The sequence below is a fragment of the Rattus rattus genome, chromosome 11 (assembly GCF_011064425.1).
Source record: "Rattus rattus isolate New Zealand chromosome 11, Rrattus_CSIRO_v1, whole genome shotgun sequence".
In the NCBI taxonomy this organism is placed as follows: domain Eukaryota; kingdom Metazoa; phylum Chordata; class Mammalia; order Rodentia; family Muridae; genus Rattus; species Rattus rattus.
The window spans coordinates 74,887,257-75,023,974 of NC_046164.1; the positions used below are offsets into that span (position 1 = coordinate 74,887,257).

Consider the following 136,718-nt stretch of genomic DNA (forward strand, 5'->3'; position numbering starts at 1 on the left):
AGTGGGATGACCCCGGATGATTTTGAGGCAGATACCCTGACCTGTGCAACAGTGATGGCAGGATGGCAGCCAGGCTGTCCTTTGACCTCTAAATGTGTGTGGAGTTGAGAGGACCTAACTCACTCCGTTTTAGCAGGCAGCCATGTTAGGCCTTAAGCTTCAGTTTTCCAGGACAGCTTAGGCTTCTCAGGAAAAAAAAAAAAAAACCAAAACAACAAAAACAAAACAAAACTAAAAAACCCCAACAACAACAACAACGAATGCAGGAAAAGGGCAGCCAATCAGCAACTGTCCCAACGTCTGGCCAGGGGCTTACAACATATATGGGAAAAGTCCCTCTAAGGTAACCCTCTCTCCCTCGAGGTACGAACCAATCAGAAGTGCACAAATATCCTATAACATAAACTCAACTAATCCTGATGAAGGAGCCCCAACCACAACTAGAAAACTCCCAACTGGCTTTAAAGGGGTCTGCAAACTTCCCTCAGGGTCGCCATTCTGCTTGGATGGCTGCCCCCCCGCCCTGCATGCTGGCTGTTTCTGCAGAATAAATGCTCTCTCACACTGTCTGAGTCTGGGGTGTTCCTTCAGTAATTCTCAGACCTTACAGCGCCATGCATTCTCCTGTATTCTTTCTCCCTCTCCCTCTCTCTCTTCTTCTTTCCCTCTCCCTCTCCCTCTCTCTTTCAAATATAATCAAATGTAACAGAAAAGACATTAAGAAAGAACTTTAAGAATAAGAAAGGGATTTAGTTCTAGATGAAGGGAGCTTAGAAGGCGCAGGAGAATCACGTGTGACTTATACCAATGTATTTCAAAAATCAGAAGAAATGGAAAATTTTCAAATAATGTAATTTGTTTAAAAATTCACTGAGGAAGCCAAGCCAAGCCAATAGTTGAAACGTAGAGTGATGTGGAAATCTTCCTCTTTATACAAATGCCAAGCCCAGTTGCTAAAAAAAAAAAAACTATGCTTATGGGGCTAAGAGTATAACTCAGTGGCAGAGTGCTTGCCTAGCATACAAAAGTCTTCAAAACAACTAAAAAATACGCTTATGGAAGTCTTGCCGGTGACTTGGAACAAACGTGACTTATTGAATGAGCGATGTCATTCACTGTTGTCATGAGGTTCTGTCTGTTAGGGAACGCACGTGACGGTATGGAGGCGGGACACCACATGCCTTGGCGTGACAGCAGGGTGGGAGAGCAGTTGTGGCTCTAACTCTGCACTTATATCTCCAGAACCCAGAATCCAAGACCTGCCTGCCTGCAAGATCTGGAAGGAGGGGTGGTGCATGTATTTAGTTCAAGACCGACCCGGTCTACAGAGTGAGTGCCCGGACAGTCAGGGCTACACAGGGAAACCCTGTCTCAAAAGACCAAAAGAAACAGATCTAGAAGGAGGGACAAATGAACTGAAATACCACATAGCAGGAGTCAGGGTGATGGGGGAGCGATGCTGAGGGATGGGGTACCACATAGCAGGAGCCAGGGTGATGGGGGAGAGATACAGGGGGATGGGGTACCACATAGCAGGAGTCAGGGTGATGGGGGAGCGATGCTGAGGGATGGGGTACCACATAGCAGGAGCCAGGGTGATGGGGGAGAGATACAGGGGGATGGGGTACCACATAGCAGGAGTCAGGGTGATGGGGGAGGGATGCTGAGGGATGGGGTACCACATAGTAGGAGCCAGGGTGATGGGGAAGGGATGCTGAGGGATGGGGTACCACATAGCAGGAGGGGTGATGGGGGAGCATGCTGAGGGTTGGGGTACCACATAGCAGGAGCCAGGGTGATGGGGGAGGGATGCTGAGGGATGGGGTACCACAAAGCAGGAGTCAGGGTGATGGGGGAGGGATGCTGAGGAATGGGGTACCACATAGCAGGAGTCAGGGTCATGGGGGAGTGATGCTGAGGGTTGGGGTACCACATAGCAGGAGCCAGGGTCATGGGGGAGAGATACAGGGGGATGGGACATAGGGGGAGAGGGTGTGGGCACAGTTCATGGGAACAAATGTGGACTTGTGCTGTCAGGCTCCATGTAGAGTCACTCGCCTTGTCAAACACACACCTGGTAAAAGGACCCAGTCTAGGAGACACAAAGAACCTTGCCAACTTAGTAAGATGATAACACCCCTATCTTAAAAGAAAATGTCTCCAAAGAATGTCCAGTGTAGATACCAAAACACATATGCCATCATTAGTCAAAGATAAATGGAAATTAAGTCACACTGGCATGCCACTGCATGGTCCCAGGGTGGCTCCCATTTAAAACGCAGGCAGGAGCAGGACCTGGGGGGACATGCATCAACGGGGCCCCTGTCCCTGTGCTGGGAAAGGCAGAGGCGTCGTCCTCTCTGGAAAAGAGGTTGGGAGTTTCTTCTGAGGTTAAAAGTCTTACACAGGGTCCTTCCACACATCTCTCTCTCTCTCTGCTTGCCAAATGGTCACCCATGTACATGCAAAGACTTGTGCTAGGATGTTCACAGGGCTTCACACATGACAGCTGAGGCTGGGAACAACCCAGGTGCTGACACAGCTGAGCAGTGGGAAAGGGCAAAGGCCAGCTTGCTGCTGACGTAGCAAAGCTCCCTGCCAGGGAAAGAACCAGATACAGCAGACTGTTTTACTTATAGACGCTCTGGAAAGGCAATTCTAAAGAGGGGGAAGCAGAGATTTCCGAGAACTGGAGCAGGAGAGGTGACTGTCATTGTGGAGGCAGAACAGGGACCTCTTGGAGTGATGGAACAAGTCCTTTGTCGTTATCTTGATTTTTGAGATAAGGTTTCTCTTTGTAGCCCTGGCTGCTCTGGAACTCACTCTGTAGACTAGGCTGGCCTCAAACTCAATAAGACGCCTCTGCCTCTCGTGTGCTGGGATTAAAGGTTCGCACCACCACTGCCCAGCTCAGTGGCAGGAGTCTTGATGGTGATGGTGCTTACATTTGACCAAACTGCACCTAAAAAGATGGCTTTAGGTTCTGGGTTTGAGTTTTTGAGTTGCGGTCTCACTATGGAGCTGAGGCCGGCCTTGAACTCCTCAGCCCCCTGTCTCCCCTTCCCAAGTGTCAGGATTACCTGTGGCCATCACCACACCTGGCTCAAAAGTGGATTTCCTTTTAGTTATATTATACATTTGGAAGGAAGAGCTGATGATGCTAGAGACAGATAGGCAGTCTCCTGGGAAGCCTTTTGGGCATTTAGGACCATGGAAGCTGTCATCCCAGCTCTGATACTGGGATGGATGTCTTGGGATTGGTAAAGGACTCTTTCTAGCTTTCTTCCATGAGCAATCTGTACCTTCAAAACTGCCGCCAGTTGTCATTAGATAGGGATCTCATGACAGACCCTGGGACAGAACTGCACAGGGATTAGAAGACAAATCTTTCCATCCACACAAGATTTTCTGTTTTAATGGGACCAAGGTGATCTGACTGTGGCCTGAAAGGCCTCTGGACAAGAAAGCCAAGGCTTCCTGGACTCGGGCCGGCTCTACTGAGTAGAAGAGAACATTCCCTGAGAACAAAGTCCTGGCAGGAGCTCCTCTTCTCCTTCATCTTAGATCTTAGGGCAAACATCAGCTGGCGGCTGTCACTCTTGGAGCCCGCACATTGCTCTCTGTGTTTGGGGTCTTTGCGTTCTGTGAGACAGAGCCAGGGAGTGGGATGCTGTGTCTCTTGCAGGTCCAGATTGCCAGGCCTGGCCTCTTGTGAGTACCCAGTGCTCGGCGATGGCCCAGCCAGCCAGAGGCTGATGCAACCTGGAGATGTGCGGGCCACTGGTCTCTGGTCTAACTTGTCTGATATCCTGTGACTTAGAACTGCTGTGACCTTGGGCTCGCCTCTTGCTGTGGTGCTCTTAAGGGTGGAGCAGACCCTGTTTTTGTTCCTTAAAGAGCTAGTATCTCTTCCTGCCTGACCACAAGCCCTTCATTCTGATCAGGGTCAGGCAGGAATATGCCCAGCTTTGGGCCCAAACCTACGTGGCTGGTCCTTACTGTCCGCATCGGCTGGATTTGCTTTCTAGACCTTGAGATACGTGGTGACGGAAGCCTCTCCCTGAAGGGATGGAGTGAAGTCCTGGGTGGATGCACCACACTGTTGCTATGTCAGGGACCCTAGCGTCTCAGCCCTATTGGATCAGAAAAGTCTTCCCTGGGTAAGGCCCAGAGCAATGGCGGTCTTCCTCTGGTCCACATGTGGATACTAATAGTTTGTGCAGAAAATATCCTCAGTCCATTTTCCCCCAGATATTTTTTTTCTTTTTTCTTTTTTTTTTTCAGAGGTGGGGACCAAACCCAGGGCCTTGCGCTTGCAAGGCAAGCGCTTTACCACTGAACTAAATCCCCAACCCCTTCCCAGATATTTAGCATATGAAGACTGCTCCCCTCTTGAGACTGCTCCTACTCAGAGCAGCCGAACCTACCTTCTTGTTCATCTGTATGCAATGACTGACTCCACCTCTGTGCTTAACTGTGCACTGAGCTCCTGGGGTGCTGAGGGTTCTCCATCCAGGCACCCAGTACACCAGTGCACCCCATCCCAGCTTTTCTGAATGTCCGTGTGTTTGTCTTTTCTTCAGTTCCTCTCTAACCTAGCCAGGTCAATCTCTGTAGCCATAGAAGGGCGAGACACCATACACTTTTGCTTCTGGGTTGCTTGGACTGTTTGTGCCTGTGACACTTGTGGTCTATCCGGCAGCCATGAGGGGAAAGTCAAGAGAGTCAGGAAAGCTAACCTAAGTCTTTCTGAGACTGAAAAACACGGGCCTCTGGGCTGTTGGCCAGGTAACATGACAAACCTTCCGATGTGCTCAGTTTAATTGGGTATCTGGAGCAGCACAACATCCCTAATGGACAGAGCAGCAATAACAAGTCATCCCTAGGCTTCAGGGAGAGGGCGTCTAAGTGAATGGAAACAAGGTGAAGTGGGCATCAGAGGGGACCCTGGGTGGATCAGGAGGGAAGAGGCCGGGAGCTCTAGTGAGGCAGGGAAGGAGGGCCCCCTACAAGGAGATGGAACCCCAGTGTTATGCCAGAAGAGGGCAGGCAAGGAGCTCTCCAGGAAGAAGGCCTAAGGGGAGGTTTTTGCTGTGTTCTGTCTGCTTTGTAAACACTCCAACCAGACAGCACGTGAGGGAGCTCAGCAGAGAGCGCTAGCTTTGAGTTACTCTTCTGTTGTTGAGATAAATCAACCCTGACAAAAGCAGCTTAGTGGAAAAAGGGCTGATTGATCCTGACTTGAAGCCCAAGGGATACGGTCCTTCACGGTGGGAAGACAAGGCAGTAGGCTGGGATAGTGTGGAGACAGAAGCCGGGGCTGGCTAGTCACATTGTATCCACATTCAGGAATCTGAGGGTAAACAGAAAATAGGACAAAGCCCACTCCCAGTAACCAGCTTCCTTCATGGAAACTCCACCTCCTAAAGGCTTCACAACCTTCCCAAACAGTGCCACTAGCTAGGGACCAGGTGTTTAAACATATGAAGACATTTCACATCATACCACAACAAGGTCCTCCCTAAACCACCAAGATCTGCTCATAGAATTCTTTCTCTAGCCCAAGATTTGCTTTCTCTGCCAAGTTGCCCCCAAGCCCCTGGAGACATCCAATTCTCCAGATCCATGGAAGTCACTCTGCCCACTTCCAAGAGGTTAAAGTTCTCCCAGATGGCTTAATGGAATGGGCTGTACCACACCTAAATGTGTTGAAGAAGCTATCTGGTCTACCTGCTGACTTTCTCTAGATAATCTCAGCCAAGGTGGCCTCAGACTTCCTGGATGCTCACGACATGTGCAGCCATTTAAAAAATGTTGTGGAGTTGGGTGGTGGTGGTGGTGCTGCTGCTGGTGCTGGTGGTGCTGGTTGTGGTGGTGGTGGTGCACGCCTTTAACCCAGCACTCAGGAGACAGAGGTAGGTGGATCTCTGAGTTTGAGGCCAGTCTGGTCTACAGAGTGAGTTCCAGGACAGCCAATGCTACACAGGGAAACTCTGTCTCAGAAAAAGAAAAAAAGAATGTGTGTGTGTGTGTGTGTGTGTGTGTGTGTGTGTGCATCCACACGCATGCGTGCTCCATGCATGCCATGGTATGCCTGAAGCTGAGAACGACTTTCAGGAGTCAGTTCTCTCCTTCCATCATATTGACTCTGGGGATCAAACTCAGGCCATTAGACCTGTCAGCAAGTTTCTTTCTCTACTGAGCCATCTCACTGGCATTGCCACCATATTGTTAGAGACAAGGTTTCTCGCTGAATCTAGAACTTGCTGACTTGGCAAAAATAACTTGTCAGTAAGCCCCAGGTATCCAATCCTTCTGCCTCCAACTTCCCAGCTCTGGGATTTCAGGTGTATGGCACCAGACTCGGGCTTTTATTTGGGTGCCTGGGTTGCAGACTTGGGGTCCTTATGGTTTCTCAGCAAGGACTTTACTAACTGAGACATCTCTTCAGCCCCCGTTGCAGCCAGTTTGAAAATGTGTTCGGGAGCTAATTTACCGATGGCAGGATTACTCCAGTGTTAAAGTGAGAGAAAGTACGATGCCCACCCAGGAACTAACTATCACCAAACGCTCTCTAGGTAAAGCAGGTCACTAAATATTTACACACGACACAAAGCGTTTTAAAAGTCATTTTCCTCCTTACTTAACTCTTGTTAGTGTCTATAATGGGCATGCATTTGTGTATGAATAATCATCTCGGTCACTGAAAATATTTCCGTGGATACTGTGGTACCTGCTAGACAATGGCCCCTCCCTAAAGCTCTGAGACAGCCACTAACAGCTCACAAACATGGTGAGTCCTCCTGACACCTGCTCTACACATGGAATTGGCTCACCCAGGAAGACTTGAGGAGTTACTCTTTCCTTTTTTTTTTTTTTTTCCTTTTCTTTTTTCCGGAGCTGGGGACCGAACCCAGGGCCTTGCGCTTGCTAGGCAAGCGCTCTACCACTGAGCTAAATCCCCAACCCCAAGTTACTCTTTCCTTAAATGTGGCAAAGAAAATAGAGTGCCCATGGGGTGCTTATGTCTATCTGAAGTACAAACCTAACTGGGCATCCTAATTTGGGTACCCCCTTTTGCAGGGGCCCCAGTAACCAGTGGCTATAGGAGTGCAAAGGGCTGGGCCTGCCTCAGAGGGGCTCCTAAACCACAGACACCAGAGTGGTCCTGACAATCTGCCCAGGACAACATTTTTTTCCTTCAACATGAGGCTCCATCACTGGCAATAGAAGGAGCACTGAGAATCCTTGGCACACAGAAACGGTCCGATGCCAAGGTTGTTTATGAGAGCAGGCCAGGTGTATACACATACACACACACACACACATACACATACACATACACATACATATACACATACACCTACACATACACATACACATACTTATACACATACACCTACACATACACACCAAACACATATCCAAACACACACACCCATACACACACACACACACACACATACACATACACACACACACACACACACACACACACACACACACACACACACATACCATACACATACACACACACACACACACATGCATATACACATACACATAACCATACACATACATATACACATACACATACACATACACATACATATATACATACACACACACATACCCATACCAATACACACACACATACCCATACCCATACCCATACACATACCCATACACATACATATACATAAGTTGACTCCTGTCTCCATGGATTCTGCATCAGTAGGTCTTTCTTCTGTATTCAGGAGCTGGAAGACTCCATAAACCCTGAAGGTAATTCCTACTTCAGAGCCTTTGTAGGACAAACAACCAAGGGAAAACATTCCTTCCTGCTGAGCCTTCCCCATGCAAGCTTCTCAGAAGGGCAACATTGGACAGGAAGGCTGGGGATGTGCATCCCGTTTGCAGCGTACCAAAGACCGGCCTATGGCAGGAGCTCCTTCCTCTCACACACCCGGCCCCGTGCACACACAGTGGGCCATGCGGGAGACTTCTGTATGAAAAGCAAAGGCTGTGACCTAGGACGGGTCTGAGCACACCCCACCATGTTCCTTTGTCCCTAATTCTGTCCTCCATGTGCTTACTTTTCATTAAAACTCTGTGTGTAAAGTTAGCTTTCCTTATTCTTGTAAGGGATGCTTCCAAGACCCTCAGTGGACGTGAAGACCTGGGAGACAAAGGGTGCCATTTATATCATGTTCCTCCTAGGCACGCATGCTTGTCATGAGCTTTAGTTTAGAAATCTGGCATAGTAAGAGATTAACAGTGATAATTAATAATAAAACAGAACAATTATAGCAATACCCCATGCTAAGTGTTCTTTTAAAATATACTGCTCTGCCGTGTCTCGCTTTTCCCGTGAGGAGAGATGATGAGTGCCTGTGTCATGAGATGGGCCGAGGGGAGGACACTAGGCATCGTGGAGCAGTTAGGCTACGGCACAAACGTTACTTGAACGCCAGGTTGAGATATTTGCCAGTCAACCTGATAATGCAGATAGCTTCTAAATGGCTACTGGGCAGGAAGTAGACACACCATATACTATATATTAATGTACAGTAAATTGTGGGTACACTTGACAAGAGTAGGATTTACAAAAGAGGGATGTGAGGTGTTTCATCCTACAATAAAGCAACATACAGTTTTTTTTTTGGTTCTTTTTTTTTTTTTTTTTTTCCGGAGCTGGGGACCGAACCCAGGGCCTTGCGCTTCCTAGGCAAGCGCCCTACCCCTGAGCTAAATCCCCAACCCCATGCAACATACAGTTTTAAGCTTCTTTTAGGGGCTGGAGAGATGGCTTAGCACTTAACAGTACATATTGTTCTTGCAAAGGACCAGAGTTCTGTTCCCAGCACCGATGGGGGGGTGCTCACAACTCCAGGGGATCCGATGTCTTCTAGGCTCTGAGGGCACTAGGACGCATGTGTGCACATTCACAGACACAGCTATACGTAAGTAGATAATTAAAAGTAAAAAGTGAATCTTTGAACCTTGTTAGCTTGTTTATGGAGTTTTCTGCATATTATCTTTGGACTGCAGTTGGCCACAGGTAAAAGAGATCATAAACTGACACAGCCAGAGAGGGCGTGGCACAGACTTGAACATATCTGTTGCTGACAGGGGAATGTTCTTAGATGCAGGGAGCTAATAATGTATAAGGGCAACGGGACCAGAGGGCAAATTAGGGAAGAGGTTGTGACTGAGGGGGGATCTTAAGCTGGGAGACAGGACAATGTAAGAGGCAGGGTCATGACTTCCTATAGATGTCCCAACCCTTGGGACCTGCGATCTGTCACCTTATGTGGTAAGGAAGGCTTGGAAGATATGATCTAGTTAGTGACTTGAGATGTGGTGATCCCGCATTATCTGTTCGGGCCGGGGCAGAAGAGGACAGAGATTATATGATGGTCAAACACAGGTGAGAGAGATGCAGAGGCCATCATCGAATATGGAAGGAAGGATACAGGTGCCTAGGAATTAGACTGGCCTGTAGGACTTTGACAGGAAGGGAAATGACATTTTCTATGGCACCCAGAAGGGGCCGGTCCTGCCAACACCTTTATTTTAACTCTAGGAGATCCATTTTAGAGTCTAGAACTTTAGCATAGCAAAGTGCATTGTTTTAAGCTCTTGAGTTTGTGACAGTTTGTCCTGGTAGCAACGGGAGACTCCCATTACACGCAGTAGGACCTGTAGGTCTGGCGAGCTCAGTGCCTACATTTCTAGTCTCATCTATCCATCTCCCCAGAGAGGCTATCAGCCCAGCAGCTGACCATCCTGACAGGCAGTTCTTCCTCCTCACAGCAGCTGGCGGAGGCAAACATCACTGTTCTAATTAATTAGTGATTAGTCATGGGCCAAAGAGGCCAAGAGGCAGCCTCCAGACTCAGCCTGGCCTGTCTGCCAGCTGAGGTCCAGACATCACCTCCCCCCAAAGACAGACTCAAAGTGGGGAGGAAGAGAGAAGCGCAGATCTGGCCCGTGGCTGCAGAAGATTCCATTGGGCAGGAGCCAGGTGTGGAAAGTCAGTCTCGGAGGCTACAGGGAACTGTAGGTCTGGATACATTGCTTATGGAATTGAGGACAAGAGTTAAGAAGCTAATGGGTCTGGGGGGAGGAAATGAGGTAGCTTATTTAACCCTTCTGTCTCCAGTCCTCCCGGCAGCTTCCTGCTACATCAGCTACTTAGAGTCTACCTGTGCGTAGCTTGGTCAAGTTAGGGACCCCTATGTACACACTAGACATAGACAGACACGCCCATGTGTGTGTCCTTTACAGACTCTTTTAAGGAGCCCTGAGAAGCCAGGGCATAGAAAGTAAGGACAGTTGACCCTGCAGTTCTCTGAAGAGGAGAGGTAGAAACGAACTACAATGAAGTAAACACAGAAGGCGTGGAGTTATGTGTAAGAAAAAGCCCATCTCCCTTCTAGCAGGCAAGGCCCAGTCCTCAATGGGGGCCACGCCTTTCTTGGAGGGAGTAGTTGCCCACTCAGGGGAACACCTATGCAGAGACTCCAAAGTTCCTTTCCTGTTTGAACAAACCCCTCTTTTCTGTCTCCAGCTACCTTGTGCTAGACACCAGCTTCCTTCTCCCCAGATGGTAGGAAGTGGTCCTTGTTTGGCCTGTCTTAGCTAAACCGAAGTGACCGTAGCAGGCCCATGTGGGACTTGGATGGGTCCTGGCCTGTCTCTGCCTGCACCATGCGGGCCCTCTCACTCCGGCTGGCTCTGGCTGTTTTTCTCCTAACATCATTAGCTCTGCCAGAAGCAGGCTAGGGGGTGTTTACGCTGACCTTGCCTTTTCACACAAAGAGGAGACAAGCCAGGGGGAAAATGTGCCCAAAATGACTGAATCCTGCTCCCTCCACAATGGGAGAGATGAGGGTGCTTGCCCTTCATGTTTCACAGCACATGCTCAGTCCCCATCACTTTCTTTGCTCACAGGTCAGCCCAAGGCCAGCGCTGACATCTGGAACTCTCTGTGGTTGGGAAGGGGACTGCCCTATGCTTCTTATTAAGGAGCAAGGTCCCTGTGAAGTGCTTCCTGCTAGGGAGGAGGAGGAAGAGGGGAGGGGTGAGGGAGGGAGGGGAGGGACAGGAAGGGGATGGGATGGGGATGGGAAGAGGAGGGAAAGGGGAGGGGATGGGGAAGGGAAGGGGAGGAGGGATGGAGGAGGGGATGGGGAGGGAAGATGATGGAGAGGGGAAGGGATGGGTCTGGGGAAGGGGAGGAAAAGGGAATGGGTCTGGGGAAGGGGAGGGGAAGGGAATGGGGATGGGGATGGGCAAGGGGAGGGGAAGGGAATGGGGATGGGGAAGGGGAGGGGAAGGGAGGAGAGGATGGGAGAGGAGAAGAGCGGAGGGGAGGGGGAGGGGAGGGGAGAGGAGGAGAAGGAGGCTGCCTTTGGCTTGTGGTAGCCGTTGAATACATTCTCAAAATAAGGCAGTAGGTTTGACCCACTAATAGCTCAGACAACCCAAATACCTCAATAGGATTTCTGTCCCCCCCTCCTCCCTCGACCCCAGAGTCTCTCTGTAGATTGCTTCCCAGACCTCTGAACAGCTCCACTGCTGGGTTATAACACCTGTCCAGGAAGTAGACTTCTTTCTGTCCCACAAGTGCCCCAAGTCACAGCTTTCTTAAAGATAAAAGCAGATTCTAAGGTACAGACCCTTATAGGCGGCAGCCAAACCTGTGAGTGTCGGGGGGGGGGCATGTACACAGATGCTTCTAAAAGGCTTCGTGAGGTAAATACCTTTTCCTTCTTGGTGGCCTCCATCCTGGCTCTGTCATCCAGCATCTGCGCAGCCACCAGCCCAGGTGAACTGGGACCCCCTCAGTGTTCCGCACCAGATTTCCAAAGCAGAAATAGTCCAGGCTTCTCTCACGGAGTCACGGCCAGCACGGGACCTCAGAGAACGATGATGTCCGCCTCAGGCTGGTTGAAGCCACAGCTTCCTCTTTTTCATTGTTCACTTCTGGACCCTTCCCCGCCAAGGCCTCCTCAGGCCCAGCAGCCTCTAGGAGGGGCCGTGTGGTTCCAGGGAAATGTCCTCAGTGTTGACTGACTTTTCCTAGCTATGCTGAGCTGTGAGGAACTGGTGGCCTCTAGACAGACTCAGCAAAAAAAGGTCTTTCCCTCCGGTGGCGTGGGGATGGCTTTTGAGTAATGAGGCAACAGGTAACTCTGCCCCTCACGGTTCAGCTTTCTTCTCCGAGCTCAGTCACAGTCGATGTTTCTGTTCTAACCAGGTGTGGAGTAGATGCCTCCCGTCAGGGCCTCTGTGCTCCTGAGAGGGCCTGTGGTTTCTATGGTGACCATTCTATCATTAGAGCCACCATGCAGAAAACTGGGACTGATGGCCAAAGGCCTCTCTACTCCCGTCACCATGGTGACCACTCTGTCACCCTGTCACTGCAGTGACTGCCAGCCTGGTAGACATTACCACCTGCTCAGTTCCCAGGTCAGTGCCTTAGTGCCTGTTACACTTACTAAGGAGCAGAGCCCTCTACGCCTGAGAACCAAAAGAACGGGAAAATCGTCTTTGCCTTCCAGCCTGGCCTTTGCACTGGAGACGGCTAGGAAGCTTCTTGTGACAAAGAAGCTTTCCCTTTCTTTCTCTTTGTCCTGGTCTGAAACCAGAACTAATGGTGGACCTGAACCACGCTGGCTCCACACTGCACGGGACTGTGCGTGTCTCTATTGCTATCCCTGGAAGCCTCAGCCCAGGGCATCTGTTGCTGGAATTAATTATTTTTGTTTTGTTAAAGATTTATTTACTTATTTTATGTATGTGAGTACACTGTCACTCTCTTCAGACACACCAGAAGAGGGCATCCGATCCCATGACAGGTTGTGAGCCACCATGTGGTTGCTGGGACTTGAACTCAGGACCTCTGGAAGAGCAGTCAGTGCTCTTAACCACTGAGCCATCTCCCCCCAACCCCCGTGTCAGTGCTCTTAACCACTGAGCCATCTCCCCCCCCCGTGTTTCTTCTTTTAAAAGTACTTATTAGCATATGTAATCCGTGTACAAAAGAATGCGTTTTATAATGGCATGTTCATTTAAATATATCATCTATTTTGACTATGAAAACATACACACACACACACACACACACACACACACAAACACACACACACATTACCACAGTCTGTTTAGTCAGGTTAGTATTACTTTTCGAATATGATTTCAGGGCTGACCACTTGGTATTGGACAACCAATTAAGGGGCTCATAAAAGGGAGACGCAACGTCTCCTGCTCCCCAAACTCCTTAGCTGTCTGTAGTCCCTTGTTTATGTTCAAGGCCCTGAGGCTCCTCCTTCCATGTCTACTGGTGCTGTTCACACTCCGGTCTTGCCCAGGCAGCCATCTCGTTGCATTCTTGTGGTTGGATCTTGCCCGTCATTTCTGAGACTCGCAACCTCACAGCAGATCTCCCCTCAAACGTTCCAAAGCGCCTACTTCGCAAACGCCCCGGTCCTTCTGCGACTATGTCTGGAGCGTGTGGCATTCGGACGGCAACCAGCATGTCCTGGCTTGTCTTCTGATGCTTCTCACTCTCTCTCACAAATCCTAGGGCAGATTTCTGTGCAGCGTGAGGCGGGAGCCCTCTGGATGGCCAGTGTTGGTATGGCGAGGTCTGTTCTGGGTCAGCAGGCGAGGCTTTTTGACTAGTTCAGGGTTGAGCCAGCCGGGCCATGAGGACCACTGGCACCCAGAGCCCTGGGACAGTTTCCTTGTGAGGACTTCTGCTCTGTGACTGTTGCTGTGGCGCTGCCGAGCTTGGCTTGGTGTGCCCAGCTCTGAGGGCAAACCTCATTTTCTTGCCTCTCCTCTGTATGCTCCTGTTCTCAGGTGGGACCTTCACACACTGAGGCTGAGGGGAGTCCACACGGGCTGTGGAGCAGGAGGAACGCCTGCAGGCTCTCCTGCCTGCTTCTCTGTTTTCTCCGAAGCCTCCCTTCTGACCTTCCTGTGTAGCGCTGACCCGCAACCATCAAGTACCGTGGATGGGATAAGTGAACTGCCTAAGTGACCAGGTATTCCCATTTCAAGTGGCTGGCATCTGTCCAGTACAGCTCGTCCTCAGCCGGGAAAGGCTGACTCGACAATTGTAGCTTCGGGAAAACCCCATGCAGGGAAGGCAGTCTGAAAAATACCTGTTTCGCTAATTCCAAAAGCTCCTACATGTTCTGACGTAGCCAATGGCTGACATAAAATCAGTGGCAGACCAGGTCTATCTTTCCTGCTGCCATTTCGGGGGAAACTGGGACATCCCAGTGAAGGGGAGACTTGCTTAGTATGAACGAGCCCCTTTCTTTCTTTTTTTTTTTTTTTCTTTTTTTTTTTGAGCTGGGGACCGAACCCAGGGCCTTGCGCTTGCTAGGCAAGCACTCTACCACTGAGCCAAATCCCCAGCCCCGGGCCCTGCCCTGTAGCTGGGATAAACACCTCTCGTGAGGGGGCAAAGCTTCGGAGACAGGTAGGTGTTTGCCGAATCCATTGGGCAAATCCATAGGACCTGGGTCTTTGGTCATGGACACTCTTATTACAAATATGTTTTCGAAGAGGCTTTTTAAAAATTAGGATCTGGGGTTGGGGCTTTAGCTCAGTGGTAGAGCGCTTGCCTAGCAAGCACAAGGCCCTGGGTTCGGTCCCCAGCTCCAAAAAAAAAAGAAAAAAAAATTAGGATCTGGAGAGAGGTCTTGGCGGTTAAGAGCACTAGCTAGCTGTTCTCACAGAGATTCCAGGTTTGGATCCCAATACTTGCATGGCAGCTAATAACCATGTGTAACTCTAATTCCAGGAAGTCTAAGAATCTGACACCCTCTGCTAGCCTCCATGGGTACAGCGTAGAACAACACTCAAACACATTAAAAAAAAAAACCCTTAACACTTGTATTATAAATATATATTATCTATAATATTATTATTGTATGTTAGTGTGCATGCATGCACATGAATGAGTGTGCAGGGGGCTGGCATGGATGCTATTGTGTGCATGTGTGCATGGGGGGACTTGGTTCTCTCCTTCCACCACTGGGTCCTGAGGATCAAACTCAGGCTGTCAGGCTTGGCAGCAGACACCTTAACTCACTGAGCCGCCTCTCCTGCTCTGCAAAAGGACTTTCCTTTGATGTCTCAGGACTCAGGGGGACAGAACACAAGAGCGCCATCATCCCACACCAGTGATGCCATATTTTCCTTTCCTTGTAGGTTTTTCTCTCTCCACATTTTCAGGTTTCTTGAGCCACTACAAGGATAGAAATTTCTGGACACCCTTCATCTGCATCCCTTAAATCTTCTTTACTGTATTTGCTCTGCCTTTGGCCTTGTGAGGAATAGCCTTCGTTGTGAACCTGACCACACCTGGAATCAACTACAATGCTAGCTGCTGGGCAGTCCTGTGAGGGCTTTTCTTGAGCAGATTAAATGGAGCAGGAAGACCCATCTTAACTCTGGGCAGCACCTCCTGGTGGTCATCCACATAGAAGCATATGGAAGAAGGAAGCTTTACCTGTTGCTTGCTTGCTTTTGCTCTCCCTGGCTAGTTCTACCCGGTCACCATAGCATTCCTATGCCTAAACCAATATAGGGATTCAAATATAGGCTGAAGACCAATCTCTCCAAGAATCCTCAGACTTTCAGCACCAGATTAAGTTGGAGGAGACATCCAGTCTTGTGGTCTATGCTTCTCCAGTGTGAGACAGCCACTGTTGGACTACTTATACAGACAGCATCCTGAAGCCAAACTGGTAAACCCTCTCTTAATACATGTCCTATCAATCCCATTCCTTTAGAGAACCCTAATACAGGTTATAATACATATATAATATGGTCATATACGTACATGTATAGACACATGAATATATACAGCTCAGATATATATATATGTACATATACCTACATGTAGGTATATATGAATATGAACTCTTCAAGAGTAAGTTGTATACACAATGTTCATCTATTTCTACTCATAAAACCAGAGATTTTCTTGTAAGGCAGTGACTGAAAGCTGGAAATAAAAATACAGTGCTATTATCTAATCTATAGACCTTGCTCAGATCTTAGCCTCCGGTTAAAGCTCTGCTTCTAACAGTCTGGAGGGCACCTTCAATCTATCACGAGGTTTTTCTCTTCCTTCCTTCTTTCTTTCTTCCTTTCTTTCTTTCTTTCTTTCTTTCTTTCTTTCTCTCTTTGTCATTGAACACAATGATGCAAATAACCATCGTTGTCATTGTTAAACATCTGCAATGAGCAGGACTTGGGACGTGATACTTTATCTTTTTTTTTTTTTTTTTTGCAACATGTCTACGAAAAGGATATTTTTTTTTTTTTTTTTTTTTGAGCTGGGGACCGAACCCAGGGCCTTGCGCTTGCTAGGCAAGCGCTCTACCACTGAGCTAAATCCCCAACCCCTAAGGATATTTTTTCGAGTTTAACAGATATGGGGCGGGGGTCCTCACTTGTGGTGTGGAAGTACTGAGGCTGAATTCAAGCTGGACAACAGCTGGGGAAACGGAGGGGAAGACAGTGTCATTCGCAATAGATTAACAAGCTTGGCTTGGGGAGTTCGCATATCTCTAGATGAAGCTTTAAAGCCAAAGAAGAGCGGGAAGAAGTGCCAAGAATAGCTGTAAGGGAGTTGGATAAGCCCAAGGTCTGCCTCTTGCTTCCACTTTTCTTAATCCAATTCTTTTTCTGCAAGGTCACTGTCCTGGTCATTTTGTACAACTTTGGATAAAGAGACTTTCTTCAGAAACGGTTCTCATCTGCCGCCTGTGGAGCCACGGTGTCGGTGCAGGTGAATGGGGCTGGGTGACAGCCTCTGGCTACCTGGCTTGTCGAACAAGTGTGTCTATGTCAGGGGTTGCTGAACCTGGCCACAGCCAGTGACGTTTTTTATTTTTATTATTGCAACGGAAAGGATGGAGGACATTTCTTTTAGTCGTCTGTACTTGGGATACCCAGGGAAGAGGGTTGGTTAGCCTGGTGCTGTTACATACAGGGTGTAATAAAAGAAGTAGAGCGTAGGGACAGGTACGAGTTGCTATTCTAGCCGGATGGAGAAGGAAGAGTGAGGGTACGGCACGGCACTGCCCACCGCCAGTCAGGGTCCGCGCGACAGCCCGGAAGAGAGCGTGTGCCAAGGCACTGCCACGCAGGCGGAGACCGAGCCTTCTGGCGCCGACTCAGCCTGACGCGGGTGCGTCCCGCCGCTTAGATACACGCACGCGCACGCGCACGCGCGTACCCTGCCTTCCGTCCTCCAGTGCGCGTCTGAAGCACCCAGCGACTGGAACCGGAAGTGGGCCCTAAGCTAGGAGGAAGAAGCCGGCCCGGCCCCGTCAGCAGCCGGCCGCGGCTGTTCTGAGGAACTGCGGCCGCGCTCCCGTGAGCGGGTCTGGGGCCCGAAGGTGCGGCGCCATGAAGCTGTACAGCCTTAGTGTCTTTTACAAAGGCGAACCAAAAGCGGTGCTTCTCAAAGCCGCGTACGATGTGTCTTCCTTCAGTTTCTTCCAGAGGTCCAGGTAAAGTGGGCCGGGCCCTGGTGGCTAGACCTGGAGGCCTGGGAGTCGGGGTTGGGTCCAGAAGGGCGGGGATTCAAATCTCTCAAAGGGGAGCACGGCCTCGGCCTCGGGGTCTCGGGCTATGCCTGAGGAGTCATTAGCATCCCTGGTAAAGGGCTCTGCCAGCCACATTATTGCCCTGTTGTATAAAGATTAGAAGACCACTGAAAATCGTGCGGATTAGATGCACTACCAAATGTTCTGATCTAGGATATCCACAGTCAGAAATAAGTATTTTGACTACCACTTCGCACCCCGTGATTTAACCGGTGTTTGGTACCTCAACAGCCACCTTTATATTTCATCATTGCCAGTGGTTCTCACCTTCCTATGCTGAGACCCTTTAATACAGTTCCTCCTATCGAGGTGACCCCACCATAAAATTATTTTCGTGGCTGCTTCATAACTGTGACTTTACTACTGTTATAAATCGTATTGTAAATATTTTTGGAGGTTGAGGTTTGCCAAAGGGGTTGCAACTCACAGTTTGAGAGTCGCTGGTCAAAGCGCTTTCCAACACTTCTATATGAGGTGTATGGAGATATTTCCTTTCTGAGTAAAGTCACTGATTCTTCAAGGGTTGGGCGTGGGGTGCAGTTATAAGTTTTAGTGTTTGGGCCCTGGTGATCAGAAAGGGTCCACACTGGTAGTTTGGCAGGAACCACTCAACTTGTATTGCTTATAGGCATAAAGGATTCTGGGATGCTTTAATTGTAAGTTCCACAGATACCCAGTCTTGTGGGAGTGGGCAGAGTGACTCAGACACAAAAGGAGAAGGACCCAACAGGTGACCTGTGGTCATCTTGTCTCAAAGTCTGGGGGAAATCTGCTTGTTCAGGTTGTGTCTCAGATTTTGATAGTTCTAAAGGCTTGTAAAGACTTCATATAAGTGGAATCATACAGTAGTTGTCTTTGTGTCCCACTGATTTTACTAAGCAGAATGGCCCCCCAGGTTCATCTATGTTGCCACAAATACCAAGATTGTTTCCCTTTCAAAATGTACACAGTATTAAGTTTTATGCCAACACTGCCTTTGTTTACGCATGCATCCACCGACGGAGGTGAGTTGCTGAGGATTATAGTTTTGGAGTAATGTTTGCCTCGGGGTTGGAAGGTAACGAGCTAGAGAAATAGCTCATTCAGGGAACTGCTTGCTGCACAAGGGCCTGCGTTTGATCCCAAATATATTAAAGGAAAATAAAATCTGGGCGTCGGCACACATGCTTGTACTTCCAAAGCTAGGAAAAGAGATGATGAGGATCGGGGTATGACTGGCCCTGGCCAGGCCCACTCTGTGAGCTCCTAACCAACTTCATCCCAGAATCCAAGGTGGGTGGCTCCTGAGGAAAGACTCCATACGCACACGTGCAGCTGCAGGCAGACGGCACCCACATGGATGCTCAAATCCACAGTTTCCTGTGGCGTGTACTCCCTGAAGGTGGAATTGTTGTGTCATTGTTGGCTCCTTCTGTTCTTCCTGCTCCTCTCTGTACCCTGGCCTCTGTTCTACACTTGATGTTGTTTTTCTCAGATGGAACCTGTGGTGCCAACTTGGCTCTTTTCATATTTTCCTCTTTCTGTTTCTGTGGAGGGTTCTCAGAGCTTTCACGGTGCTGCTCTCTCTTTGATGTCCTTACGTTATCTAGTATCAGATAACTAGCAGTGAAGCAGAGAGACATATGTTCCAGTTGAGTGAGACCCCCCCCCTCGTTCTTAGCCTTCATGTCACCACGATTACTGAAGACTTTGAGTGGTCTCTCACAGTTAGTACACTACTAATAGCCCTGATTACATGACTATAATCTTGCTATAGATATCTTTTTTGTTTTATTGCAAAGGTTTTCTTGAGGAAAGGAAATTAAAGAATCGTGATTATTTTCAGTGTGTCATTCCCGCATGATAATAATAGTATATTAATATGCCAGGTGATGCTTTGTATATATTACCTCATTTTTTTTTTCTTTTTTCAGAGCTGGGGACCAAACCCAGGGCTTTGCGCTTGCTAAGCAAGCGCTCTACCACTGAGCTAAATCCCCAACCCCATATTACCTCATTTTTAACTATCCCACCAGTCTTGATTTTACTGTCAAGGTCAGCACAGTAATTTGGATGACACCTAGTAAGACGAAATCACAGAGTTAGGTCTTCAGATATCGCAGTTAAGAATACTATAATGCTGGATATAGTAGTATACACCTTTAGGGGGCAGAGGCAGGTGGATCTCTCGGCTTGGTCTAGGTAAGAGCTCCAGAACAGCCAGGGCTACATAGACCCTGTCTCAAACAATGGCCAGCCTCATACTGATGGCCCCGGCTGCCCTTTATCGTGCACCTCCAGCTGAAGGCGAGAACGCCTGTCCTCCGGCTGGAATCACAGCTCTCTTTTGGCCATGATAAACTGCATTGCAGCTCCATATGAGCTACTCCCCCTTCTGCCTTGACTAAGCTGTTTCTTTCCATTTCCTCCACAGCGTCTGGGGCCTCAGCAGACCTGAGATAGCTCTCACTGTGTGGGTCAGTGGCATTCCCAGCCATGGTCTGTTCTATGGCCGCAGTACTAACTGACCGTTTTTACCACTAGTGATTTTCTGGAGCAATGTATTTATTTATCCCGCTTCTTGGAAATTAGTATAGGAGGTCCTTTCTGCTTTGCCACGACACCCCAGGCGTGTTGTTAAGATTTCAATCACATCTTTATTTTCTCTCTGTGTGTGTGAGTGCATAACAGGATACTCATGGAGGTCAGAGAACAACCTGTAGGAGTCTTTTCTCTTCTTCCACCATGTGGGTCCCAGGGATCAAACTCAGGTTGCCCGGCTTGACAGTAGGTGCTTTTATCCAAAGAGCCATCTCACTGGACCCCAAATCATGTTCTGAGAGAAACGTTAAAATAACTGTAGCCTAAAGATTTCTCAGACGCCCGGAAGTGGATTGCTCTGACTGGTTTGTTGGTGTACAGGCATGACTTGAATGTGGTATATACATCCGTGTTCATTTACACTGGGTTTATTACTGTTTCTAAGGTTAGGAGGGAATGAATAAAACCAAGAGAAGCTCAGCGGTCACTTTCCACTGTGTTGGGGACAGTGTGACCGAAAGAAGGTTATAAATGTGTGTTATGTTTCCTAGTGTTCAGGAATTCATGACCTTTACAAGTCAACTGATTGTGGAACGATCGGCGAAAGGCAGCAGAGCTTCTGTCAAAGAACAAGGTAGGAGGACTCACGCCCTTCTGAGTGCTGGCCTGGCTGTCCCCCTCAGACAGTGCTCCCTGGGCCGTGTGATTGCTCCCAGGACTGTGCTCTTAAGCTACCACATGTCCTCTGCTTGCTTCTCCTGTTCATAAAGAGCGCTCCGCCGAGTGCTGAAGTCCACACTTACTGCACATGACTGTGCAACTGCGCTTACACAGCTCACACTCACTACACCTTAGACCCTGGCTCTCCACCTACCCCGGCCCGCAGGCCGAGCAGTCATAGGTGCTGATTCTCTCGGTCATCAGCACCTTCATAGTCTCTTTTCCTCCCAGAGCAGAGCCTTCAGAAAAGGGTTCCTAGCTGGCACTTGTGAGGCCATTACTGTAGCTAGCACTTGTGAGGCCATTACTGCGTTCCTTAAGATTTCTTTTTCTTTTTTCTTTTCTTAAAGCAGGATCTTTTCTTCATTTCATAATTCAGGTTTTAGTTATCAGTTTGGGGTTTTATTTCAGACTCATACATTTCACAGACAAATTTGAAGTTACATGAATTTCTTCAGGCATAACAATGATGACCTCTGGTAAGCAGTGGCCCAGGATAGAGTTCCTGAATTGATGATATATCACAGATCAGCGATACTGGCTGAATATTCTCCGTGAAGAGTTTCTGTCCTAGTACCACAGAAGGGAAAAGGACTTGTGACTATCAGTGTTCTCTCTCCTTCCTACTGTCTACCCTTCACAGTTCTATCCTTTAAGGACTATTCCTCACACTGGCAAGCTTCTCAGTTTCTATGGAAACTGACTCCATGTTTAGTTCTTTCTTATTTGGGAATGCATATAAAATAAAATGGTACTTCTCCCCCTCACCTCCTCTCTGTTCTTGTTGATCTTGCGCCTCTCGGATTCCAGGGGCTTATACTCTTCCTCTTCTGTTTTTCCCTCTGGTTAACATTGGAATCTTCTGGGCCAGATCCATAAACAGGGTTGTAAGATTATTTGTAAGATCTCACCCAAGGTTCTTTGGTTTGGGGGATGCAGTTAGCCATGTCATTTCTGAATCCTTTCAAGTGATGAAAATCAACCATCTTGTGGATATGATTGTTTTCAGAGGCTTTTCTGCAAACCAATCCCTTTAATCTTATGACAGCTTTAGTGCAGTAATGCTAGAGGCCTCATTGAGGACTCCTGGGCTTTTTCTAGACAATTCCTCCTAGCCACCCACCACAGGCTAGAGTAGGTCAAATCATGTAGTCTTATTACAGGAGATTGAAGCCCTAGGAGGTCATTTTCTGCTTCTCGGCCACCCTGTAGAGATTATTTTAAGAAAGAAGAAGCAGCTTGTCTTGTCTGGTATCCCCTCAATTTAGGAGCAGCCCAGAGCCGGGGAGAGCCATAAATTGCCAAGACTTAGCCAGTCCTGACCTGGGCTAATGGCAGTGATCTGGAGTTGCTCCTGGAGACGTTGTCTCTGCTGTGTTTTTTTTTATCCCTGGTACTCATTTTGATTTTCCTACACATATAGTATCAGGGAATCTAGGATATTAGTCAGAGCTCCTGGGCGTGGCCCATAGAATTGTGATAAAGAGCCTTCTAGTAGAGCTTGCTCAGAGCAGTTGAGTTTCAAAATAGGTTCAAAGTGGCTATGTTTGCACTAGAAAGCAGGAACCAATATTATGATGCATCGGCAGATTCAAAACAGTCTGAAGCCCTCATATTATGTGAGCTCTCTTGTCTCCATAGAGTACCTTTGCCATGTCTACGTCCGGAGTGACAGTCTGGCAGGTGTGGTCATTGCTGACAGCGAATACCCTTCCAGAGTGGCCTTTACCTTGCTGGAGAAGGTGAGTGTTGTTGGACTAGACTAGGAGGTCAAGTGTGAGACGTGCAGAACCTGAAGCACGAGGGGTGAATGCTCCAGAGACATTTTCACCATCCCTCTACCCAAGCCAGGAGACATTTGAAATCACTGCCTATATATATTTTCTCGTCGGTGCTGACGCTGGCTTTCAACTAACCTGTGATCCTGCCTTGATTACATTAGCTTCTCCTCTGAAATTAGGCCACTGCTGCCGGCTCTCCCTGTGCTTCTGCTGAAGGTTCCTCGTTCTCTTCCTGTTGTTCCTGCAGGCAGTCATTACAGCTTTCTCCCCTGGTGGAGGTCAATGGCTTCCTGGAGTTTGTTTGTTTTTGAGACAGGGTCTTACTGTGTATCTTTGTCTTGCCTGGAACTCGTAATGTAGACCAGGGTGGCTTCAAACTCAGAATTTCGCCTGACTTTGTCTCCTGAGTACTGAGATTAAAGGCATGTTGCAGCACGCTGATTCCTACCCATTCCATCGAGTTTAGTACCCAGTGACTTCTCATTGTAAACCAGAGACAGAGGTACTTCCTTGTCCTGTTCCTCGTAACATTGAAACAAGTCCAAAGACCCCACCCCCTTTTTTTTATGGTTTTTCAAGACAGGGTTTTCCTTTGTATCCCTGGCTGTCCTGGAACTTACTTTGTAGACCAGGCTGACCTCAAACTCAGCCTGCTTCTGCCTCCTGAGTTGCACCACCACTGCCCAGCAAGCTTACTTTCTTGAAGCTCACTTTCCATTACTTTGGAAAACTAGAGGGCTAGTATTGTTCCCCAGGGGAAGTTTACTGTACACTGGGCACACTTTACTTCTGCTTCTAGACTACTTAGGACTTGTTTTAATCATAAACATTTGAAAAGACGAACTTGAACCTAGACTGTTCCCTTGCCATTCCATGTCCTTGTACCCTGGAGAGCCCAGGAGCCTCATTTGGGCTGAGTGCTGTTGATGAAGGGGCCTCACCGAAGGTCCTGGAAAGCTGGTGGGAGATACGCTGAGTCTCTTTGTTTTGCAGGTACTAGATGAATTCTCCAAGCAGGTCGATAGAATAGACTGGCCAGTAGGATCCCCTGCTACAATCCATTACACAGCCCTAGATGGCCACCTTAGTAGATACCAGGTGAGTTTAAAAGAACGTCCTCTAGAGACTGGCCCAGAAGCTATGTGACCATCTGGAAAGGGTCAGTGACCAAGGCTGATGCACAGGCGAATCGTGTTTGAAAAACACAGAGACATTTTCAGACAGATAACCTAGGTTTTGAATTCTGTTCTTTGCCTTTTTATTGTGAGAATTATTGGTAGTTTCCTTAGTTTAGATTGTTTACAGGTAACTACTTCAGTCTCAACCCTGATTTTGTCCTGTCTCTTTCCTAGAACCCCCGGGAAGCTGATCCCATGAGTAAAGTGCAGGCCGAACTGGATGAGACCAAAATCATTCTGGTAAGCTGCAAAGTGGGAGAGCAAGCCTGAGCACCAAAGCGCAGAAGGAGGTGCCGCTGACCCAACACGGGCCATCCTATTTTAATGAGAGCAGTCACACATGCCTCAGGGACTTTCTCACTCTCCCTCGTATACCCCATCATAGTCACAGTGCCCTGGACTTGGAGGGGACCAGGTCGGGAATCCGTGTGGTCCTAGTAAGCATTCTGCCAGTGAGCTGCATCCTGGCCTTCAGCTGATGTTTCTGCTGTGTGAATTGCTCAGCCGTGTACAGGAGTGGAGGACGGCTTGGCTCAGTGGTTCCACTCCCACAGATGCACTGGCAGTGGCTATGTGAGAAGGGCAGCAAGGCCCTCAGAGGGCCCCCATCTCTGTGCTCCTATTCTGCAAGGCAGAGACTGTAGTGCTGACAGACTACAGCTTATCTCGGGATGCACTCCCTGTCAGTGAGCATGCAGTCTATTGTGCATATGATATGTGTGTGTAATTCTGAATTTTGAAGGAGCCACTGTTTAAATGACAAGAGGAAAGTAGTTGAGATTCGGTATTATTTATTTAATCCAGAATATCCAAATATCTTTCTACCATGTCTTTAGTATAAAAAAGTCATCAATACAGTATTGCCTTTTATAAATTTTTGTTTTATGTGTAAGGGTGATTTTTGCCTGCATGTTCTATCACCAATACAGTGCTCTTAGATGCCAGAAGGCATTGGATCCCCTGGAACTGGAGTTAGAGATGGTTGTGAACTGCTGTGTGGGTGCTGGAATTGAACCCAGGTTTTCTGGAAAAGCAGCCAGTATGATTAATCACTGAGCCATCTCTCCAGTCCTACTAATAAAGCTTTCTGCACACTGAGCGTGAGTCTGCAATGTGTTTATGTTTGCACTTGAAGCACATATTAGGGCTTGTCTCGTCTCAAGTGCTCGGTAGCTCTGTGGCTCCTGGGTCAGATGGCACAGCCTTCTCACTGTGTTAGTCTCCTGGGGGCTTGCTGTTGAAGTTTGGGCCAGGCTGGTTCCTTCTTGGGGCCACGTGAATAATGTGTGTTCCAGACCTTTTTCTGGTTTCTGGGGGTTGCTGGCAGTTCTCACTGTTTCTTAGTTTCTCCTGTGTCATCACATGGCCTTTTCTCTGTGTCTGCATGTCTGGTTTTATGAAGATGCTAGTTATGTAATTAGGACCACCCTACTCTAGCATCACTGCTTCTTAAACGGATGACACTTGGAAAGACCTTATTTCCGAGGATGTGAACTTTGGACACCATTGTCCATCCTAGTGCAGTCATAGAGCATAGAGATGTCTTTCTTTGCACACGTGTGCTTACAGTACACAAGTATAATGCAGACATGGTTTGTGTGAGCTTTCCTAGAGCGTGCTTCTCTCGGTCTGTGCTGGAGAAATATTGGGAAAGCCACCAGGTCCTGTGCTGTTGGCACGACTGGAACATATTCTGGAACTGGGTCTCCGTGCTTGTTGTGTCTGCTGCGTAGGGGCCCAGAGGAGGCACTTGTAGCCATTGAACTCCATAAGGACCTGTCAGCAGACATTCACTGCACAGAGCCAAGAGTTCTCCTGTCTCTTCTGCCTAGCACAACACCATGGAGTCTTTGTTAGAGCGAGGCGAGAAGCTTGATGACTTGGTATCCAAATCAGAAGTCCTGGGAACACAGTCGAAAGCCTTCTATAAAACTGTGAGTAGCCCTGCTGCCCTCCTGGCAGCCCCCCACAAAGCCGTTGCAGCTTGTCTCTCTGGCACTCCTGATTAGATCAGATTTGGGTACCATCCTGGGAGCCTAAAGCAAGTGCTTCAGCCTCAGTGATGAGCAGCGTACACCCAGGCACTCCGCTGCGTGACTGAGCTGGTTTCAGACCTACCACCCACTTCCCATATTGGTTCCAGCTTTGGTCACCAGGGTTTTCCTGATCCCTCTGCTGAGAGAACAGTTGGTCTTCAGGAAGAACCCAGCCGTTCACATCTCCGAGGTGGCTCTTGGTTCTCTGATACGTTTCCTTCCATCGGCAGGGTCCTCCTGCTGCCTGCCTGCCTCTCTCCAGGCATTCTTCAGTTTCCAGTTGTGAACATTTCTGTTGCTTTGTCTAATGTAGTTGGGTATTTAGCCTCGTGTATGTATGTGCACCACATTAATACCTACTGCCCACAGAGGCTAGAAAAGGACATAGAATCCCGGAAACCGGACTTGTAAGTGCTTGTGAGCTGCCACATGGGTGCTGGGTTTTGAACCCTGGTCCTCTGGAGGAACAGCTGGTGCTTTTAACTGCTGAGCCATCTCCTCAGCCCCAACATTGTGTTCTTGGCCCACTGTGGGACAGTAGTAGTGCTGTCTGCCTATGCGTATTCATGTTGAACTGCAGTATTGGAGGAAGATGACCAGGCGGGGTTAGAAGGGTGGCCTTTGACCACAAAGCAAGAATGGGCACAGTAGCAGCCCCTGCAAACATGAGCAGGAACCATGCAGCTTCTCTAGAAGACTGCCCGGCGGTCCGATAGCACTGCTGAAGTACTCAGCGAGTCCTGACTCCATATTGCTTCTTCCCCTTTTACATGGTCTGATTGTAGGAACTGTATTAATGTATTGAGAATATTAGTGGGGTGTGACAAAACCCTGAGGAGCCCGGCCTGGCAGATGAAGCTGTGTCAGGTCATGTGAGCAGCTCCCTTTGAAGCCCCAGGGCCTTCCCTTGGTTTGGTTTTGCTTTCTCTCTCTGATTGCTCCGTTACCCACCCTCCAGCTTCTCAGGGCTTTGGCCCTCCAGCCCTCCTCGGCATTCTTCAGCCTCTCCTTTTTTTTTCTTTCAAGGCCCGGAAACAAAACTCATGCTGTGCAATCATGTGACATAGCCCACAGAGGCAGGCGCTGGATCGTCACGTCACTTCAGCCCCTGGAGACAAGCAACATCCTAGAAGAGGATCTGGAGCCAGGCAGACTGTCTACTTTTATTTTGAAGTTCCCAAGAGGAATGGAGGAATGATTTAAGGGTGGGAACATTGACGTTCGTATGTGTGGTTGTGACTTTGGGAAAAAATTTGAGCTCAAAGATGTAATGTTGGGAAAATGAAACCATAAACTTTTAAGTGGCTCTTATAGGTGCTGAAGGGCTTATTCTCAGCTAACCCTGGAAGGCTCTATGGGAGGGAATCTTTTTCCTGATCCTTGGTATGACTTAGGATTTCATTTGTGCATTAACAATATTAACTGTCCGGTGAATGGGGTGGGGGGAGGGACCCGGGTGATAGGGCAGAGTTTGAACACTCCAACATTCTACTGCCTTGCACTGTGGGGGCTGGGAGAAGTCACCATGGCCGGTAACAGGCAGTGGTCACTAAACAGGCAGTGGTCACTGGGTCTTACATGTTTAGCTTGCCTGTCTGCTAGGACTGGCATTTGTCAGGAACAGGGCCCATCCTAAGTACCTTTATCCACTACTACAAAAATGACTTATATGAGGTACTTAGAAAGGGCCAAGCTGGGCAGGATGTGTAAGGACAGTTTTATCAGCTAGCAGACTGCGTGTGGGCTGGGGCTGTTCTGGCGTTGGCAGGGTCAGCTGGGAGTGTCCAACTTTGGGGAAGAAGCAGATGCAGGTGCCTTCAGTGTCCAGTGTGGAGGAACACTCACCTGGATTGCAGTTGGGCTTTGAACATCAAGATCAAAGTATCGGGTGCTGCCACCTCTCAAAGCTGGTTTGATTTGTCTCTGTGCCCACAAGATTGTTCTGGCAACTGCCTGGGGCTTGCGTGTCGGACAAGTCATTCTTGTGGGTACCAGGACAAGTGCCAGCAGCCTCCACATTTCCACTGCCCACCTCTGGTCTGTCCAGTTCTGTCTCACAAGCCCTTCCCAACCAGACAGCTGCAGGGTGGAGGATGCTGAGGGGTTGGTCTGAGCTGGTACCATTGCCAGCACAGCCTACAGGGTAAACCCAGAATGTGCCAGGTTCCACATCACCTCTTCATGTTCTGCTGTGCACAGGCTATATCGGAGAAACCCTGTCTCCCCAAAAGCCACTGCTGCGATGCTGGCCTCTGAGTTATGAGCCAGAGTTGTCTCACTCTGATGTCCCTACCCTGAGCCTGCTGAGCTGCCCTCAGAATGCCCAAATGGGGAGGGGGACATCTACTATGGCTTCCAAAAATCCCCACTAGTTGCTGTACCTATTTCTCTGGATACTGCTAGCCAAAGGGCTCAGGCTCCCCCTAGAGTGGCCTGCCCACGTAATTTTCCCACTGCCACAGACCTTTCCAACCCAGGGTCCCTGGACGGCACAGTGCTGCTGGCACTTGTGTAATAAGTGGCCTGGGTGCGCGTCTTTCTCTTGTTGCTCTGGGGGTCCTGGGGAGGAGTAGAGGTGGGCGGAGGTAGGAGTTTGTGGGGGAAAGGTAACCTTTGCCTACGTGTGGCCGTCCTCCAGGGTCTGCTCGCTTACCCTGCAGTGGATGAGTTGTCCTGTGTTTCCCATCCCCCCACCATATTCTAATGTTAAATCACTTGGCAAGAGTGTATTTTAATAATGCCTAATTCCTCTATGTTCTGTCTGAAGGTTTCTGTCCAAATAAAATTGTCTTTTGAAATTCAGTACTGTTTCGTGTTTACTTTTAGCTTCGGGGAGGCCTCTGTGCCCATATCAGCCAATGAGGGGTGGGAAGACACCAGGTATTTAGTTCCTGTGGATACTAGGATCCTGTCCTGGATAGGCCTCCAGACCTTTCGGGTAGGAATTTATTTCCTTTTTTGTTGTTAAGCAGGTGAGGGAGTGCTGGAGTGGCATTGCTGTCTCAGAACCCAGTTTTCTGCACCCCCAAAAAGCTTGCCTGGGTGAGCTGCCTCTTAGCGATAGAATCCTGGAGAGAGGCTTAGTTTTGCCCAAGTTTCCCATTCCGTGCAGGCTGGCTGCAAACTTCTACCAAGCTTGGGAAACCTCGAGGGTTCTGGGGAATTCCTTACTCCCGATGGGCACAGGTAACTTGTGAGGATCAGCATGGGATTATTCAAATCTGGAGTATGGTTTTGAGTTTGAAATGGCCTCAGTGGCTAGCAATTAGTAAGGCCTCTGTCACCTCTGCCTCAGCGGCTCAGCTAGGCCTTGTAGCTTGTCTTTGGTGTTCTTGTCATCGGAGACCCCTTCTGCCTGGCTGGAGCTAGAAGCCCTGGATCCAGTATGCTACCTTCTCCTGATCTGTGGACCTGGTAGTGTTCAGGGTAACCCGAGCCTTCTTAGAGTGACAGGTGTCTAAGGAGCTTTGAAATGTTCCTCAAGAGTCTGTCTCGCCTTCGTGCTCAGCCCTGTACCTGATCGTTGACCCTGGGTGCTGCCCCTGAAAACTGCTGCCTGCCTTGCTGTCCGACACCCACAGAAAGGCTTCATTCAGGAATAATGCATGGTGGAGGCTCAGGCTCTGTAGCATGCTGCCTTCCTGAGAGAGGCCTGGCCTGGAAACACTCCTCCGATTACAGCTGATAGGAAGCTGGAACCCTAGATAGAGAGCCCATTGCTGCTGTACCTGTGGGCACTGGCCTAGATTTTTTTGTATTAGCTCTCAAGACTTACCTACCTACCGCCTGTTTGCCTGCGTAATTGAGAGCACTTCTCTAGGTGTAGCCCACAGAGACCATTAGGTAGACAACAGTGGCCTTCCTTACAAAGCTTAGATGTTTAGAAATGTGCTTAAGACGGGAGAGGCAGCTGGGGTGGGGGGGTTGGCCAGTTCTTGTCTTCTTGGTCCTCCCTACTGATAGTGGCTAGGACTGCAGATATAGGGGCTCATCTTTGCAGACTTGAGCAAAGAAAGCACAGACCTAGCACAGATTACTGGGAAAGATTGGCCCTCTGCTTGGGCTGGAAGCGCAGGGGAAGCCTGGGAAGAGCCTCTCAGCAGCTGGGTCAAAGCTGGCCCACAGGCCCCAGCGCCTGGCTCTGGCCTTGCTGTCTTGGGTCCTGGCTCTTAGAGTCGCTCTGCTCTTGGTTAAGATCTCAGACTTGAGCTCCTGGTTGAGACTCTCTGCAAAGCCTCTTGATTCTCCCTAAGGTGACGACCTAAAGTAAACACTGTCCTGTACTGTATGCCTGCATAAGCCACGGGAACAGACTTGGCACAGGAAAAGTGCCAAGAAAAGTCAATATGCCAAAAGGAGGTCGAGAAAGGGGCTCAAGAGAATGCCTGGATTTTGGACCTGGGGCCCCTCCGGGTGCAGTGGCTGCCCTTTCCAAAGGCCACCCTTCTGGTTACTAGGATGATGGGCAAGGACAGGCCTTCGGGATGAAGAGAAAGCTATGCCCTACTGATCGCCCTGAAGCACCCTATGTCCTTCCACCCTCACCATCAGGGGAGGTTCCGAAGCCACCTCTGGGCTAGGGAACAGGTAGGTTTGTATTCTGTGGCCGGGAATTGGCAGGGTCCCAGCATAAAGCAGTCGGCTGTACTGGAAGCGATTCGTTCTTTTTTTTTTTTTTTTTTTTTTTTATTTGCAGTTTCCCGAGACAGAACAAAATAAGAATAAGTTTTGTACACCTACAAGGCTCGGAAAGAAAAGACAATGGAACTCAGCAAAAAGAGAAGAGAGGAGGGTCACCAGTACTGCAGGCAGTGACACGCTTCAGCACTGGCCGCGGTCGACGCCACCACCTGCGAACACCTAGCCAGTAGAGCAGGCGTGTCCTGCTCTTTAGAGGGTCATGCAAAAGAATTGTCCCCCAGAAAAAAAAATCCCCAAATTATCCCAGACAGGCAGCTTTGTGGAGATAACAAGGTGGGTGGGAGAGGAAAGGAGACCCCAGGATGTCAGGGTGGCAGGCCACAGGGCCTCACGCTGTCTGTGACAAGCCCTGCCTCTATTCCATGGCCTTGGGCCACTCACGTGGAGCCTGGCAGATGTTTACCCTGTGTCCATGGGTAGGGGGCAGCTGTCCTGGGCACAGTGTGGATCAAAGGTGGTATCCACTGAGTGTCTGTAGGTGGACAGTCCCCTTGGAGTTTAGGATCCTGTGTCCCGTTCCCCACTTCGTGCCCCTCCCTTGGCTTGATTTGTAGTAAAAGATAAAGAAAATCCTGGTTGAAAATGACGTGAATTTAAAGTGGGCAGCATTGGGGTGGAGGCCCACGGACCTCTGCAATCAAAGCCCCTGACCACCCCCACCCAACCCGGCTTCATACCTATCTCCCTAGCCTGACTTTGTAACATGTCCAGCCTTGAAGATTCCCTCTGTCACCAAGGGCCACCCACGAGTCCAGGCAGCCGGCACCTAGGAGCACCACTGGGCCCTGGAGGTGGCACACTGTCCTAATGGACCCTCCCTCCACCCACTGGTATCCAGGCCCCACACCCATATATCTCTGCCCCCAGCCTGCGTTCTCTCTACGCCGTATATCTGGCCTACCTGGAAGGGCCTCACACAATCCAGCCCTACCTAACCAATTTTGGCCTTCCATGTGCCTCTGAGGAGGCACATCCTCTGGCTTATTTCTTCTCTAGGCTCAGGTTAGGAAAGCACTCCTATTCCATCAAACCCTCACATGGACCTGCATTGCCCAGCAGTCTAAAACCCGACTTCTGGCCCCTCTTTATCACATTCTGCAACATTTAACCAAGTCTCGAGCACCCAGACTCCAAGCTCAGTGGACAAACCCCCTAGACGCAGCCTGGCCTGCTCCCAGCTCTGTCCAGTATCTCGGCATCTCCGTCTTCGTGAGGGTCTGTTGCCAACTTCAGAGAGGAACTGCCCGGGCCAGGGGTGGGCCACTCTCGCTCAGCTGCTGGTGGCAGGGAAGGGACAAGAACCCCGAACAGGAAGGAGACCATCCCTGTCCAGTCCTCTCTTCGTAGCTAGATGGGTGGGCGCTGCAGCCAGCGTGCCTTCCTAACCAACCCCTGCCAGGCGAGAGGCTTGGAGGCGAGATACATTACCTCCATACCTCACTCCCCAAAGAACCAGGTTATTTTCCGATGACCTTGAGGACGAGCTTCTCCTACACACTCCATGGGGCAAAGGTAGGTCCTTGGCTAGAGGAGCACCCTCCCAGCCCTTCTCGGGATGAGGGACGGGTAGGGGAAGCAGGAACAGCAGCAGCTTTCAGGCACAACTAGCAGGAAAGGAGGCAGCCCCCAGCCCTTCCCAAGACACCTGACGCCACAACAGCCAGGTTAGCACGTGGGGCCCATGCATGGGAGGAGGATGCAGACGCCCGAGGTGTGGGGTGAGTGCGGTACCTACAGACTAACACAGTCGGCATGGGCACATTCACGCCCTGAGGGTCCCCAAAGCCAGGAGCGCAACAGACACATGTGGAGCTTGGGTGGGGGGCGGCCCCACAAATGCCAGATTTTTACAGCTTTTTCCTTTCTTTAGGTTTGTTTGTTTGTTTTCCATTTCATCCGATGCCAATATTTTTTGTTTGTTTGTTTGCATGTGGTTGTCGTTGTCATCATCTTACTTTTTTTTTTTTTTAAAAAAAAACAAATCACATCTGGTCTTGTTTTTCTGCAGACACAGGCACCAGGGGAGGGGACGAGGCAGACACAAACATGCGACAGGCAGGCCGTGCGCCCGAGGGCGGCTGGGCTCCAAACACCAACTCTGTCCGGTGAAACCAGGCGCAGCTCTGAAACAGGGGCAGGTCATCTCCCTCAGCACAACCTACCAGCGTAACCACCCAAGCCTTTGCTATTTGAAAAGGTTCTGGCAGGAGCCTGCCGGGAAAGGCAGTTGCTACCCCTAGGCTGCCTTTGCCAGGGTTATAAGTGGAGTTCAGGACCCACCCACCCTGACCACTGACTCCACCCCCGACCCACCAAGCTCTGGCTTGCGCAGCCGCAGTCGGTCTGGCTTCACCTGCTCACCCAGCGGGCACCCCACACAGCACTGGGTCACACCCCAGGTACTCACCTCACTGCAGTGGGGCCACTGGAGCGCCCGAGCAGTGGAAATGGACATTCTGCCACTTGCCGTCGCGGCGGTGCCACACACGGGTCTCTTCGGACTGGCTGGTGCGGGGTCTGCCCTGGCCGTCGATGTACTGTGTGAGGCGGATGTAAGCGATGCATGCTGCATCCTCGCCGATGACGTGCACGTGCGGGTTCAGGATAGTGGTGTGGATCGGCTTGCTATTCTTGGCCAGCACTGAGGACAAGCATGTCTTCTGAACTGACAGCACCAGGTACAGACACCTCTCACCCCTCCCACCTTGAATCCCCCCCTCCCCATGCCCACCCCAGCTTATTCACTCACGGTTCTCGAAGTAGAATCTGTGGAAATCCATCCCTTCGACCAGGTTGCCCAGAGCTTCAGGCTCAAATGAGGTCAGGCCTGGGTCACAGATTTTCCTGGGGGGCAAACCCAAGTGAGGAGGGGCCCCATCCTCCATCCTCACCCTCCACAACCCCCCACCCCAACCCCCCGGGAGACTCACGCATAGGCCTCAAAGTCGCCGTTGTTGACGGCCTCGATGAGCTGCTCTGTGGTCTTGATGATTTCCTGCTTCCGGGCTGCGGGGAGAAAACAAGGATGACCACTAGGCACTAGCCTGTCACACCCTTGGACGCCCCCACTTCCAGCAGAGCCCAAGTAAGGGGCCTTGGAAGATCGGGAGCAGCAGACGGGCATCCACACAGCTGCTCCCACCCTGGCTTAGGTCTGTCCTCTCCAGAAAGGACTTTGAGGCTCTAGCCCCTGTACCCAAATTGTCTCCATCACACTGGTCCTGCCTGTGCCTCTAATGGCTTCCTGGTTTCCACATGCAATAGCTGTTTATCAGATAAAGTATTCACAAGAAGCAAATGCCCTATTCCGATTAGAAAATGTCTAAAACCTACAGACGGGGGGGGGGGCTGTCCCCCCCCTCACCCTCACCCTCACCCCGACCCCTGTAATCAACCCCATTGCTGGACTCCCAGTCAGCCTCTGCCCTGCCTTGTGCTTCAGTTTCTAATGATGTTGTTCACTTAATGGCCCTCCCTCCAACAGCTCTCAGGGGAGGGGAACCACCATCAGTGGGCGTGGTCAGAGGCTTCAGAGTTCCTTGGAGGAGGGGTGTGAGTCTGGGTAGCTTCTGAGCAAAGGACAAGATGGCCTGGGACTCTTCAGAAAGATCCAGGTGTCTGTCTGCTCTATGCGGTTTCCCAGCCTAGCCCTGGGCTACGTGCTGCTCACGCAAAACCCAGCCTGAGTGTCCCACACCCCTCCGGTTCATTGAGTCTTCTGAGCTCTAGCTCTTGGCTTCGAGATGAACTTTGTTTTAATCATAAGTTAAAACCTGAAGGCATAGAGACTAACTCTGTGGCAGGGCTTCTAGGATCAGTGGGTGTCTGGGTGCCCACCCCATCAGGTACTGAATCCACAACAAAGGTTGCCTGCTTCATGGTGGGGGGCCACACATGCCACGCATGGGCCCGCACAAGGGTATCGGCCTCTCCTGGTGAATATATGAACTGTGACTACTCTGGTGACGCTGACAGCAGATACTGCTGGGTGTCACCTGTGGGGACCCGGGTACAGTTATGTAAGAGCACGAGTATACGGAATCCACAGCACAAGGGGCTAGTGTGTGTGCAGTTCGTGAGTGTGAATATTTGTGCGCGTATGAGAAGGCACACACGAGGGTCAATGTGAGTATCATGGAGGCGTGTGCACGCATGCGTGCATGCACATTTGTGTGTGAGATGCATGTAAGTGTCCTTGTGTTGTGTATATGCATGCTGTGTGAGCATGTGTAAGGTATTTGTGTGTGTGCACCCTTGGAGTTCCCCCATCTTGGAAACCGCCGCCCCAACTCAGATCCCCTTCTGCTATCCTGTTTTGGTTCCTTCCCTATTCTTACGTCTAAATCGTGTCACCATTTGCACTCAGGGTAAGGTCATTGCCATTGCCCACCCTGGGATGCTAGCTCTGGTGGTGAGCTATGAGCTCCCGGAGGCCTGTGTTTCCTGTCCTAGCCACACAGCCATGTACCCTACTCTGCGAGAGTACCAAGGCTCTGTCCCAAACTCACAACAGCTCTTCCTAGCTTTACCTTTCGGATCCCAGGCAGCATCTGGCACTTCGGTCCCCAAAGCAGTGCCTCTCCCTGCTTCCCAGTGTCCATCACTTTTGTCACCATTCAACCCGTCACACTTGTTCTTTCTGGAGGTTTCTATATTTGCTAGCAGCTCCTTCCTCAGGTCCAAGAGACGTACCCTCTGCACTCCACCCTTCCTAAGTACCTCTGGGGCCCGTTAATCTCCTCTTAATAGACTCAGCGGCCCCATTCCTCCACAGGAGTCCCTCAGCAAAAGTGGTTGGAAGTAAGTTAACAGCACTGTTTGGATTCAAGCATGCTACGATTCCACCTTTCACTGTGGTGAGTAGACTAATTTTCTGCCTAAAGAAGTTAGGTTGTTTTCAAACAAAGCAGTAGCTTATCCATGACCACAGCACCGGTCAGAGGTGTGAACTGTGCTGGAGATTGGGAACAGTGTTCTGGCAAGAGCTACTGGCCCATTTAACAGCTAGGGACACTGAGGCTGCCTATGAATGGGAGCTGGATACCTCCTGACCTGCAGAATGGCTGCTGCTCATCAGACCCCAGTGGAAATCAAACGTGTAGGAGAGAGGCTAAGAATCCCTGACCTCGGGGATAGCTCTCATGGAGAAACCCGGGACCAAGGACAAGCTGTCCTCATACCCTGCAAGTCCAAGAAGCCGAAGAGATGGGGAGGGTTTTGAGTGGGTCTCCAAGTGGGAAAATTACTCGGACCACAGCTCTCCTGTAGGAAGCCATGCAGCCTAAAGAGGCTGAGAGTGTCTGGGTGGTACCAGAGGTTTCGTGTCCCTCCCACTGGTCCAAAGCCCCCAACCTTGCAGCTGTCAGGCAGGGCAGCTGACTAAGGATCAGCCCGGATCAGCCTGAATCCTGTGTAATCCCTGATCAGGATGTGAGGCCTGGCGCTCAGAGAGCATTGAGTGGGGAGGGGCTTGAGCCTAAAGAAACCTAGAACCTAGTTGGTGGGTTGAAACCTTCCCAAAAAGAGAGGACCCAATACCATCTGACATCACCCACATTTCTCTACTTCTTACTCAAAAGTCTTTTCTTTCCTTCAGCCAGGCCCCTCCTAGGATGGCAAGATGCATCCTAGTCCTTCTTGAAGCCCCCTCCTGCAGGACCCCTTTCCCTAGTCAAGCTCAGCATAGACCTTACAAGGGCAGATCAGTCTCATAGCCTCTAAAGTGATGTGGTCACTCGCTGTGGAACCGCAGACCCGTCTAGGACCCGGCCTAGGAGCAACCACCTGCTCATAGCACAGACCCCTAGGGCAGATCATGTTCCCCAACAAAAACAATGTGACCCTTGGGATCAGATGAGAGAGCACCCAGACAGGACAGATGCTGTCCAGGAGCTGTCTTGCACTCATCAGGGGTGAGTACCCACCCATGCTTTGTCAGTACCAGCTACTATATACCCCTGCCACTGTCCCCCTTACTCAGCACCAGAAATAACCTGACCCGCTCCTCACGCCTCAACTCTGATCCCCTCTGCCGACCATGGAATACTCTGGGGGGATTCATGACCTCCAGAGGCTGTCCCTTACACATCACAAATCTGTTATCCTCCCCCGATCCCCCACCAACCCACAAACTGTGGCCCTTGTGGGTCACTGCAACCTCTTCTCTGTTCCGGCTACCTGCATCACTCCCCCACCCCAGCCTAGTAGGCAGAAGTAATTGGGGTAGGCCACCCCAAGCCCACCTCTCACAGCTACTCACCCAGCCACTGCCCTGCCATGCCGAGGCCCTGGCCCAGCCTCTTCTCTGTAGGCATCTCAGCACCACCCCCAGCCCCGTGTCTCCCCAGAGGCGGGGGAAGTGGTGGCTGCAGCCCTGGATGTCATCCATCCCTGTAAGTGATACTGGCGACAGTCGGCACACAGGCTGAAGAGCCACCTGCTTGTGCTGCTCTCCCTAACTCATCCTTGGGGCTGCCCCGCCCCCAGAGTCCAGCCTAGCAGCCAGCATAGCAGGATTCCCAGAAGTTCCTTTTCCTGTCCTCTTGTACAGGAAGGTCTTCCTGCGCACTGGTGGGCACCTGCTCCCCACTCTCTCCTGTCAGAATGTGGTGGTGGCTGGCCGCGTAGTAGCAAGGGCCCCAGTGAAGTGTCTGGGAGCTTTGCCACATACTGACCTCACGCACAAGCACACCCTCCATGATCGTAAAGTGCATTTACTGAAGCCCACTGCTTTCTTCTCGTATTCTGACACGATTTCCCTGGCAGATGCCGTGACCCCCTATCTCTCCATAGGCTGGTTATTCCCAGAGTCAGGCTGACCAGACACCACGATGGGGGCTCTCGCCCCTCCATGGAGCTGTCAGGGCCACTTAAAATGCTACTTACATGGGGTGGGCAAGGGGCCAGGGAGAGTCGGAGATGGGCAGGGTGGGGGGCCCACTGGTGGGAGGCCCTCAGCTTCTGGGGTCCCTGAGCCCCGCCTCACTGAGTTGAGGATGTCAGAGATCCTGGGGGCTGGGGCAGAACAGACATACATGAATACAGGTGGGAAAGACATGCAGGGGAGAAACCATCAGACTGAGAGCCAAGCCGGACAGTAGGGGCGGCCAGAGGGAGTGTGAGAGCATCAGGAGACACAGGGACACAGGGGAGCGGGGAGGTCAGCGTAGGGTGTGGGGACATAGATGTTGGGGAAGGAGGCACGAGGAATGCAGATGCTTTTGTCTGTTCTAGTGTGCTGAGCTGGAAGCCACTGAAGGCACAGGACGCCCTCCAAGGAGAGGTAACCTGGCCCCAAAGAAGCCAGAGGCTAGGCTGCAAGTGACTGACCTTTGAGAGGTACGTGACAGGTAGGTGGAGGACGGGATGAGAGGGGGGAGGGATAGTCATATGGAAGTACTGTTTTGGCCCATGTGGGCAGCTTAGGCCAGTGGGGTTTCCTTCTTTGACCTCCCCTGCCTCGAATGGTGAGGTAAATGGTGTTCAGGGATAGGGTACATCAAGAGCCAAGGGCTGCTCTGGAGATAGGTTCTGGGGTAAGGTATGAGTGACTTAGTAAGGCTAGAAAATTCTTCTCGCAGATGGGCTAAGGGCTCCACCCTGTTACCGAGGGGTGGGCCCGGGATGAAGTGAGGGGAGCGGCGTGCAGGAAAGGGGTAGGGGGCCTGAGATGAGTCAGAGGCATTGAGCCCAAAAGGAGCAGTCAGGAAGCTGCCTCACTGTGTTAGCGCATATGACTTGAATAAGGCACCCTGGTCCCGGGTGGGGAGCTTGGCCGTGCATGGCGGGGGCAAGAAGCTGAGCCATTCTCGGTGAGCCCTCGGTAGCAGGGGCAGCAAGCCTGGGGGGGCTACTACTTACACGGGGTGGGCAGGGGGCCTAGGAGACCCGGAGACAAGCAGGGCGGGGGCCCCACTGATAGGGGTCCCTCGGCTTCTGGGGTTCCACAGCCCCTTCTCACTGAGTTCAGGATGTCAGAGATCCTGGGGGCTGGGGTGGAACAGACACACGTGAACACAAGGCAGACAAACATACGAGGAGACGACAGAACTGACAGGACGGGGGGAAGGAGGGTCCCTGCTCTTACCACAAGGGAACCTGGGACCCGGCTTCCTATTTGGTGCCAGGCTTAGCAGCGAGAGCTGCCAGGGACAGAGGGAGGTTTAAGTGGGCCCCAGAGGCCTAGAAGTCATAGCCAAATCCTTCAGGGACTGTGTAGTGACCATGAGCAGGAAAGTAGGTCAGGAGAGCATCCCCACAGATCAATAGAGGCCTCTGGTTGGACCAAGGCAACCATGGGGAGCCCCATTCTGGGGGCTGTGTGAGGACAGAGCTGGGGCCAACAGTCCAGGCCTGTCCAACCCTTGACTCTTGAATGGCCCCTCAGAGAACTGTCAGGCCCTTCAAAGTTATCCCCATAGCAGCAGGGCCCAGGCTACTTACACGGGGCTGGAAGGGGACTAATGGGAACTGGAGATGGACAGGACAGGGGGCCCTCGGCTTCTGGGGCTCCTGAGCCCCTCCTCACCAAGCTCAGGACATCAGGGACCCTGGGGGCTGAGGCAGAACAGAAGCAAGCAGTAGATGGGTAGACACTCAAGACAGAAGGTGGCAGAAAGAACCAAGAGGCACAGGGCAGAGGAAAAGGTTACAGGTGTAGAATCCCAGGCCACTGCTGGGGACCTAGGGGACAGAGGCGAGGCAGTCACTCTTGGGGGCACCTCAAGGTAGGTGTTAGAAGGTTCCCTTTGTGGGCCCGTGCCAGGCCCTGCAAACCTTCAGCTAGGATTTTAGAGTGCTTCTCACCAAACATGGTGGCTTGAGAGGTGCCCCGGCTCTGCCAGAGCTCTGGTACATGGCTGAGGTAAGAGTGCCCCTGTCCTTCATTTCTGAGGCTTTCTCTACCTTGGCTCCTGCCGCTACCTCCAGCCTCGTCTGCTGCTTCTGTCCCCTTGCAGGCCTGAGGCCCAGCCACCCTCCCTTACAGCTCAGTGTTCCACTGTCCAGCTCAAGGCCAGAATTTTGACAGAGAGGTATGGGGGAGTGTCCATGGTGCTGACTCGAGGGCCTGCTTCAGCTTGTAGGGGAGTGTACTCCCTTAAGTTCAAGGACCAATGTCCTATGCTGATTTCCACTTTGGAGTGTGGCGGAATCTTAGTCAGTATCGCAGCTGGGGTGGAGCAAATGGGTAAGCTCTGTTTGATTCTAGGGTCCGTCCTAAGGGCAGGTTATGGCTCCGTGGACAGCTTGAAGCTGTCGGACCTCATCCCAGAGAGGCAGAGAGAGTGGGAGAGGCTAGGAGACCCCACTCACTGCTAGCTACTGGTCATCTGTGAACACACATTATCACTGGCAGGCAGGGCTCAGGGTGCGGTACCGAAGTCCACCTTAGGAGGGAGCTCCTGAGCCACCAAAGGACACAACATGGGTCAGCCATCTGGCCACTCAGGCTGGACAGAACCAAAGCTTAGGAACTTTGAGAGAAGAACAACATCCCGATCTCATGTACTTCACACCCTGTGAGAACCCAGTTCCTGGATCCCGGAATGGAGATCGCACATGTGCGCTACCCCAGCCAGGATGGCCTGAGCATTCTCCAACTCACACCAGACAGGCCCTGGCATCAGGCTCCTGGAGCACAGCAGGACCAGAGATGCTGCAGAAGACCCGCCCACTACCAACAGGCCCGGGCCAGGCCTCTGTGATGGTACCTTTGGCATCTTCGTCCTCTATGGTTGTGTTGGTGCTGTCGGAAGATTCCTGGGGAGACAGAGGAGATGGGGGTCAAGATGAGCCAAGGGCAGGCGGGATACCTCCAACGGTGAAGCCAGCCTGAGTTCCAAAGCTACTCTTGAGGACGTTTAGGAGACATCCTTCCCACCCTAGCAGGAAATATCCTCAGGGGGCAGGGACTGGGGAGAAGGTTCTAGATGTGTGTGTCCTCGGGAGGTCTCATTCCTGCAGGCCACCACATCTCCAACAGCAAGGGCCTCAGCTTCACCTTCCCTCAGAGACTCGGAGATACTCGGCTGGCTATGAGAGAGCGGGCCTTTTGAAATCCCGAGATGGAAAAACACGGGACTTGACCGACTTTTAGTGACGGAAGGCCCTGAAACTCGGGAGCGGGCACACATCGTTAGCAGCTTTTAGGTGAGGGGTTCCTTCCCCTATAAGAGATGATACCCCAGATGCCACTGCCCCTCCTAGGCCTGGAACTTCAGTAAGGCCCAGCCTCTACCACCTTCAAGTGGCAGAGGAGCCCATGTCAACATATCCCCGGACCTCTAACAGGTCCTTGGCATGGACAGACTGAATTTGGCTCTGGGCCAACACTGAGGGCCTTCCAATGCAAAGTCAGGCCTTACTCTGGTCCAGAAGGTTAACTAGTAGTCCCTCAGAGGGGAGTATTACCTCAGCGGACACGAGGGACCAAAGGGTACCAGACACTGAGGTAGTAGGAAATCAGACATTTGGCACTTAGAACTGTGGGCATATATAGTTGCCCTCCGTCCCTGGCACGGAGCTGGGCCAGGTGCAGGTTCTAGCCAAAGGAAGTTGGGGTTACCCACCGCATCACCTTGTCAGATCATCATGGAGCTAGGCCTGGGAACAAGTCTGACCTGCCGGCCCAGCACAATCGCTGTATGGTAAGCGGTTCCAACGCTTGCCCCTCTCTCCTACCTCACAGCACGCCAGCCCCTCCCGGCCCCGGGTGATGATGCCAATGTGATGAGGGAGCAGATGGCAGAGCAGAGAGGAGCAAGAAGCACTGGGGCCACACCAGGGGGTGGAGGTGGAGAACAGCCTAGGAGCAGAGGCTCCTGGGAAGCAGGCCGGGCGGGCCCCAAGGGCTGCAGCAGGAGGCCAGCCACGTGGTGACTGTGAGCTCCCATCGAGGGGGCCGTTATGTCCTGCAGTGGCCTCGGGCAGGTAGGCTGTGGGCGCTGCCCTACATTTGGGGTCACCACACATCTGCTCTCTATCAAAGTCACAAGAGCTTGTCCCAGGTCACCGTCCACACCCTCCTCCTGGGCCCACACCTCCTGCCCAAGGAAAGGGTGAGGAGTAGGGCGTGGCAGTACCTTAATGCCGTCCACTGGGTTATGGATAACGGTGGTTTGAGGCTCCTATAGAGGGCGGCAGACAGAGGGAGGAAAGAGAGAGGGAGAGTGAGAAAGAAGGAAGCAGAGGATGGGGAGCCGGGGAGCCAGAGGAGTGGGCAGCCGCCAGGGTCTGCCCAGAGAGAGTGTAGAGCAGAGGGACAGGGATGAAGGCAGAGGCGGTCAGCAAGATGGCCGGTAAGAATGGAGGCAGCGGGTGGTCAGCGATGGCCCTGGGTGAGTGTAGAGAAGGCCCGACAGATGCAACGGGCAGGTCTGCCCAGGCCAGAGGCCAGGAGAGATGGAGCTCACAGGGCCTGAGAGAAACTGTAGGTGTGGGGGGGGGTTCTACTCTTGGGAGTTCTCCCCACCTCCTGCTCCAGCGTGGGAGTGGGCACAGGATTGGAGATGCTGTGGGGCTTGGGGTAGCTTATGGGATGGACTGGGTCAAGGTGGGGCTGGCTGTGAGGCCGGTGTGAGCCGCCCCCGGGGCACCAGGTGAGCTAAGCCTGGCCCCCTCCCGCAATAACCCTGCTGCTCTGAGCCAGCTCTCCGGCTCTGGCCAGGATGGCTTTCTTCGGTGCTCCCCAATTTGGCCAAGGTTTCCTATGGGGAGCACCTGTGTGGGGCCCGTGGGGATACCAGGTGTGCTACCAGCAAACTCCTAAGATCCATGGTTCAGAAGGCTGACGCCTGACACTACAACTCCACATCCCTGGGAAGACCAGCTGTGAGGACAAGCTGTGAGGTTCACCTAGACCAAGGTCACCCAGGGCAAGGAGGCTAGAAATGGCCCGATACCTTCTCAAGGAACAAGGGGGACTCTAGTAGGGGGTGTCTCGGGCACCCTTAACCCTCCTCAGCAGGGGTTCCCCAAGCTTTCCTCTCTGTAATCCACAGAACAGCATGGTATATGGCTCTGACAAAAACAGTCACAGGTGGGCAAGCCCACTGTTCCTTCAACCGCACACTTCCCCATTACATAACCATGGCCCCATTAAACTCAGGAGGCAGCACTCCAGGGTACAATATCTGAAGAGCCCAGCCTGGGCCCCTCTAAGCTGGGTTGACCTCTCTACAAGGTGGGGGTCCCTGGCCTCCCTCCGTGGCCTCCAGACCACTTCTCACTAGAGCTTCTTAGGGGGAGGTGGTCCAGAGGTCATCGAACTGGGAAGTCATACCTCTCTCCAGCATCTGGGCTCCTGGGGGCTCCCAGGGAAGGGCTCACCAAACAGTTTTACATCTGACTGATCTGGGGTACCCTGACAGTGACCTCTCCTCTTGGCATTCAAACCCCGCAATTCCATTGTTTCCACGTGGGACTGGTTTGGTCAGAGACAGGCAGAGTCTCACCAGACCCTGCCTCACAGGGCCTCTCTTGACAGTGACATGAGGCAGGGGCAGGGGTCAGTACCAGGGCGGCAGGAGGAAGGGATCCTTTGGGGCTGGTGATGGCCGAGCTGTTTTTGGTGCTGTTTGTCTGGGGCTGTGGAGAGAAGGATAATGAGTTGTTAGGGAAGAAAGGGTACCCTCCCTACTCAGGCCTCCGTTGGGTAAAGCCAGAACCTTGGGGTCAGCAGCAGAGCTCCAGGTTCTGCTTTCCTTCCCTGTACCCCACAGAGGGCTTGGCTGGGGTCTCACCTTGACTCCGTCTGCCTTCTTGTTGAGTAAACTCTTGGCTGCTGCATTGAGAAAGAAGGAAGGAAGGATCGTGAGTTCCTAGGGCCTAAGATCACTGTAGCTCCCACCCCTTCCCCCATCCCCTTCCCCCTCTTCAGGAGCAAAGCTCAGGTCCTGAGGCCAGAGGCAGCTGTGGCCTTGGCACCCGGCCTGGCCCTAGCAGCTGCAGAACCCCAGGGTTGCTGAGTCCAGCTGCCTGGGGTGGGGGGGCCTCATCCAGAACCACCCTGCCCCCAGCATCTTCAATGGTTCAGGAGCCTCCTTGTCCCGTGCCTATGACTCCTGAAGGGCAGACGGGATGATCTGCCCTGCCTCCCATTTCCCTGGACGGCGCCAGATCAGGACCGGAAGGCATGAGAATGCAAAATGAAAGGCATGCTCAACCTGGCCCTGCCCTCTGCACTCCTGTGATCTCACTAGGATGTCGAGCCAAAGATGGCTGTCATGCCAGAGGGCTTCACCCAGCCCCCACCCTCCGCCTTCGGAGGGCCAACAAACATCTGCCCCAGGGCTACACCGCTTGGCCTCCCTGTCCTCTCCTTGAATGGCCCAGCAGCCCTTGCCGTGGGACTACTTCTTGGTGGCCATGACGGAGGCCAACACCAACCACTTTGCCCATGAGCCCTGGCAGACACCTGGGCCCAGGAAATGGAACCCTTGGTTCCAACACTCCCCTTGGAGAGCAGGACGGTCCTGCCGCTGCCCCACCCTTTAGCCCCAGAACTTGCACCCGCTAGAGCAGAGCTTAGAGTTTTCATTACAGAATTAAAACAGTAAAAAAAATAGAGAGCGAGAGAGAAGGTCAGCTTACCTTACAGAAAAGGAAAGATGAGGAGAGGAGGGAGTGAGGAAGGAAGAGAGGAAGAGAGAGAAAACAAGATTTGTGTTGGTTCAGAAAGGCCCCACACAAGGCAGCAAAGCCAGCCTGTCCCCAAGAAGAGCCAAGTGGCCACTTGGCCAACACAGCAGGTTAAGGCAGTCACGGCTGGCATAGCATAGGGAGCATGGTACGCAGTTCCTTGTCTCCAAAGCCCTTACCCACAAATCCTGTACACTAGACACTGGCTGACCATACTTGACCTCAGCCTCTCCTGCCTACTAGCGGGGAGCCTACAGCAGGCATGGTGGGGACTTGGGGACAGCACATTTAGTCCTGGGGCTGTAACCTAGTCAAACATGGTCTTCACAGCACCACTGCTGTGATCAGAAACGCAAACTTGCAGGCCACAGAGTAAGAACTCTGAAGGGTTCTGCATGCCCACACCTCTGAGGGCAGTTCTTTTCAGAGCCCAGACTTGGGTCCTACTGCTGCCTCCTGACTACCTCCCTCCCTAGCCAGATGACGCACTTTGAGCCCCTTACCTCCACCAGGCTCTGTATGCTGGGACATGGGGACATGGCAACTGAAACCACATACCATCTTGGAACCTGAATGCTTTTGGAGTACCTCTGTGGCGGGCACTGGTTCCCGACAGCCATCCTCCATCATGGTTTTGGTGCTTGTCTCAAAAATTCTGTCACAAGCAGGTCTCTCTGAAGCGAAGCTGCCCTCCACATGTCATCTACAGACTTGGGGCTCCCTAGACCTTCAATCCCAGGGTAGCCCCAAGGGGTGTTCCTAGGGCTAAATGCTGACTTCCCATTTCCTTCTTTCTTTCTTTTTTCTTTCTTTCTTTCTTTCTTTCTTTTCTTTATTTATTTATTTATTTATTTTTTTTTTTTTTTTTTTTGGAGCTGGGGACCGAACCCAGGGCCTTGCGCTTGCTAGGCAAGCGCTCTAACACTGAGCCAAATCCCCAACCCCCCATTTCTTTATAGAGTGGACTTTGAAACATCTCTGGTGTGTGTCGAGACACTCCCTGGAGTTGCCCAGCATAGCCCTCCTCCTTGTCTATGGCTCACTTTCCTCCATCTTCCTACATCGTCATCCCTAGAGACCTGCAACTGCTCGCCCAGGCAGCACGGGCTTCTGTGGCACAGGAACTGCTAAGGGTGAATTGCTGCTCTCAACCGACACTTGAGACTGGCAAAGCTGGGAGATGGGACCCTCCCTGGAGCCCAAGGAAGTAGGACTGCCCTGCTTTGAGGGTACTTATTATGGCTTTCTGGGCAGTAGGGGAAGAGGGACATTTCTTTTTTTTTTTTTTTTGGTTCTTTTTTTCGGAGCTGGGGATCGAACCCAGGGCCTTGCGCTTCCTAGGCAAGCGCTCTACCACTGAGCTAAATCCCCAACCCCAAGAGGGACATTTCTAAGTGGTGGCAATTTCAACAGGTTCAACAGGCTGTCTGCAGAAGGTGGGCTTGATTTCCCCCCCACCCCCACCCCAGCAGGCCATACAGCCAACCCAGCATGTCCCCTGTTGGATTCTGTGTTAGAACCTAGGGAGAGCCATTATCGGTCTGAGATTCGGTCGTGGCGTTTCACTATCCCTCAGACATCCTTGGAGGGTTCTCACGGGGAAAGACACACTGGAAGGGTTGGGCCTGCTTCGAACCCAGGACTGTCTTTGATCTTAAAAGGGTTCCATTTGAGCCCTCAAGTCTATCAAAACCACAGTTCCGGGCTGTGTTATTGGGGATGGTATCTGTGGGAAGAGGATGTGGTTTATTGGGGGGTGAACACGTTATTACCAAGCCAGCCATAGCACACTTGGACCCAGATGAGCCATGCCTATAGCTCAGGCCTAGAAAACCCAGGCAGACATTAGCTTCACTTCAGCACTTCCTGTTCCTCTCACCGGTAGCCTACATAGCCTAGACACATGGGTGCATGGCCCAGCCTCCTTGGTTGCATGGGCTCTGGCCATCGCTTCCTGGAGACTGGCTTTCTCCAGCTCCCCTATCTGCCCTGGATTAACTATGGCTCCCTGCAGCCAGGAACCTGCGTACTCCACTCATACAGGAGAAGCCACTTCTGCGGTGTCTCGAGTCAAAAGGATTTAGAAGGTGCAGCCGGAGCCAAAGTAGACTAAACAAACATGGTGGGGGAGGGGGGGTTCCAGATACTTAGAGTTGGGGGCTCTTCAGATCTGTACTCCCAACTCAGGAGGAGGGCATTTTCCATTTCCAGGTCTCAGGCCAAGCCATTACCTCCAGCCCACAGCCAGCCAGCCTGACAGTCACAAGGCACCTTACTGCGCATGTCTGCTCCATGGGGGCGGGGTGGTGGGAGCCAAATGCAAAACGCTCTACAGCAAGGGTCTACAGCTGTCAAGGTGCTCGGACAGAATCACGGAGAAGGAAGACCCCCAACGTGTGCCCTTCGTGTGTGGTTGGGCTGGGCCGACCTAACGGAGTAGATGGGACCTTCAGCTCTGCCTTGCTCTCTCTAGTCACCGTGGACAGCCATGCCGAGCTTTGTTGACATGCACTGACCTCCCTCCAGGACAGAGGGACCCTCAGCTCCTGGGGCAGAACCACAACATGCAGGCAGCCTCATGCAAGGTTGCCCCGGCTCACTTGCAGGCAGGCGAGCATTGCAGCAGAAGTCCTGGGCGGAGCATGGCTCAGAGGTGACCTGTCTCACACCACTGTCCCCTGGCAATAGGGCCGCCCTGACAGCCGCTAGCTTTATATAGTATGGACTTGGGACCATCCACAACGGGCCCCCGTGGGCAGAACAGACAAGCCTAGGGTGACCTAAGCATCCCCCAGGAGGAGGATCCTCTAGTAGGCGATCATTGCTGTGGTCCTAGTGGTGCTGTGAGGTGGGTGTGGGCAGGCGTGTGGAAAGGGCTGGCCCTCATCTGGCTGGGAAACCCGTGCTCGATCCTCAGCTGACACTCAAGGCTTTAAGAGAAACTGAAGCTTGGCTTGGGTCTATGTGTTCAGTGGTGGCTCGAACCTTGTGCTGCTGGCTGGCATTCAGTTTGGGTGGTGGCTACGGAGCCTGTGGTGAGGGCTCTGGGTCACTGAGCCCTCAGAAGGTCTCACACCATCAAAGGGACAGATTGACGAAGGCTACCTCTTCCCCCCAGGGAGTTCGGGACCAAGTAAGAAGGGTCTTCAGAAAGAACCCTTCAGTTCCAGACACTGATAGCACCTCATTTTCACTCTGGGGAATTGTAGCACAGACCACCAGGCCCTTGGGCCCTACAGATCCTTGGGACGGGGTCTCTATCCCCAAGCCCTGATCCAAGGGCTCCCCTTCCAGGGCTGATACCCTCCAGCAGCAGGCTTAGTGGCTCCTGTGAGATCAGGGTCACTCTGAATTGGGTCTCCAGACATCTAGAGGCAGAACCAAGGGTCTCAGGCAAATGCATCTGGGATTTGATGTGACCTCTCTCTTACAGATGATGAGACAAGAGTGAGGGGCAGCCTTATTGCCCAGGGCGGGGCTTCAGCTGGGATGTGACAGGAGCAGAGCTCCCAGGGGACTGCCTGCCTCCAGGGAGGCTCTAGGGGTCTGGCCAGTGGCTGCGTGCAGCAGGGGGGCTGCATGCCAACAGGAGGGATGGGCAGGAGCGGGTGGACACTGGGCAAGACACATCTACCTTGTTCCACCAGCCCCATGGTGGTGCCGGAGGCCGCGGTGGACATTGTGGCCGGAGCGGTGGTCTGTCTGCCCACTGTTAGCACCGGGTTAGAGACGAGGTGGGGAAGGGGGCGGACACAGACGTGGGGAAGGGCGAGGTGAGGAAAGAGAAGAGACAAAGGAAGCAGAAGAAGATTAGAGTTAAAGTTTAGGTGGGGGGTGGCTCCAGAATCCCTTTCTCAGGATAGTGAAACAAGACTGGGCCGATAGACACTGGAAAGCATTTGCCTCCTTTCTCCTTAGAACACCCCAGTGGGGCTTCTTGTGCCCTGTGGGGCATGCGGGGCACACAGCAGACAGGACAGTCCCATTAGTGTTGGTGTGACTGTGTACCCATTCCCGGCAGTACAGCATCACAGCAAAGTAACAGGAGGCAGGGTACCAGAGGCAGACGCACAAGGAGAGACGACCATGAACGCTCGCACATAGTGTCAGACGACGAAGAAGCCACAGACATAGCTGTCCGGGCACTGGGGCCAACACTGTCCCCCCAGGCGGGCCCCATAGGTCTCTAACAGACCCTTGAGACTTCATTTTCCCATCACCCACCCAAACAACCAGGGTAGGCGGCCCACTTACAAGTCACCCCGTGCGCGGACCTCAATCTCATCCACCCCCACTTCGGCTGTCTCCCACACACAACACGATGCTCAGAGAACTGAGGACAAGGAGGCCACAGGGCTGCCCAACAGATGCTTGGACGGATACAGGTGGCAGGCCAGGTGTTGGCAGCACAGACACTGGGGTGTCAAGTAAGGGACACAGACCCAACGACACGGAGGAGGCAGGACTGGGGCATAGCAGACCTCAGTAGCTACCCAACGAGAAAAGCCAAAAGGCCTTCTGGGTAGAGGATCTTAGAGGTGAGGACAGAAACTGGGCCCCCGCCAGCCTGGAGGAAAGGGGCGGGGGGGCCGATGAAGAAGGAGGGGGCTTTCTGTAGAACGAGGGTGGCACTCAAACACCGTCTTCCCTGGAGAAGAATGTCTCACCTGAGAAATTCCGTGTGGCCAGCATAGTGGTGAGGATGGCTCCCTAAGGAGAAACAGAGACAGGGCCACCCTGTTAGTGTCTGCCTCTGCCACCCCCCCCCCCAGCTTACAAGCTCGGTCTCCCAGAGAAGTAAGAATTCCAGAGCCTGGCAGCTGCACTGAGGCAAGCCACACGCCCATAGCTAAGGCTCACGCTACCCATAAATCACAGCGTCAAGACTCCTGAGAAGTGAGCATGGCCAGGAAGGCCTGCCACCATGACAGCTAGCCCAGTGGTTCTCGAACTTCCTAAATGCTGTGACACCCCAAGGCAGTTCCTCGTGTCGGGGTGACCCTCCACCATAAAGTTATCTCGTTACTACTTCATAACTGTGATTCTGCTACTGTTACATTATGAAGGTTATGCAGGGCATCTCTACCCTTGAGTTGAGAACCACTCCTTTAACGGGCCCAGGGAAGTCAGGGCTGCCCTTGGGGCTTTGCGGAAGCTCAATTGAGCAATGGTTCCCAGGGCTAACGCTGTCCTTAGCTGGCCAGCAACTCTCAGGATCAGGCCTGTCCAACTGCCTCTCTAACCTGCTGGGCCCACCAGGCCCTTCTGCTGTGCCCTTTACTGAACCTGCTCTGGGCCAGCCCTCAGGATGCTCTGCACTCAGGGCCAAGCTCGCCCCTCTGAGCTGTCCCAGAATCTGGAATCCTCTGATCTGGACTCGTGAACAGGCATGGATTTGGGGGGTTTCTCCTGCTTCCTCTTTTGAAGGCCCCACTAACACCCCTACTTCCAGCATGGGGCCCCCCCAGGATGCAGGGATGGGGTCTGAGTCCTGCCTACCTTGAGCTTCCTCCTTGCGTTGAACTTCTTCAGACATTCCACAGTCTCCTGTCTGTGCATCATGGAGGCCACCGTGGATCGTTGCTGTTGGGAGAAGGGAAGTCGCAGGGCAGTGAGGATCTACAGAAGTATCAGCCTTGCCCCCCAGAGGGGGAACCAAGGAGGCTTAGGAGAGAGGTTCAGGGTGGTGGCACTCTAGGGCCAGCCACCACAACAGCGAGAGATCACTTGTTCCCACCTGCTGTCCCCAACCTGTTTCCAAGTTCAAGTCTTGTCCTTCACAGATCAGGGGAGTGGTCGGACACAAGGAACAGAAGCCCGGGGCCATCTTAGGGGCCCTGGATAGACCCACCAGGAACTGGCCCCTAGAGGTTGCCAAGGACGACTTACGCAGACCCATGGGTGCTTCAGGGCCTCGTGGGCCGTGATGCGCTTGGCGGGGTTGATGGTCAACATCTGGTTGATGAGGTTTTTGGCTTCAGGGGTAACGGTGTCCCACTCGGGGGATGGGAACTACAGAAGGAAGTGGGGCACAGGGCAAGGCTGAAGCCCCTCCCCCGGGGCAAACGCCCCTGAAGAGGAGGGAAGACCCAGGCCGTGGCGGTCCCCGCCCTCCACACCCGGCGCTCACTCACGTCATAGGCCCCAGCCTTGATCTGCTGGTACAGCTTGTGCTGGTCCTCATCCCAGAAAGGTGGGTATCCCACCAGCAGGATATACAGGATCACCCCTGTGGATGTGGAGGTGAGCAGCATAGCCCTGGGAGGCACCAGGGTCAGTCCTCAGTGTGCCTTTGCACCCCTCCGCCATGGGGAGGATGACACACACAGTATCTGCTCCCTGCTCTGTCTCCGCTTTACCAGGGAGCCTGGCCGACCTCCTCTGCTGTATCCCCGCCAGAAAGAGAAGAGCCCACCTAAGGAGCCACCTCGCCCTATGGTCTGACAGCCCCAGGTCCCTGTATCCTGGTGTCCACTTGCTCTGGGCACAGACCTATACTGAGCACAGGCAGGCAAACACAGTGGCCCGGAGCGCATGGGTAAATGTAATCACGGTGTGAGAGCCTTGCTGAGGCAGCCCAAAGGCAAGTAGGACACACGTACTTGGCTCAGGGCAGGAGAAGCCAGCCAGCCACCTGCACACTGCAGGGCAGAGGGAATGATCCCAGAGACACTACCACACGCTCACCATGCAACCCAGCCACCTCTCACACACAGGTCTTACCACATGCCCAGATGTCCACTGGTTTGCCATAGGCCTCCTTCCGAAGAACTTCGGGAGACAGGTAGCCTGGTGTTCCCGCAAATCCTATCGAAGGGGAAGGGACCATGAAGGGCCATGAGGAGCTGCCAGTACCCCCTGCCCGCCCCCTGACACTCACCAAACCATGCCTGCTGGTCTCCCTGAACCTCGATGGCCAGGCCGAAGTCTGCCAGTTTCACTGCGGCCCCTTTGCATTTGCTGGCCAGGAGCAGGTTTTCAGGCTATGGGGAGAGAGCCGTCAGGGCACAGCGTTCACACCACGAGCAGTTGCGAGGGGCCGGGGACAAGAGACGGCAGCAGTTTGCCAGACAGGGAGGATGCTGTGCCTCCCGACATGGGTGTTCTAGACCTAGAGCTCCATTCCTCTCTGGGGACTAGGACGGCAGCCCCAGTCACTGTAACGGGAGTTGGCTCTCAGTTTGAACTGGGAGACCCTGCTTCCTAAAATAGGAATGAAATCTCCAGTTCACCCTCACAGACAGCTGCAACGATTCCAGTACGGGGCTGCAGGGCTGCCCCACTGAGAGAGGCCAGTCTTGCCCCTCTCCTTTCTGACATGGTGGAGAGTCCAGGGGCTTGGGCAATGGTCTTCATAGAACATGGCACCCACAGAGGCATCTCACTCCTGAGATCAGACCCAAACTCTACTCAGCCCCAGTTAGTGCTACTACACGAGACAGAAAGGAGCCATGGGCGCTTGGATGTCTGCATCTGCAGGTGGGAAAAGCATCCTCCTGGAGAATCATTCTGACTTCATCTGGAGGGACATTTGTTTTGTCCTGAAGAAGTGGCCAGAGAGGCCGTTGTCTCTGGGTTGTTGAGGGCCACAAAGGCCTCTAAGATATTGCTTCCCCTGGCCTTTCTGTCTAACCTCTAACCACAGCAGCCTGTCCGGCAGCTCCCAAGGATCGGGTCTCTGGTCCAGCACTCAGCATTCAGCAGGAAGTTCCTGGCTTCTGACCACTCAGAGGTTCCTCAGCTCTCAGATCCCCTTGGTGAGTTCATAGGCGCCCTCATCACCCACAGAGGCACCTCACAACTGAGATCAGACCACAACCTGCCACACAGCCTGCTTTTGTCATCCACCTCAGAGACTTTACAAGGCTTAATGTGACTCCTGGGACCGAAGTTTGCCCAACCTACAGAGAAAGATGTAGACTTCCTGAGGTGGGTGCCCTGAGCCCATGGCAGACTGGAGCCTCACAAGAGCTCTTGCTGTGGGTGTGAGGTAAGCAAGCTTGAAGCTGCAGAGTTCCTAGGACTCTCTCCCCTCTGGTGATAGATAGGCAGGGGTCACACTCAGCCTGGCCTGGGGTCACACTCAGCCTGGCCCATTTTCATTTTGCCATTGTGAGCATGGCAGGGACCCTGAGCTCTCTGCTTCCACACTGAACACGTGTCAGTCACATGGGAACTCTAGAAAGTGCAAGGCAAGAACGTCTGGGGCCTGGAGGAGGCAGCAGTCAGGCCACAGAGGCTGAGCTGCACCCTGGCTTCTTCACAACCACCACCCGAGACACCAGCTACACACGCTCTCTCCTGCCTTGTCTTGACCATGTAGCTTCCACTTAGCATGGTGTCATCTGTGGTTCTGCCTCACCAAGATGTCCTCCAGGAAAGGAGAGACACTGTATTCTCTCAAAAGGAAGATCCTGCTTGCCCAGACCTGGAGACGTGAGGGAACACATACTTCCATGTTTTAGCCTCAGCGTTTACTCTCTGCGGGCGTAGTGCCTGCACCCCATGTAATCAGTGACGTATACCCCCGTGTCTCAGGGGCCTTGTACCCAGGTAAGGCAGAGCAGGATGCTTAAGGAAGCAAGGACACATGATGAGATGCAGGGGACATCCTGGGCCTACTCTGTGTGACACCTTCCCCAGAACAGCTGCAAAGACTGGTCCCTAACCTGTGGCCTAAGAAAGGAGTGGCCATCCCAGTTAGCACTGAGGTTGGCCTTAAAGACATTCAGGCTAGGATTGGCATCTACAGTGTCCCCAAACAGGTGGATTCAGCAAGAGGCTGAGCCAGGCCTTGGAAAGGGAGAGATTACAGGGGGGAAGGGGTTGGGGAAGGGGTCTTTAGACAGCTCAGAGTCAATTGTTTTCTTCTCATGAGGTGTGTGTGTAGGGGGCGGGGGGCTCATGTAGACTTGGCACCTTCAAACCTGCTATGTAGCCTAGGCTAGCCTTGAATTCCTGATCCTTTTACCCCAATCTCCTAGGCACCAGGATTAAAGGGATGAGCTGCACCAAGCTACAGGCTTTTGTTTGCACAGAGCCTAGAGCCCATAGTCAAGCAAAGGGCATCACAGAATCGGAAAGAGAGACCTGAGAGGAGTCGAGCAAGCCAGTCTACTCCTGCTCTCCTCACCCTGCCTCGAGTCACCCGTGTCCCCAGCCTTGAGAGCTCCATCTTGGTAGAAGACTAGAAAGTGAGAAACTGAGTGTGCATCTGTTAACCGGATAGTTCTAGAAGTGATCAAGGAGCTGGGCTGTAAGTGTGCAGTTACATTCCACATATGTGCACACGCACACACACACACAGCTATTTTATATACGCATGCACCCATGCCGCTACATGCACACATGTGCATGAGGGCCCTGCCCAGACACGGACACGCATGCACTCACACTCCTGCATGCAAGCATGTCATGTGCACACACGCCTGGCACACCCCACCTCCCTTGTACACCACACTTCCTGCTGCACAGTTTGTAGGTGTGGGTGACCACCTGTCGCAGAGCAGAGAGGAGACTCACCTTGAGGTCTCTGTGGACGACCCCCATTTGGTGACAGTGGAGAACGGCCTCCAGGATCTGCTGGATACAGTGACTGTGCAAACAGCAGGCAGGTTAGTTGAATGGTCCTGGGGTGGCCGGGGCGGCGGGGGCGGGGCAGCAACAGGAGACATGGGAAAGGCAGGGGTACTGGGGTTCAACCCCCAGCCTGGGGGAGCAAGGAGAATGAGGGGAATCATGGCGGAAGGAGAGGCTGGCCACAAGGGAGTCCTTCCTCAGCCCCAAGGTCAGCTCTTCTAGTCCTTGCTCTGCCTCCCATGCTGGACCCAGGTCTGCTTAGAAATCAGAACCAGATCCCCAGCAGCAACTCTGAAGGGAAACACTCTGGTTTCAGCTTAGCTCTCTTAAGGCTGAATTAGGCTAAACAGACCCTGCGCTGTGGGCAGAGATGTCAACTGTAAGTGGACCCTATGGGTGTGGCAGGTAGGAGCATGGGTGCCAGGCTACGTGGATGAACCTGCCCGCTGTGGAGATATTACATTACTGCATGCTTCTCCATCTCAATAGATACGGCGCCTGCATGTGTCATCAGCCCAGCCTTATCCACGTGAAGACAACTATTGGGCAGGCTGCCTCTCTAGCCAGGGGACAGCTTAAGCACACAAGTCCTCTCTGTTCCAGCTCTCTCCTAGTTAGTGACATCTATCGGTGGCAGTCTCAGACCCGTCCTGTCCTTCCACACATCAGGCTCAGGGCCACCAGCCCCATGGATGCAGAGGCCCTGTAGCCTGTGCTCAACTCCCCGCTGCCCCAGTAACCCCTGAAGCTAGGTACGAGTCTCATGGGATCTCACCCTACGGACAGCGGCGTGACCAAAGGTTGGCTTCTCTGGGGTATGGAAACCACCCTTCTCAAACAGCACCCCCACCCCCAAGTCTGGCCATACGTGGGCATGACCAGCAAGGCACTGTGAATTATATTCAAGTTTTCTCCCCACAAAGCTCACCCTTGACGTCTGATGGATGTGAACCCGAGGTGTGTGAGTTCAGAAAGAACCATTGTCCAACATGTGGGAGGTAACCTTCGAAGGTTACCACCTCTCGCCTGTAATGGGGGCCTTGAGACCCCTTCTTCCCGCCTTCTCCCAGGGTCCACCTTGGTCCCTGTCCTGTGTCTGCTGTCTTTGAAGGGGCCGTGTCACCATAAGGAACTGCTATTTCTCATGACATTCTATTTTGCCTGGCACCTTCCTTTCTTTCTGATCCCCAAGGAAGTCAAGCACTTGTCACTCAGGGTGATGACCAGTCCCATGCAGGTTAGGGGTCAACTGTGTTCATGACAAGGCCTGTAGGGCTGGGCACAGACTGTCTCACCCACGTGAGCAGAGCTTGGTCTTCCCATAGGCCAAACGCACAAACGCCAGACCCAACGGGGCCACAGCTGTAAGCGCCAATACTTCCCCCAGCCCTGCCAAGTGCAGAGGGCCTCTACTGAGTTGCCCAATGGCCAACGGGCCTCTCAGACTAAGTGAAACGGAGAGCTGAGTCCTGTGGCCCTATTTAGAGAAAATGAAAGCCACAGACCATAGGTCTCCAGCCATGTCTGTGGTCTGCACAGCCCTACTTGGCTGACCTCCCTTTCTGTCTGGGATGTTCTTTCAGAGGATTGATTTACATGTAACCACAGTCACTGGGAAGTGCCACCTGCCTACACCACCAGCATGGGCCCAGCCTGCTCCACACACTGCAGAGAATGCTGAGGGAAGGGTCGGCACCTTCCTCAGTGAGCTCCTCAAGCTCAGACTTCAGACAGACCATTTAAAATCCAGTTAAGGCTCTAGGCCAGGCCCTGAGGTCTTACCCTCGATGATAGCATCATCAGCATGGGTCCAGCAGCACACACTGTCCTATCCCCCCGTCTCCCAGTATTTCGGTAAATATTAAAACTATGGAACCTTTTATCCCACGCTAGCACTGGCACCATAGGGGCACACAAAACTAACAATAATTTATCTCAGCGGCTCCACGCTGCCCCCAAGTACTCTCAGACCCAGGTGGTCTGCGAGCCGTTCCAGCATGGCACCTTGCCACGTTGGTCCCTAGAGTTAGGTCTGGCGTCGGAGGGCCATATGGAATGAACCGTAATTTATCTCCGGTTAGTATCTCCCGGCTGTCTCTGCTGGCCGCAAACTCTGCCCACACTGCAACATGTCCGACAAATTCAAACCTCCGGAAACTTGTAATTTAACAATGGCTTTATCTCAGATTTACTTAGCAAATTTTACACCCCCACAGAACGTCCACACCATAAACTCAGAGCCAAATGGTAAAGATGTAAACCACCCACCTAGATAAGACAAACTGACCTATAGAAATCCATCCCTTAAGAAATATACTTAACTGCCTAGGCCATTTAAGACCACCTGGATCTGGGTCAGCTTCTCCTTCTCCATCTTGATTCTCCTTTTCCTTTCTCTCTCGCCTTACCAAAACTTTGTCCCCGCCTTACATTTTTTACTGTCCAATCACGGCCTTGACCTAACCTATGCCAGCCCTGACCTGCATATAGACATCAACCTACACCCAGGCATCCTTCCGGGTGGTGCTGGGCCCCAGAAAACCTCTTTTGGTGCCCAGAAGTCTAGCCCATGCTGCTGGGGTAGTGATCTTCCCTTTCCGACATAGGCCAGTTCTCACACAGGGGCAAGCCCCTCATATGGGTCACAGCCATCCCGAGAGGGTCACTAGTACTACAGAATAACCTAGTGGGTGAGCCATGGCTCTCCAGGAGACCATGGTGCCAAGGTGTAGGAGAGAAAGTGACATCAGGGACCCAAGGCGGGCTGGGGCACTCACCCAGTCAAGAGAATGGCAGGTCAGGGAGCCTTAGGGACTTTTCCTCATGCTGTTCTGGCCCAGGCTACCTCCATCACCAGGCACTCAATACTTTTCTTAGTGTCTTAGTTTGGAAGTCACTCTGTGGCCTGACTCACCGACAAGCAGCATGGCGGACACTGGCTAGGTTCTGGACGCTGTTCTCAGCTTGGGATCTAGTCAGCATCACAGTAGCTGGGATCACAGGCGCATGCTGCTGTGCCTGGCTTCTAGGACTTGCAAGAATAAGTCTCAGTGTTCCGGACTTTGTTAACTGTGCTTTGTAAAAGGACTTGGTCACCTCTAAGTTTCCCCCACAGTCTCCAAACTGAAAGCCCGTTGTCACTCCAAAGGAAACCTCCAGCTTTCTTGGCTAGAAATGGGTTCAGAAAAGCCCCTCTTGTCTGCCTTCCTGCTCTGGGCATGAGGAATCCCATAAAGAGGCCACACCCTACTTGTATGACAGCCCCAGTACCTTAGGCCCGTACTCTGCGACCCAGGCCTCTTTCTCAATGGGGTTGTTCCCCGCACTGAGGAGGGAGAACGCACAGCTGGGACTCAGACCCCTGCTGGCTGGACCTCTATGCTTCTGTCTTAGGCTTTGGTGCCTAACGAGGAGTCTGATTAGGTTGTCCCTGTGGGTTGTTACCCCACAGCCATTGATCCATGTGGATGACAGTAAAATTTGAGCTCAGGTTGAGAGAAAGCACCAGGGAGATGGACTGACACCATCTGGCCAGACAGTGGAAGCAGATTCCTCACAGGACGCAGGCTGCCCACCCTCCTCACAGTCTGACTACTGAGCACGCTCCTCCCTTAGATTCCTGAATACCAGAGAGACAAAGCCCATGCCTTCTTGGCCAGGGATAGGTCCGGGAAACCTTAAATACTTAAGGCACTCTCTACATAGTGTTTCCCTGGGAAGCAGCAGGCACTCCTGTCCTCTGAGAAGGCATGGTGGTTCCTGATAAGGGCACAGTGCACTCTCCTCTCTCAGTCTACAGGTTCCTATGTCCTGAACAGGCTAAGGACATGGGAATTCCCTGTCTTGTACCTTCCTGGACCCAGTGGGTCGTGGACAGGGTTGACTACTCTATTTCTCTGTCACCTGTAGCAAGAAGGCTGGGGGTCCAGAAATGAGGGCTGGAGAGTTTTGATACAGGCCAGGCACCTTAGAGCCACCAGAGGGCGCTGTGGACCTTTCAGAGATAGACTGAGGTTGGAGCCACTGTGTGGCCCTGAATGGATACCAGGCCGGTATACTTGAGGTGAGCTCTGACCGCAGTAATAGAAGCAGACCCCTGGGTTGGAGAATAAAGCTTACGGGGAACCCTACACACATGGGGTTATACGAATCGAAGAGGGTCAAGGGCTGGAAGACTTTGATAAGGAGGGAAGGAGCATCAGCCCCCCTCTCCCTTACAGGTTACCTGGAAGGGGCGTGGTTCCCCAGCTTAGTGACCCACCCATTTCCCACCTGTCATTTTAGGTCAGGGAAAGGGGTTCCCTTTCTCTTTCTGCTTCTCTTATAAGCAGAATATAAAGAAAGCATTTATTTTCCTCCAGTCCACAGGACAGGCCTTTTCTAAGATTTGGCAAAACACAATGTTTATCCTGGGGGAGCCTTTGAAAGGACTCTGTGCCGTTAGTCTTCTGAGACTGAATTGGGACAGAGTGGTTTGTCCCACCCTGTCCTTCTCTGTGGCTTGGCCTCTGCTGCCTAGCTCCATGGGGAAGGCCATGATGAACCAGGATGTTCATGGCTTCCCACAGGGCCTCAGGGCCTGCAGTGAAAAGCAAGACTCCCTGCTAGTGCAGAATCGAGTCACATAAAGCTCATGTAAATAATATGCATTTCTTTCCATTAGAGACATAATGTATGTTCATTAAAGATGAGCTTTAAAATAGACAAGATAGAAAATGTAAAACCACCCAGAACTTGCCTGCTCGGGAAAGACCCCTGCGTGCCCCTCCCCCCTGCCTGCATGCCCCGCTTCTGCACCCCCTGCCTTTAAATACACATCTATCTCTGTGGCCAAGCAATGGTGGACAGGACCCACAAGCATATCCACAACTATCCCTGAGATAAGACACAGTCAGGATAGCACCTGACATGGACCCCAGGAGCCTTTGAGAAACAGACCCATCCTTGCCCCAGACACCCTTCAGTCTGGTCCCCAGCAGCCATAAACAGGCCTCTCCAAGCCACTGTCCTTCATCGCCTCGGCCTGGTGAGGACTATCCAAGTATTCATGAAGAATCTAGGCCCAGACGGAATCCAAGTACTTCCACTCAGCCGCACACCTGAGACCCGTGGATCTAGGGTTCGGTCCTCTGATTGGCTGAGAGGACAAATGCCCCGTGAACTAAGGTTTTGTGTCTCCCTGGCTTCTTCCCAAGGCCCTGGAGTGAGGTGGGCATGTGCTCAGGAGCTTTTTGTGGAAAACCAGTGCTCGCTCTTCCAGCAGCAGTCAGTACAATGTTGTGTTCAGGCTGGGGGTGCTCAAGATGGCTCTGAGAGGACATTTCGATGGGGGTTGGCTCCTGGCCTGTCTTTCTTAGAACATCACACTGTGTGCTTATCTGTGGGAAGGTAATGGACGGTGGATGGGATGTCCCAGAAGAGAACCTCTCTGTGCAGGCTGGGCTGCTCCCCACTCGGCCCCACACCTCTGCGCTGACACTTTTACTCAGCTGACCTCTGAGGGACCATGGAAATGACAGTGATACACAGGACAAATGCAGGTTACAGAAGGGGCAGGCGTGGCACTGAATGAGGAAGGAGCCAGAGGTTAGGGAAGGGCAGCATGGCGGGAAGTTGTACCCACCTGGCGTCAGCCTCGCTGTAGTACTCTCTCGCCACAATGTCTTCAAAGAGCTCCCCACCAGTGACCCTACGAGGAAAGCACAGTCATGGTTCCTGGAGATCTCGGTCACCCTGATACCCCATCACTGTCACCACCATTACTTATCATCACCACCACCACTGTGATCACTGTCATGCCACCGCTGCCACCACAGTCAGCACTGTCACAATCACCATGACCACCACAGTCAGCACCATCGTCATCACCATGAACACTAGAGTTAGTGTCATCACTGTCACCATGACCACCATAGTCATCACCATCACCATCACCACCAGTCATCACCATCACAGTCACCATGACCACCACAGCACCATCACCGTCACCCTGACCACCACAGTTGCCATCATCATGACCACCACAGTCAGTGCCATCATTGTCACCATGACCACCACAGTCAGCACCATCACTGTCACCATGACCACCAGTCATCACTGTCACCATGACCACCAGTCATCACTGTCACCGTGACCACCAGTCATCACCATCACCATGACCACCACAGTCAGTGCCATCACTGTCACCATGACCATCACATCACCCTGATACCCCATCACTGTCATCACCATTACTTATCATCACCACCACCACTGTGACCACTGTCACACCACCACTGCCACCGCTGCCACCACAGTCAGCGCTGTCACAATCACCATGACCACCACAGCACCATCACTGTCACCATGACCACCACAGTCAGCACCATCACCCTCACAATGATCACCACAGTCAGCGACATTACCGTTACCATGACCACCACAGTCAGCACCATTGCCATCACCATGACCAGCACAGTCAGTGCCATCACTGTCACATGACCATCACAGTCAGCACCATCACCATCACCATGACTACCACAGTCAGCACCATCACTGTCACCATGACCACCAGTCATCGCCATCACCGTCATCACCTCCTCCATCACTCTTATGTCATCTTCATTACATCACCACGACCAACACCATGGCCATCACCGTCATCATCGCTAACACCCCATCATCACCATCAGTGATCACCATTGTCATCACTGTTACCATCTAACCACCATGACTACTATCACCATACCATCGTCACCGGCACCTCCATCCTCACACACACACCCAGAGCGACAACTTATCAAGGACATACTTGTTCATACCTGGTAGCATTTAAATGCTTTTTCCTTCACACATGTTCCCTGAGAAAACTGAGTTTCTTACACCCAAGTGGGCTCCCCAGAGCTGGCAGCACATGGGTTTGAGCCAGGGCTTCCCAGGGTTCCTCCTGGCTCTGTGACCCTTAATCCTAGGTCTGAGACTGTCTGGCTTCCCCTATTCAATGCCCTGCTGCTTGGGCCATATTTGAAGCATCAAACAAGGGATTTAGTTCCTGGATCTGGCCTCCAGGGTGGGCTGAGGTCTTGAAATACTTGAATCCCTGTCCCCAAGAGACCATAGACAACATTGGTAGTTTATCTGCCTACACGCTCTCCTGTTCTCTGTCTCTGTCTTCTTCCATCAAATGCCAATGGCAAAAGCGGAAATAGCAACACTGAATGTGTGGTTTGCACACATGGACCAGGAGAGTCAGATCCAGCAGGAGCCCAGGTAAGGGGCTGTCATCCCCAGTGCTGTGTGATTGATAGCTTGAGTCTCAGCACAAAAGAAAGTTCTCGACCCAGGCTTTGAGAACTCAAGTCTGGGCAGAGAAAACGGCATAAGGCAGTGCATCTTGGTACGGAGCTAGAGTTCAAAGGATGCCCTTGGGGGTGCCAGGGCCAGCTTCCCTGAGTAACTGCATGTGTCAGGTACTTGCATGTCGGTGTGCGGACACCAGGGTCATCTCTTGGTCCAGAGTCATGGGGCAGGGAGCTGGGCCTCTTCTCAGATGGCTGCTGTGGGAGATGTGGGGTCACTGTTGGGAGCCCTGCTCTGTAACTTGCATGCTTAGGCCTGGTGTGTACTGGTCATCTCCCAAATCCTGTCAGCTCCCAACTGACAAGGCCTTGAGGGCTGCTGGGGTGCTAATCACCTCAGAACCTGCAACCCTGGAGGCTCTGGAGGTATGGGAGGCCTTCTGTCCAGACCACCTCCTCAGTCTCTCCCTGCAGCTGTCTGCCTGGCATATGTTGGGAGGTCTGAGAGATAAATGTGTCATACCTACACATAAACACATCCAGCCCTGACCCCACCCACTCTCTTTCCTTCTCAGCCCTTAAAACAAGTACAGCCATCCGTTGGCCATCAGAGGCCCTGGGCATGACCACCCTCAGCCCACAGGCCTCTGTTTCTGGAGAAGAGAGGGTGGTGAAAGTGATTCTGAGGCACACATGGGGAAAGTGAGCCTGCCCTACCTCAGGTCATAGGACTGATGTCTAAGCAGTCATCACCTGTTCTGTAGCTGATGATTCTAGGCACGGTCTTGTGGGACACACAGAGGTAGCTGAGAAATAAACAAATTCCATGCAGGGGCAGCCTCTCTCAACACCCGAAGATACTACAAGGCGGAGAACGCTGAAGCCTGCAAGCCCAACAGCCTGGACATCTGTCATTTGCAGGAGGAAGAGCTGAGAGGTGGCCCTAGGAAGCTTCTTCCGGTTCCCATTCAGCCTGTTGCTCAAGGGTAGCCAGAGGGCATGAGGTAACCATAGTAACAGTACCAGAGCCAGGCTTCCCTGGATGTGCAGTCTGAAGGCCGCCTGGACAGGCCAAAGCCCCTGGGCCCCACCCAGCCCAGGGTCCTGAAGCAGCCCTGATTCACAGACAGCTAAATATAGTGCTTCTTAGCAGGAGCTGTCAAGAGTAAGGGAGATGAGATCATCGCTTCTAAATCCGGCAGGAAGTGAGAGGCGGAGTTGGCCCTGAACGCCTTCTCACTCAGCTACTGCACACACACTCATGCAAACACACTCACATATGCGTGCGGGCACACACACACACACACACACACACACACACACACACACACACATACACACACACACGGAGGCCTGAATCCCCAAAACACACCAGTCACACTTATAAGACAGACATGCCCGTTCACTCACGGACTTGACGCAGAGCATCTCTGCGCTTGCTCTAAGCCCAGGTGCTGTCACACACACGCGTGCACACTCATCCTTCCACCCATGCTCATCAACGTGCATGCTCATGCCAACGCAGCATGGCAGGCCTCAGGAGGGAGGGAGGTGAATGGACACTGGCTGCTCTCTGTGGTCTTCCCTCTACTGCCCCAGCCTACCAGCTTTCTGCATGGAGGACGTCCTCAGCATGTCAGATTCAGACTGTGGGTAAAAACCCGTGCATAGCCAAATCAGCGCCGGCTAGGCTGGATATGGCTGGGGATGAGGTAACCCCCTGCAGAAGTGCACTTAAGGAGAGTCCTGATGTGGGGACAGGCTTGCTCCTGAACCTGAGGAGGCTGCGGGCCCCATGCTGGGAGTGAAGGAAGGTGAGGGTCCCTGGATCTGGCACTTACAGGTCGAAGACCAGGTAGTGGAAGCCCTCTTCAGAGATGCTGTCATGGAGGCGTACTGCGGGGACAGAGAAGTCATGAGGAGCAGGAGGTAGCCCAGGATATTCCCTACTGCCCACCTCCACCCTGACGGGGCCCACACAGCACCAGTGCTGCAAGCTCTGTAGCCCACAGGGTCTCCCCCAAGATAAGGAGGCTGCCTCGGGCTGGGGGAAGATACGAGCTGGCTTGAAGTGCTGCATGCTGAGCCAGAGGGAGCACTGCTGAGTCAGAGGGAGCACCACAGAGTCCGGAGGGAGCACAACAGAGTCCAGAGGGAGCACCACAGAGTCCGGAGGGAGCACCATGGAGCTCTAGGCAGCACTTTGCCCCTCTGTTGGCCCCTTTCTGCTCTCCTATTTCCCCTCACAGGAGCTGTGTCGTCATGGGAGAGGTTTCTGCAGGAAACAGACCTATTTTCCACTCTGGACTATCCTCAGCAGGACAGAGCCCAGGTATGGTAGCTTTCAGAGGCTCAGACCTTGACTTCTGACTCCCTCTTGGCCAGTGGGATCTAACAGTCTTCCTCTCTCTGGCCTATTTCCACACCAGTTGCTGAACTTCTATCCAGTGCCTGCCTGGACTGGGCTGAGGCCGATGGGCTCTCAGGAATGAGGAACTCTGATGGCGATGGCATGGGGGAGCTGCCAGGTCTCGGCCTGGAGCTACACTCTGCACCAAGCAGGAAGGATTTTCTAGGAATGAGTCACTCTGGGCCCTGCTTTCCCGCATGCGGATCCTGCCCTTTGCTAGAACAGCATCCCCTGCATGCCGGGGCTGCTCCAAGTGCCTTGCATGTGTTGGCTCGATCAGCTCACTAACCAGGGGCTTCAGCAGAGAGGCCGATGAACCAGGCGAGGGCACAAGGCCCACAAGGGGTGCATGAGGCTATGGGAGCTGGGGTCTGGCTCCGGTGTGTGCCTGTGCTAGCCCTGGCCCTGTGCTCTTGGGATCTTAAGTTCCACCTTGCTGCCTTCCACCACCCAAGACTGGGCCACGAGGCTGGAGGGTGAAGAGCAGCCACCTTCTCCCTGGTCCCACAGGACTCCGGGACCTCAGGCAGAAACAACCCACACAACTCCTGCTCCTGGCACCCTCCCTCTGTCCTAGTTTCTAGCTGGCTGCCGGCACCCTTCCTCTTGGCACCGGTCTTCCCAGGCACCATCCTGATAGTATCCTTATGCCTAGGAACTCTGATCTGTCCCACGCCCCCACTTGGTTCCGGACACCTTAACCCCATGATGCCTTTCACCTTTAGCACACCAGGCCCCAGGCACCCGCTGTGGCCGCCAAAGTAGACGTGTGGATTGGGAGGGATCCCCCCCCACTTACCTGAGCCCAGTGTGCAGCTCTATAAAATGGAAGAATCCCCTGTTCTGTTCGTAGGGTGCTGTGAGCTGTGTTCCTATGTGAGGTAGTGAGTGCTCCCTGCTGAGCCACAGCCCTGTCTGTCACTGTTGTCACCGTAGTATAATAAACACCAGATGACTGAGGTTCAGAGTCTGAGGCCACTTAGGGACCTGGGGTGTTTTCTGAAGCCCATGACAGTGGCCTAGAGGTAGCCATTATGGAGGTAGGGTCTTACGTTTCTCCTCCATTTCCTGGTTCTAAGCTCAGTCGCATAGCTTCCCTCAGCTTACCCAACCCATCCTCTGGGACCCACATCTGGTTATTTCTCTGGGCTATCAGAGCCTCTGAGTGAGGACAAGTTTGTTCTACTTGGCCCCCTAGACGCTCTCTCGCTACCTGGGCCTCCACTCTGTCCATGAGTCTGTGTCTCCATACGTCAAGACGAGTCCCTGGTGCCTGCTGGCAGCCTCCTTCTAGGACCTTCCAACAAAACCCCTGAGGCTGGACCAGAGCACACTCTCCTTCCTAGTGGCGGGGCTATAGGGCGGCCTGTCTGAGACAGTCCAGCTGCCACCACACTGGGACATGTCATTCTGAGCAGAGAAGGCTCCCAGCAGTCCCAGGGGGACCTTCTTCCATCCATCCCTGAGGGCAATGCTCCAAGAAGGCCTAGCTGGTCCTTGGGGTTATCCCGTTGCCCCTCAGGGCCTCCAGGAACGACTGCTGGGGGCTGCCTGTCCTCAGCCACCTACCTAGAGACCAAAGAGACTTGGCTCATCTTGACCAAAGAGATGTGTCCCATCTTCTTTCTAAGACTCAGTTTCCTCCCACAGAAGGAACCATGGGGTTCTGCTTTACGTGGAATTAAGGTAGCGGGTATGTAGGCGCCATTTTTAACACAGGTGCTTATTCTAATGGCGTCAAAGTAACTTTAACCAGCACATTAGACTTGCGAATTCACGGAAAAGGCTAAGGAAAACATGACAGAAACGTGAAAGAATCTATTTAAGAACACAAAGTAAATGGCACTTTGTCACCACCTCTGTGGTGGTGGGTAGGTCCACCATAGCTTCTTGTCAGACCACCCAGGAGGGTCTGGGTCGGGTGGGCAGCAGCAAACCTCACCCAGAGTCAACCTACCCACCTGAGTCTCCCAGGGGAGAGGAACTCAGGACATGGCCGTGTCCCTCTTCCTGTTCTGCTCTGGGACTTCTCTGTTGGGGACCCTTTCCCTTCTGCTCAGCAGGGCTCAAGGGGTCAGACTCCCAAGTCAAGCTGGACTGACAGCTTCTGAGAGCAAAGAAGCTTGGAGCACCCAAACATGAGAAGACTTGGGGGGGTCCTGCTGCTGCAGGTCAAGCATGTGATGTCAACAGTGGGCCAGCTCTCAGAAGTCCTGGCTGGAGCTTGTGCAAGGGACCCAACCTGGACTGCCTCTCCTGGCACAAAAAAAGGGCAAGCATGTATAAGCATGTGCTGAATAGTGAATTCTGGCGCCTCCCTGGGGATGTTGCTGGGCTCAGGGACACATCCAGGTGAGGCCCACACACTGTTTGTGCTCAAGGATAAATATCACGCAGAAACTAACTTGACGGTTACAACCGAATCTGGAAGCCCCTTCACCTGGGGACCCTCTCTTGGGTGGCATAGGGTCCAAGATCACATAGGTTCTTCTGTTCAGTCACCTTCTTCCAGACAACCCAGAGGAACCCCTTCCCCACACCAGAATACCACCACTACCACCACCCCCACAACCCAAGCCCCTAGGACCTGTGAACATATTCCTGCCAGTTTTGCTTTGTGACTCTCTTCTACTTGGCCTGACACCAGAACACCTAGAGTCCAAAGACCGGGGTGACAGCCTGAGTGAGTTAGGCCTCTTCCCAAGAGGGGTATCCGGGCAAAGCTTCTTGTTTGCAAGAAGGTTAAACAGGGTTCGCAAGCAAATTGGGGCAAGAGCCCCAATCAGATCCCCCTCTCTCCCTCTCCCCAGCACCCAGGGGTGCTGCACTGGTCCAGCCCTCTCTTTCACTCTGAAGGAGACTGGTCCATCCTAGAGCAAACACCTGGCTAGGCCCTAGATGCTAGGGAGCCGGCATCTGGGAGTTGAGGGATTGGTTTTATTGCTGGTCCTGGGTAAAGTCATAAGCATCGTTCACAATGAAATAGCTCAGCAGGTCGGAACCAGGTTCCCAGCTTCAGATGCTCATCATGGTGGCTGCAAACGCATCCCAAACCCTATGGTGCATCTCCTCCATGGGAGCCGATTACCCTGGCTGTGGGCTTCTATACGTAGGACAGGTACCATGCAAACTGGATCATCAGAAGGCACATCGTTCCTCAGAGGGTTAAACAGGATTCGCAAAGCTGCCCCCAGGAGTATACTCAGAAGGCAGGGACTTAGCCTGTGTACCCCATCAGAGAAGCACCAGTCACAATGGCCTAGAGGTGGAAGCAGCCCCATGTGTCCATCAAGAGATGGATAGACAAGCAGAATATCATTCAGTCTTCAAAAGGAAGAAGTTCTAGCTGGGTGTGGTGATGCGTGTCTTTAATTCCAGCACTTGGGAGGCAGAGGCAGATCTCTGAGTTCAAGGCCAGCCTGGTCTACAGAGAGAGAGTTCTGTAGGATACAAAGGGAAACCCTGTCTCAAGAAGAAGAAAGAAGAAGAAAGGAGAAAGAAGGGAGAAGGTGATGGGGAAGGGGAAGAAGAGGAGGAGGAAGAGGAGGAAGAAGGAGAAGAGGAGGAGGAAGGGGAAAAGGAGGAGGAGGAAGAAGAGGAAGAGGAGGAGGAAGATGAAGAGGAAGAAAAAGAGGAGGAGGAAGAGAAGGAGGAAGAAAAAGAAGAGGAGGAAGATGAAGAGGACGAGGAGGAAGATGAAGAGGAGGAGGAGGAAGAGGAAGAGGAGGAGGAAGAAGATGAGGAGGAAGATGAAGAGGAAGAAAAAGAGGAGGAGGAAGAGAAGGAGGAAGAAAAAGAGGAGGAGGAAGATGAAGAGGATGAGGAGGAAATGAAGAGGAGGAGGAAGAGGAAGAGGAGGAGGAAGAAGATGAGGAGGAGGAGGGAGAAAGAGACCTCAACACTCAGGGAAATAAGCCAGTCATGGAAGGACAGACAGCCATGGAAGGACAGACAACGTATGGCTCAGCTCTGGTTCTATGAGGCTTTGAGATTGGTCAGTCACAGACACAGAGGCAAAATGTTGGGTCCAGGGATGGGGAGAGGAGAACAGGGAGATGTTTAGTGAGGGTAGGCTGATGGGAAAGAGCAAAAGGTCTTGGCTATAGGCAGTGGGCCCACTGCACTGTAGATGACGTCAATGCCATCAGACTGTGCATCTACCCAGGAACACTGTCGGACGTCAATGCCATCAGACTGTGCATCTACCCAGGAACACTGTCAGACATCAATGCCATCAGACTGTGCATCTACCCAGGAACACTGTCGGACATCAATGCCATCAGACTGTGCATCTACCCAGGAACACTGTTGGGTATTGCTTTGTCAGACTTCTGAAAGGCAACCTGGCCTTCATTTTTCTCTCTTTCTCTGCCTTTGTTGCTGTTCCTCATACTTGTCTCTATTTCTCTGTTTTGTCTCTGCATATTAGGTTTGGAAGTGTCTCCCAAAGGCCCACATGTCAAAGGCTCCATTCCAGCACATGGCATTACTGAGAGATGGATTACTTAAAGGGTGAGGCCTGGTAAGGAAGGTAGATAGGTGGGGACCCCCATCCTCTCTTCTTTTGCTCCCTGGCTGCCACATCTGAGGTGAACAGGTCCCCTCCAACATTTTCTCCTACCAAAGGCCCAAAGCAACCAGGACAAGAAATCATGGACTGTTGCTTATTTTGCATAGGTGTGCATGGGTATGGACTTTGACCATGTGTGGATGCATTTTCACACATGTGGGTGCACGTGTACGTGTGTGGGTGCATGTGGAGGTCAGAGGTTGACACCGGGTGTCTTCCTCAATTACTCTCGGCCTTATTCATGAGTTCACACTTGAACCCAGAATTCACTGCTTCAGCCAGCCAGCTTGCTCTGGACTGGGCTTGCAGGCAGGCACTATGCCTGCTTGGCATTTACATGGGTGCTGGGGATCTGAGCCTCAGGCTCTTGCGATAGAGAAGCACTTTATCCACTGAACCACTTCCCCAGTCCCTGGACTGACATCTCTGTAACAGTGAGCTAAAACACATTTCTCCTTATTCGTTGATTATCTCACGGCAATGGACACTAAAGTGTTCTCTCTCTCTCTCTCTCTTTCTCTTCTCTCATCACTGGCTTTGGAGGACCCTATTGTCATTCACAACAATGCTTACATGGCTCTGGGGCAGAACTTACGGAAGAGGAACTGAGATCGTAGAAGGAACCACCTTGGAAATTAATTCCAAGGCTCCAGTCAAGCCCTGGGTAGAAGACACAGACTGGCTGTATCCGCCATTGCCCTAGGCAAGGCCGGATGCTAGGCCTGCAGTTGGAGAGGAGCCTGCATAGTTCCAGCCCTGTTTCTGCTGCTGCTGCTGCTGCTGCTGCTGCTGCTGCTGCTGCTTTGTAACCCTTTTTTAAATTATTAATTTTTAAAATTAAATCCTTTAGAAAATGATTTCCAAGTGCTTTGCCTGCATGTATCTATGCCTGCCAAGTATTTACTTAGTGCTCACAGAGGCCAGGGAAGGGCACTGGATTCCCTGGAATTGGAGTTATTAGGTGGATGTGCACTGCTACGTGGGTGTTGGGGACCCAACTCGGGTCCCCTGCAGAGCAGCAAGCGTTCTTAAGTTCTGAGCCAGCCCTCCAGCCCTGGTGTGAAACTCCTAATAACTTTCAAACAGGGACACACACGGGCGCTTTGCAGAGGGTCCCACAAGCTTGTGAGGGCCCGCCAGCCAGCTGGGTTGCTCGAGAGAGCACAGACAGCCCCAGGCTGGTTGGTGAAGACTTTGAGGTTGTTTGCTCTGCAGCCCGGATGGATACCACACTTGTGAAAACACTATGAAAACGGGGATGTTTGTGTCCACTAGTAAAGTCGGCTCAGAGCGTCTGAGTGGGATGTGGTTCAGGCCTCTGAAAAGAAGAAATGTTGTAGTTGATGCTGCGTCCCCTAGGGGGAGTTTTTTATTTTGTGAGTCATCTCAACTCACCCTACCGGGTCCTGAGAGAAGGGCAGAAACATCTCCACAATCGGGGGTGGGGGCGTGGGGGGGTGTTGGTGTGTGTGTGTGTGTGTGTGTGTGTGTGTGTGTGTGTGTGTGTGTGTGTCCCCTCATCAGCCGGCCACAGGCTGCTTCTGGACTGAACTCCCACCCAGAGCTACTTCCCTACCTGTCCCCTGACTCACTGACAGTCCCAGGGTGACCTGTGGAGAGCTTTCTGTGTAGAAGTGGGGCTAAGGGGAGCGGAGTAAAGGCAGGCTAGGAGTAACTCTAATAGTCCCCCCTCCTCCTCAGAGGGCCCCTGGATCTTCAGAGAGGGTTCCATTGGAGCCTCATAGTCTCAGGTCTGCCTTCTGGAATGTTCTGGGTTTGGGCCTGACTGGGTTCTCTAACCTGACTGAAATGAGGACGTCTAGTGGTCCCCTTCCCCCAAGTCCACACAGGAAGCCAGAGCCAAGCCAGAACCCATCGGGAACCCCATCAGGCTCCTGGGAGACAGAGATCTTATTGAAGAACTAAATGAAATAACCCAACACACATCTGGGCATCCACTCGTCCAAATAAGGCAGTTCACGAAAACACAGGCAGAATGAGGTACAACTCATGTTGCTGCCCAGTCAGGAGTAGGTAAGCAAGGGCTTAGAGGTACTGGTGGGGTTGAGTCGGGGTGCCATCTCCCGTGATCTCCAAGAAGAGGTGCAGGGCTCAGTGTGAGGCATCAGGCTCTCCGTACTCAGTTGCAGGTACCAAGTAGCATGGCCTAGCAACCCTAAAGACACTGCTGGGATCCAGGTTCCTGGGCCGATCCAGACTTCCTAAGTCAGCTCTCCAGGGCAGGCCCAGGCACTGGCCTATCAAGAGGATAAGGCTCTATGCTGGGTGCAGTGGTGCACACTTTTAATCCCAGCACCTGAGAGACAGAGGCAGGTAGACCTCTCTGAGTTCAAGGACAGCGTGGCCTACCCAGCAAGTTCAGGGCCAGCCAAGACTACATAGCGAGATGTTGTCTTGAAAAACAAAAAACCGACTACCAACTGGTGGCTGAGATCCAGCCTCAGAAATGAAGGATATATTTTTCCCCATCCAGCTCTCAGTCTGGGCCGGTGGCCAGCCGAGGATCTCCAGCACTTGGGAGCCAGGTCCCCAGAGCAGATTAGCCTTCCCTCTCTACCTTAGCTCCTGCTCTGGAAAGGGATGTAGAAGCCAGGCTCCCAATCCGGCCATTCCATGCAGTCCCTGGGGACCCCTTTAAAACAGATTGCTGGACTGTGTCCTGGCAAGATTGAAACTTTGTAGGGAAGAGACCATGAACCCCCTGATAAATCCCGGCGCCTCTGAGGTCAGTCAGCCCTGAATCTGCAGCCACACCCAAGGTGTCTCCAGTTGCCCCCCAGCATGGGTAAGAGCTGAGTTTCCATACTCTCCCTCAGTTCTAGAGGGAGGAACAAGCACGTCTGTGGGTATGTGTATAGCAAGGGTCTTGTAATAGCTGTCATGGCTACCAGGGAAGGACTGAGTGACCAGGGACATCTGAGCCAACTTTCCAGGTCAGCACAACCTTGGTCCCTGCAGCTCCTGGAACATTTGTCTGGGCTTTCGGAAGGAGCCTGACTGGCAGAGCAGCTGTGCCTTCTGGGGACCAAGGCTTGGAAGGGAAGGCAGAATCCTGTGACTAGCCTGTCTTGGCTCCCATCTAGGCTGATGGGCAGATGGGGCTGACAGGCTCCTGTTAGAATCCCCGTTTCCTACTGGCAGGGTCAGCAGTCCTGACTCTGGACACCACAGCATGTGTGACGCTTGGACAGCTCACTGGTCCCGGTTCTAAGTTCTAAATTTCTCTGTAGGCATTCACCAAACCACCCACTCTACCGTCCTCTGGGTGCTCACCAATGTTGGAATGCTTCAGCAGGCGGCAGATCCGAGCCTCCCTCTCCAGCTTCTGGTGATCTGACAACAGAAAATGGCAAGGTATCATCTCGTGTCTGAGCACCGGGGACTCACGGCTGCCACATCGGGATAGGTCCCCGATGTGGGGCAGCCACCAAACAATTGGCTATCAGGAGCACGCACCTGGCGGAAGAGGAAGGCTGTGGGTACCTAGGGCTATAAACAACTGTGCCCGGGACAGAGACAAACAGGAGGCAGCGTCGAGAAGCGTAACTCTGGCCCGAGAGCCTCCAACAATGCAAAGAACGGGAAGTCTGTTAGTGGCCCACTGGCTGAATCACTGTTCTTTCTAATTCCACTTCTGGGCAGTAGTGGGGTCTACACACCGATGTGTTTGCCAGCTGGCAGCAGGCATGTGTCCTCAGAGGCCAAAGGTAGCTGCTCCAAGATATCCAGCCATGGCGCATCTGGACACTGAGTTCTCAAAGGCTGACTGGTAGGTCACTTGTTGAACACCCACCGTCTCCTGGCAGGGCCAGCAGTCCTGACTGTTCCTGCGGCAGACCTTTTCTAAGGCCCCCCCCCCCAAAGAAGGAGCAACTTACAAGGTAGAGTTTCTATATTCTAAAAAAAAGGTGCCAGGAAGCTTTCAAAAGCTGATAGACATAGCAGAAGAACCCCCCATCCCCCAAACCCCCCTGTGTAGAACACAGGGCTGCACTTGGCCACAGCCAGAGGGGAAATCAGGGCAGCTCTCACCCAGCTCTGCACTCTGTCTTCCCAACTAGTGCTGCTGATGTGCATGCGTGAGTGTGTGTGTGTGTGTGTGTGTGTGTGTGTGTGTGTGAGAGAGAGAGAGAGAGAGAGAGAGAGAGAGAGAGAGAGAGAGAGAGAGAGATTATATTTTGGGGAAAGCATGCTTTTCAGCACTAAGGACAGCAGCTGCCTCCCTGCCAAGACTGAGGGGGGCAGACCGGGGAGGGGGCGGAGGCGGCATTTAGAGCCCCTACCTCTTGCTGAGTGCTGAGCCCCTCCCAGAATGGCGAGCCCATAATGAATATGCCAATCCAAACCTCAGAGGGGTGCCTTCCTCACCAAGGGAAGTCCCTAGGACCAACAGAAAAGGAAGAATGCAGGCAGCCAGCCATTTAAAAAGGCAGTGTAGGGGTGTGAAAGCTAGTCTTTGGGTCCCTAGCCCCAGTGCTGGGGCACACTGTCCGCCTGCGGGAAGGCAGACCTGGTTGAGTCTTGTCTGCGGTCAGATGCCCGAGGCGGGCAGTGTGGTCTGGGATACAGCCTACTGTGGAAACACACTTGTACCTTTACGCCTACAACAGACATGTCCTTGGAACAAACCCAAAGAGGCTTTCCCACCTCCTCAGACTCAGGCCTCACCCACTGTGTCACCAGAAGCCCAGGCCTCCCTATTCCTACAAGATCATCACCCACCCCAGCAAGCACTGGGCTCCTCTTGGAAAAAATGCCCAAGCCCCGCTATGAGGTGCCTGATGAAGAAACAGGTGTGGCTGGGGGTGAAGTGTGTGTGTGTGTGTGTGTGTGTGTGTGTGTGTGTGTGTGTGTCTGTCTATTTGGAATCTCAGAGACAGCTCCCATGTTAGGAGCTCAAATGTGGTGAGAATTTGCACCCCAAACAAGAAAGGGGCACACAGGGGCTGTATATAAGCTGGCTTATTTACTTTGGCGGCGGCACACATGTGCGCACACACACACACACACACACACACACACACACACACACACACACACACACACACACCACACCACACCTGCTAACCCAGGGGGCTGGTTAAGGAAGCTCAGGCAAAAGACGTGCTATTTTTTCCTACTCGCAGAGGAACACCCCTCAGATAAGAGTACAGCATTCATCCACACTCCCATAAAAGTACTTATCAGAAAATAACAAAACAAAAAAATACCCAACACAATTTTACTCAAAATTTTTACTAAAGCGGAGCCTGCAATTATCCACCCGCCTGCCTGAATTCTAATGATAGTGCAGTGTCCCGAGATGCCGCCCCCGGGGATGCCGGGGCCTGGAAGCTTTCCTAGGTGATTCTGCCATGATCTCAGTGTGCAGGCCTGACTGGCTAGGTTGTCTACTCTGCCAGACACAAACCTCAGGTGTCCCCTGAGCTCAGTGTGGAGCCCAGCGCTGGGCACCCGCAAGGTCCAGGCCATCAAGGGACCGGAGAAGCAGCTCTGACAGAGCCCTCACCCCCATGCTGAGTGACTCAAGCAGGGTGAGGCAGCCCACTTCCCCCACACAGGATGCTCCCCGGCACCAGCAGAGCAGGTGACCCAGTTCAGCCTCAAAGCCAAGGCCCTTTCTCCAAGCTGTGACAAAGGCTTGGCCTGCATCCTCTGCAGCCTACGGCTTCCATGTTCTGAAGAATCTGTCTGCTTGCAAAGGCTGAGGCAGAGGTACAGGCAAAGCAGCAAGGGTCCAGAGGGACTCTTCCTTCCTCCCCCATGAAAACCCACCGTAAGACCCCAGACCGTCTGAATGACCGGCGTGCGGAAACTGGGCCAATGCAAACTGCTTGTGCTGTCCCTGGGTAGGAGAGTTTATGACTTGCAGGCCCAGGGACTATTTCTTCTACAGGTTTTGGGCACTCGCACGACGCTCTCAGGATTCAGGAAGCAGAATGGAAGTATTCTATACTATATATAGGTGACAGGGCTAGTGTCCGTCACCTTGCAGATGACCGGAGCAGGGCCTGCCCCAAGGTGCTGGCAGTTAGGCCACAGCATGTGACATGTCCTTCCGAAGCATCTGCCACACGACAGGCACCATCTGTGCGTGTTACAGGTGATAACCTGTTTAATTCCAAAAATGCCCAAGAGGCAGAGGTAGCAAGCTGGTGGCTGGGGACAGGAGGGATAGCCTACCTTTGATCCCAAGGACACTTAGGGTGTGGCTCTGGGGACTCAGCACCTGGAAGCCAGGGCAGTAAGGCCTCACAGGACAAGTTGGAGTGACATTTTGTAGTCAATCCCGGCAAGTGGCTATCATTTCCTGTCCCTTTTTCTAGAGATAAGAAGGCAGAGATTCTCTGCCCACTCCAATTACCTTCCCCTCCCCCGGTTTGCCACCCTCATGCCCCCCCACCTGCTCCCTGGCAGAGGTGACTCATAGCGGGGGGGGGTGGCAAGCAAGAGGAGCCAACAAGCAGGGGACAGGAGGGGCGTGGGTGGCACCCAGCCCTGCCAGCTGCAGGCTGTCATGGGAGGACACTGGGTGGGACAGAGGAGGGGCAAGAAGAGGAAGATGTGAGGCCCAATTACACAGGAGGGCTCCCTTCTCTCACTCCCTGTTTCTGTGGTCCTGAGCCTCTGCAATTCCAGGACCCAGAGCTGGAGTCCCACTGTGCAGTATGCTTGGGATAAGTGACACTCCTTTGTTGGCCCTCATTTGCATGATGGGAACAATGATGACGCCTGGTGCCAAAGGACTGTGCTTGACAGAACACTGAAGTGTGTAGAGAGCACACCCGTGCCTGATGCAGGCAGGTTCAGGGGGCTCTCCTCACTCGTCAGGGGGCCATTATCCCTTACCCCAGGGAGGTTGCCAGTGATAACTGAGAACCTCTCCATTCTGTAGGGACCCTCAGAGATATGCACTCCAAGCAGGAAGGGCCTAGGGACATGGATCCAGCCAGTGGGGACAGCAGTGGGTCCCAGCTCGAATCACCCTTGTCAGGAGACTGGGAAGGGCTGGCCATGGCTTCCTGGACTCTGCTTCCTCAGGCTAAATAAGCTTCCCGGCGCATGAGCCTAAAGCTGGCATCACTGACTGAGGCAGATGTCAGTCTGCCTGTGCTGCCTGGGGTGGCTGTAGGGATACTGGATGAGGGATCGCTGGAGGTTCCTGATGGCCAGGGCACGTCAGAGGTTTCTGTCCTTCCCCAGAGGGACACAGCCTTACCAATAAGGCTTCTGCTGGGTGTCCAGGGAACTGCAGCTCCATACAAGGTCCTCTGGGGGGGGGGGTGTCTCAGACTCTCCCCATGCAAAGGGATGCTACATCCACCATTGCTGGACCTATTCAAAAGCAACAAAGGCCACCACAGAGAAGGGCTCTCCATCCAGTCTGAATCTCACCCTAGTCACTTAGAGAGCTGGGCACAGCCTAGCTGGCGAGACCAACTGCAGTGGGATCAAGGCCCCGCTGCCTTGACCTCAGCATGTGGAAAGACCAGTCCCAAGGGAACTGTCTCAGCCCCAGGGTCCTGTTCTTTCTCATCTCTCTCAGCCACATGCATCCTGGACAGCCTGGGAGTCAGCCATCTTATGTCTCAGAGAGCTCAGAACAACCGCATCACAGAACACCCAGGGCTCCAGCCCAGCCCGGTAACCACACACTTCCGTCCCAGGTCCTCTCCACCTGGACGTTAAATATCAGGATTTCGCACTCCCAAGGGCCATGCATGCTAAGGAAGCCAATTGCCAAGTCTTTGTGGCGGCGAGCTGCCAGCCTGGAGATTGTGGGATACCCTGCTGGCTGTAGCTTCACCAGACCTGCAGACCTGGGTGGATACAGAAAAGCAGCAGAAGTGAGTTCAAATCTAAGGACTGGTACAAGCTAGCCCAGGGCCAGTAGGGAGGCCTCAAAGCTCCAAGCTTGGATTGGTTCAAAGACAAGGAGTCTTGAATTGGGTCGGGAGTGGTTTTTGAAGGAAGGATGTCACCCAGGTGAAATCCAGCCTGCGTAGAGTTTTGCCCACATTCCCCAGGCTAGTTCACATGGAGATGAACCAACCCCGGGCCCTCTCTGGTCAGTCCACTGCAGGCTTGCAGTGGGGCCTGCCTACCCACCCAATCTTGGGGGCACAGCTGATGAAGAGGCTGAAAGTGGATCGGGGCAGAGACTAACTATTCCTTACGAAAGACAAGTGGCTCTTGTGGGTGAGCAAAGACTCCTACACAGCCCCTCAGGGGAAAGGCTTCTGTCTGCTCGACTTGGGGTGACCCGGGAGAGCTCTCCCATTCTTTCCTGTAGGAGCTCTCCTAGGGTGCTCTCCAAGGGCATCATGGGAGTTAGCAGGCACCCGACAGTGGAAGTGACAATGAGATGGGTCTGGAGGAGGACATGGACTCCTGCTTATCCCCCAGGACCAGAGACGGCAGGGATTTTCAGTCAGGCCCACACTCGAAGCTTGAAGATGGCAGGCCAGAGAAGTGGAAAGAGGTGGCTCTCACTGTGGCTTTCTGTACATGTTTTGTTTTAAGAAAGCATCAAGGCAACCAGCAATTAACCTGACAGCATCAGCCAGCAGCCACCATGAGGAGAGGCATCTGTGAGCGTGTCCCACAGCTGCCTGCCACCCCACTGGCATCAAGAAGGGAAGCAGGGCTCCCAAGGGACCCTGGCCACCTGCGTGCAGCGTACAGTTGTCCCTCAGAATTGCCACCCACTCCGGGGTGGAGGGCCTGAGAACTATTTCCCAATTAGTCAGGGATGGCTGGCATTCTGAGGTCTGGGCATATGGGTTACAGTGTAGTCACCTTGGGGCTACATGGTAAGGGCACTATCTTCCCTCCACAGGGTCCCCTTGCCCTTCAGCTGATGTTCCACTCCCGGGGCCCTCTTCAGAAATGAGAACCGTCTGTCCACCCGTGGTTGCAGCTCTGCTTCGAAGCAGAGTTGTTGCTTGGTATCCCTGCTCTCCCTGCTAAGCTGGCAAAGTTGTAGGGTGAGGCCTAAAATTGGGGTCAGTGCCGTGTACAGCCATAACAGAGAAACTAGGGAAGTCCTCACATGCTCAACCATGTGCCCCCCTCCCCCGCTCCGTCTCTAGGGATAGGGCAGTGACGCTCTCCATCTCCGCCCCCCACCAGGAGAGGGCACAGCTCTTGTTCATTCTTGCAAACCACAGAATTATGCAAACATCCTCCCGCAGCACCTGGGTCACCTCTCCGGGCTATCACACACCCTGCCTTGCCCAAGCCTGCTGATTCACGGGGCTCAGAGAGCAGCCTGGGGCCCTGCACTCATGCTCTTCCATGGTCTCTGAGTATACGTGATTGCAGCTTGTATGCATCTCACCTGACCAGTGTCGGCCATTGTGCTGGTCATGCCCACTGCCCTGGGACAGAACTTCTACATCCCTGGCTGTGAACAGGAAGGGACCAAAGTGAGGAGCCTAGACTCTTGAGGTCTCGAAGCTTTGTCAGCTGTTGACCAATCACTGTCCTTACACAGGCCTTGGTCTGACCAGCTGTCCCCTCTCCCAGCTCTGGGGCCATCAGTCTAGACCTGGAGTGATGTCTCTCCCCACGCAGGTCCCAGAGCAGCCCACCTCTTCAGATACCATCAAAGAGTCCTCCAGTGACAGTGGGCAAGCTGGTGCTTTGTGCTGGAGACCAAGCCTCATGTCACATGGTCATGGGACAAGGAGCAAAAGCTCTTGGGGTCAGTGGCTTCTCGAAGACTCACTCACTGTGGCCCTACTCGTTACGTCACAGCAGCCTCAAGGCTTCGGGATACATTCCTGCCACAGATCCTGGCATGGTGGCCTCCCAACTGTACCTACCACATTCTTGCATTTTCCAGAGACTGCAACTATTGCCCAGATCTTCAAGCATCCCAGACTGGACACCTAGGACCCAATGTGGCCTGAGACCTGCTCTCATGAGACTAGGAAGCACTTCTAGCTGCTAAAGACATAAGTGGGGAGGGACCTAGCAAATGAGTTCATATAACTCCAGCCCACTTATGTAATGCACACTATTCATTGCCCTTCTGCACTCTACCCCGAGCCGGCCACATAAACCATGTGGAGAAGTCCTATCATGTCCTTGCAGCCAAAGAGGCCTGATATACAAGCATCTCCAGTCAGCTGAGGCCGGTTTCCAGCATCCCAACTCCCAAGGGAGCTCAAGGAGAGGAACTGGCCTCGAAAGAAATTTCATCTTCTTTGGTGTCTGTTTCCCACTCTGGGAAACATCCTCTCCTCATAAGAAGCCTGGGCCTGCCAGGTCTCCAGCCTCCCTCCGAGCTACAAATCAACTATTTCACATCAGACCTAGGGCCGCAGCTCGCCTTGGTGACACTAAGACACGGAAGCACCCTGTGGCCCAGAGCTCCTGGCCTCCGGGGACAGAGGCCCCTGCAGAGTGAAGGGATATCTTCTGGATTCTCCTCTCTGAAGCTGGCTCCCATGAGGATTCCAGTTCTTCAAAATGTCCACCTGGCCAGCATGACAGAGGTGTCTTAGGACCTGCTCTCTCATTTTTCCATATTCCACCACGAGCTAGGTACCCCCAGTTCAATCCGCACAATTCTCTCCTCAAAGCCCATTTCTTTTTAAAATTTAAATTTTTATTTTATTACGTGCATGAGTAGTTTTCCCAAATGATGTCTATGCACCTGTGTTCCCGGTGCCCAGAGAAGCCAGAGGAAGGTATCAGGTCCCCTGGAACTGGAATTACAGATGGAATTATGAGTCACCATGTAGTCGCTTAGAATCAAATCCAGGTCCTCTGGAAGAGCAGCCAGTGACAGTGATCTTAGCCACGTAGCCATCTCTCCAGGACAATCAATTCCTTAAGTGCCTACCACATAACCAGTGCAGCCATGGGACATCCCTTTCCCTACTGGGATGGGCCAGAGCCAAAGCAAGGAGAGATCAGCTCCTGAATTATGCTTAAAGCCAGGCCTCAAAAACAGGTCCACAGTGTGGGCCATGGACCCCTTCGACCCTGCGTACACCTTCTGTGGTGGTGGTAGGTGTTGGGCAGGATTCCTCCAGATTTGAGGGATGTTAGAGATAGAAAATCCAGGCTACCCTAAGACAATTTCACCCATTTTACAGAAGGCTGAGGCAGGAGGGCCCAGAACCCAGTTTCTAGTAACTCCCTTCCTACAGGCCGTCCTCAGAAACCTCTCATGATGCCAACCAGCTGATGAGGCTCAAACCCCAGCCTCAGCCCTGCAAGGTGGTGAGCACCCTGCATGGGAATCGAGCAACAAATGACCCTAGGAGAGACGGGCTCAAGGAGAGAGGGCTTCCCTGATGACTTGGGCCCTAGATGAAGACTATCATATCTCCCTCATCCACCTCAACCCAGGGGTGGGCACTGTGTATGCCATGGTCTAAGGGGCTCCAAAGCACAGCTCTTGGCAGCCACTTCCAACCACACTGATCCCAGTCTTTGGGATTGTTCCCACCAGCAGTCTGACCGATGTCTTTACAACCCTTCACACCAGCAGCCACACTCTACAACCAGTCAGCAGGAAGAGCCTCATCTGTCCCCGTTTCACAGGTGAGAGCACAAAGGGTCAGGGTTCCTCAGCCATGACCTGTCTGTCCACTTCAGGCTTTTCTGTGGGTCTGGATTTGTCAGAAGCTTGGACTAAACCAACCGAGTTTATGAACTGTCTTCCCCAGCCCTGTCCACACCACCAGATCAAACACAGGATGCCCAGGTAAGTTTAAGTTTCAGACAGACTTCAAAAGTAATTTTTTAAGTATAAGAATGTAATATGGAGCATGGTTATGTAATCTTTTATCTGTTTATAATAATATTACTAAACCTGTTTATCAGTTAAAAGATAAAAAAAAAAAAAAACACCCTATTTATCAAATGTGGAATCTGGCAACTCCGTCTGGATCCCTCGTTCAGGGTGGCTGACCCTGAGGATGAGGATTTTCTCTTCCAGGGCTCTTCACCTGTTCCCCCACACCCCATAAGCCCAAGTCTGGGAGACAGAACAAAACAGTGACAGGCAGACCCTGGCAGTAGGGAAGGAGTGCCCAAGGGAAGCCATTCCACACACCAAGTCCCTAGGGAACGCCCCTGGGTTCCAACCGAAGGAGGTGGAAGGGTTGTGGTTTTGGCCAGGGAGCTGGAAAGGAAGGAGGGGAGGGTCTCCAGGAGGAGAGGGCACTGCCTGAGGCACAGGCTCAGGCTGCTGTGCACTGCAGCGGCCCGACTCTATTAACCCAGTTCTGTAGGTTCTGCATGTGCATCCCTTGGGTAGGGGGTGTATGGGGTTGTGGGTAGTGAGGCCAAGAAAGGCACCCTGTCAGTCACAGCAGCCACCTCACATGTGGACCCTAGGCCCACACACATCGCAGGCAGGTTTCTGAGACGATGTAGACCTCCCTCCAGCTGCACCCCAGGACCCTGATACATCAGGACAGCTTCTTCCTCTTAGTATCAGGCAGGGTGCGTCTCCCAATGCAGAAGACACCATGTGAGCCTTTAGGAGGCCAGGTGCCAGGCATGCAGGGCAGGGCTAGCTGGGCACGGGCCTGAGGGCGCAAGGAATTTGCTGAGCTTGGATCCTCATCTGTGAGAGCCGCCCACATGTGATGGCAGGCCTATCAGTGACATGAGCCCCAACCTGGGACATCTGATCCCCACTGTGAGCCCACTGCCTGCCCCAGCTGGGTTCTTCTCCCTACCAGCTGTGGGTCTGAGATCTCTCGGCGTCTATAAGACTGTCGCCTCCTCTGTACCTGGTAAGTCCGAGTTGTCTTAAGGGTGAGTCAGCAGCAATGGGGACCATGATGAGGACACCCTCAACTTCCCACAGCAGACCTGAGGCACAGGCTTTCCCTCCGTTCACACCATCCTCCCGTGCACAGCCACTAACCAGGCTTGACCTTTGCGCAGGCTTCCGTAGCTGCGGCTTACCTCCGCACAGGGTGTCCACAGGGACAACAAAGCCACCCCCAAAGGAGCAGCTGTTTTGTGTGACTGGTGGTGGTGGTGGTGGGGAGTAACAGCAAACAATGTTTCTAAGACTCATGTGTGCAATGATCTCTCTACCTCACTCAATTGATTTTCCCTTAGCTGCTTTTGTTAAGAGTAGCTTAATAATCTCTAATTATTCACAGACTGAATGCCTCACAATTCTCTATTTAACTAAGTATTAAATTTGAAAGTCTGAGCGTTGAGGTGAGGCCTTTGGTACAGGGCGTGTGACTCGGAGCACTGTCATTTACTGGGAGGTCTCATCTCTTTCTGGATTCGGTACCAACTTCTTCCTCCTTGGCGCAGCGGTGACTGGCAGTGAGGAGGTGACACAGATTCTCCAGCTCTGAAGAAAGGTGCCCACTGAGCTGGCCCGTGAGGTCATACAGCCGAAGAGGTTTGCTAGCCCGGACGGGCTTGATCCTTACATCTATATTGCCTTGGGATGAGGCCAAGGTCAAGGTCAGCAGGGCTTCTGAGGGTCAGCGGTGGACAGAGAAGCAAAAGAATAAGCAAAGTATTCTGGATTCTGGTCACTTAGGTCAACACATCTGGATTGGGTTTTACACGGTTAAGTTGTTGGGGAAGGCAGCACGGTTTGCCGAACGTAACGTGTGCAGCTTTTACTGAGCAACTGGCTTGGCCAGGATTCCAGGGAGTCTGCTGGCACGGCCAGGACCTAGCACCAGAGCTAGAAGAAGAGCAGCCTTGGTTTGAAAGAACACTCCAACGGTGGGAAGCAACCTGTCTCCCAGATACCCCCGAGAACAGGGCAGCCCTCGTGGCAGCGAGAGACACAGGTGGGATAAAATACCAATGTGGCAAAAGCTGGAGATGTCTAGGGATGGTGACAACATAAGGAAGCGAGGCTGACACAGAAGGTGCTCAGGCACCTCCTGGGTACGTGAGGCCCGTGTGCCACCGCCTTATGATGCCAGGAATGTTTCACACCTGTGTGCATACCAACCAACACTGATGGCAGTGGGGGAGCACGAAGATGGGGAGTACGGAGCATCGGTGTACACAGTAAGCCGTCTGTGGGCGTTTCCTCCAACAGTATCACCAGCAGTGTGACACACGCAGACAAACACAGACTCGTGCGCACTCATACCGCACAGAGACAGAGACATACGTGTGCACACACACACCTAATGTGCTTTGAACCATGAACCTCATCTCCTTTGTGATCTCTCACAGGAGGGAGTGTGGAGGCCTCAGGGGTATTGCCTGGAGGCCCATAGGAACTGACCTCACACTGGGCCTGGGCTGGCTTCGAGCATGGAGAGCTCCACGCTAGTTCTGTGTCTGGTCAGAGAAGAACCGAGCTCCTAGCCCAGGTCCTGAATCATAGTTCAGGACAGCGCGAAGACCCATTGACAGTAGGTGGCCCACATCTAGCCCATGAAGACTTTCTCCCACCCAGTGCAGCTCCCTATCTAGGAACAGACGAGACCACGTCCTCCGTTCCTGCAAGGTTTCTGCATATCATTCCCCCTGACCGTTGGGGACAGAGGGCCAACATGGGAACTGACCGGGCCCAGTACTTCTCAGAGATGCGGATGAAGACAGGCTGGTACAGAAGCACCCTGGGCCTGGAGGATCACCGTCTTAGGTTCAGAGAACACTCCCAAGAAGAAACACATATGAGCGCCCCCGTGGTCTGGTAAACAGCAGGTGCTCAAACGTGCTCACACATATCCTGATAAGTTACAGGAGTGGGGTCAGCTATGTGACCTGTGAGTTGCCAGATTGTAAATTGTAGACCCTGCAGTCAGCAAAGCAGGTCACACCCTCAACGTGCCCACTGGATGAGACCCTGCCTCCATCGTAATTCAGCTTCAAAGCATCTACCAGTCAGGATGAGAGCGGTCAGGGCTCCTTGGCCCTCTGCTAGCTCGGATTTTAATCTGGAAGCTCACTCTGGCTGCACGGTCTGAGGATGGATGGGAGGGAGAGGAGGAGGAGGAAAGGGGGGAGGAGGAGGGGGAGGATGGGGAGGAGGAGGAAGAGGGGAAGGAGAGTGGTGCCATCTCACCTTGGCAGCCACCCACTCGCCACCCCCAAGGCCTCCACAGTACTTAGGGACTCTATCCAGATCCCTGTGCAGATCCATGAACCCCACTCACATCTAGACCCATCCCCAGAAAATCATCAGACAGTGGCTTCGGATAACCACCTTGCCTGAAATGATGTGCCCTACCCCCACGCAGGCCCTGCCTTTGTCTGTCTGGGTGGCCCGCCCAGCCAGCACCGCTATACCTGACAGCCTGCAGAGGCTTCCTTGGGGCAGGCAATGGTGTTCCCAGCTCAGAAGACTCAGTTAAGAAACCATCTGAGACACTCCGGGTGAGCCAGGGCAGGAACTCCACTAACGTGGACGCCAAGAGTAGCCTTGCCATTGGCCACCCACTGCTTTTCCTTGGCCATCATTTTTAGGGAAATATCACCTAGTCCCCCAGTGCCTCGCCAACGTGAGAACTTCTCTTCAGGTCTGGGACGGAGACCCTGCAGGCTTGGGAAGGAGGAGAGGCTACGAGGGAACCCCCAAATCAGAGATTGAAAGTTGTGAGGCATCTGAGGGTAAACTCCCCCGACGTCCACTCAGCCAGATCCATCTTGAAGGCACTGGCATTCCTGATCCCTCACCATCATCCCAAAAGGCTGAGACAGCGCCTCCACACACCCACACACAATCCCCCCCCATGTCCTACCTCTAGCCGACAGCTTCTTGGTGTTAATGATCTTAGCTGCATACTCATGGCCGGTGCAGAGCTTGACACAGCGTCGGACCACAGAGAAAGCCCCCCTGGAAAGGACGTGGGGCAGGAGACAGACACAGGGAGAGAAAGAGAGAACCAATTAATCTCCAAGGACACTTAGAACCTAGCCTCTGCCAGGCCTTAGGCACAAAGCCAGCGACCAAAGGAAGCCCGGGCCCCTCCCACACAGTTCCTGGCCACCCTACTTGGCACCTGCAGGACAGAGCCAGACAGATACTCTTGTGGGGACTCTGAAATAGGAGTATCAGCTTTGAGAGGGTCCCCACTCGATCCCTGTGTAACACACGTGTCCTGATCTATTGGTCGGCTGGAACAAGAGACATCTTCAAGTTCATAATCCCCGGGCATACTCCACTGAGGGGTGAGGCCAGGCTGGAGGGGACATATACTGGTAATTGGTGTAGCTGGCCGTTGGGACCCATGGAAGGTTTCACAGGGAGAAACATGACATAGCTTAACTGCAAAACCAGAGGCAAGGACCCCCCTGGGATACACAACCATCCTCGTATCACTGAAGAGGCCACAGAGGTCCAGGATGGGTCATAGTAAGAAAGGGCTGGAACTCAAGGGTGTGACTTAAAGTGACAGCAGTGTCAGGATTGGTTCTGAATGCTGCCCACAAGGCCAAGCCACAGAGACCTGGAGCTGAGGGGAGAGGAGGCCAAACCAGGCCAAACACTCCCTAGCCTAGCACCTTACATCTCTCTGCACCCCTCAGGTAGCTCAGATTACCACAGCTCGGACAGTGACTGCCACTGTTTCTTTTTGGAATGAACCTTTTTTTTTTTTTTAAATACTGTTTGCTTTCCGAGAAATAAAAGAACAAAAAGTAACTGCCCTCCATCTGAAGGCGTCTGAGTGGCTTATACCATCATGACCAACAGTTACCCTCCGAAACCACTGAGATCAGCGGCTCAACTCAGGGGCTGACACAAAGTCTCGCCCAGGCGGGCCACACAGCCTAGCTGCTGTGACCCTGTGGACAGGGTCAGGGCTGCTCAGGGGCGGGTGTGGCAACACAGCATATGTTTAATCTGCAGCTTCTTGTTCCATTTTCCCACTCTGTGCGGGTTACAGTCTCAAAATATCCCTTCGTAAGGAAAAGTTAAAGAAAGAGTTATTGGTGTTTTTTTTCTCCCCCTCCCAGTTTTCTTCTTTCTGATTTTAGCCACGTTAGACAGAACCCAGAGCCTTGTGCGCTGTAGGGAAATGTTCTATATCTGAACCATTCCTTTCCCTGGGTTATCGTCCTTTACAGCCACTGTGTGGACTGGCTTCCTCCTGCCTGTGGCTTCCTGGTTGCACATCTGTTTTCCCCATGGTGGATATAGCCGAGCAGCAGGGCCTCACAGGGTGGCCGTGTGGCTCTCTGCCCCAGCCAGCTTCGTCTACCGTGTAGACTCACTTTCCCTTTGCTCAGGGGCCCATGTTGTCATCTGTGTTTCTCAAGCCCAGAGAGCACAGTGAGTGTAGCCTCCTGAGGGGAGTCAAGAGTCTGGCCTTTCCTGTGCCATGGGCAAGACCTCACAGGAGGCCGAATTGTGCATCTCTGAGACATCAGACAGTGTCTCAGTTGGGGAGCCCATACACAAAGGAGGGTAGGGCTTCCCTCGCCCACACACATCTTATCAGCAGAGTAGGCTCCCAGCTGCTGACCAGACCCAGGGAAGGACATGAGTAAGTGTTGGTGCACCATAGCCTTCCCCCAGTGTGAGGGCGTCCATACACAAAACTACCAAGAGTCTGTGGCAGGCGGGCAGCCTACAGATTGCTTGGTAGCTCCCTCCCTGCTCCAGATTCTCTCCTTTCCTCTGCAGAAGGCTCCGTGCTGTCAGTTCAGGTTTGGCTAGGCACCCAGCAGCGATGGAAGGAGCCAAGCCTGGGCAGCTGCCAGAGGGAAGGAGAACCAGGGCTGAGGCCCTGAAGCAGGGAGGTGCAGGTATAGCCAGGCAGTCCGTAACTTCTCAGGAGGACCAGCCAAAAGTCCTACTGCTTGGCCCCTGCTTGGCCTCAACCTCAAGCAGGATCCCGATTCCAGCAACCCAGATACCCTACAGGGAGACGGTGGCTGTTATGCAATAAGGGTAGGAGGCTGACCCTGGATGCCTGCTGTGCCTGGGTCCGGTGCCTCAGGGCCATCTCTGCCACCCCTTTGAAGCCAGCCCTGAAAAGCCATCCCCCCGACCACTGCAGACCTGGACAAGCAGTCGTAGGACCACCCTCTCCTTCCCCAGCGACTCTGTCTCTTGCCAGGTGCTCCTGTCACAGGAACATCCCCCACCCCTGGCATATGGGCAGTGAGGATGGGGCTGGTATCTTGCACATCTTCGAGGGCAAGGAGGCCGATGTCATTGTCACCCCCTTGGGACTCACAGCACCTGCCACTCCAATTTGTAATGACTGAGAAACAATAAGGACCAAGATCGTTGGTGTGGACCGTGACCCTGTTCCTGCCTCAGGCTAACTCCTATGCTTTCCTTCAAGACCAGATTCAGACAGCTCAGTCTCCCGACTGTTGCCCACCCGTGTTTCATGATAATTCCTTCCGTTGGTTTCCAGCCCCCACCCCACCCCCATCCTCCCCACTCTCAGATTTAGGACTTCCTTCAGCCCAGGCAAGCACTCCACCATTTGCCCCCCTTCTTACTTTTTAAAGAGAGACTCATTGAGTTGCCGAGCAGGCCTCGGATATTTTTTTTTAATTAAGAAACTACCATATATATATATTTTTTAATTTTACATCTCAACTTTTAAAAATTGGGAAGGAAAATACGTACTTTAACATAGAATATTTTAATTTGTCTTCTGAGAACCTCATAGATTCATACAATGCATGTTGTTAATATCTACTCCCTCTCCCCTCTTCCAACTCCTCCTGGATTATCCCAACACCCATCCCTCCAAACTTAATTTTTTTTCCCAGAGTCCATTTAAGCCTTGAACTTTTGATCTTCCTTCTCACCATCTTGAATAGCTGCGATTCGTTTCTCTACTCTACTATGACTATATTTCTGCCCTTCCCCACTGCTCCTCTCTGCACGCAGGTCCGTGTCCTGCCTGCTCCGAATGCTGGTGCTAGGCCCAGCCCTTGGTCTGGTGTGGAAGTCAGAGCGGACTGCAAGTGTTGCAGATTGGCTGAGGGCGCTGCAGCTTCGGGCCTTGGTGCTGGTCCAGCCTAGCAAAACAGGAGATGCTGCAGGAGAATGGCAGCCAGGAAGAGGGGCAGGAGGAGGAGGGCCCTGAAATGGCTCATCAGAAGGGGTCCCCTCAGGCGGATATGGCCTAGGAAAATGTGCTGAGGCCTCATGGTCAGAATGAGCAGAGCCTGGGGAAATACCTGGGTAGGCTTAAAACCCCATCTTGAGGGGTTGGGGATTTAGCTCAGTGGTAGAGCGCTTGCCTAGCAAGCACAAGGCCCTGGGTTCGGTCCCCAGCTCCGAAAAAAAGAAAAGAAAAAAAAAAGTCATCTTGAAGATGTCCACGGTGTCGGGTGCTGCCCCCCCCCTTATATGATACATGCTAGACACGTGTGAGAGAGTGTGTGTGTCCACCTTCAGGGGGTGTTCCTGTGACAGGAGCACCTGGTGGGAGGCAGAGTCACTGGGGAAGGAGAGGGTGGTCCTATGGCTGCTTCTCCATGCCTGCAGTGGTCTGGGGGACGGCTCCTCAGGGCTGGCTTTAAAGGGATGGAAGAGATAGCCCTGAGGAACTGAGCCAGGCGCAGAAACACAGGAAGGCAGGATGGGCAGCAGCAGCACTCACCTTGGAAAACACTACTGGCTCCCAAACTGGGCCACCTACCCATGGCCACAGGGACAGAAGTGGAGCCACGGAAGAAAAAGGTCCGGGGTCCAGGCCGACACCTCTGCTAGACACTGGCGTGTACTTCATCTGAACACCAAGGTCACATGTGGGATGTCTGGTGCGGGCTGCCTACTTCAGAACGAAGTAGAAAGTGATTTGAATAACCTGTTCAGATCATGAGGCCCCAGGGCACTGAGTACGTTAGAGGGCTTTTAAAATCAAATAAAGCTAATTAAAACAAGGAAGTACTCTTTGAGCCCTGACTCGGTGGAGGCTCCAAACACTGCCTCGTTTACAACAGGATCAACAGTACCCAGAAACAGGTCCTGAGAGAAAAGGGGTGGGGATTAATTCCAAGCAGGATTGGAGCCTTCGAGCTGGGCAGCCCCAGGAGACTGCTTTCCACACCTGCTTATCACTGGAGTGAGGTCTCCCTTGCAAGCCCAGGAGAAAAGCAATCTGGTCAGATGACCACTGACATCAGAGGAGTGACAGAAGGTTCTCAGTCTTCAGGAAACCCATTCCTGGCCTATGATAGACAGTCTGGCCATCTACTAGCCCCAGCCTTGCTGCCCTCCGTAGACCCTGGCTCTGAGATGCTGCCAAACCAGCCAACACCAGGAGTCTGTTGCCCATTGCTAATCGTCTGTGGCTCCCATGGACTATGTCAGAACCCCCTTCCCATTCCACTCTGTGGTCCTCTCTGTCCTATACTAGGTCTTGCTAGCAGCACCCTAGACCTCTCCTGCTGTCTAGGCTGCCCCCTGCTGCCTTGTCATGGTATGGCAACTGTAGTACAGAAGCTGACACGCACAGAGGAGATGGTAGACCAGTAGTCCCAAGTCAGAAGTTACTGATTCTCTGGCCAAGATTCCTGTTGGGGAGAATCTAGTCACTTATACTCTGGCAAAGACTGAGTTACCATGGTTCCCAGATCTGGGAGTATGGTTAAGACACTGCTAATGACATCCTCTGTCCTCACAGACTCTGCTCGGCTGTCCTCTGGGGACTTGAGATGACAAGGAGATAATGGCTGTTTATCTTCTTGTAGACCATGTCTGGGTGAAATGAGATTATCCGTACAGATGCTACATGCATCATTCAGTACACAGAGAACCACGTGATTCTGCTTCCAGGATGGTATAGATAGGAACCCCAGCCACCCCCACAACAGGCCACCGAGTCCAAGGGGTGTTCTTAGCCACTCCCTCGAGGTTCTAGCCCCTTAGTGGACCTTTCCACACTTCCATCTCTGAACCCCACCATGCCTTATGGCCTCTTCCTGCCACCTTAGGCTTTTCTGCCTCTGTCTCTGGCCTCTGCTGTGAGGGAAGCTAACTATTTGCATAAGTACACTTGCCACCAGGACTTTGGCCCTCTCCCACAAACGCCTTTGGTTGCTTGACAACGAAGTACAGTGTGCCTTTCACATGCTCTCAGAAGCCAGTTACAATGGCAGCTCAGGGCTGAGTCGGGGACTTTGTCATCCGCAGAGAGGCTACTGGCAGTTCCAGGGGCTCCTCTCTTTTAGGAAGAAAGATGACCAGTAGCTTTAAGTGAAGACCAAAGCTCCAACCCTACTGGCCCTGTTTATGAATGAATGTTTCCCATCAGGTTTATGAATGAATGTTTCCCATCAGGTTTCTTGTCTAAGGTCCCATGGGAGTCAGGAACAAGCACAGTGCTCCCAGACGACCCCAAGAACATCCTCCCAACAAGGCCACTCCATCAGATCCCTCAGGAGTCCCACTCAAGCAGATTTCCCACAGGGGATCCTCCTCAGAAGAGCCTCTCCACCACATCCACCCTAGCAGAACTCTTTGGAATAAACTGACCATGCAATGGTTTTATTTCCTACTGTAAATTACCAAGTGGCTGTCTTGAAACCAACCATTTGTCCAGTCTTCTGACACGGTCAGTTCTAAGTAGGCTCTACTGATTGGGTCAAAGTTAAAAACAGTAGGTGCAAGTCAGGGCCACACTGAGGGACTTCAAACTTTGTTTATTCTTAAATTGCCATTTAGGCACTAGCCTGAACAAAATCCCTTTCTCCCTCTGATTATAAAGAGCTCTTAAAAAATGAAGAGGAGGACCTTTCTATCATTTATCTACCTGTCTGTCTATTCATCCATGCATGAATCCATCTGTCTGTCCATCCATTCATCTATTTATCATAACCTAAGATGAGATTCTGGTGTTTTCCAGGCTGACTCTGAACCACTGGTCTCAAACCATCTTCCCAGCTCCTGAGTGGCTGGGACTATAGGTGCCCATCAACATACCTAGTCCTTGCTTATTTTAACACTGACCTAAGCAACTTCCTGGAAACACTAACCTCTGCATGAAACACAGTGTTGATGTTACAACAAGACTTTTCTTTTATGTGTTTTTCAACTTCTAAGCAACAACGCAAGGACAGAACTCATCTATCCACCCACCAACAGCAGGGGTTGCTTTTGTATCATTATGATTACAAGGTCTGCGACAGAATAGCCAAGGTCATTAAGAACACGCTGGAGTCACTGTGACCTCCTAGCCTGCACATTGCCTGTGCAGGTGTGGCTCTGCACCATGTGGAGGCTTCCTGTTACTCAAGAGTGGCTTGTCTACTCTTCTGCTTCCTGTCCCCATCAGGATTCCACATGCCTTGAACACATCTTCCACAGCATGGTCTGACCTGTGAGCATTGCTTTGCTGTGTGATACCCTGAGTGTGGTCTGCAGTAGTGAACTTCCATTCACTGCTCTGTGGCCCTGAAGCAGGTGAGGGGAGCATTTCAGTTATGACAGAAGCAAAGTCCTCACAGAGGAGTGCTTGCTATCCAGTACAATCTACAGATGGCTGGAGAGCAGGCTAAACTCCCAGGCTGTATGCCCAGCTCTGCCTAACATCCAGATGTCCTGATTCTGAGCATTGGGCTTGAGGTGGCGCCCTTCTGGGGACAAACATTTGGACAGCACTGACTTCTGTCTGCATACACACAAACTCTAAGTGGTCTCCAAGCACCAAACGTGGCTTCCTCAGCAAGTCCTTTCTTGGCTTTTGCCTTTTCCACTGAACATTACTTCATTCATCATGTTCACACTTGGACAAGAGCCCCTCCTCAGACTGTGGAGAGCTCCCCTCCTCTGAAAACTGAGCACTTCTCTTTTGGCAACGGAAGGGTTGCTTCCAGTTTTCTGTCTCTTGAATGACCTGCTGTGAGCAGTTCGGTTATTTCCACAGTGTCTATTTCCAAATGCAAATCATTGGGTTTTCTTACATTAATTTATAACCCTAGCAACAGCCAGCCAAGCTACAGCTGCCAGGTACTCTAGTTCTGGTATTTCTTGGGTCTCTGAACCTCTCCTTGGGTCTCTGTACTGAGGCATCTGTTTCTTGGCATGGAGATGGATCACTCTGTATGACTGAGTGGTCACATGCCTGGATAGCTGTGTGACCAATTCCCCCGTTCCCATGACAACACCAGTCATGTTTCTGGTATGACCCCATTCTAAACCTAAAGACATGTGCAAATACCCTATTTACTTTCAAGGTTTTTATTTAGTTACTTTTTTTTTTTTTTGAGGCAGGATTTCTCTGTGTATCCCTGGCTGCCCTAGAACTTGTTCTGTAGACCAGGCTGGACTTGAACTTAGGGCTATGCCTACCTCTGCCTCCCACTTGGCGGGATCGAAGGCGTGTGCGACTATGCCCAGTTCTATTTTGAATTTTTCATCTTACTTATTTTGTGTTTGTCTGTGTGTGCATGTGGGTATCTGGTGTGGGTGTGAAGTGGAGCGTTCTTTTTTTTTTTTTTCTTTTCTTTTTTTTGGAGCTGGGGACCAACCCAGGGGCCTTGCGCTTACTAGGCAAGCGGCTCTTCCACTGAGCCAAATTCCCAACCCGGAGCGTTCTTTTTATTTGGTGTAGGACTTTTCAGGATCTTCTGTTTAGCCATCATCCCTGTGAGTTCTCCTGCAAGGCAGCTTTCCCCTAACCTATTGGCTACAGAAATCTCCATTCAAAAAAAAAAGTCTCCAAGAGATCCAACACTGACTTCGGCTGGAACTCCATGCAACCCACAGACGCCTGTAACAGATGCTTCTGTCTGAAGGGTGAATGTGTCGTCCATCGGAATACACACAAATACACACCCAGATTCCTTGGCTTCACCCCAGGACCACAGCTGCCACTCTTGGAGGCTCTGTGAGCACATCTCAGATGGAGAAATCCCTAGCATGGTCCCCATCTTCTCTCTCAACTCTCAACTAGGTAGGGTTAGGCTAAGGGGACACATGTGGCTTCCCGTGATCAGATCAGCCCTGCGGCCTGGCAAAGCTCACAGATGTGCAAATGGGTGTACACAGGAGCCCTGTCACCGTCACCCCATGAGTTCAGGTGCCCCGGGTGCAAGGTGCAAGGTCTCCATGACCTGCTTTTCACGAACCTGTGTTAAGAGTTCAGTCTCACAGGCTGCCCCACGTCTCAGTCTGACCCCTCCCTGCCACAGCTGGACTGTCTAGCATCCTGGACTGTCTGGCTATCTTGAGGCAGCAAGAGCCATGTGCTGGGGTGGTACTCTGGGGCCAGGTGAGGTCTAAGAGGCTTTTGGGAGCTCCTCACCCTCCCAGGAGAGCTGTTCCAAGTTTTTCTTTTTTTGGCCCAGCGCCCCTATCTGAAGAATGTGACAGGAACTGGGGTTCCTACCTCTTTTCCTGGACCCTCCTCATTCCCACCAAAGCTGCTAGAGTCACAGGCCCACACAGGACGCTTCTGTCTACTTTGCACACAGAGAAGAGTCAGGAGGTGGGAACAAGGCCACAGGCATCCTGGGCTGCTGCCCGTGTGGTGGACAGCTGAGAGAGAGGGACATGCTTGGGCAGAAGCAGGGATATGAGATGGACCATCAGTCAGCAGGCACTGGCTGCTGACTCTCCTGTCCCAGCAACAAGCCAAGGATTGGCTGCAAAAGTGACAACTGTGGGGCAGGAATAGCAGCCTGGAACACAGCTGCCTGGATGCACGGTGGTTGACCAGCAATGTCTGCTGACCCTAGGAGGACACATGTGATCTCTGGTTTAGAAGGACCCACAGGTCAACAGGCTGGTCCTTCACTTTTCAATGTGAGTGAATCCTGTCTCCTGGCCCTCTGTTCCTCCTCCATTCAGGCACCAGGTGATCTGGAAATCTGTCCTTGACTTGGCAACTGGTGTTTCCACAGCAAAGGCCCTGGCAACAAGGGTAGGGTGGTCTCAGACAGCTCAGACCTGCCGGATATCCTTTTCTGCTGTAGGTTCTAGGATCTGTTCCCCAATCTTGGCCCATTCCCCATTTTCTCAATCCTCCCCCATAATGTACCAGGAAGCACATACCAGCTGAAAAGGTCACACAAGGCTGGCTTGCTCATCTCCCTGGCACCCTGGCCATGAATCATCTGAGACTCATAAGGCATATTAATAAATTCCTAAGGTAAGCCTATCAGGGACTGCCTTCCCTGGCTCCAGCACGGCCATCCTTGGATCCCTTGCCTCCTCAGCACGGAGGCAGCCAGGTGGCAGCAAGGTCGGATGCAGGTAGAGGAGAGAGGCTGCAGTCAGGGCTCAGCAGACAAGGATAACTTATTTATCCTAGTGGATATACTTGAAACAGGAGATGCCACGGGAAGAGGCTGAAGGCTCATCACTCCAAACTCGGAGATATCAAGGAAAACAATGAGAGAATGCGGCTTTGATTCAGACAGACCAGGGTGAAATAAGTTCTTGGTGTTTTGATTTGTTTAAAGAGCTAATGTGGAGGCTGCAGCATGCACGAAAGCTCGGGAGTGCTCCCTCCTCTTCCCACACACAGGCTGAGCATGTTAAATAAAGGTCATGAACTCTTCCCAGGTCCACCAGTTGGCACAGGCAAACTGCTGTTGAACTACGGCTTAGTAGACACAGGCTGTTTGGAGTCAGTGCTGAGGTAGGAGCCCACTCACCTAGCACTGGAAGCCCGATGTGGACGGGCCAGCCTTGACAGCATGCACTCACCCTTTTGTCAGTCTAACTTCCAAGAGCCCTAGCAGCTCCCACAGTGAAATCAGAGGACCATTCTCTGGGTATCAGGCAAAGGGAGGGGGAGAGGTAATAATTTTAGATACACTTGCGCATTCTTAACAAACCCTGCCACCCAGGATGCTGGCTAACTCAAGCCAAACCCAACCCTAAACCCTTCCAGCTCTCCTGTAACACATAACGGGGAAGAGAAGGAAGAAGAAGCAGGTGTGAAGGTCACAACTCAGATGCCACCTGAGTATGAGGTGACAGAGCTCTCTCCCCAACATGCAGTTCCCGAATCACTGAACACCTGTCTACCAGAGTTGTAGCCTCTATATTATGTCTGACTTTCAACCAAAGCCTACTAATCAAACAAAAGGACAAAAAGAAGCAGAGCAGGCAGGCTCCCATGTGGCAGGGAGACGCTGGAACTGGCAGATCGGGAGTTGGAAACAACTCCGATCAACATGTTAAAGGCGCTAATGGGGAGGCTGGGATACACACAGAAGCAGATGGTCAATGTGATCAGAGAAATGGAAATTCTGAGAGAGCCTGGGAAAGAAACAATGTAGCAAATCAGAGGCAAGGGCAGAAAGGGAGAATGCCTTGCAGGAGCTCAAAACCACTCTGGGTGGGGCTGAAGAAAGGACAAGGGATCTGGAGAGGCATCTACCGTAAACTGCAGAACTGAGATGTGCAGAGGGAAATGCCCAGGACCTGTGGTGCAGGGAAGGAGGGGGGGAAAAAACCGAGAAACACTGGAATGAGGACGAACAGAGCATGATCCAAACCCATGCATCTAAGGAGCAGAGCAAGGCTCTTAGCTATCACATTTGCTACTATTTTTCTCTTTTCCTTTTTCCTGCAGTCCGGTCTCTCTATCTCTGCCTGCTGCGGCCTAATGAACATTTATAAACTGATCCCATTTTGTCCTCCTCCTTCCTCTCTCTCTCCTCTTTGTCTTGCTCCTCTCCCAGTGTATCTATTTCTACATTACTTATAGTCACTATGTTGTAGCTGCTAATGTTTTAATAAACTACTACCCATTAGACCAAGTGATAGTGTTTTTATTTAGTTATAACATATTTATCATATTACTGTCACTTGTTCCTTCTCTTTCTTCCCCTAGATACGAGTTCTGATCTTTTTTTTTTTTTTTGAAAAATTTTAATATTACTTAATAGGCAGTTTACTGGTAAATGGCTCCCCCATGTCTGTTTGAGAACACTTTATTTCTCCTTAACAATAGCAGCAATAACGAATGTATTTGGTGATGATAGCTAATGGATAAATGAGAAAGCCCACAAGGTAATGTACTGCTTTGCCACCTGAGAAGCAGGGCAGTGTTAAGTGTAGACTTGGATCAACTGTAAATGCATACCGTAAACTCTAGGATGACTACAGAATCATGAAGTATTACTGATACTGATACACTGGACAGGAGAGGGCCGAGTATGAGAGAAAGAAGGGGGAGAGGGAAAAAATGGAATCAGTGTTTAAAATGTTCAGTTAGACCACAACAGACAAAAAGGAAACAGGAAACAGGAGAGAGAGAGAGAGAGAGAGAGAGAGAGAGAGAGAGAGAGAGAGAGAGAGAGAATATGAATAGTAGCTAATATGGTAGTTATTAACCTAAGGATATCAATTCAATTGAGTCTAAATACAGCAAGGTGGTGATGCACACCCTTAATCTCAGTACTTGGAAAGCAGAGATCAGCCTGATCTACAGTGTGAATTCCAGGACAGCCAAGGCTACACAGAGAAATCCTGTCTCAAAAAAACAAAAACAAAAACAACAAAAACAAACAACAAACAAAAGACAAACTAGACTGGAGTGTAAAACATGACCCAACTATATACTGTGTACAAGAAACCCACTTTCAAAGTAAAGACACAAACAGATTAGGAATAAAGACAGATATTATCCAAAACAATTACAGGCTCAGTACTATCCTATCAAACTTTCTCTAGCTCTGCTGCCCACAGAAATAGTAAAAATCTGCCCACCCATTCATATGTAATCCCAAGGGACACCAAATAGTCAAAACAATCTTTTGGGGGAAAGCTGAACGAAGTTAAAAGACTCACATTTCATGATTTCAGAACTCATTACAAAGCAAAGGTAATGAAAATAAATGTGGTTCTGGAGTAAGAACAGACACTGACCAGCGGGATGAAACACTGTCCAACAACTTGCAATAAGGATGCTAATAAGCCTTTCACTATAGAATGGAAAGTCTTGTCAACAAATTCTCCTGGGGAAGCTGAATGAATAGCCATGTGCAAAAGAAGGAAGTTGGGCCCTTGTTATCCGCCATAAATAAAAATTAGCTCAAAATGGACCAAAGCCTAACTTTAAGAGATCCAGTTATAAAACATGGGTGGAAATCTTCATAGCATTAGACTTGGCAATGATCTCTTAGATGTGACATCAAAGGGCAAGCAACAAGAATAATAAACTGAACTTCACAAAAGTATGAAATCACTGGGAACGAGATGTAGCTCAGTGCAGCCTAGGAAGCATGAGGCAGAGCTCAATTCCCAGATCACACAGCCAGAGACAAGGTCATGGAAACAGACAGAGACACAGTCACAGACACAGTCAGAGACACAGTCACAGACATGGTCACAGACTTGGTCACAGACACGGTCACAGACACGGTCACAAACACAGCCAGAGACATGGACACTACCAAGACAATGATAACTACAGTATAGAGAAAATATTTGTAATTCATATATCCTATAAGAACTAAATTGAAAAAAACTAAATTAACAAAAAAACAAAAAAGCCAAAGCACAATTCTAAAAATAAGCCAAGAACTTGAGTAAACATTTCTCCACAGAAGCCACAGGTTCAGTAAGGACCCTGAGAGAGGGCGGCATCCCATAACCGCAGGAAAATCATGACAAAGCCACAGCGAGGTGTTACTCTCCGTTCATAAGGATGGCCACTTTTACTACAGAGAACAAACAGACAAAGTTTAAAACACTGCACACGAGTGCTCATGAGGAAGGCAGAGGACTTCTGGTCTCAGAGTTGAGGATGTAAAACGATAAGACCTGCAGTCCCCCAAAACAGTTAAACAAGAAGACACAGCAATCCAAGACATGGGCACCCCAACAAAAAAGCACGGGCTGGAGATTGAGGCTGGTGGAACTGTGAGAACTAGGCAGACCTGCTACACAACTGGAGATTTCAAAACCTTGGATCAGAAATGCCCAGAGTCAGGGGCTGGGCAGATGACAGCTGCACAGACAGAAAGACCTAAGTCTCCTGTCGAGAACCCACATAAAACAACAAAAACAACAACAACAACAACAGCAACAACACACTAGGAGTGGTGCCACGCACTCCTGACCCCAGCATTTGGAAGGTGAACATGGTGCACTCCAGGGTTTGCTGGCTAGTCAGCTTAGCCTACCAGGTGAATGTCAGTCCTGTGTGATACTGTGTGACACCTTAGGAGTAAACACCTGAGGTTGTCCACTGGCCTACACACACACACACACACACACACACACACACACACACACACACACACACGCACAGAGTATGCCTGCACACATATGAACATATATAGGTGCACACACCCATATATATGGAAATGAGAATACGGAGCAGGCAGATAGTCAGGACATGATGGAGGTCTAGAGACAGACCAGCTTATTCAACAGCAGGATCTACCCACCATTCTCAAGCTCACACAAGATGTTTGTGAAGATAGACCCCGTGCTGGACCGTAAACACACATTGACTTTAAGAGAACAGAAATCAAAGTAGGCTTTTAGGCTGTGATGGAATCAAAAGAGAATGAATAACAGAAAGACGGCCTGAAAAATCCTAATATTTATTAAACGCCATGTTTCTAAATGTTTAAGGATTAAAGGAAAGGGCTAAAGGAAAATTTAGAAGATATTTTGATTAAAAAAAACAAAAGTACAGCTTATTAAAAATTGTCAAATGGAGTGAGAGCCGTCCTCAGGGGAAATACTATATCATAAAATGCATATATTTAGAAAAAAAGAAGTATCTAATGTCAGTAACATGAGCATCTCCTAAAGAAATGGGTAAGAGGCTCTGGAGAGAGGGCTCAGTGGTTAAGAGCACTGGCTGCTCTTGCAGAGGTCCTGAGTTCAATTCCCAGCACCCACACTATGATGCACAGCCATCCATACCTCAGGGGATCTGAAGCCGTCTTCTGACTGCTGTGGGCACCAGGCACACGTGTGGTACACACCTGGTACACATGTCCACATGCAGGCAAGACATCTGTACACATCCAAATAAATAAACAAAACCAAACGAGAAAGAGAGAGAATGAAGAGAGAGAATTGAAGGAAGCAGAAGGACAATAAAATCTAGAGCAGAAATCAGTGAAACTGTAGACAGAAAATCAATACAGAAAATCAACAAAGCCAAAAGCTTTGGAAAGATCAATGCTAGTGAAAAACTGCTGGCCACAAACGTGTGTGATCCAGATGAGGTGGAGGAGGAAGAGGGCAGATGCAAGCAGGATGGGGCGATGGCGTGGGACCCACAGAAATGAAGGCAAGACCGTCGCTCCTGAGCCCGCCCACTCTGAAAGGATGACTAGGGACAGTGTGGACAGCCCTGTGGCCATGGTTTGATAAATTAGGTGAGATGGACCAACTCTTGGAAAGACAAACGTCACACCGTGGTAGCACATAGCTGCAGTTCTGGTATGTGGAAGGCTAAGACAAGGAGGATCTGGTGTTCAAGACCAGTGTTCAAGGAAGACCAGCTCGCCTCTCTGAGGTCATCTGACTAGGCCTAGATCTCTCAGAGGAACTGAGGGAGTAACTGACAGCTTTCACAAGCAGAAAGAACCCTGCCGCATGGTCTCATTCGCAGACTTTATCAGACGTTTAAGAAAGGATAAGAAGTGGGATGCCCTAGCACACATCTCTAATCCCAGCCCTTGCGAGGCTGAGGCAGATGGACCTCCACAAGCTCAAGGTCAACCTAGCCTACACAGAGAGTTACAGGCAGGTCAAGGCTCTATGGTGAGATCCTGCCTCAAAAGCAAAACAAGCAAACACATAGAAAGCGTACCGATTCTTTTCTAGAAAATCAACAGCCTAAGGAATACCTAGCTCGTTTTAGCCATTTGGTCTCTGTGGCTCGATCTCTCATAAACTCAATGCAGAAATCCCTGACATTGGTCTCCAAGGTGAATCCAGTGAGACTCACCGTTAGTACGCAAGGCTGGCTCATCTCAAAATCAATACAGTCATGCAAATTCAATATAATCATGTCATCAACAATTAAAGACGAAAAATCATGTGACCATACGGATAGCAAAAAGAGCTTTTAAAAAAAAAATCCAATACTCACTCATTACAGCACACACACACACACACACACACACACTCAGCAGACTAGAAATATAGTAGAATTTCCACAACTTGATTTAAAAAAAAAAGAATTGACAAAGACCTACAACTTCTATCATACTTAAAGCTAGATACTACCCTGTGTGATCCGAAGAAAGCTAGAACGTCTCCATGCTCACCGTGACGTGCCACCGTACTGGAAAGTCCCAGATAATGCAGTAAGACAATGAAAAGGAGACATGGATCATATCGATGGGGAAAGGAAATTATAAACATCTTTGTTAGAAACAATGCACCTCGGTGGAACCCTCTTTTGACCAACAAAAGCCTTGTCACAGATGGGAACAAAGGACGGAGGCCGTTAGGTAGATACTTAAAATTCAACTGCTGTCTTATAAGCAATTAGAATTTGAAACCTAAAATATAGTAGCATCTACGTCAGCACCACAAAAGGTAAAATAAGTGGGTGTATTTCTGACAAAATATGAGCAAGAACTCCTAGGGGAAAGGGTGAAATCTGGATTAAAAAAAATAGAAGACGAACTGAGGGATGTTAAACCATCACGGATGATCCAGACCGACTCTGTAATGGAAGCCCTTCCCAGCTGCATGCACAGATGAAGGATAAGAGAAGCTAGGTATGGATCCAGACAAACTTACTCTAGAGCTGATGTGGGGAAGAAAAAGATACAGAATGGCCAACACAAGCCTGGAAGAAAAGAACACAGTCCCAGGACGCTGGAGACCACACGGAGAAAGGAGGGTCTTGCCAACAATGGCCTTGGAACAAGTGGACATCCAGCTGGAAAACGGAATCTAGACATAGAGTTACGTCTTCTTTATTTTCAGACAGTAGCTCTGGCTAGCCTGGAACTTGCTATGAAGACCAGGCTGGCCTTGAACTTATAGACTTCCACCTGTCTGTCTCCCAAGTGCCAGGGATTAAAGGCCTGTGCTCCCCTGGGCCCCACACCTGGCAAGATCTTAAGTCCTTTACAAAAATTAACATGAAATGGACTACAACCGCCAAGATAGTACACAGAGCCCTAAGGAGTAACAGAAAAGAGTCTAGGTGACGGGACTTTGAAATCAACTTTAGTCACAACACTAAGAATGGGAAGGTGGGCTTAAAGCACTGGGAGGGACACTGTTTAAAGATCAAAAATGCAAATTGCTACTGAGCAGAAAACAGTGTTTGCAAAACACATTATTTGGTGAAGGACTGGCTTCCAAATTATGCAAAGAAACTTTAAAAGCAAACAACGCAAAGTGGAAAAGTAAGCACATGATCCAAATAGCCACCTAAGGGAAGGCTTTACAGGTGGGAAAATGGAGTATGGAAGGACACCAAACGTCCTTCATCCTGAACTGTAAATTAAAACAGCAAAGACATACACCACGCACCTCCGAAGATGGCCGAGATCCAGAACCCTGACACCTGTGCAGGAGAGGCTACAGGAATGCTCACTGATAGTGGGGACGGCCCTACCACTGAGGAAGACAGTTGGGTGGTTTCCTACAAAATTCAAATTGCTATGCCACCAGATCCAGCCATTACACTCCCTAGGATGTACTCTGATAGTCACAGAGCGATAGATCCTGAACACAGACACTGGAAGCAGCTCGGAGCAAACTGCCAAAGCTTACAAGCCACCAAGATATCCTTCCATATACATAAATGGTGGTTCATGCACTTCCATAGGGGACATTTACATAAATGGTGACTCATGCACTTCCATAGGGGTCATTTACATAAATGGTGGTTCATGCACTTCCATAGGGGACATTTACATAAATGGTGGCTCATGCACTTCCATAGGGGTCATTTACATAAATGGTGGTCTGTGCACTTCCATAGGGGACATGTACATAAATGGTGGTCTGTGTACCTCCATAGGGGACATATACATAAATGGTGGTCCGTGCAGACAGTGGGATGTTAGCTAAAGGCAAATGAGCATCAGGCCATGGGAAGACACCGGGGAGCCTGATGTGGCTCCAAGAGAAAGAACTCCATTTGAAAGGCCATGCTCTGCATGGTTCCTGAGATGGTTCTCGGGCCCCAACTTCTGGAAAATGATACTGGGATGGTAAAAAAGGTTGCCAAGGTTTTGGGGTCGGGGGTGGTGTCAAGGGAGAGCCCGGAAGACACTTAGGGTAGTGACACCACATGGTGTGGTGAAGGTGAATACATGTCATTAGGTGACCTCTAATGTTAAAAATGACATAGTGGGGCGGAAGAGGTGTCTCAGCAGCTAACATATCCTTTTCCTTTTCCTTTTAAGATTTATTTATTTTTATGTATGTGTGTACACTGTCGCTGTCTTCAGACTCACCAGAATAGGACATCGGATCCCATTTCAGATGGTTGTGAGCCACCATGTGGTAGCTGGGGTTTGAACTCAGGACCTCTGAAGAGCAGCCAGTGCTCTTAACCGCTGAGCCATCATCTCTCCAGCCCACACATCCTGATCTTACATGGGACTAGAATTTGGTTCCTGGCTCCCACATCCAGGAGCTCACCTTCCTCTAACTCCACCTCCAGTTGGTACGATGTCCTCTTCTGGCTTCCTCGGGCACTGACACACGTGGCGCTTACCTTCATACAGACAAAGCATTCATACACATAAAATAAAAACAGAGGAGTCCCTTTAAAACATTAGAAGAATCCAGGGTGGGTAGGAGTTGTGGTCAGAGTGTGGGATACCCTCCTAGGCCTCAGTGTTGCACTACTTGGTCCCCAGGTGGTGGCAGTGAGACTTCAGGGCGTGGGACCTGGGGTGTTCTGCTCTGTTTCCTGACTGTGGATGGGATGGGAGGTGACCGGCTGCCTCCGCTCCCGCTGTCCTGCCTTCCTGGCACAGTAGGCTTTCTCCTCCCTAAACTGGGAACCAAAATAAACCCTTCATTCCGTAAGTGTCTTGTCAGTGTGGTCACCGCCATGAGAAAAGTTAGTAATACAGGGTGGGGAAGGGACAGATGGAAGCCCCGTGCTTTCTGTTCTTGTAAGCATAAAACTACTCTAAATGGGCTTATTTAATAAAACAAAACAAAACATCACCAACACCAACACCACCAACAAAAACCTTTCCATGTTCTTTCCTGGGCTAGAAGTGACCCTTGGGAGAAGCTAGGAAGATTCTGAGTTTGAGGCCAGCCTGGGCTACGTAATAAAAACCTGCCTCCATATGAAATTATAAAGATGCAAAAGTGTATTTCTTTGATGCCAAGACAGAGAAGGATTTCAAAATCCCAAATGCAGAGATGTGCCAGCCACTGAACCGCACTGGTGCACTGGCCACGCAGGGGAAACATCTGCACTTGAGTGACAAGGACCCACACTAGGAACATTAGGAGAAGGTACTTCAGGGTCCTGGGGACGGAGTGTGACAAGTATCAGCACTTGTGGGAGATCTTGACTGTGACTCCCTACCACAAGCACCGTCCTCTGCTGAAGGAGAGTGCAGGCAGGGGAGGTGGCAGCAGCAGGAAGGAGGAAGAGGGGACGGGGAGGATCCGGGAGCAAGGGTCAGAGCAGAAGAGAAAGGCAGGACTCAGTGTTGGAATCACACTGTCTGGCTTTTCGCCTCTAGGGCAGGCCCCCAGGGTTAGCCACATCTCTGACATTCCTTAACTGCCCACATCAAGAGGCCCTGAAACATATCCAAGGCTGACCCACCCCCAGGCTTAGTGCTTGTAGGCTTGAGCCTGAACCAGGGTCCTTATCCACAGGAGGCCTGAGCCTGAGCCTGAGCCTGAGCCTGAGCCGGGTGAGGGAGCTGGGCGAGGGAGCTGGTCAGCACACAGGCTATCAAGAACCCACAAGACAGAAGCCAGCTCTTGTTTCCTTTCTCGGTTTTGCAAACACAAACCTGTTTGTTTGTTTGTTTGTTTTTTGTTTTTGTTTTGCACACTGCCCCTTCAATTATGTATCAGGTAGGATTCTGGCTCTTTTCTTATGGACTCATGGGTACCCTTTATGTGAGGGAAGCCACCTCTTCAGCACCTTCAGCTCCCATACCGTGTGAACCTGCCATGGTCTCAGTGGCATAGAAAGTGCTTGAGAAAGATGGCTCAGCGCACATTTGTCTGTCCTCAAAACTTTAGGGTGGGCACTCTGAGGACAGAACTGCACCTTCTCTACGTCCCAAGCGTCCAAATATGCAGCAGCCTCTGGCTGTCAGGCGGTGCTGGCACTTAATTGGCACAGGGCTGGTACCTCCCTGAGTCTGACCTTACAGATGGCAGGGACCAGCAGGAGCCAGCAGGCCCCGGGACAGCCATTAGAGGAGGGCTGAAATCTCCATCATGCCACATGCCGTGGCCCAAGTCCCCCCCACCCCCATACACACACACAGCTCCTGTCCTCGCCAACCGCCCCTGCCCTGCCAGGGCTGCTGGTGCTTCCTCACAGCTCATGTCCCCCAGTGCCTACCTTCAGGACTCTCCAGTTGCTACCCCTTGCTGGGATACCTGGGGACCAGACAAGGTCACCCATTTTTTAAAGAGAGGATGAAAGTGAAAGGGAGACCACAGCAAGGGTTGTGAGGGACCCAGACGTGGCCTGTGTCACAAGGATCAGTTCCAATCCTGTGCAGAAAACACAGGTGACCACTGACACCCACACCGTCTGCACGATGCCTCCAGAAGGCACTCTGCCTAGCAATAGTCCTGACCATGCGGCACTGTTCCAATCGCTCAACACCCCCTGCTGTGCACCCAGGGACTGAATGGGCACCTCTCCCTAGGCATCTGCCCATGCTGGTCTGTTCCTGTTGCCTGCCAAGCTGGGCAGGACCAGAAAGATGTCGCAGGCACAGAGGGCACTAGGGTGCAAAGGGTGGCTTGTTTCTCAGCCCAGAGCCCTGTCTGCTTTGCATGCCAAGCGCCCACTACAGCCACAAGGTCCCCAAAGTGCCATCTTAACACCAGGGGCTGTCCCAAAGAGCAGGCAGGCAGGTACCAGACCAGCTCAGAAAGAGGGGTCTTACTACAACCAGGCGGAGTCTTCTTTTGAGCAGGCTGCTCAGATGGAGGAGGGCTCTTGGGTCAAGGCCATGCAGGGGCCTAGCAGGAGTGACTTCAAAACCACTGTATTGAGACAGTCCAGAATCTCAGCTCTAAGGATCTGGGAGCTGTGGTGCACCCTCTGGATCTGTCCTGGATGTCTGAGCCCTGGCTCCATCATCACACAACATGTAGAAGGCCACAAGACATCTCCAAATACAGGGGAGCCATCTAACCCCAGGGTAAGAGCACAGACAGGGATCACGACAAGAACGGTGACGCAACAGCACATCGTACTGTGTGATGACCCCCCTGGCCCAGTTTGACAACTCCAGACTCCTTTCTGTGGCCTTAGAGCACGCTAGCAGGAAGGGGTCACCTTGGGTAGCAGCCCGTGACATTGAGACATCTGTGGGACAGGAGCATATGAAAGTATGCCAACGAGGAAGAAACTGTCCCAAATCGTGAGTTGATGGAAAGTCGGCCCAGCGGTAGCTCCCACAGAAGGCCACCGACAGCTGCCAGGCCACCACCTTCAAAGGTGCCCCTTCAGAGCCAGTCACATCCTCCCGGCAAAGACTGTTGGTGGCTGTGCTTGGGGAAGGGACAGTGGGGATGTCACCATGCAGAGATGAGACAAGAATTGCATCAAACCCCAAAAGAGGGTCTGAGATTACCTTTGAATAGTGACAGCCAAGGCCACATTGGCTCATGGAGGACAGGCGAGGAGGAGGCATGCCATTCCTAGTCTGGAGAGGGTATCAAGAGAATGCTGGGGGTTGGGGATTTAGCTCAGTGGTAGAGCCGCTTGCCTGGAAGCGCAAGGCCCTGGGTTCGATCCCCAAAAGCTCCAAAAAAAAAAAAAAAAAAAAAAAGAGAGAGAGAGAGAATGCTGGACACCAAGCAGAAGCTACACTTAGAACACGAAGCTTCCCAGCTCAGAGGCTGCAACAGCTCCACCCTGCAGGTATCATTTAGAGTTTCTCAGGACTGGGGATCTCTTGCACCTCCAGTCAATCTGACTTCACCCATCTTGTTCTATTCTTAAGGGCTCTACACTGCACACTGATCGGTGCTCATGTCACTTGCAGGACACCGGGCCAGCCTGCAGGAAAGCTCAGCAAGTCTCATATGCAAAAATAAAAAAGGTTTCCATAGAAACAACAGAGGGCCTTAGGGACACCATACTCCTGGTTTAGAGGTGGGAGAATGAAACCCACAGACGCAAGGCCGAATAGACCAGCAACTCATAACACATGTCTGGCAGACATGGACATATATCATCATGTCCGTAGAAGTGTCCTCTACACAGTGACATCAAATCTGTGTCATTCACGTGGTGGGCGAGACCCAGGTGTCCGCTGAGGAGTGAACGGATGCATAGAACGTGTCCCGTCAGCCAATGGACCAGATTTAGGAAGGAGGTTCCTATGCACGCTCTCACGTGACTGACCCCACAGACACTGTGCCGAGTTAGATGACAGGCTGCTTAGTTCCGTCCCTACGGAGGCCTTAGGAGAGTGACGTCAGAGGCAGACGGTAGAAGAGAGGTTGCCAGGACGGTGGAGGACGGGGGTTAGTGTGAGGGCAGGATGGTGAGCAGTCACTGTGAACAGTGATTGTCTACACAGCAGGGAGCGTTGCTGCTCAACCACATCTGTGAGCCACCTAGACGCTAAGTTTTACCACAAGGAAAAACACGTTCCAGTGGTGAATGTGGCTGTGCCTCTGGACGGCTTTAAGAAACAATGAAATCGCACTGGGATGTGGCTCACTGGTCAAGAGCTCTCACTACCCTTCCAGAGGACCTGGCTTTCATTCCCAGCTCCCACATGGCGGCTCCCAACCTTCTCTAACACTCCACTCTTGGGGGATCCAATGTTTTCTTCTGGCCCCCCATAGGCACTGCACACAAATGGTGCACAGCCACACATGCAGGCAAAATACACACACATAAAAGGAAATAAAAATTTTTTAGAGAGAATCAACGGCCATTTTTATTTCTTTAAGACAGGAAATAAGCTTGAGCTTGGGACGGAACTGTCCTGTCCTGGTCGTGTGGTGAAATGCAGGACCTCACACATCAAAAATGTGCTCAACCATTGAGCTACCTTCCCCAGCTCTTAACGGGTGTGTCTAAAAAGAGTCCCCGTGATCCCTGTGACCAATCAAACCTTCACCTCTGGTGAGAATGCTAAAGATCTGAGAGCGCTGGGGCGGGAATCTATAAGGGTTCCGGGCAGTAAATAGTGAAGGAGAAGCCAAGGGGGCTGGGATAAGCTCTGTGCTTAGGCCCTCGGAGTGGACCCAGAGCAACAGCCCCTCTCCCTCCCCAGACCTTGGAGGGCACCTGCCACAGAGAGAGAGGGAGATCCTCCCAGCGAGAGAGTTGCCCACCGTGTCTGCCACTCACAAAGACGGGTGTGGATGAAGAGAGAATGACACTGAGGAATTGAGAAGGGGAAAAGGCATCAGTGTCATGGATCTGGGCAGGACTTTTGGGTGAAGGATCTTCTCCCTCGGTCCATAAGGACTATTGTGACGAGGGAAAGTGGGGGGAAGGGAAAGAAACGGAGGGCCCAGGGTGGGTGAGGGTTCTCAGCACTACAAGCTGAGCCACATTGGTTTCTGGAGACAGTGAGACCCATGAGTCGATCCAGCCCATCGTGGCCCTATGACATCACACTCTCCATGACCCCTGGAGCATGCAGCCCATGGGGACCTACCCCTCATCCCACCATCCCAGCCAGCGTCCTGAAATGCAGCCCGTGCTCATTGGCTCTGGTCCACATCCCACCGGTCGCCATTTGCCTTGCAGGGCAACCACATATGTGTCCTGGGAGGCTCAAGACAGAGGAAGCTGTGTTCTGTTCTGTGGATCGAGCTCCAAGAAAGAAAAGGGGACATGGACACCAAGTGCGGGTCATGTGGAGCAGTAAATGGGACAACACTGTGAGAGAAGAACACTGAGGTGAAGCCACACCAGCGACATTCGAAAGTCAGGGGACTTAGTGGATCCCTAGAAGTAGAAGCTTCAAGAAAGGCAGCTCTGGACACGGAGGGAACAGAGCAGGCTCACCACACTCCTCTCCTGTCTTTGAAAGGACAGGCACAGGTCTTTCATATTCAGATAGAGCTTTTGCAGTTCCTGGCTTTGCCCGGAGGAGCTCCCCAGGTCCTGCAAGCGTCTCACCTAGTGGGAATCTGATTCTGCTGTGCCTCGGGCCTGAGCTCACATTAGGCAGATGCCCAAGGAACGGCTAAGTTTAGAGGCACAGTCACCCACCAAGCACCTGCCAGATGCTCTGGGGACAGCAGTGCTTCTCACTGAGTGATCCGCGAAGGCCTCGGGGCAGAAGCTGGCTTGATGGGGCTGGCCTTTCCACACCTACCTTTCTGCAGGTTAAGGGAGGCCTGGGGCCTCTTGAGATATAAATCATGTAACAATTCATCCAGTTAGAATGTATCACCCAATGGCTTGTAGTATGTTCCATTCATGATGTAAGTTCCCTGTTTCATCACTCCAAGCTCTGCCCCAGGACAGTCATTCCCCATCCGTCCTTCTTACTCCAGCTGAGGACCAGGGAGATGTGGACCAGAGCCAGTGAGCACTGGCTGCTCCTCAGGACCCTGGCGAGTGGGTCTTCTATCTACTTGTGTGTAAAGGGCACATGTGCATGTGGAAGCCAGAGGAGAGCTTTGCCTTCCCTCAGGTGCCACCTGCTTTTTTTATTCCGAGACACTGGTTATTCTCTTTGGCATGGAGCGCATGCTATAGGCTAGGCTGGCCAGGCGGTGAGCTTCAGAGGACCGCCCATCTTGGCCAAGCTGTGTGTTCTGGGGCTAAAACTCAGTTCCGCCTTCTTGCAAGACAAGCATATTTCACCAACTGAGATGTCTTCCGAGATCTCCCTGTCCACTCTGGCCACTTTTTAAAATTGGGCTATTTATTTTGGTGTGAGGTAGGGAGAGTTCTTAAGTATTCTGAACACGAACTCCTAGACACCTGGTTTTCAAATCAGTTCTCCCATCCCATCAGTTGTCTTCTCCTTCGTTCACGGCCGTTGAAGCACTGATGTTTTCAATGTCGACGAAGTCCAGTTTACCTGCTTTTTCTTTTGTTGCTTACATTCTAATGCCAATCTAAACAACCATCGCCTGACTCGGGGCCACAAAGACTCACTCTATCTCCAGGTAAGCACTTTAAATCTACGAGTCATCTCGAGATCAATAGTGTCCCTTTCAACTTAGCTCTTCTGCAGTTGGGTAGTTTGAATTCGTTCGTTTGTTCTGGAACAGACTTGTGATATGAATCCTGGGTTACGATCCTCCTGTCTCAGCCCTGTCAGTGATGGGATTTATGGACGTGTCCCACCACAAAGACCCAATTGTCCCACTGCTGAATGAACCATTTTATTCTTTCTGGGTATCCTGGTCAAACATCAATCGTTGGGCTGGGAGGCAGCTCAGTGGTTGAGTGCTTGTCTTGTATTCAAAGATCCTGCGTTCAAGTTGTGGCACCCCCAAAACCAAGACAGACAAGCAAACAAAAACCTGAGCGTAAAGATGCAGATTTATCCCAGGCACTCAGTTCAGATCCACTGGTCATACACTATTGGTCTGCTAACACAATTACGTCCCGATTGCTCTATCTGTGTGATTTAAAAACTCGGATCCTGGATCCTCCAAGACTCTTTCTTTTATAGGATTGTGTTGGCTCTTCTAGATCCCTCAGATTTTAGGACAAACTTGTCAAGTTCTGTAAAAAGAAGGATGTTAGAATCTTTCAGGCAGTAGTACATTGAAACCATAGTCAAGTTGAGACACCCCTTTAATTCCAGCACGTGGGAGGCAGAAGCAGGTGGATCTCTGTGAGTTCAAGGCAGCCTGGTCTACACAGTGAGTTCCAGGACATCCAGGGTTACAAAGTGAGAGCCTGTCTTGAAAACAACAACACAACAACAACAACAATTTGGCCATCTTGCTGTGGTTTGGATCTGAAACATCCCCCAGAGATCCCTGGGAAGGCTCGGGGGCAGCAGACAGGCTTTGGGGGTGGCTTCTCATCAATGAATTAAACCACTAAAATGACAGAAGCTATGGTGGGGCTTTGCTGGAGAAAGTAGTCGTGGTGGGGTGGGGGGCATTTCTACCTCCTCTGCCCACCTCCTGCCTCCTGTCTGCACTGGGGTAAAGCCCTTTACCCCAGCTGACGCTCCCCACACCCTGACACTCTGCCTCACCATGCATGAGCCCAGAAGTGAGCAACCAGGCCAGTGACCACAGACTGCAACCTCTGAGGCACTGAGCCTCCAAAGGGATCTTGTTTCAGGAATGGAAGGGTGACGACACAGCTCTGAATAGTCGTCAGCCGGCTAACCCATGACCAGAAGCGGCTGGTCCATTTATTTTGGTCTTTACATGCTCTCAACGGTGGTTTGTAGTTTTCAGTGTAGTTCTTCTCATCTTTTGTAATTTGTTTCGTGTGTGTGTGTGTGTGTGTGTGTGTGTGTGTGTGTGTGTGTGTGTGTGTGTGTGTGGTGAGCATTGAACCCAGGGCTTTGGGCATCAATGATCATATCCTCTACTCCTCTTTTGTAAAACCTACCACTATATTTTATTCCTTTGGTTATCAATGTTCATGGAATTGTTTTCATAACTCTATTCTGGGGTTAAACATTGCTAGTGTGATGAAATACAATGGGTTTTTGTATCAGTAGCCTGAAATTAGCTGGTTTTTTCTCTAACATTTTATAATGGATTTCTTAGACTTTTGTACAAGATTGAATATATATATATATATATATATATATATATATATATATATAATCTGCAACCAGTTTTACCTACTTTTTTCCAAATCTGATTATTTTTCTTTTCTTGCCCAAATATCCCTGGCAAGAACTTCATCACTGTGATCAATTAAAAAATGGTCACATCACTGGATTTTCATAAACACCTTCTGTCAAGTTAAAGAAGCTTCCTTCTACTCCATTTTGCAATATTTTTGTTTTCTTTCCAAATCAAGAAAGAGTATAAGCCTTTGTCAAAATTCTGCTAGGACCTGACTGTAAATTGTGCCCCTACACACAGATTCATGTGCTGAGGTCATGGTCCCGCTAGTGGCGCTGTCTGAGGCGCCCGGCTGCCTGACGTAAGGTGCTGGTGGTGGGTCTTGGAAAGCGAAAGCCCAGACCTGGTTCCTTCTCGCGTGTGTCTGGTTCTGTGGAGATGTGGGGGCACCGCCTCATGCTCCCAACACCACAGTGTCACCCACACACACGCCTGTCCCCATATGATGGACTAAAGTCACCCTGGTTCTGTGTCTTCACGTAACTTCTGTGGAGTATTCTGCCCCAGCAATGAGAAAAATCACTAACAGAGGCCCAAGGCTCATTACGACTGCCTCCCACCCAGGCAGAAGGACCTGAGTTCAGATCTCAAGCACCCACTTAACAGCTGGACAAGGTTGTGTGTCTATAACCCTAGCTCTGACGTGAAGAAGGAAGGGCAGAGACAGGTGGATACCCAGAGCTCACTGGCCAGTCAGTCTAGCAAATGGGTAAACACTAGAGTCGGAGAGAGGCCCTGTCCCCAAACCTGAGATGGACAGCAACTGAAGCCATCGGATAGTGACCTCTGGCCCCAACGCTTATATGAGTCTATGCACACCACACCATACACACCTGTGTACACACATACACACACACCATACACACCTGTGTACACACACACACACCATACACATATGTGTATACACACACACATACACACCATACACATATGTGTATATACACATATACACACCATACGCATATGTGAATACACACATATACACACCATACATATATGTGAATACACACACACCATACACATATGTGTATACACACATATACACACCATACACATATGTGTTTACACACCATACACATATGTGTATACACACATATACACACCATACACATATGTGTTTACACACCATACACATATGTATATACACACCATACACATATGTGTATACACACACACACGCACACACGCACACAAATTTAAGTAGCTAATGCAAACGTGTTTCTGAATCCATGGGGATGCTCATAGTGTTTCTTTGTTTACTCTATCAAGTAGCCAGATTCCTTTCTAAACATTAAACCAGCATTTGCTGTTTCTGGGATAAATCCTACTTGTGACGCTGTATAGTCTGCCCATGCACTGGTAAGCTGGTGTTATTAATTTTGTATAGGACGTTGCATTTATATTCATAAAGGAGACTCGTCTGTAGTTTTCTTCTGCATTAGTAGTGGTCAGTCTAGTGTCATTACTGACTTCATGAAATAAACTGGGAAGCCATCTGTGGAGGCTACGATGAATTACTAATCCAATCTCCATTCTGACTTTTGATTCTGTCTTGAGTTGTTTGCCGGTAGTTTGTGTCTTTCTAAGAACCTCTCGACTTCAACGAGGTTATCTACCCTTTGGCACACAACTGTTCGTAATATTTTTGTATAATCCCTTCTGTTGGGATGGTAGTAATGTCACCTCTCTCCTTCCAAATCTAATTGAGTCTATCATTACTTTTTTCTTGGTCCTACTACCCTTTCTATAGATGCAGCCCTCCCTCCTACCTGATGCTCCTGCACTCCCAGAGGTGCCCATCACTTGCTGTCCTAGCAGGTGCTCAATCACTTGCTGCCCTAGCAGGTGCTCATCACTTGCTGTCCTAGCAGGTGCCCATCACTTGCTGTCCTAGCAGGTGCCCATCACTTGCTGTCCTAGCAGGTGCCCATCACTTGCTGCCCTAGCAGGTGCCCATCACTTGCTGTCCTAGCAGGTGCCCATCACTTGCTGTCCTAGCAGGTACTCAATCACTTGCTGTCCTAGCAGGTGCTCAATCACTTGCTGTCCTAGCAGGTGCCCATCACTTGTTGTCCTAGCAGGTGCTCATTACTTGTTGCCCTAGCAGGTGCCCATCACTTGTCGCCCTAGCAGGTGCTCATCACTTGTTGCCCTAGCAGGTGCCCATCACTTGCTGTCCTAGCAGGTGCCCATCACTTGTTGCCCTAGCAGGCGCTCTGTTTAGCTCTTTTGCCATGTCTCCCCAGTAGCATAAGGCAGGCATCCTTGACTGCTTCGCTCACTAGAATTTCTCAAGTGGCCAGAAGACTCCTGGCGAAGGTGAACGTGCAATGAGATGTGTACAATGAATGAACTCATCTATGAGGGGAGAAACCAGAAGCAGACTGTAACTGCTACCCTCGAAACGAACAAACAGACAAAAACCCCTCCACCCTGACAGCCGCTGCCAGCAGGTGAACACCAGAGCCTGAACTGTGGCTGGCCCAAGCTGACACGTGTCATGAGTTTACAATACGCAGCAAGTTTCAAAGTTGTGATATAAAAAGGAGTGTAAAATGTGTAATAACTTCCATTAATTACATGTTGAAATATATTTGAGGATTTATAGCAAATACCTTATTAAAATTCATTTACTTACAAAACGATTTTAAATCGCAGTTATAACTTCCTTTTGTGACCACATATTCTCTCCTCTAGACCAGCGGTTCTCGACCAGTGGAGACCCCTTTGGGAGTTGAACAACTCTTTCGTAGGGATCGCCCAAGACCACCGGAAATGTCAGAGATTTGCATTACCATTCGTAACAGTAGAAAACTCTAGTTATGAAGTAGCAGGGGAAACAAATTTATGGCCGGGGGTCACCGCAACATGAAGAACCATATTAAAGGGTCGCAGCATTAGGAAGGCTGAGAACCGCTGCTCTAGACAGTGAAGTCTGGGTAAGGTATCACTGTTTATTAACAGGAAACAAAAGCAAATTCCAAATGCAGCTAGTGAGGTTTTCAAAGAAGCAAGGGGACGTAGGTGAGGTCATCCGAGCCACCTGGGAGGTTTTCAGTCCCCCTGGCCTTTCTCGATCACGTCTGACGCGGTGGGCTGGAGTGAAGCCTAAATGCTGTCGATGGTGGAGAGACACTGTCCTGCTCATCCTCTTCAGCCTACCTTGCTTCTTCTACACCCCAAGTCCCCCTAGCAAATGACCCGGATCAAACCCTTCAGACTCAGCCTCAAAATACCTTAATGTGCAAGAAATAACGGGAAGTGTTGTATTGCAGAGCAGTGGAAGAATGCAAATCCAGGGCACCACTGGGCCACCGTAGAGGGCGGGAAGCTCACGGATGTACCCCTCCAAGGGGAACCATCCGACCCCTCAGCCTAGTCATCTGGGAACCTCTGAGGACCCTCACCTGCCTGGAATGGCAAATTGTGTTGTGGCTCTGGGAGAGTCACAGTAATAAATAAGGCTTGAGTGGCCCAGGCCATTGCTGATCCACTGCTGACCACCTACTGTATACATGCAAGGCATGGTTCTAAGCCACTGAATATGGCGGCTCCTTGCTGTGAAAGGCGCCGTCGGTGAGCATGCTACTGCACCATAACGCCTGGAGTCTCCCCCAAGAGGAGCCCACCTCTCCCCTCAGTCTTGCAGCTCACAAAATAGGAGGGCAATGTCTCAGGATCTCAAGTCAGCCCCCATGTGCAACTATAGACCTTGATCCCCCTAGAACGCAATCTTAAATCATTGCCTGGCTCTTGCCGATCTGTTCCAGGATTCAACAAAAATGGGTATCTGGCTTGACAAAGAATCATACGTTCGTTATGGGATTGGGATCACTGTACCAATCCTAAAGCCTGCAGAGCCGCTGAGCCCCGACACAGTGTGTGATGCTCACCCAGGCATCACCAGGAAGAGATGATTTCATTGTCAATAAATTCAGAGTTTCATATGAATGGAATGTATGCTTCCATGTACTATGCACATAGGACAATACTTGAAAAACCAAAGTCGATACACAACGCACTCTGTCTCTCCACTGACAAAGTGACTTGAGCTGTACGCGTTGCTGGGCGTGGTGACTCAAGCCTGTAAGCCCAGCACTGAGGAGGTGGACAGAGGGGCATCAAGAGCTCCAGACCAGCTGCAGTTCAAGACCAGTCTGGGTCACACGAGCCCCTGACTCAAAAAGAGGAGAACAAATCAAGTGCTTGCTCGAAGGACAAAACAGGTTTTTTTTCACAGAGAACCTAGAAAAGTGGGGCCAGTTTTAGAAGTGTATTTAACATGTCTAGAAAGGCCACCGATCTTGCTTGGACCAAGAGGTACAAGATGACGGAGGTTCTCGTAGAGGCAGAAGTCGAGCTTGACTATTCGGTCCTTCCAACTAAATTAACCACTTGCTGAGTTCTAGGGTGGCTTAGTGTGAACTCTTAATCTTCCAGCCTTCCGCTTGTAGGGGGTCTCAGAAAGAAAAAAATATGAGACTGTATTCTTTGACTCCTTCAAGAGAGACCTAGGACTCCGTCTCCCTTAGTCCCAGTGACCTTGACTTTGACAAGCCTTCATGAGGGCATTTGCCCCGCAGGGCCCATGGCTGCATTGAGCCCACAGCCACTCCATCACGCCCCATCTTCCCAATGAGCAGCCAGGCTCTGACTTCAGATACATAGTCCTTTCGTGCTCCATCACATATCAGGAGACTGATGCCAAGTTTCTTTCAAAAAAGATAGCTTATGGACGTGCACCCATGTCTCTTCCAAAGGAACACAGTTCGTGCACATAAGAAAGGCTTTCTAACATGAGGGGCTCAGGGGATGGCTCCGTCAGTAAAGGGCTTGTCATACAAGCACACGGGCTTGCGTTCAGCTCTCCAGCCCCCAGGACGGACAAGAGGGCCCCTGGGACTTACTGGTCCAATAGTCTAATCCCAGTGAGAGACCCTGTCTCAGAAAACACGGTGGAGAGTGATTGTGGAAGACTCCTCACTTTGGCCCCCATGTGCTTCTGCACACACATGAACACGGCGTCTGACTTTCTGGCATGAGGGGCTGTTGTGCAGAAGAAGTGTCAGGTAAACAGATGTTAGGGCCACACACATGGTGAGCCTGCCTGCTTTCAAACCACATGCATGATGTGGATGCGTGTGGACTAGAACTGTACATGCACACACACCTCATACTGATGGGCAGGCATGCTTCCTGGGCCGGGGGAGGGGTGGGAGAAGCAAAGGGTCCCATGTCACCACACAGACTTCTGTATTGCTTGACTCTTTTTTATTAACAAGACTGTATTACCCTAGTTTGTTTAATGAATAAAATAAAATGTTGAATCTTCCTGGTCTCAAATGGGGTCAGAGTGATGGTTGTCGGGGAGAGGTGATAAGAGGAAGTGACATTTCCACAGAGGGAATGTGGACAGGGCCCTGGGTTTGGAAATGCACAAAGATGGTGTGGCCGTTTGCTGGAGGACAGGCATGGTCCTCAGGAGCCTGGGGTCGGAGGAAAACACAAGGTAGCTGAGAGTTCACCATCCGAGCGGTGATAATGTCTGAACGGCTTCATCAGCTCCAACGAGCAGAACTGGATCCCAGGGCAAACTCTGTGATGGAAACCGGACCTTTACTAAGAGATGGAGCTTCTCTGCACCCCCTCAAGCATCTCCCCGGTGAACTAGCCATGACCAAGGACCTGTTCCACAGACCCAGCATGCTAATAAAAAAGGCACCCCTGAAGTGTTAGCAACTGTCACCAGAACAGAGTCCGGCAGCAGGCATGCAGATGTATTCTTAGCTCCCAGCAAAGTAGGTTATGGTATAAAAATATCATTAAATAGTAACTAAACTAGCGTCACCTTAATGCGCATCTTGCCAGCAAAGCCAGCATGTGCGACTTCTTTTTAAATTACCCTATATTAGAGAATCAAGACCAGGGCTCATTCTGGAGAGCAAGCCACCAGGCAAAGGCCAGAGGTCCAATTACCCCTTCCCCTCAGGTGATGTGAAACCCACTCTGGCTCAGCCGTGGGACACAGCCACTAGACAGGGGTCCCAGCTCCTGCTTTCATGTGAGTGAGTGGCCCAGTCCCAGAGAAAGCAAGACAATGCAGAAAGTACAGGTGAAGGGGGAGGGCAAGAAGATGGGAGGCGGGCAAAGGCCCTGAGGCAGATAGTGCCTGGGGTCCTCCAGGGCAGAAGAGAGAGAGCAAACATGTAGTAAGAACAAGATTTCTCCTGCAACCAGTTCCAGGACATGGCTGAATCCCAAACTAGCCTGCTTTGAATGTCCGAAGTTTATCAACTACCCAGCAGGTCACACACCAGTTCAGAGCTGTCCAGTCAGAAGAATCACCAACAGCTGACGGCAACAGTCCTGGACACTGGGCAGCACCTGAACAGCCCAGCCTGCTCTGGATGCTGACTGGGGATGGGAGATGGGGTCAAGGACACACTAAGGTCAGTTCTAGGCCCATGGGGGCAGGGTCAAGAATGGTGGGAACTCTCTGGGCTGAAGGTCAAAGGTGATCTCCATAGCCCAAGCTTGGTGAGGTAGAGAGTAACCATAGGCACTGCTATAAAAATACCATTAAATAGGAACTAAGCTATAGGCCAAGGCAAGCAAGGCTCCCATGCTCTCTCCCCCAAAGTAGGAGTGTCCATGAACCCCAAATTATATACAAAACTTATGGAAGTCTCTCCCAGGAGACCACCTATATTTTAATAAGACAACAATTCTCTAAAAGTGGAAAATTCACATGCACTAATCCAGAACTTGTGATCATTTTCTACCCACTATCGTTTCGTACCTGCCAAAGGCAGGGCCCGTGCATCGGGCTCATGGCCAGTGGGATTGGGCACCGCAGGATACTGTAAAGCGTCACCAGGTATAAACCCTACCACCAGGGACAAACACCAAAGCAACTGTCACCCGTGTGCCATCGAACGTGCGCACAGCGTCGGTCATGTGACGGGAGACTAGGCGGCAGCCTAGATTTCCACGAGGAGCAAAGCGGATGATACGTGGTGCTCATACCACGGTGACCGTGTGGCAGCCACAGCCACTGCCTGTCAGCGCCATGTATGTCAGCAAGACTAGCCTGACTGAGAACACAAGTTCTGGATTTTTACCAAGTTCTAAGAAAACTGGGAAGGACCCTAGTGTTGATAGGGATGGACCCTCGTATCTGCAAATGCAAGACGGAGGCAGAAGGAAACGGGCTCTTTAATATTTATTCGTAATGCCTTACTTGCTATAATTTTGAGACAGGACTGAGAGGCAAAAACGACATACTTTTTCGTTCTGGGTAGAAGGGACACGGATGGTTATTGTTCCTGGGGTATCTGAGTTACTCAAACGCATCCAATAAGAAATCATTTCAACCACAGTAAGACTGGTCCATGTGGACTGAGGGCATCCCCTACTGTGCACTGTGCTTTTTCCTGGGGCCCTGGGTTCACGCTGTGTCTGCAGCCCAGCATATGAACCACGAGGCAAGAACTAGCTGCAGAGAGAGACACAGGCTGAGGTGCCTCATGGGCCGGGCCCCAGAGAACCATTCCCCTCAGGCGTCCCATCTGATGCCCAGGCCTGAGGAAGGAGAGCTGAGGATCCAAGAGAGCTAGGGAGGGAGGGGGGGAGTCCATAGCTGCCACCAGAGAACCAAGAGCAGCTGTGGGTCTGGGAGCCGGCCTGGGAGCGGCCCTTCGGCCAAGCAGGGGACTCAGCATCTCCTGACCGGGTGCCAGGGGCTACAGCTTTAAATAAACTTGGATGTGTCTACCTGGGGCTCTGAAGCGGCACCAACTGTGCGGCAGGCAGGCACCGGGCAACAACTAGCAAACATGGTCAATATGGCTACTAGGGGAGGGTGGGGGTGGGGGGAGGGGGAGTCCCCACAGCTTGAAGGTGTCATCCCCTTCATCCTTCCTTGCCCATGCCTGGGGCCTAGCAGTCTCCACAAAGATATGCTGGGCTGAGCTGACTGCTCCTGACTAGAGTGGCCCCTCCACACCAGGCTTGGGGGTTCACCTGCGGGAGCCTCCCCACGCTTGGGTGAGTGCTCATTCTTTTGTACCCAGGGAGGAGCTGGTAGTGGCTAGTCTGCTGCAAATGTCACCCTCCAGCCTCTGCTCCCCAGTGGGGGTGCCCCTGGACACCTTATGCTGCTCAGCACAGGACGGCCCCCACCAACTCTGGAAGCCAACCGCCTAGGCGATCTGTAGGTTATGGTCTCCTGAGGTGGACTGCTTGGAAAATACCAAGAGGCCCAGGGTGGGGATACAAGCTCCTGGGCACACAGGAGAAGGTGACAAGACGGTTCCCTAGGAAAGGAGAGGATTCCTACTGCTCTGTTTTGACAACTGCCACCTGCCCTGGCAGCACACAGCTGTGGAGGAGATGAGTCTGGCTCAGAAGAGCTCTTCCTCAAGGCATCAGAGGACCTGAGAGCTGCAGGGCTGGCCCCCATAACCTCGAGGCTGCCTTAGCCCCACCGCAGGACTCCCAGGCAGCCCATCACCTCTTCCTCACAGAGCACAGCCCCACAGGCTACTGGAAGGTTCTTCAATGCCTGCACGCATGAGACACAGGGATGCTGGGCTCTGCAGGCTGGGATGGCCGTCCAGGTCCACCCAGCCTTGTTCCTTCCCATCCAGCATAGACTTCCTCCTGTCACTCCACTAGGCTCCTCACCCCCGCCCCCCAAGACCTGACCCAAATCCTCTCGGCACGTGCAGGAAGAAGTGGGGAATGCACACACCCCCACACTCCTCCAGCTGGGCACTCCACAATTATCAATGATCAGCGTCCCTCGCCCACCACAAGCTTTCAGACGCTTTTTCAGTAAAAGGGGGGGGGGAGGATTTGCGGCTGGATGTGTAAGAGGAAATCTCGCCAGCGCCCCCACGGCACAAGACGGATGGGGGAGGGGAGAGGGAGTGGGATCCAGTTCTGGAGTTATGCAGCCAGCACCTAAGGATGCCCCTGCGGTCACCTTAAATCACAGAGGGAAGCCCCAGGCCCCTGAGGGGCTTCGTTGTTTCTGAGACCCTAGGACAAAGCCCACTCTGGATGTTCTAAATCATAGCTTCACCCCCATATTGCTTGTGCTACTGGGCAGCGTCTTAGCACCAGGGCACCTGTTCCCCACGAGGCCCTACTAGAAATACGCCTTTAAAGTCCCTCCCCTCAGCCTTCCCACCACAGGAGAAAAAAAAAAAGGTCCAGAAGCCAGCCTCTGTCTGCCTCGATGACCCTGAAATCAGAGGCCCAACTGGCTCCCTGCCTCACTCTCTTACCCCCACCCCCACCCCATGGCCTGATCCTGGCTTCCTGACCTCGTCCACCCCCTCCAAATTCTTGTTTCCAGAAGAATCTGGGGGAAAATCCTCTAGAACCCAGATTCCCCAAGGGACCCAAGGCAGAAGCTGCTCCCACGCTGCTCCCCCAGAGCAGATGGGGCCACGCGAGGAGCAGGCGCGGAGCGGGTCCGCCACCGCTGCCGCCCGCCTCTCGGGTGGGGGTGAGGACAGCGTGCCCACACCGGAGACGACCCCCTAGGGCTAGGACCGACCCCTCGGGCACTCTAGGCCTGGCAGCCGCCCCCGCGTGCCGCTCCTCTCTGACCTCCCCGCCGCCAAATGCGTCACGTCTGCCCGGCGCTCGGGGGACACCTGCTGCCGCCCCCGCCGCGCCGAGTCCATATCCCCGAGTCTCGGTCCCCGCCAAGCTATGGCACCCGGCAGGGCCGTAAGCGGTGCAGTGGGGCAGCGGGGCCCAGAACCCGAGGCTCGGGGGTCGGGGCTGCACGGGGCACTGCGCTTGGGCCCGCAGCCCGAAGGAGCCGGGGGCGCGCGGGGCCGCAATGCGCGCGAAGCGGACGGCGATGGGGTCCCCGCTCCCCGGGGTCTGCGGACAGCCCGCGCGCGCCGAGGCTCTTACTTGCCAATATCCTCGTATAGCTGGTACTCGTCCGTGAAACGGGTGCAGGTCACCGTGGTGGCCATGGCGGTGGCGATTGGGCTCGGCGTGCGCTCGGCTGCGCTCGGGCGGCGGCGACTCCGGCTCCCGCTCGCGGGCACGGCGGCGACACGGGCGCGGGCGCGGGAGACACCTCGGCTCGGGGCGCCGGGCGGGGGCCGGCTGGGCTGCGCCGGGCGGCGAGCGCACGCGAGATCTGCTCGCTCTGTCCCCGCCAGGAGCGCGCCGCACACCTACGCGCGCAGAGGCGCGGGCGCCGCTGTCGCCGCCGCGCCCGCCCCGCCCGCCGCCCCTTGCACGCGCCTCACTCGCACCCTACACTCGCCTGCACCCGCACACACACCGCACCCGCGCCTTCTACCTGCACTAGCGCTCGCGCCTGCACGCGCACTGCACCCGCACCGCGGCTCCCCTCGCACACAGGTCGCGCCCGCGCCGGCACCCGCACTGCGCCCGCACCATGCAATCCCACCCGTGCCCGCGCCCTGTCCCAGCACATGGGCTGCACCACACGGTGCCCACGCACTGCGTCTAACCCTCTAGGCCCGCGCCCTGTACGGACAAGCCACTGGGCTGGCTCTTTCGCTGCTGCAGTTGACCAGTGGACTCAAGACTCTTCTCCCCTAAAGGCCCACCTCCCTTAGCAGTAGGGAACTGCACCCCACTCGGGAGGGGTCGTGTGTCGCCCTCCCATGGGCTCCTCCATTCCTGTATCCCCCATAAGATGCTACCAGACCTTTCCCCCCTAGCCTGGAAGAGCTACCCCCAAGTCTTCTAGGTGAGAGAAAAAGGATGGGGCGGTGGTCCCAAGACTCTTCCCTGCATCTCCTAGGATTGGCAATTAAGGTGTCTTCTGTCCTGGGCTGATCATTTGGAGTCCAGTTTGGGTCTTGAGGCAGCAAAACAGGGGCTACTCAGCTCTGTGCGGGGCTCATGATCTGGGAGCTCACAGCTCTCAGGTAGCCTGGGCAGCCCTTTGCCTCTGCCCTGGCCAGGAAGGGGAGCCTCCATTCTGTCTCCCTCTCTCCTCCAGCCTCTCTTGAAAGTGGCCCTGAAGGAAGGAAGGAAGGCACAGGTGGATTTCCACAAGTCCCCCCTACCCCCAACCAGCATCCCTGACTTGACTCTTGGTGTTTGGGGCCAGGTCCCCCCTGGGCAGTTAGGAGGGACTCTGCAGCCAGTTTGGGTGGCACTGTTAGGTGACCTTAAGGATTCTTTCCACTTACTGATCCCCAAGAACAGATTTGGTGGACTGCGATCTCAACCAAAGACTAGCCCTGGACATTCTACCAAGTATCTTCCTAGAAGAATGGGGGTTTTTGCTGGGCGGCTACTACGGATCTTCCTAAAAGTAGATCTGACAGAGTGCTCCCAGGTGAAACTAGGCCTCCCGGCAGGTCCTGATGACCGGTGTACAGCACTGGCTTCCACCACAAGGCAAATGGCTAGCAAACATGAGACTGCGTGAGCAAGTGCAGGTCCCAGTTATGAGAAAATAGGAACCCGAGCAGAAAGGGAAACTCTACTGTGCCCCCACCGATGTATGTTTAGAGTGGGGGACGCTGAGCTGTGTGACAGGCCTGGGAAGGGTGTGGAGAGGGTGAAGGCCAGGCTGAAGCTTGCTCTTGGGGATAATGTAGCCTCCTGTAACATCGCTGAGAGCCGCTGTTTGGGCTCTTTCAGAGCTCTGGTGGGAGAGGGAGGAAAGGCTGAACAACAGAATACAATTAGCGAAACAAACACATCACAATTGCACCCTTCCAGGGGAGTTAGGCTGTCTTTAGGCCAAGAAGTCACAGACTCTTCCACCGGGGGAGAGATGGCCTAGGTGGTGTCTGAATCCTAATGGTAGCTGATCTTGACTGTTAGTTACCCCCATCTCCACCCCAGACGGGTCAACAAAGAGACAGAAGTAGCTTGTCACACAGTCAATAAGATGTGCTGAGGGTGTGGGAGCTTGAGCGAAGGCTTCCTGTGCAAGCCAAGGACCTAAGTTCGATCCCCAGAACCGACGTGCAGAAGCACGGGCCTGTGATTCCAGCACCAGGGATGGAGAGGGGAAGGTCTCTGGGGCTTACTGGCCAGCCAGTTTAGCTAAATTGGCAAGTTCCAGTTTCAGTGAGAAACCCTGTTTCAAATAAAAAAGTTGGAAAGTGGCCTAGGTAGCCATACATTGACCTCTGGTCTACACATGCTTGTGGGCGCTCGTGAGCATACATACGCACACATTCATAAAATAAAAATAGATTCACAAGAAAGATGGGTGGCCGGGACTGCCCATAAAGCCCACCCCATTTTTATTTTCACACAAACAAATATATACACACAGCCAGGGGGGGTTGGTGGTGACACACGCCTTTAATCCCTGCACTGGAGAAGCAGAAGCAGGTGATCTCTGAGTTTGAGGCCAGCCTGGTCTACAGAGCAAGTGCCAGGACAGCTAGGGCTACACAGAGAAACCATATCTCAGAAAAACCAAATGAAACATGAACACACACACACAAACATGCTTATACAAAAACATGTACATAAGCACACAGACACAAAATATACCTGTACACAGAACACACAGATGTACACACCAGGTGAGGACATGGCAGTACTCGGGGTACTCTTTTAAGTCACCTTTCAAAATGGGTAGGCTGTGCTACACACAGAGTTGCAGTCAGTAAAGAGTGTAGTTTGGAGCCCCCTGTGTCCTCACCCTCTCTCCCTACTCTATTCCTGTGAGCTCCCGGACATTCCCGAAGCCCCTCCTCCGGACTGAGCGTTACACTCTAACCCGGCTTGGGTCAGGAAAGGCAGAGGATCCAGCAAGAGACAATGGGGAGGAGGTGAGCTACCACAGGCTATCCTTGCCCAGACAGCACAGCCCACCTGCTACCTTCAGACCCAGCGGATTCCCCCCTAGCAGAATGCTTAGGTTGGGAGGGAGAAAGGTTTCCAGCTGTGACTCTTTCTGCTTCTGAACCCCAGAAGCCTTCTCATCTGGCTTCAGCTCTGGATCAGAGGCGCAGACTCCTCCCTCATCCAGCCTCTTCCCCCGCCTTCCAGCCCCACCCCCACCCCATGTCATCTCCACCTCCCACTTTGTCCTTTTGGGCTCACTTTTGTAAGCAAGGAGGGTTCTCCCTCCCAGGTGGCAGCTGGGGTGGTTGTGGGGAATATCGGTTCTGGAAGGTTATTGTTAGGACGGTCACCATGGCAACAAGCATCACATCTGCAGAGCCACAAGTGATGCACATGGGGCTCATTCTCCCAAAGAAAATCACCACTTTCCTGATGCCTTTACCTCCGGGGTCTGCTGTGGTACAGGAGTAAGGTACCACTCCCACCTCTCACGGTATAGCACCAGCCCAGTAATCAGGCCAGGTCTTCTGAGCAGGAGGACCAGAGCTTACCGATGCCCAATCGCCTGGCCCGGAACACATCGGTCCATTTAGGACAGTGTGGTAGGCATGCGAGGTGGCGGCAGTGATGGTAGTGGTAGTGGTGATGGCGGTGACATTAGCAGTAATGGTGGGGACAGTGGTGGTAATGGTATTGGTGGTGGTCATGGCAACAGCAGACTGACCAGCTTTGGATCACAAAGCTAGTCCAGTATTGGCATCCAGATCTATCTTCCTAACTAGAGCCTTTAACTATGGTGCTGAAGAGTGAGAGACCCCTAGTGCTCTTAGTGCAATCGCCGTGTGCCAGCTGTGTGCATGGGCTTGCCCAGGCACAGCCTCACGCCAGAGAATGACAAGGTAGCCGTGTCTACAGGGCTTATACATTCAAACTGACAAGAGCACGAAACAGCTTTCCAAACAGTGATGCTTGACACACAATGATGCCCACTCCTGACAATGACTGCTTGTTTTTCCACAGTCTCAGTGCCTCCAATCAGCCACAGTCCCCAAAATACTAAATGATATATTGCAGGAAGAAATGATTCTTATGTTTTCAATTGTATGCGACTGAGGGGAGAGCCCGGTTGCACTGCATCCTGGTCTGGCTGTGAGCCAGCCTTTGGTCCTGTATCCCTGTCTATATTGTATGCATTGTGGGAGCCAATGGCACACAGGGGTCATCTCCATGGCCACCGGAGGCCTTGGGCCCCCCTCACCCTCCACTTTACGGTTAGGGTGGAGAGGCTAGTCTACACAGATTTAAAGCAAGAGACCTGCTAGAGGGTGACAGGTACTGCCTTCAGAGTGTCCCCTGAAGGCTTTCTGTGGTGGTGACATGTAAGCAGGGCTCTGGATGATGTGGAGAGGATGACGTTAAGTGCATAGGAGAAAACAATGTTAGCAGAAGAAGCAGCTATGCTAAGGCCCTGCAGGTGGAATGGGTTCGTTGTTTAGAGAAAAGAATAGGGGGACTGAGCCCGAAGAAGCCCCAGTGGGTTTTGTTGCTGGCTCCTCTGTAGCAGACTCTGAGTTCTCTAATAGATGTGAGCCCACCATCATGGTCAACAGTTACATGGTAGAGCTCTCTAGTCAGCCCCAAGCAATGTCCACAGGTCTGACTCAAAGGTTCAACCTGAGGACACCAGACAGGAGCCTCAGACTTACTCCTGCTCACCAGGCACCAAGCTTAAGGCAGGTGCCGCCATGCCCAGGAGAGACCAGCCCATAACCCTAGGCACAGGGACGGGGAGGGAGGTGAGAGTAGTCGCACAAAACCCACTCCGACTGCAGCTTGGTGTTACTTCTCCGGTGCCCTGTCTAGGCGTCTGTCTGCTTGAGGTTCTCTGGAATACTCCAGGTCCTCCCTGGCCCCTTGGTGAGCTGGACCCTTTCAGTGTGACCTCACCATGCCTATTCTGATTGATGTTACCTCTGTTCTCCTGGAACGGCCTTGGGACTGGAAGTAGAACACATGACACTATCCCAGCTCAACATGACCCAGTCCGTTATACTAGCAGGGGAGACTATAGTGACAGGGCATGCCCAGATGACCAGGAGGGGCCAGGGATGGCCCTAGCTCCTCCTTACCCCATACTGAACACTAGGGGCTTGCCAGCCTGGACACTCCCTTCTCATTGCTGGAGAGGAGACTGGAGACTTGCACTGGAACCACCTCCCGGCTATTCTGCACAGCCTCTACCCATAGGCAAAAGGAGGCCTGGGGTGGGGCTGGGGGTGGCTGGGGTGGGCTGGGGGGGGCTGGGGTGGGCTGGGGTGGGCTGGGGTGGGGCTGGGGTGGGCTGGGGTGGGCTGGGGGTGGGGCTGGGGTGGGCTGGGGGTGGGGCTGGGGTGGGCTGGGGTGTGCTGGGGGTGGGGCTGGGTTGGGCTGGGGTTGGAGTCCCACCATAGACAGAGGTCTGTTGCTGCAGCTAGGCTGACCGAGACAGTAGTGACCACCATGGTGGTCAGGAAACCACAAGGTTCTCAGGCTGACTGCACAGTCTAGTGTCTATCTAACGTAAGTGCTTTCTTGGATTCTGACATTAAGATCCAGCTGTCTTCTCCTTGTGCCAAGCAGGTTTGATGGGGGAGGACAGGGGCGTGTGTAACAACTGTTTCCCAGGTCGGCTAGGAGTTAATATCTGATGGCAGAGTTTAAGACTATGAGACTGTGTTGGTAAACACAGGATAGCCACTGAGGAAGTTTGACAGTTTTTATAAAACTAAACAGATATCTGCTCTCTGACCTATCAGATTCCCTCCTAGGCATTCATCTGAGGAAACAAAAATCTGTCAAAAAAGACAGATTGAAATGGATATAAGAACATTGATGTCACTGCATTGATACAGCTGAGACTCAGGATGGGCGCAGGCGAACAAGCTGGTGTAAGTCAAAGCGAGTACTTACTGGCACACGCATAGCACAAGCAGGTCAAGGTAGAGCCAAAGGGCTCAGGTACAAATGCATGAGGTACACCTCCACTCCAACAGGGCTCTACGGGCACAGATTTAGAACTCACTCCGGAGGGCACGGCATGACCAGGATGGACTAGCGGGGCCCAAAGGAATCGAGTTGGGTGACAGAATTGTTCTTTCTCTTTTCCATGGTTACACGAGTGAATACATTTGCCCAAAATGTCGGAAACATAAAACTGGTGCATTTTGTGGAAATGTGATTTACATGAATTCCATGGGATTATGTGTGTAAATCATACCTCAAGCTAAAAACTACACAAAGTGTATGCTCGTGTTGGGATCCCATATGGTGACTACACTGCTCCTCATTCCCATGGATCAGTCTTAGACACAGAGCAAGAGTTAGGAGACTGAAGAGCCCTCGACAAATTCTACACGAGTAAGGGCCACTGAGAGCGATGTGAAAATTCAGGAATCACCAAAGGAGGCTCTGTCGACAGAGCAGAGACGTTAGCTGACAAGGGCTGTGGAAAGGAACACCCAGAAAAAGAATGTTTGCTGCCGGGAGCCCTAGCCATGGCCAAGGCCACACTCGGAGAAGCCCTGCGCTCGTGTGCATGCGCTCGTGTGCACTCACCAGGAAAGCAGTAAGATCAGACAGAATCTAAGGATTCTAGCTCAAGCTAGAAACAAGCCAAACAGCCTGAAGGAAGCGGGAGGGCGGGGCTTGACAATGCCACACAGAAATTAGCAAACAAAAGAACATTCGAGCCTTAAATCCCAGCACTCAGGAGGCAGGGGCATGAGTTCAAGGCCAGCCTGGTCTACGATTTGAGTCCAGGACAGCCAGGGTTCTGTTACACAGAGAAACCCTGCCCCAAAACAAAAGGAAAAGAAAAAATAAAGTAGAGGAGGAGGAAGGAAGGAAGGAAAGAAGGAAGACAGAAGGACAGAGAGAGAAAGAGAGGGAGAGGGGGAGAGCACAAGCAAGTAAGGAGGGAGAGATGAAGAGAAGGGTGCAGAGAGGGAGGGATGGAGGGAGGGAGGGATGGAGGGAACAGGTAACCTCTGTAACTTCAACAAAGCACCAATCAAAAATACTTGGTGGTGGTGGTAAAGAGATGGCTCGGCAGTTAAGAGCACTGACTGCTTTTCCAGAGGTCCTGAGTTCAATTCCCAGCAACCACATGGTGGCTCACAACCATCTGTAATGGGATCTGATGTCCTCTTCTGGTGTGTCTGAAGACAGCAACAGTGGACTCACATACATAAATAAATCTAAAAACCCATTTTTTGGAAAATGCACTTGTACTGCATTCAGACATCTTTCCTGTTGCCACTGTCTGTGCCATGGGGACTGTTACCTATTTGCACAGCATTGCACTGCCCTGGGCATGAAGCCATGCAAAGAGGACCAGCCAGCCAGTCTGAGTTCAATCCTGGGGGAAAAAAAAAAGGCCAGCAGGGGCGGTAGTGCCCCATCTTTAATCCCAGCACTTGGTCATCAGAAGCAGGTGGATCTCTGAATTTGAGGCCAGCCTGGTCTACAGAGTGAGTTCCAGGACAGCCAAGGCTACACAGAGAAATCCTGTCTCAAAAAAACCGAACCGACAAACAACAGTACCAAACGGAAGCCTATATAGTGGAGCACAGCTTCAGGCCGGGTGCTTCTGGCAGGGAAGGGGGCAGAGAGGAGCACTAGGGCAAGCACAAGGCGGCCGACCGAGAGTTATACAACGCCGGCGTAGAAACAAGACTCTGCCTCAAACCAAGTAAAGGGAGAGGGTCGGCTTCCCAGAAGCTGTCCTCTGACCTCCGCACACACATTGTAGCGTGTGTGTACTCACACTCACATATGCACACAAACAAAACTGAGTACACAGAAATAACATCTACGAAAGGATATGTGAGGGCTTCATACACACGCTACACCACTTTATAGAAGGGAATTGAGCATTTGAGGATTCTGGAATATGCAAGGGGTCCTGGTGCCCTTGTCCCAGTGATACTCAGGGACTCCTGCACGATGTCCATTTTACCAATAATAAGAAAATTGTGCTGGAGAGATGGCTCACTGGTTAAGAGCACTGACTGCTCTTCCAGAGGTCCTGAGTTCAATTCCCAGCAACCACATGGTGGCTCACAACCATCTGTAATGGGATCCAATTCCCACTTCTGGTATGCATAAAAACAGCATAGTCATACACATTAAATAAATAAATCTTTTAAAAAAGAAAATTATTTTGTTGAAATTCAATCAAACTACTCATATTGATTTCAAAAGAGAAAAACCCCACAAAATAAATGTTGAACTCTGCACAATAAGAATGTATGATTGTATTATATTTGCACATTTAAAAATAGTGTGAATATTAAAAAGCAGAGAGGAGGAAATAACCCTGGGTGAGTGGTGCTGGGGAGACCGCTCAGGGCTAAGAGTGCTTGATGCACTAGCTTGAGGGTTAGCGTTCAGATCCCAGCATCCTCGTATCACATGCAGTCTCTCTCTCTCTCTCTCTCTCTCTCTCTCTCTCTCTCTCTCTCTCTCCCTCCCTCTCTCTCTCCCCCCCCCCTCCCCCCCTCCCCCCCTACACACACACACACACACACACACACGTATGCAAGCACACACACGCGCGCGCACGCACGCACGCACGCACACATTTTGTTTTTTTTTTTTCTTTTTTCTTTTTTTCAGAGCTGGGGACCGAACCCAGGGCCTTGCGCTTGCTAGGCAAGTGCTCTACCACTGAGCTAAATCCCCAACCCCAATGTTTTTAATCTTTTGAAGAAAGCTGATGCTCTTTGCCACCAGGGTCGTGGTTCCCCTCAGCCCCAAACATACAAAGAGGTTTTTGATCCTAAGGTATAGAAAGTTGAGGGAGACGGTGGTAGAAAGGACAATTGTAATTTTCGTTTCTGCTTGTTTTCTGCCTGTGAACTGGGGACGTGGGGCATCAGGTTTTGGTTCATGGTGTCCAGGAAGCACATGGCTGAGATCCCCAGGTCTGTCAAGGGTCTGTGTGGCAGCGAGCCTGGGTTCCGGATGCCTGTAGGCTCTGTGGCTCTGGGTTTCAGGGAAAGGAGGGAATTTGTAATGAAGATATGCACAGCAGTGCTATTTATAACCAAGAAAACTGGAAACAGCCCAAATTGCCCCCCACAGGGGACAGGCCTGGCAGAGAGTCCCGCAATAGGAGGCAACTGTCGGCCACGTGATATGCAAGGAGGGTGAAGGCTTGTGAATGCGGGAGCCTTTCTTGTGGAGGAAGACAAATGTAATGCGATTTGTACACAGCCACCGTAATTAGGAAAAGCTGCTGGCAGGGCCATACATTCAGTGTTGGGTGATGGCCGGCACACGACAGCAGGGCTGCCTTTCTCGCTTCTCATCCTAGTCTGCGGCTAAGGAACTCGCCTGATGCCAGCAGCAGCGAGGGCGGTAGTGGGTGGCTATGGGGATCCTATTCCCTGCCTCCCTCTCCAGTACAGGCCAGAATGAGGCCCTGAGCAAACCACGTGTAGGAAGGAACAAGTCTGTCTCAAATGCACAGGGATATACCTGAGGTCATGGGGCCTTTCCCCAGCGGGAACTCGTGGGGGCTCTACCATCTCCTCTCCGAGATTTTGGTGTCCTCTGGAACCGGAAGTGGGAGGCGCTGTGATGTTCTCTGCAGTGCATGGGACTGAACCAGGGCCTCATATATCCCGGACCTCTCTCCCGACCTTTTAAAAATTGTTTTGAGATAGGATCTCACTGAGTTTTTGAAGCTGACCAGAACTAAATGAAATTCCAATCTTCCTTGAGCTCCCAGGTGGCTGGGGTGGCAGGGCGGCAGTGCCAGGCTTGGGTGGGAATGTTTTAAACTCACTTCCTCCTTGGAGAGCCACAGGCCCCTCCCTGTGTCCTTCAGGGGTTCCCATAGCTGACCGAGGCCAGCACTTTGGAAGGGCCTCTAGGTCTCCTGACCTTATGACTCAGGAGTCCTCAAAGGGTCAGGGAGGTAGAGAAGTGGGCGATGAAAAGGCCCTACAAGCTCCTAGGCTGGAGTGGCCCCTGCCTGACCCCCAGCTGCACCCTGCATGTGGCCTTCCCTGCATCTCAAGAGTTTGGTACAAGAGATAACGTGCTCTTGATGTCCTCAGCCCTGCTGTACTCCCACCCGAGCTCAAGGGACCAAGGTAGTCAAAGGTGAAGGCCAGGCAGTGTCTTGGCACACAGCATCGATTATGTGTCTGCACCATGGCGGTCTTAGGCCTCCCTCTCTGTGATTCTCTTTGGATGTCCCTCAGTTTCCCGCTTAGTAGGACATTAGTCACATACCCAGACCACAAGACTTCTGCTGGAGCCTCAGCCTCAGGCCAGGGGCCCCAGACCCCACAGCAGCCAGTGAGTGACTGCCAACCAAGCCAGACAGACCCTGATGTGGCCGTGATGGGGTCAGCCATCTGGTCAAGGCTCTACCCAGTCCCCAGAAGCTCCAGTTGCCTGGGGTAAGGCGGCAGCAGCTGCACCCTTATTATCACAGCCCTTGCTCTCTGCTTGGATCATCAATGTATTTGCTATGTTCTTTTGCTGTGAAAAAAAAAAAAAAAACAGTGACTGAAAGTATCTTGGGGAGTGTACTGGCTGGTTTTGTGTGTCAACTTGACACAAGCTGGAATTATCACAGAAAAAGGAGCCTCAGTTGAGGAAATGTCTCTATGAGACCCAGCTGTAAGGCATTTTCTCAATTAGTGATCAAGGAGGGAGGACCCAGCCCATTGTGGGTGGTGCTGTCCCTGGGCTGGGAGTCTTGGGTTCTATAAGACAGCAAGCTGAGCAAGCCAGGGGGAGCAAGCCAGTAAGTAACATCCCTCCATGGCCTCTGCATCAGCTCCTGCTTCCTGACCTGTGTGAGTTCCAGTCCTGACTTCCTTTGGTGATGAACAGCAACATGGAAGTGTAAGCTGAATAAACCCCCTCCTCCCCAACTTGTTTCTCGGTCATGGTGTTTGTGCAGGAATAGAAACCCTGACTGAGACAGGGAGGAAAGGGTTTATGTGGTTTATTCTTCCACATAACAGTCGTCACTGACAGAATTCAGGGCAGGAACTGAGGCAGAGACCATGGGAAAGCGGTGCTTAGCAGCTTGTTCTCTTGCTTTCTTTTTCTTTTTCTTTTTTCTTTTTTTCCTTTTTCTTTTCTTTTTTTTTCTTTTTTCTTTTTTTCAGAGCTGGGGACCGAACCCAGGGCCCTGTGCTTGCTAGGCAAGCGCTCTACCACTGAGCTAAATCCCCAACCCCGCTCTCTTGCTTTCTTAAACAACTCTGGACCATGTGCTCAGGGGTGCCACTGCCCACTGGGCTCTCTCATATCAACCAACCATTGATGAGATACCTTAAAGACTTGCCCAAAGATCAATGTGATGGAGGAAATTCTTCAACCGAGTTCCCTCTTCCTAGTGACACCTAGTTTTGTGTCAGCACAATCAGCATCTGTGGGGATCGGGTGGATCCTGGGACCTCCAGGGGTCTTTTCGTTGTCCCCTTATGTTCTTCCTGATCGTGCCTCTATGCCACAAGGTGAAGTGCTGAGGGAGGCCTAAGCAATGCCTTGCCATGCCCTAGAAAGTGTATTTACACTTCTACAGTACACAGTGAGGTACTCACACCCACCTCACCTTCGGGGTCACTAACCAACTAGTAATGGCTGCTGTTTATTGGCGGGGGGTGGGGTGGGGGGCGGGACTAGCAGGCCTCCAGTTGGAAGGTAGGCATCCTGAAGGCAGGATGTGATTGCCCCGAAAGGTAGGTAGTAGAGGGGAACAGGCAGTGTGGATCACTCTTGCTTTCCTTGTATGCAGGCAAGATGGAGGAAAACAAAGGTAAGAGGCTCTGGATCAATAGTAATTCAGCTCAGGAGGTGCAGACACCCACCCATCCCCACAGGATCGGGTGAATGGAAGGTCTTCCAGAGTATCGCGGGATTGGCAACAGGAGGAGGCTGGAACTAGAGCTAGGAATCTCACAGGACGATGCAGCGTCGAGGTGGCCGCCTGAGGAGGGAGTGAGTAAGAACATAGAGAAGCAAGCAGAGCCTACAAGACCCAGAGGGAAGGGCACATCTGCCAAGTCTGTCAAGGAGGCTCAAGGCAGTCACGCCAGTCGGGCAGTCGGCCACAGCCGGGTGGGGCGCTGGTCAAGGAGGGAATGGTGCCAGCAAGTTGGGGGTCAGCACCTCCATCAGGAATTGCTTATAATTTTCCTATGTCATGGACTGGCTCGGTCCAGTGTAGCCTCACTCCCTGTGACTAGCCATAAACCTGGACAAAATTCAGAAAGCAATGGTTTCAGGCGGGAGACACCAGCCATGAAAAGATGGGAGTCCCTGACAGATTCCGTGCCCAGTCACGCCACTCTCTCGAGGACAGTCTGAGTTTCCATCATCACACCCCATCTCCGCTGCCTTGAATCATCCTTTGTTTAGTGCACCATGCTGTATACATTACCCGTTCTCCCACCCCCGGTTCCCTATCTGCTTTGGAGCACATAGGAAAACACACAGTCTATACGGCTTGTTACTATGTATGGCCTTGGGCATCTGCTGGGGTCTTGCAATATGTCCACTGTGGATAGGGGACACAGAACTCTAGTGGATACTGCATTTCCCCCACCCCAGCCCAAGTCTCAGGAGAAACGTTTGAAATATTTCATCATTAAAATGGTTTTTTTTTATAGCTACTCTCTAACAGAACAAGAAAAGTTCCCTTCTATTCCTGGGACACGATCTGAATAATTCTAATCCGTTAAAATGTGTTGAAACTTATGGCTCAGCCATATGATCAATTCTCGTAATGCTCCATATGCACTGGGAAATAATGTGTATTCTGTCGTTCCTGGGGATGGTGTGCTAAATGTGCCAAGCACACCAAGTTGTTAACCACGTTACTCAGGCTCTTTACTGAATTTTGTTGTCTGCCTGTTCTCTCATTTCGTTTGGGAGGTGAGTTAAAATTGTCTGCTGTGGCTGCCAAAGCTTCTAGTCCTCGCTTGAAGATTGTCAACTTTATGCTAGGAAGTTACTAAGTTCATGTGAAATCTTCAAGATGTCTGGTGAGTACGCCCCTTCAGCACCATGCTATGTCTCCATCTCCAGCAATCCTTATTCTCCTAGAGCCTGATTTATCTAAACAGTTCTGTTAGGGTTGAGAGTACATGAAAGGTTTAGTTGGCTCAAGTGCTGTATGTTCCAGGAAAGACCCCGACTGAATAGACTTCCGGGAAGCAACTGGGGCATCCTGTCCCCAGTGTTACACGACTGAGGCTGTCCACCATGCTGCAGCAGCATCAGTTTCTAAATGTTATCCTTCCTGTAAACTCACTGAAATCCTAACCTAGTACCTTGGAATGTGACACTGAGGATTTGGCTAAGGTAAAACTGAAATCAGCCTGGTGGACACTCACCTGGCAGGTGTCGTTGGAAGAAATAGAAATTTAGACACAGGCACACAGAGGGACAGCTATCTGAGGGCACAGAAAGACACTTTTCCCATGCCGAGGAGGGGCCCCAGAGAAACCAGCCCTTCCCACACGTCTGAGACTTCCAGACACCAGGACTATGAGAAAACCCTCCTCTGTTAAGATGCTTGGTATTTATGGAAGACCTAGCAGACAATACTATCAGACTGCCTATGCAAAGTGTGGTCTACAGGGATGGCCTATGTATGGAGAGGTTATGTATTAACCCCTTGACAGCTGACCGGGTGTAGTTTCCACCGTTTGCTTTCACCCTTTGCATCTTTATTAAGACATACCTCTTGTGGCAATGTGGCTTATTCTCCCTTTGGACTGTCCTGATCTTTTTCGTGAAATATTTAGTCTGCTTACATTTAATGTACTCACTGATATACATTGTTTTCTACCCGCTATGTATTTTTTCTTCTGTTTATACCAGCTACATGTTTTATATTGTTTGTCCTCTTTGTTTGCCTGTGTTTGATTAAATAACTTTTGTTTTTTATTCTATTCCTCGTTAGCCTTTGGTTATGTTCTAGCTGTTTTTCTTACTTTTTGCTACTTACAAGCTTGTGCTGCTTTGTAGAAGCTATTCCCAGAGCCGAGAGGGCTGAAGAGCGCCATGTACTCATTTTTAATGTTTTCCCTAGAAATTTATCCTCAAATTTAAAAAAAAAATGTTTCCATTCCAAAATTCTAAGAAATTCTAGGTTGGCAGTTATCTTCCTAAACCTTCTAAATATGTCAGTGCCTTCTGAGTATGTGTGTGCTGTCCAGATGAGTATGAATCCTTGGGTCCTTTAAAGACTGAGTTTATCCTGCTTGGGTTCCTTGCTTTTCTTCCGTTTGTGGGCTGATGGCTTTCTTTTGTTTCTAAAATAATCATAATCTAATCACTTCTTTGTTATATTTTTCTTGTGTCTGAGACAACAATTGTGTGTCTTTTTTTTTTTTTTTCTTTTTTTTTTTCTTCTTCTTTTTTTCGAGGCTGGGGACTGAACCCAGGACCTTGTGCTTCCTAGGCAAGCGCTCTACCACTGAGCCAAATCCCCAACCCATGTCTTTTCAAAACATCCCATACATGTCTTATCTTCTTCTGTATTAAGCATCTTTTTTACCCAAAATATTTGTACTGATTCTTTGGGAATTTCACCATGTACACCCCCATCACTCTCATATCCCAGTCTTTCCATGTCTGCCCCATGCCCAACTTTGTGACCTTCCGCCCCAACAACATTTTTTAAAATGTCAACTCTTTAGTTGTTCATATACTTACCGGAGCATGGTTAAAGTCCCAGTGGCTCTCCCGCTGAGGAGACTTGAACCCCTGCCTGCAGCTGCCAGCTGTGGAGCTGCACTTCAGCATCCTGATCACAACTGCTATGTGTGCTTTTTGATGGCTTCCTTTTCAAGCTGTTACTCTTTTGAGGGGTGAGGGTGGGGTTATAGCAGAAGCCCTCCATGCCGGTCTTTCCCGACTGTATATGTATATCGGCGGCAGGAGCTGGCCTTGTCTTCTGGAGGGGCGATCGTGTGAGGCGACCATCATAATCAGGGTGGCATGGGGTAAAGCTGGCCCTAGTGGGTTTCACTGTGCAGTATCACTGCTCAAACATGCCTCTAGGCTGCTGCTCTCCGTAGACCGAGCTAAGGCTCTGAACCTCCATTTCTGTCTCAGAACCATGGGACCATCAGAAACTCCACTTTCCACGACTCCATTGGTCTTAGCCTCTCACCGTGTGGATTTAATGCGCAGGCAAGCATTTCAAGGGAAACCTTTACATTTGGGGCTCCTGGTCCCTTGGGTCCTGCCTGGCTTGTCAGCCCTATAATTAAATTTTTCTCCCTCTCTCATGAAATTCCTGAAAGTTCTTCCAGTTTCCTTACCTTAGCATACTGGCCTCTTGCTTGAACTCCTAGTGTCTGTCTGTCTTTCTTTTGCTTTTTAAAAATTATATATGTATTATATATGTATATGTATATGTATTATATATGTATTTATATATGTATATGTATTATATTATACATGTATTTTATATGTATTCCCCCTTCTCATTCCTCCCTCCAAATCCTCCCACGTAGTAATCCCCTCCCTTGCAGTCTCTCTCGAATTCATGGATTTTTGCGTGTGTTCCCGAATAGATAAACACAAACTGCTTGGTTCCTATGATGGTGCTTGTGTGTGTGTTCCAGGGGTGAGCATTTGTTATTGGATAACCAGTTAGTGTGCACTTCTCCGAGGACGACTGTTTCTCTGCTCTCAGCAGTCCTTAGTCTTGGCATAGAGTTGAGTCCGCCTAAACTTCCCCCATCCACAGTAGCATGTCTACTGTTGTTCAGATTAGTCTCTGTCTCATAAATAAAAGCCACACAGGGGGTAAACGGTATGGGCAGCTCACCGTCTAGCTCTCTTCTTTGGAAATGTGGCTCATTAAGTTCCGGCTGCTGGCGGCTGCCCACTGCTATTCAAATAATTGTTTAGCCTGGACTTTCTAGCTAGTCTCAGTGTTCTCCTAGGGGGATATTACTTTAACCAATGTTTATTTATGTATATGCATGTCTCTGTGTGTATACCACATGTGTGAGGTGCCTGAGGAGGCCAGGAGAGCACCAGATCCCCTGGAGATAGAGAGATAGGCAGGTGTGAGCCACCATACTGAGGTACTGAGAACCTCTGAAAGAGCAGGAAGCACTCCTAACCACCAGATACTTTTCCAGCTCCAGAGGAAGTGTGTGTGTGTGTGTGTGTGTGTGTGTGTGTGTGTGTGTGTGTGTGTGTGTGTGTGTGAGAGAGAGACAGAGAGAGAGACAGAGAGAGAGACAGAGAGAGACAGAGACAGAGAGAGACAGAGAGACGGAGGAAGAGGGGTAGTCTCACCATTTAACTATCACTGGCCTGGAACTTTCTATAGAGACCAGGTTGGCCTCAAACCCATAGAGATCCACCTGCCTTTGCCCCGCTGAGTTCTAATATTAAGTGTGAGGCAGAAGAGAACATCAATCCCCTGGCACACGGTTGTGAGCTACCACATTACTGCTGAGACCCAAACTGGGATCTGCTGCAAGGGCAGTGAGTGTGCTTAACCACTGAGCCTGTCCTCTCTCCAGCCCCAGAAGATGTATTTTTATAGATGGTGTCAAACAGCATATTTCTAGAGAGAGCAAAAATGATCACATAACAATGGTTCCCCTTATTAAACACTCACTACTGGTCAGACTTTGTTCTAAGTAGCCACATGAATGATGTCATTTGATTTTGACAACAATCTCACAGGCTACGTAATACATGTAGGCCCGCTGTAGGAGGTAAAAGAAATGATTGACTTCTCTAGGCCACCCATCCGTGTCCTGGAACCAGCATGCATACAGTTTGTTTGCATTTTCCTTCCTTTGAGACAGTGTTTCCCTGCGTCCCCTAGTCTGGCTCTCTGTAACCCTTCTTCCTCAGACTCCTGAGTTCTGAGATAATACACACACATACATTTTTAACATTTTAAAACTGGCGCTAAAGCACGTATACAACAAAATTTTGATCTTAATCAAAGTAGACG

At 51.6% G+C, this 136,718-nt stretch overlaps 3 protein-coding genes across 7 annotated transcripts in view; 1 reads left to right on the forward strand and 2 right to left on the reverse strand.

The window, feature by feature from the left end:
- The window catches only part of Gck (glucokinase), a 40,799-nt gene extending 28,776 nt beyond the window's left edge, over positions 1-12,023 (reverse strand). Inside the window, exon 1 of the mRNA XM_032916344.1 lies at positions 11,769-12,023. Within this exon, the coding sequence (XP_032772235.1) occupies positions 11,769-11,813 (45 nt within the window). The 5' untranslated portion in view covers positions 11,814-12,023. The remainder of the gene's footprint in view (positions 1-11,768) is intronic.
- A 5,270-nt stretch (positions 12,024-17,293) lies between these two features.
- Positions 17,294-28,682, forward strand: Ykt6 (YKT6 v-SNARE homolog). Its single transcript, XM_032916253.1, has 7 exons — positions 17,294-17,549; positions 20,717-20,799; positions 22,527-22,627; positions 23,660-23,764; positions 24,019-24,084; positions 25,677-25,778; positions 26,907-28,682. Exons 1-7 carry the CDS (start codon positions 17,446-17,448, stop codon positions 26,940-26,942), a joined length of 597 nt encoding a protein of 198 aa, XP_032772144.1. The 5' UTR covers positions 17,294-17,445; the 3' UTR covers positions 26,943-28,682.
- Positions 28,683-32,527: 3,845 nt separating this feature from the next.
- Camk2b (calcium/calmodulin dependent protein kinase II beta) lies at positions 32,528-119,985 on the reverse strand. Of its 5 annotated transcripts, XM_032916977.1 has the most exons (24): positions 119,825-119,985; positions 83,784-83,878; positions 71,350-71,409; positions 62,917-62,971; positions 59,422-59,487; positions 53,742-53,814; positions 51,100-51,202; positions 50,943-51,026; positions 50,354-50,448; positions 50,109-50,231; positions 49,719-49,802; positions 48,887-48,929; positions 47,854-47,928; positions 43,322-43,359; positions 43,095-43,166; positions 41,663-41,707; positions 40,292-40,340; positions 39,024-39,137; positions 38,442-38,570; positions 37,467-37,595; positions 33,512-33,587; positions 33,331-33,425; positions 32,989-33,222; positions 32,528-32,704 (listed from the first exon to the last, which is right to left on the reverse strand). In XM_032916977.1, exons 1-23 carry the CDS (start codon positions 119,887-119,889, stop codon positions 32,990-32,992), a joined length of 2,001 nt encoding a protein of 666 aa, XP_032772868.1. In that variant the 5' UTR covers positions 119,890-119,985; the 3' UTR covers positions 32,528-32,704; position 32,989. The 5 variants fall into 5 exon arrangements, with proteins under 5 accessions (XP_032772868.1, XP_032772864.1, XP_032772865.1 ...); XM_032916973.1 differs by lacking the exons at positions 37,467-37,595; positions 38,442-38,570; positions 39,024-39,137 and having other exon boundaries at positions 119,825-119,983; XM_032916974.1 differs by lacking the exons at positions 37,467-37,595; positions 38,442-38,570; positions 39,024-39,137; positions 41,663-41,707 and having other exon boundaries at positions 119,825-119,984.
- Positions 119,986-136,718: the final 16,733 nt, after the last annotated feature.

Bases quoted from the DNA above. Each gene is read 5' to 3' on its own strand.
- Ykt6 (XM_032916253.1), top strand. From the start codon at position 17,446: ATGAAGCTGTACAGCCTTAGTGTCTTTTACAAAGGCGAACCAAAAGCG. The intron at 20,800-22,526 runs GTAGGAGGACTC...TTGTCTCCATAG, and splicing joins AGCTTCTGTCAAAGAACAAG to AGTACCTTTGCCATGTCTAC. The intron at 23,765-24,018 runs GTGAGTTTAAAA...TCTCTTTCCTAG, and splicing joins GCCACCTTAGTAGATACCAG to AACCCCCGGGAAGCTGATCC.
- Camk2b (XM_032916977.1), bottom strand. From the start codon at position 119,889: ATGGCCACCACGGTGACCTGCACCCGTTTCACGGACGAGTACCAGCTA. The intron at 33,588-37,466 runs GTAAGTAGCATT...TTCTCCCCGCAG, and splicing joins TGGCCCCTTGCCCACCCCAT to CCCGGAAGCAGGAAATCATC. The intron at 33,426-33,511 runs GTGAGTCTCCCG...TTTGCCCCCCAG, and splicing joins GGCGACTTTGAGGCCTATGC to GAAAATCTGTGACCCAGGCC.